Genomic DNA, 114,924 nt, shown 5'->3' on the forward strand with positions numbered 1-114,924 from the left:
AAGACAAATTATATTCTGCAAGAAAAAAAAATTGTCTTCCTACAACTCGATACAATACGAATTAGCTGGGCCCATTGAAGGGGACTGTCTTAGGGGCTGTCCAGTGCCTCAAGAGTCTATTATCTGGTAGTAGAACAAACACAAATTCCTATAACCTAGAGCAGAATGTGGTATGCTATGTTGAAGAAAAACTAATCAGTTGATCTAAGGAAGAAATGGAAAATTTTATTCGAGCAAAATATGAGGATTATAACCTGGAAACAGCATCTCAGAAAGCTCAGAGAACTGTTCCACCCTTTAGAAGTGAAGGCACAGGGACTTCCCTGGTGGCACAGTGGTTAAGAATCCGCCTGCCAATGCAGGGCACACGTGTTCGAGCCCTGGTCCGGGAAGATCCCACATGCTGTGGAGCAACTAAGCCCGTGAGTCACAACTACTGAGCCTGCTCTCCAGAGGCCATGAGCCACAACTACTGAGCCTGCATGCCACACCTACTGAAGCCCACACACTCTAGGGCCTCTGCTTTGCAACAAAAGAAGCCACAGCAATGAGAAGCACACGCACCGTAACGAAGAGTAGCCCCCACTCACTACTAGAGAAAGCCCACATGCAGCAACGAAGACCCAACACAGCCAAAAGTAAATAAATACAATAAATAAATTTATTAAAAAGGAAAAGTGAAGGCACAGTTAGATAAGTTTTTTGAGACAGAGGGCTGTACTTTAAATGTTGCATTATCGAGTTTACACAACCCAGATCTAAGCCTCATCGTGGCCGCTCATAAGATCAAGAAGAAATGTTATCTTTTCAGTTGTCTTGTTGATGTTAAGAGAATGTTGCTCTTTATAGTTGAGCAGGCATTTCTGCTGATGGGGGAGGTTTGGCTGATGCATAATGCAGATACACAATGCACAGTAGCGGGGAAAGAGGAGGCCAAGGGGCAGAGAAAATTTTTTCTGTTAAAATTTTTCTCATCTTGCTATAAAATGTGAATTTTATTTCACAGCTACAAGAAAGTGAAAATGAAATTCTATGGAAGCCCAAAGATGGAGAGATTCCCTCTCACTGGGGGTACTTCTGAAAGAATTGGTATTTGAGCTGGGCCTGAGAGAAGGAAGAGTTGCTGTTACCCTCAGAAGGGAGGGTACTGGGACAGACCTCATTTTAGGCAGGAGACAGGAAAACAAAGTCAGTGGGGTAGGAAAGTGTTATTTGGCCAGAGCGCAGGGAAGCCTAAGATCTGAATGGAAAATATGGCTCATCTGGGGAGGAGAAGGGGGCAGTTAGAGCAGGAGACGGGCAGGAGATATATGAGGTGTGGTTCCAGCAGGAGCTGGAATGCAGTTCTAACAGACTTATGCAGTCATATAGATTTAGGAATGAACATTAAGAGAAGGATTTGAGTAACTCACAACGGCAATGCCAAGACCCCAACTCCTCAGTCTGATTTTATACAGGCTGGGTAGGAGTGACGGGGTAGTGTTGCTGCTGGGAGAGCATGGTCTACCAACTCCTAATAAGCCCTGAAGAGAAATGCCTGATCCTACCTTTAAGTGACTTTCTGGTCACTTTAGAATATGACAGTTTTGACACCTTTTGTTTTCAACTTTAGGATTTAGCTAGATTCTAGGACAATGAAAAAAGCCCACTTGCCTCCTATAACATAAAGCTGTACTTCTGGTGGAAAAATGTTATTCATGGGTTAGAACTGATGAAGGATATTTCCTTATTGGAGGTTTCCTTGGAGAACACTCATAAGTCTATCTGTAAATTCCTGTCTTTGGAGTGATGGATACAAGTTTCATTAGAAAGTGAAAGAAAAACAGCTAGCGTTGAATTGTTTAAATTAGTGTTATCAGGGGTAAAAAGGTGACGGTGATGTAGTTGCTATGATCTTTCATTCATTCCTTCATTCATTAACTCAACAACTATCTGTTGACCTCCCAAGTAGTAAACACATGTTGATTTTATCTGCCTAGCCTCTAGTCTCCCCTTTCCCCTTTCTTCTCATAACAGAATTCTGATTTCCCTTGGTGACCTTGCCCCCCACTCTAGTCCATTTCATTTGGTGGAACTGGTTCCACCCCTGGCTCCAGAGACAAACAGATGACTCAGGCCAGGGCTGAGCTCATATCCTGCTGTCCATAGAGACTTGGTCAGGGATGGGCATGTGAGGCAGATCAGAGCTCACATAGCTAAATCCATAAACTTCTATGGAAAGATTGTAGAGAAATAACCCCTTATTCTGCCAAAACTGAAATGGACATTATAAGCCTGGAGATACTGGGAATCATCTTACACCACAAGGGTAGACTTCAGAGTCAGGAGATGCGGAGAGCAAGGTAAGAGTCCTGAAAAGCTGTTTGAAGCTTTTGACCCCCCTTGCCTGAGGACTCCCTGGACTTGACAGTTACATGAGCTCACTTTGTTCAAGTCAGTTGGGTCACATGTTGTCACTTGCAGTTGAGTGAGTCCTAATCAAAACAACCTCGAATACTGGCCTGGTGCCATGGGGTATAACTATGAACATAGTCCCAAAGATTATAACCTGTGCTCTTTCAAATAAGTAGGAATAAAGCACAGCTCGCTCCCAACCTTTGCTGACAGAATAATTAATTGGGTCCACCTGGGGAAAATACAACTCTTTACTGTCCCGTTCAGCCTGAGTACCTCCTGAGTATTTATTTATTTATTCTTTAACTATGAAGTCAGGAACCAGTTGCCAGATTTCAGACAGGAAAGCCACAGAATCACCATTGCGTTGTTAACTTTCTGTCCCTGCTTAATTGTTTTTCTCTTCTGCCAAAGGTCCAACGTGTCCCAGGCAGAACCAACATCTATTTTGGTTTTCCCGTTGCCTAGCAGTGTGTCCTTGAGTAAACTATTTTATCTACATCTGCCTACATGTCCCCATCTCTGAAATGGGGAGGGGAGAAATAATATCCCTGTCTCACTTTAAATGATTTCTCTGAAGTGACAATAACATTTTTTATATATGCCAAAATCCAATAACAGTGAAAGGATAAAAATGTATATTTAAACAGTCCAGGAAAACCTTGTATTTATTTGGAATTAGCTGAATAGCCTTAGATATAGTGGTATATGCTGTCAAATATTTAGCAGACTCCCTTGAGGTAGAGAATTACATACTTTGATTTGTAGTATTGACAGATTGCCACAATGTAAATATTTCCATTATGGCCAATTTTAATCTACCAATCAGCTTGTGAGATTCCTCAATATCAGCTCCCACGGGGCTGTGTGAACCTGGCCCAGCACAATGCTGCTCTGGGACAGCAGTTAACCCTAACCTCACCTGCCTCATTTTCCTCACGTATCAAAAGATTTGTTTGACAATATGCTCACTCAAGTACATTTCATCTTCGTGATTCCATGCTAGCATTATATTTATCAGTTAGATGAATCCTGCTTAAACTCATTATAATCATACTTTCATTCACTGTAAGGTGCATCATAGTGATCTATTGCTTTAATGACACTTTTTTTCTTATGACATGTCCAGGAGGGCTCTTGGCATGGAAGGCTAATCAATGTTCAATTGCATTAGATTACTTTCTAGTTCTATATTTCTCCCTTTCATGTGCAAGGAATTTTTCTGGTTGCACTTTTAGGTAAATATACATCCCACTGCAGCATATGATATACAGATTTAAATATGTCAAGCAGATGACCATCTCCTTGTATAAGGATATCCCTCAGACTACTGACTTAGGCTTAAGTCAGTGCTCAAAACCACATTCAGCAGATCTCAGTCTCTGAGATTCTTTACATCTCTTTGTGAATTACTTAAGAAATAAACAAAATGCCCCTCATTAAGCAACCTGAGGCATGTTTTCAAATAGCACATAAAGCCATCACATCTTCAATCATTCAAAAAGGTCAGTGACAAGAGCAAACAAAAACCAAATGTCAGGAATACATTAGCTTTCCTATGGAGCATGGGCAGAATCCTAAATTGATCATTAGTTTTCTCATGAACACAGGGCTTTCCTATTTGTGATAAGTAATCTCTGTGAGTATCAAGCTTCTGACAGTTGGAGGCTTCAAGAGTACACACTTGACCAATGAATAGGTGGAAGTGGATGAATTGAAGTGATGACATCAGGTGACAGCTTCTGCACTCAAGTGGTCCTCTCCAGCCAGGGCAGCTTGCCATGACCTTCCACTATTACCTCATTTTTTGGGGCTGAGTTATCTTGGTTGTTTTGTAATAAAGACATGTCAACTGATATTTGTGAAATGACATCACATACATGGTTATTCATTGCAGAATTGTTTGTAACTGTTAAAGTTTGGAAATCATGTCAAAGTCCATCAATAGAGGACTGGTGGACTAAACTATGATACATTCATACAGTGTAATACCACGCAGCCAGTCATCAGTACAAAAGAATGAGTGAACTGTTTGTATTCAGATATGGAAAGATCTTCTTATAAGTGCACCATATGGACTTTAGAATGCTACCCTGTGTAAACAATGGAGAAAAGTAAATGAGGAAACACAAGAGAGTGGTATTATAGGTTAGGTTACATGGAGAGAGGAAAACCGAGAGCCTGGGGATGGGATGAAAAAGATACTTTTCACCACAATGCCTTTCATATCGTTTGTATTCTCTATGATAGGAAGTCTTATCTATTCCAACACACACACACACACACACACACACACACACACACACACACACACACTTTTCTCCCACATACACTTTCTTTAAAGAAATAACTTATTGGGCCTCCCTGGTGGCGCAGTGGTTGAGAGTCCGCCTGCCGATGCAGGGGATGCGGGTTCGTGCCCCGGTCTGGGAGGATCCCATGTGCCGCGGAGCGGCTGGGCCCGTGGGCCATGGCCGCTGGGCCTGCGCGTCCGGAGCCTGTGCTCCGCAACGGGAGAGGCCACAACAGTGAGAGGCCCGCATACCGCAAAAAAAAAAAAAAAAAAAAAAAAAGAAATAACTTATTGTGGGAAAATACACATTTACTATTTTAATTATTCATAAATGCCCAATTCAGTCATATCAGATACATTCACGATGCTGTGTACCCACCATCACTATGTATACCCAAATCATTTCCATCAACCCCAACAGAAACTCTGGACCTGTTAAACCATAACTCCATTTCCTCCTACCCCTTAGCCTCTAGTAACCTCTAGGCTACTTTTTCCTCTACGAATTGGCCTTTTCTAGGTATCTTGTATAAATGGAATCATATATTATTTGTCCTTCCGTGTCTGGCTTATTTCAGTATCCCACATACACTTTTTAAGGAAACATCTATCAACTAGGTAAAGTTGTGAAAGTCTGCAATGTCTTTAGAAAGAGAGAATTGACCTTGTGAAATGTGTAGATATGTCTCAGACAAGGTTGCACCAGCCTCTGGTGATTCCTAGAAACCTCACTGTAACTTTTAAAAGGTTAGCTAGTAGCGCAACTTGCTAACACCTTCCTCGCTCAGAAAATGAAGTGAAATAGCCACCATTTGCCACGAGCCTTGGGAAAGCCTCACACATGGCAGAGCTCTTTAATTGGGGCCTAAAGGCCTTCACAGGGTCCAGGAATCTTTTCTGAAATTGCATGCAAACTTGTTGTGTGTGGGCCTTTCTGAAGAGTTCTTTAGCATTTGAGATTTCTAAGTGGTTGCAGTCAGAAAAAAAAAAAGACTAAGAACCATTACTAAATGTAATGCTGTCCCTTCCCATGAAACACAGGTAAAAGGCCTTCATTCATCAACCAGTTTGTCCAAGTATATGGTTAATGAACCCACACCAAAAGATAAGCCTCTGACATGGGCCTTGCACATGGTACCATGAAGCTTCTGACTTCTGACCAACAGAGCTGTAGGAAAATAAGTTTGTGGTAGTGTTACAGCAGCAGTAGGAAACGAATACAGTACCTAATTCACAAGGAAGTTTTCTGGAATTCAGTTTGTTAGTACATCTAAACAACTTGTAACAATGCCTAGTATGTTGTAAGTACTCAGTAAATGTTCACATCCTTCTCAAAGGTGAGAGGAAGCACAGGTATAATGATGTAAATAATTCTATGACGTGGTATAAACACCACAATCAATGGCCTAACCAGAACCATCTTCAAAGGACTTTACTTTCTAATTAAGTTCCCAGGGATAATAAATTCCAAGATTATGACAGATATTCCTAAGAAAATTGCCGGAAGTGGGGGCAGCAAATGCACGTGTGGGCTTTGTAGGTAACATGAATAAGGGAAACAGGCAAGCTGGGGATTGCCGCAGATCAGGGAGGCGGCCCCATCCAAGGGGCAGATCCCAGCCCCATGAAGTGATAGCAGTGAAAATGCAATGCAGGTTCAGTCTTGCCAGATACTTCAAAGTCCATTCCTTCTTCTGTGAAATCTCTGGTTTTTAACTGTTGGAATCCAATTCATATTTAAACACATACAGACCCCACACACAGTTTTCAGGCTAAACTGATTGTCTATGAGCTGCCCTAGGGCCAGAGACCCTCGGGTTGGTATCTCTGGCCAGTTGGTGAACACATATAAAAGCCCCAAAAGGTAAGCTCCTTTTGAATGCAGTTTTTGGCCTTCTTGTATTCTTTTTTTTTTTTTTTGCGGTACGCAGCCTCTCACTGTTGTGGCCTCTCCCATTGCGGAGCACAGGCTCCGGACGTGCAGGCTCAGTGGCCATGACTCACGGGCCTAGCCGCTCCGCGGCATGTGGGATCTTCCCGGACCGGGGCACGATCCCGTGTCCCCTGCATCGGCAGGCGGACTCTCAACCACTGCGCCACCAGGGAAGCCCTGGTCTTCTTATATTCTTACATCATAAAAGCATCTTTTGCAGTGCTTTTGGTAGTCTGCATAAACCTAAGAAGCCATGAATTATATGAAACTCTTGTCATGTTAAAGAGAAAGACAACTTCAAATTATGTTCAAATCCACTTTTATTAAAATTATTTGGCAATTCTGGCAGTACAAAGTCTTTGACCACTGGACACATTAGACATGAGTTTATAATTCTGGTTTGTTGTGGGTTTGGTTACATGTATTTTTCTAAATCTTCTGCCCTTCATTTCATTACCAAATGGCAAAGCACCTTAAGTTTCTCTATCTACAATACCCTATTATTTATAGAGCAGGAATTTGTAAAATAAGATTGAAAAAATAAAATGCACAGATTCAAAAACTTCTCTTCAAATATTAAGAACATACAAAGTATAATGAAGACATCCACATTTAGTCCTCCAAGTAACAAGGTGGGTGGTTTGATGTCTTATTTTTATTTATTGCTAATTATAGTTCAGAGACCAGTGTTTCCAAAAACTATAAAAACCTTCATTGACATTCCCAGTATAGTTCCAATGGGTTTAGAGGGTAAAATGAGTGGAGCACTTGATTTGGCCTTTAAAATCACAAGCCTTTTTATCTTTAGTGGGATTTTTTCTTCTACAGTAGCTCAGGGCACTATTTGCTTACTTAATGCCTTATAATTAGCATCTGCCTTATAGTAGATCTAAGTATTGGCCTTGTAAAGTATATTACTGGACCAAATGGAAGGAGGGCTTCCTGTCCAAGGCAAAACTTTCACTGGACCTTAAAGTAAAACCTCAGAGGGTCTGGTGCTCCTTAGTTGTTCTCCAGTGATCCTGAATTTGTCTGTAAGAAAGAAAAAAGCAAGCTGTGTAAGAATCTTTACATGAGACATTTCTTGTTCTAAGTAGTCCTGCTTTTCTGGCAGTATATGAAAGTCCACTGCATGGCAATGGAGCCCTGTTGTTTCGTTCCTGTGATAAGAGTATCTCTTGGGGCTCGGAATGCAGGAAATAAACAGAGCAATCACTTGAGAAAATTCTGCCCTAGCTTCCTTCAAAGGCTGTACTTTCATAAGACTGATAAGGATGTTCAGACTTTGTTTTCATGCATTGTGTATTTCTGGGCATTCCCATGACTAACTAAAGACCATTCCCCTAAATGGCCAATTTATTTCAGTGATAGAAGATTGCCACATCATATTATTGTTGGTTGCCATCAATACTCAAAGACAAAGCAACTTGGCCAGCAAAACAGGCAAGTTTCTTTATTTATTATTATCAGAATAAGGTCTCAACTGTGCAAAGGTTAACTGTAATTTATTTGTATTATCTCAGCAAACTGGAACTATGAACATTAAGTCACAGTAGTAGCAGTTTTATCAATATAGTTCTCACTCTTATTTCCCTAATAAATGAAGAGAAAATATTTTCTTTAGGAATAAGCATACAGTTTGAAATTTTGAATAAGCAATTCTTTGCATCTAATTTAAGTATTATTTTATAAATTGAAAATACAGTCTCCAAAGTTAAAGAAAATAATAGAATATAATGGGCCTTTTCTCCAAGTTAAGACCTATCTCAAGAATACTTAAAATACTTAAAACTTAAGATATTTAAATAATACCTAGAATAAAAAAGCAATGCAGGGCCTCCCTGGTGGCGCAGTGGTTGAGAGTCCGCCTGCCGATGCAGGGGATACGGGTTCGTGCCCCGGTCTGGGAGGATCCCATATGCCGCGGAGCGGCTGGGCCCGTGAGCCATGGCCGCTGAGCCTGCACATCCGGAGCCTGTGCTCCGCAACGGGAGAGGCCACAACAGTGAGAGGCCCGCATACCGCAAAAAGAAAAAAAAAAAAAAAAAAAAAAAAAAAAGCAATGCATCAGTGTAATGCTGCCAACCCACAAAGCATTTAAACACAGGAGAGAGAAATTATACTTACAAATGGAGTCCTGATTCCAAATTTGCTATGGAATGTCATGGTGACTTTGTTTTTATGTCCTGTTCTTTGATCAAAGGCATGGCACGTATCAAAAGGCGGACTGTACAAGTGAAGGCTCACGGCAGGTTCTGTATGGCTAATATTCTCTACTCGATGTAAGCCAATGGAATCTAAACAATATTGAAGAGGGATGGGTAGATGAAGGAGCTTAGATGTTAGCTGTAGGTAAAAATCTGGTCAATTGCCCAAGATCTTAAATCAACTGATACATATGAATTATTAAAAGTTAGTTAGAATTGAACTTCCAGTTAAAAATAGTAAATGACACGCATTCTGCTTTCTCCTAAAAACTTCCCTACAACTGCAGCAAAAGAATAAAAAAGACATCAACATACAAAGATAAAGGGAAAAGAAGAAACTTTTTAATTAAAGTTAAAAAAAAATCTTTAAACATTTGAAAGGTTAGAAGTAGATGGATGGCTTTGCAGAGGAGAGAAAGCTAAATCTTCAGCTACCCTTGGAGATGGCCAAGAAATAACCTGATTTATGTCCTGAAACTAATAAACAGCTCAGGAACTGGCACCACATGTACTTCCTGAAATGAAGGTAAACATGGGCTATAAATACAAGAACTGGTTGAAGCCTATTTAAGTTTCGTCACAAAGCTTTTTCACCACCTCACCTTCCCTCCATCCCTGGTAGAAATCGAAGATCTATTCTCTAGAAAGAGTACAACAGATAAACTCAGGATTGGTGGATACCCGGTGAAAAACAGGTGACTTAAGTGAAAATTTACACATTGAGTGGTAAGATCTCCACTTTCTTCATCACATGGCTGCCAGAATGCTGCCAGACAGGAATTTCTTCTCCAGGCAGGAGACGGGAAGCAGCTTCTCTGAGAATCTGATCAGCTCAAGAAAAAAGTCCTGAGGATATCACCACTGATTTTTCCTCAAGGAAAAGATTTACCAGATGTTCCTAGAGTAAAGTCCAGTTGGCAAACACCATCCATGTTTGAAAGCTACCAATTAACTTTTTTGTCTCTGGTTTTTAAATATTAGCACAGTCAAGGCCATCACACCTGTGAGCAGAGCCTCTAGTATAAAAGAGGCCAGAGCAACCTGAAAAAAAGGCAACATGAAATAGACACTACTCAAGAGAAGCCTTAAAAAAACAAAACCAAAAACTTATCATTAATATCTTCACAGAGCTAAGAGGAAGGGAATTCCCTAGGAGGCCAGTGGTTAGGATTTGGCGCTTTCACTGCTATGGCATGGGTTCAATCCCTGGTCAGGGAACTAAGATCCCTGCAAGCCACGTGGCGTGGCCAAAAAAAAGAAAAAATAAAAAGAGATGAGGAAAATACTATATAAAAAGGACTAGAGAATAAAAAGAGCTTTTAGAAATATAAAGATGATACCAGAAATAAAAATCCGAATAGAAGGGTTGGAAGAAAAAGCTGACAAAGACTCAAAGAACAAAGGGCCAAAGATTGAACATAGGAAAGATTAAAAAAAAAACCCAAAAAACAAAAAACTAGAGGACTAGTTCAGGAGGTTTAATATCTGATCAACAGTAGTTTCAGAAACAGAACAACAAAAAAATCAAAGAAACAACTTGAGAATATTTTCTTGAATTGAAGGACATGAATTTCTAGATTGTAAGAACCTACAGAGCTCCCACCACAATGAGTGTCATGAAACAAACTGCATCACTGTGATACTGGGGACAGAGAAAAGACACCCAAAGAGAAGTCCCCAAAAGTTTCTAGAGAGAAAAAATAGGATTCATACATAGTAAGATTCAAAAATCAGAATGGTACCAGGCTTTGAACAAGAAGAATGGAAACTAAAAGACAAAAGATTACCTTCATAGTTCTGAGAGAAAATGACTGCGAGGTCATGATTTCATATTCAGCTAAATTATCTATCAAGTTGCAAGTGTTGTATATAGAGATTTTTAGATATAAGAGGTCTCAGAAATTTACCTTCCATGAACCCGTTCTCATAGGGCCGTTGGAGGATATGTTCCACCAAAACAAGGCCACGAACCCAAGACAAAGCAGACGAGACCAGGAAACAAGGGGATAAGCACGAGGAGACAGTATAGGGAAAGCCTGGATGATGTGAGGGGACCACAGGATGAGCCCTGGCCAACCAATCCACACTGAAGGAAGTCAAAAGGCGTGGGGGAGATGCCTTCAAGAGATTAAAATAAACAAAATACTTGATTTTTATAACTATGTTGATAAGAAATTTATATATAGTAAGGAGAGAGTTGGAAGATTAATCAAGGAAGGAATTCAGTGTATTAGTGTAGTTAGTATAGGCACCTAATTTGGCCTTATGCTTTACGATCTAGCTCCATGAGCTTGCATGACAAAGAAGAGCAAAGCCCAGAAGCAGACGACTTTGGTTCTACTCCCAGCTAGACTGACTACCATTGAACAACTCAGAACTTCTTGGATCTTCTGTCTTCCTCATTTAAAGAAATGGGGCGTAATTCTCAGATCTGCAAACTCTTTGATTCTATAGGCTACTGCTTTTATAATACACTGGCTTGCTTTTGAACAAAAGTTAAACATCCTGAAGAACTGACTGCCCTTTATACAAATAACATTTTTTCTCCAATAGACCACCCAATGCAAGCAAAGATCCCACAAAAACAAGTCACCCATCCTTTAGAAATCCCCAAAGCTCATGTCTGATCCCTAAATGTTAGTAATCCCAGCATTATTATGTCTTTGCCTCCTTTTCCTTTATGCAAATGATGTACTCTCTGTCACAGTAATATCGGACTTTTCTTGGTGATACTTAGGGATGCCAGCTTGCTTGAGGCAATGTTCACCTTCTGCCTATTACAATAAGTAACTTGATCTCCTTGCCCCACTCTCCCTTTCTTCCACCCTATGACGCATACTGCTACTGGATTAATCAAGATATTCCCGAACAAAATTCTGCTGACTAAAGAAAGTTTTTACTTTAAGCTAGTCTTGGAGGCTAAGGCCCTGATCTTACTTTACTCTCCTACTACTCCTATCCAAGCCCATTCATCTTCCCCTCCGGCTAGACCGTTCCTGCATAGTCTTCATTCTTTGCAACGATTGAATGAAAAACGTTCTTTGAACATGGGTTGTGCCTTCACCCATGTTCTTTCTTGTACTTGAAACATCTTTCCCCCCTAATCACTATCCACATCTAGCTCTCCTCCTGCATCTGTAAAAAATCAAAGGTTAAAAGTTGGTGGCTTTTGAGTAATGCATCTACAGAAATATTTAGCTTGTCCTATCCAGTATTTTACTGATTGGCAAAATTTCCCATAACAATCAGAATTTCCCACCTCTATGGAAAAAGAAGTCAGGACGATCTCACTGGAGCTGGGTGACCACGTTGTCCCTTTAGACAGGGCAGCTTGCACACCAGTTCCCACAGCCTAGTTCCGGCCCGCATCACTCACTCACTTTACCTGCTTGGCTCCTATAGACTTTTGCATTGAAGACCCTTGAAAAAAAATCTTAGATGTTCTCCAAGATCTAATGTAGCTTTATAATGACTCTATGACTCTAGCTGAAAGTAATTATTCTGAAAGGCTTTTGGCTTTATTGTGAGCAGTACCAGCAATCTTGTTCATAGAAATCTGGTGTGCCTGCTATATACAGCAACCCTCAAATAAAGAGTTTCCTACCACCTGAGAAACTAACTCCTTTGTTATGTGAATGGGGGAAAAACTTCCTATACAATCTGACTTCTGTAACTGACTTGCATTCTTAAACTAACTGAACAAATTTAGGCCAAGTATCAAGGCCAATACTGAACGTTAAGATCTAAGAAGAAAGAACCTGCTTTGCCAGAAAAACCTCTGTAATATTTTATTTTATATAAGTGGGATAGCATCCCAACTAAGACTATGGGCTTTGGCATCCAATTCTTTGGGTTCAAATCCTGAGTGACCTTGGACAGGTTATTTAATCTTCCTATGTGTTGGCAATTTCATCTGTAAGTGGGAATAACATAAAAAGTTATCTCAGGACTTCCCTGGTGGTACAATGGTTAAGAATCCGCCTGCCAATGCAGGGGACACGGATTCAATCCCTGGAAGGGGAAGATCCCACATGCCACAGAGCAACTAAGCCCACGCGCCACCAACTACTGAACCCATGTGCCTAGAGCCCGTGCTCCACAACAAGAGAAGCCACCACAATGAGAAGCCCACTCGCCGCAACTAGACAACACTCGCGCATAGCAACGAAGACCCAATGCAGCCAAAAATAAATAAATTAATTATAAACAAAAGTTAGCTCATGGAAGCTTTAAGGAGCTTTTTGGAAAGTTACTAAGTCCTTTAGGAACACAGATATTAATCACTGCCTCTACTGAAGAGCATTTGGCTCTCCCATATCACATTTAGAAGAAAGAATGAATTCTTTGTAAGACATCTAGAAATCATTGCTAAGTAATGTGCTTCAGGGGCTTCCCTGGTGGCGCAGTGGTTGAGAGTCCACCTGCCGATGCAGGGGACAAGGGTTCGTGCCCTGGTCCAGGAAGATCCCACATGCCGCGGAGCAGCTGGGCCCGTGAGCCATGGCCGCTGAGCCTGCGCGTCCGGAGCCTGTGCTCCACAACGGGAGAGGCCACAACAGTGAGAGGCCCGCGTACCGCAAAAAAAAAAAAAAAAAAAATGTGCTTCAAAAAGTTTCTCTTGAGAATACTCTTTTTAAAGTAAGCTGTGCGCACTTTAGTAAAACAGGGACGAGCTACTAGCATTCTTAATCACGTCTGGAACATTTCTTTACATTTTCTAATGAAAGACTAACACTACCAAGTTGGCCTCACGCCTTTATTAAAAGACTCTACTTATGTAAATTCATGTTCGATTCTAACTGTCCTAAGACTTGGTAGGTTAATGACTCTTCAGTGGACACTAACTTGCATGCATATGTTTTTAATAAGTGATCCTAATCCACATGCAAATCTTTAAAAAGACAAAACCCACTGCTTTTAGATCACTTCCTAAGCAGATGAAATCATGACTCCACGATCCAAATTCTATTGCACACATGTAAGCAAGCAATATTTCAAGTGGGAGTTCAAGGTTTTTCCCACTTGTTGTTAGAAAAATTGGATGTTACCGTTGATGTAGGCACATTGGTTTTCCCTCAAGATTCTTTCAGACTTCTTGATCATCTCATTGGATTTTTTGTCAGGCCAGGCAAATAATGTCTCCTTTAGATTTCCCTGCAGCATCTTCAGAAAGCAGTGGGAGTCAGTGTGATCGTGGATACTGCTATATATACACAAAATGACAACTAGACTCAGTAGATGGTCCAGAACCCACACGTGTAACAATCTGTCCAGAGCTTACAGCTGCAACTGTCAATAGGACGTCTCTCAGTCCAAAATCCATTTCAGCTGGAGTTTTAAATGTCATCAATTTATAATTCAACATTGCTCAGGGCAAAGTAATAAAATACTATGTCTTCCATATCAATGCATATAAGGGGTACAGTTTTGATCCATACCCCTACTGAAGAACAATTCATCTTTTTAAACCTTGTTGTAATACTACTTTGATAACAGAAACACAAAACCAGTAACCATTCATCTTCTCCAAAATATAGCTTTTAATAACTCAATTAAGCTGGGCTAGAACTTGACTTAAAAACTACATTAGAGAAATTTTAGAGCAGATAAAGATCCTTTATCTGTAACTGCATCACACTGAGAAGATCACATAACAGTGTTTTTTCCCCAGGCTTTTCATTTTTTCTCCTTCCTCTGGGGGACAAAAGGTATGCACATGTGTGTTACCAGCTGAAAATTATACTATAAAGCATATGAAATGTTAATATTTTATACATTTAGAGTATCCTATCTGTGATTACCTCCCAATATTGATGGGAGAAAAAAAGCAAATTGGATCTGGGGAAAGAATTTATTCCTATAATCTTAAATAGCATTTAAGTTTATTAAGTAGTATTAGCTATAGGGTTGATTAAAAAATATGAACCTGTATATGCTATAGTATGTATTTCATATGTTGAATTCTGTTACCCCATATATGTACCATGAGAACTTGTTTCCTAATTCACACAGAGCCTTGTTCTACTCCTGACATATAATGTGCTTTCAAAAAATATTGAGAGAATGAAAACAACTTCATTCTATATGAGTAAATAAATGCACTCTATAGACCTAACTTTCCAAAATCTTGTAAATTCATGTTTACTTTTTCCCACCAAAAATGGGTCTGGATTATTGGCTTTTTTTTTTTTTTTTAACCATTCTCAAGAGACTGAGAAGGATCTGCTTAAAGAGGTAACAATACTTGACTGGTAGTAAGACTTGCAAATGTATAAACTAAGGAAAAATTAAGGGACCAAGTTTCAATAATTGGTATTAGTCTAAGTTGTCTTATCTTCTGTATACAGAAAATAAACAATTAGCTTGAAGTACAAAGAAATTTTCTGAATTTGTGAATTGCTTTCCTAGCTCCAAATCTGCATGCTTTGGTCTTTGGTCCGACAATTGTTTACACACTTCAAAGCACCACAAAGGTCAAGTTTTAGCACAACTTCATAGAAAGTTTAACTCCACAGAACACAGAGAGATTAAATTAAGCTGGTTACTTACCTCCACCTCATTTGATTTACTACTCATTTTGGGGGAAGGTCTGTCATAATACATGGTATATGCTAAACCCCTCACGCTAATTCCCATGAGAATTTTTGCTGGGATTAGGGGACATTGTGAACAAATAATTACAACATGCGATTTGTTAGTGCTCACAAGCCATGTGGCCAGCCTGGCACTGTACTTTTCATATGCTGGAATAAATACTGAATAAATATCTGAATGAACAGCTGTATTACCTGCCATGTCCTTCGCCCCAACATAGAATCATGAGATTAAATTTTCCATTTCCTTGATCCACAAGATTTCGGGTATATCTGAAAAGAACGTTTTCAGAAGTTTGAATTTGGTCGATGAGACAAACACAGGGAAAAGTAAGTGTGTCATACAGTATCATTCATTTACAAATGCTAATATTTTTACCTCGAAGCAACTTTAAATGTGGTTGTCTAATTAGAAATCGAGCACAAATGAAAGCAAATATTTTTTCACAGCTCATTTAGACATTTTTGTATTTTGAATCACTGTGTTTATAGCTGCTCAGTTCTAATTAATGGCACGAAAAAGGTAAGAGAAAAAAATTAAATTCCTTGAGTCTCCATGTGACAGCCTCAAACTGATAAAAAGAATAAAAATTTCTCACAGAAAGCATTTTCAAAGTGCACTATTGCTCTAGGCAAGAATGTTGCTATTGTCTTTTTTCCCCCTCCCTGTAGCTAAACCAGAATTTGAGAAACAAGGTTTCATTAAATAGCTGTTGTAGAATTCTCCTTAGTTTTACTAGAGTCCAGACACAAGTGACATCCACATTCAAAAGCATCATGTTGAAACATCCTCCACAAATAGAGTGGACATTGACCTAAGTACCAGAACAAAAGCAATTACACTTGGGAAGTAAAATAACACTCTAAACCTTTTACAATGAGGAGAAATTAGTAATTAGCCCCCAGAAATCCCAAACCAAAACAACCACATCCACACCAACCCCCCACCCCCTCCAAAAAATCAACTTTAAAGTTTCTATTGGTCCCACAGGTACTCTTGACACCATCTAATTAACAAAGTTCGATAATTATGACATTCATTTAGACTAATTTTTTAAAAACTTTTTATTGGAACATAGTTGCTTTACAATGCTGTGTTAGTTTCTATTGTACAGCAAAGTGGATCAGCTACACATATACATATATCCCCTCTTTTTGGATTTCCTTCCCATTAGGTCACCACAGAGCATTGAGTAGAGTTCCCTGTGCTATACAGTAGGTTCTCATTAGTTATCTATTTTATACATAGTTTCAATAGTGTATGTATGTCAATCCCAATCTCCCAGTTCATCCCCCCAGCCCTTTCCCCCTTGGTATCCAGACGTTTGATCTCTACGATAGACTCATTTTTAAGGAAAGGAATCTATCCTTTTTGTTTGTTCACATGGTCATCTGTTCACTTATGTCCCACATGCCCCTTCCTCCCCTAGGCTGGAGGCCAGGTGCTGGCAGAGTAGGACCACTGAGAGAGTTGATTAGTAAGTGCTTTCTAGATATCAGTCATCCTTACTTTGGAGCCCTTTTAATGACCTAGCAGGCAGCTGTGCACACAGCCTTTAATTCACAGTAAATGGTTCCTGTACCAGGGATCCTACTTTTCCCTCCTCCAGCCCTAGGGTCTTGCTTGTCTGGGGCTTCTTCCAGACAATTTACTGCTTGGCCCCCAGTGGAACATATTTTGTCTTGATTCTTCTGCACTGGCCTTCCCAAGGTCAGAGATCAGATTCCTTCACAGTACTAGGACACTTATTACATGCGCAAAATACTACCACATTGATTTCTGCTCTCCCATCTCCCTCCCTCCCTACTCCAACTGCCCGCCTAGGAGTGCACCCATTATTTTACTGAGCTGTGCTTCAGAAACCTGTGGAATAGGTCAATCCAAATGTTTCAAGAGCTTGTCAATCAAGATAAATTCAAGGCCCCTGGAAATGTCCTTGTTCTATAGATTAAAAGCCCATACAGCATACCCTGGTTAATTAATTTCACTTGGTCAGTAATAAATCTAGGCAGAAGAAAACTATTATGGCCACCTTGTGTCTACAGGGGGTTTAGCAGTGGTTTAGAATGTGGGCTCTAGAACAATAATGCTAATTTGAATCCTGGAGCCACTAAGGGACATTAGTATGACCTTGTGCAGGCAATCCAACCTTTTCATTGCCTACTATTTCTCACCTGTAAAACAGGGATAAGAATGGTACCTATCTCAGAGAGCTGTTGTGAGGTAATCAGTTAATACATGTGTCAAGTGATTGGAAGAGTATTAGAGCCCATAACAAGCTCTCAATTACTTGGAGCTAATGGCAAAATTACTCTGGTAGCTTTATTGCCAGCCACAGAATGACAGGAACCAAAGGAATTGCCTAGAACCACTTGCAAGTGGAAAATAGGATCCTAAGTAGACTTCACTTTCTATTTCAGTTCCTAAAGTACAACTGAAACAGCCCTTGGCGACAAAACTTTACCAAACACACTGTATATGCTGACATAAAGTGGCTAAGTGAAACGGCTTCAAAGGAAAGCTTCATCTTTTCTTATTCTTCTGTTTCAACTATGCTCCTTTCCCTGACCTCATCACGACCAACCATTAAGACTGAAGCGCTGGTTACCCTTCGGAAAAGAAACCCTCACTCTTCAGGGTGATTAAATTTTACTTCTCTCCCCAGAGGATTGGTAGGCTGTTTCATTTTTTACTTAATCTCCAAGCCAAGGCATCTCACTCAAGCACCTCTGAGGAGCAGGGGTCTCCAATTTACATTCCAGACCCTCAGATCTAAGGATAAGGAAAAGCATATTGCTTGGGGGCTGAAAGAAAAGCACTCGTTTATTTTGAGAACCTGACAGCGGGTTTAAATAAACCCCCAGCCCGGGGAGTCCAACTGGTTTGGGAGAGGGGGCATCTTAAACTGAAAAATAGCAGCTGACAACCCCAAGTCGTTATTTTGTATTAACAAAAATGCTTGTTGGCAGACGCCTGCTTGCAAGCGACCGAGGGAGAAGTGATGGAGAAGTGGTGTCGTTTAACTGCGTCCTCCACCGTCCACCCTTTTCTCCGGACCGCTGTTGGAGTGCTCTCCTGAGAACACCCCGGTTAGTCCAGACAGCTAGAGTCTGAGGGCGTCCAGACACCGGGGTTTCCCCGCATCTCCTCCGTGTCCTAGGCTAGCGACGGCTCCGTGGGGGGGGTGGGGGGTGGTGGCGGGTGGCAGAAGGAGTGGCCGTTCGGAAGCCGAGGAGTTGATCAACAAGAAAAGAACAGACAACTTGCACCGCTCGGTGGCCTCCCCTCTGGGAGCCTGCCGCAGTCTCCTGCCAGTGGGACACGCCTTCGGCCCAAAGCGCCGAACGCCCGCCGCCGTGTTCGCGGGCGAGGAGGCGCGGCGCTGGGGTGCGGGAAACGGCCGGGAGCACTGAGAGGGTGGGCGCTGCGGGCGCCGGGCGGCCCGCGCTCTCCGGGAGTCAAGACCCGCTCCCCACGCGCCCGCGCCGGCTCGGACTCAAGAGTCGGCGCCGGAGAGTCTCGGCGATCAGGGCGAAAGCACGCTCACCTGTACTGGTCGAACTTGGCGTACACTGCCCACTCGGCGGGGCTGCTCTCGTAGGCTTCCAAGACGGCCTGCACCTCCTCTACATTGACCTCCTCGCCGGCGAAGAGCTGGTGCAGGATGCGGATCAGATCGGCCAGGGTGCGTGGCTTTAGCACCTCGGTCCGCTCCATCCCTTGCGGACTGGCGGCGCGCGTCTCGCTGCTGGGCTGCGACGGAGGAGCTGAGCGAGCCGAGGAGCCGGAGGCGAGAGTTCCTAGCTGCTAGCCAGACAGTTACACACAGACACGAAGCCCCAAAATACACGAGTGCCACAGCGTAAAAGAAACCCCCGCCAAGATACCCACCGTGGCGGATCAGAGTACGGGCTGCGCACACAAATCTGGACCAAACCTGCTAGGTTCGGCCTCCCCGGGTCCTTTTTAAGCTCTCGGAGTCACCGGGAATGTACCAACGTTCCTCGGAGGGTGGGGAGAAGCGGGGAGCGACCTGAGAAGGGTGGCGGAGGCGGCGAGAGCGTGCGGGCAACGCCCACGCCCACGGCCCCGGCTCCCTCGGCACCCCGGCCCTAGCGGAACCCTTCTCTCCCGGGTCCCGGGGCTCGCGGTGGGCTGCGCGCAATCTCTCCCCCACCGTAGCAGGCCGTCTTTCGGCCGCCCATCCCAACCCCTCTTCCCCCCTCCCCCGCTCCCTGAGGCTCCTGTGTGCAGCCTTGGTTTGCGACGCTAGGACGTCGACAGAAGGGGTCTGGAGAAGGGGCGCAGGACGCTGAGGAAGGACACGGACGCTTCCTTCCAAATGGAGCCGAGGGATTGATTTTGAACAGTTTACAAAGGTTGAGTATGCAGTCCACTCCCAAGGTGGAGAGCTTCTGTTCTGTCGATTGAAACCATCGATAATATGCCCCAAGGCTAGGTGAAAATAAGTCAAAGTCTTCTTTTAAAAAAATTTAAATGTGCCGTGCTTAAACTACAGTTTGACAAGGGAGGCTGGGGTCTAGAGCAACACTGGTGAAACAATAGAAGGCCGGGTATCCCTCTTTTTTTTAAAAAAATCAAACATTTCCTTTAAAATATTGATAATACATCCAGGGCAAAGACCTGATGTTTCAAGTAATGGGTCAAAGAAATGATGATTTTTTTTTGATTTCTAATACAGTAATTTAAAGGGTTCTAATCAGATTATTTAAATCCTTCAATTGTAGGCTTGTGCTTGAAGTAGCCTACCGGTAATACACACAAGGAAATGCATTTCTATGTTGTGCATAGCACGTAGCAGCTTTGAGATGAACACAAATTAAGTATGAATGAAAATAAGGAAAAAGTGAAGGACAGAAGAAATGCCAGTAGAGATTCCTTCTTTCTTACTATAGATGGATTCAGGGTTATTAAAGGTCTAGACTTCTGGAAGATTGGTCTGTTTCTCCCAGACTTCGCTCCAAGGTATTTGTATGTATATACATATGTATGTATATGTGTATATACTGTATATATTTAAGTTTACTAGTGCCACCTGCAGTCTTAAACACCCCTGATTAAACTGATTACACTAAAAGTATTCTAACAATGTTGTCAGGAAGTAAACATAACACCTCAATCATCATTGTTCCAAAAGGGTTACAGGTAGAAAGCACTCCAGAGGCCTACCTTTTGTGATGTAGAGGTGGTTAAAGAATTACAGACCTACTTGAGAATGGACTTGAGGATATGGGGAGGGGGAAGGGTAAGCTGTGACAAAGCTAAAGAGAGGCATGGACATATATACACTACCAAACGTAGGGTAGATAGATAGTGGGAAGCAGCCGCAGAGCACAGGGAGATCAGCTCGGTGCTTTGTGACTGCCTGGAGGGGAGGGATGGGGAGGGTGGGAGGGAGGGAGATGCATGAGGGAGGGGATGTGGGAACAGATGTATATGTATGACTGATTCACTTTGTTATAAAGCAGAAACTAATAAAAAAAAAAGGAAAAAAAAAAGAATTATGGGACAGAGTAACTCGTACCCTTTTCATCATTTACTCATAATTTCTTTATTCTCGTCAGTGTTTTCTACTGAGTCTCTTAATTACTTCATTTAAGCTATTTTAATCCACAAATATTGGGAATGAACAACAAAAATCGAACACAAGCTTAACTATTTAAAACTCCTTTCAAACATGCTTTTCATTTCCTGGAGGTTCTATTTCCACAGTGAGGCTACCCGAGCTCAAGAACCTCATCCACCACTGCCTACTCTTTCCCGCTTCATTCTCAAGCTCTTTCAACCAATAGCTAACTTTTTAAAACCTCCAGAATATCTTTTATGTTTTTCCACCTTTCTATTCTTATTGCTATTCCACTCAAGCCTCTATTCTAATTTTGGGTGGATTACTATGCTGGCCCTTCCCAGTACAGATCCTTTATTCACACCCACTAATTATACTTAAGTTCAGACTGCTTATGTTTCCTGGTCAGAAACTTTCAATAACTCTTATTTCCTACATACTAGGTTTGTCAACCTGGCATTTAAAATTCTCCATGTTTTGGCTCTATATTTCCTTTTTCATCTTTTACCTTTACTTTTCTTCTTTACCAAATGTCTTCCAGCCAGATTATATTAGTCACTATTTCTTGTGGTTACCAAATCCATTCTTCTGCTTTAAGCTTTTCCTTCTGCCTAGACACTAGAAAGACATTTCAATATGTCCAGATCCTACCTTAAGGTCTTAGCTCAAATGCTTTCCTCTCAAATAAGTTGTATCTCCTCTTGAACAACTAAGGCAATAATCAGTATCTTTCTTATGGCACTTAGCACTTTGCAGCAGGTATTGTAGTTACTTATGTGGATTATCTTGACCGTGAGACGTTTGGGACAGGCTCCTTTTACATTTTATTTTTGTATTCCTTTCTCTACACCTAGTACACAGTGCCTTGCATATGCATGAATGGTGACTTCAGCAAAAACATACTGGTAATTGGCTAGAGTAATTCAACTGCTAGTTTTAAGGATCCTTAGGGCTGTGCGTTCAAATCCAGCAGACTAGACTTGTTTCTCTCAAGGTGTTTTTTTTTTTTTTTTTTTTTTTCCTTTCTGGTTTCTCTGTAAAGAAAACCCATATTCTTCCCCACAGACTTGCACATTGTAACTTAACTACTGTCCCTCCCCCCTCCCCCCAAAGTGACTGACATTACAGGCTCTATTGACATAAGTAGAATACCTAGATTCAGAGGTGGTAGTTCTACCGCACTCTGCATTGCCCAGGTCAATGATCATCACATTTTAAGCCAGACGTTGACATATGATAGATATCCAGAGAAAGGAGTTAGAATTATTAGAGGTTCAGTAATACTGGTCTATCCATCTGACACATTTTCACAAGCATGTACTATATGCCTGGCACTGCTTACAAAACTTAAGTCTCTGCCCCCAGAGGGCATATGTTCTAATGGGGCTGGGGGTAGCTACCCCAACAAATACGGTACATATGGAGAAATGGACACATAGTACCATACACAATACACGATGGAGAAAAATAAAGCAGGAGAAAGAAGGTAGAAGGTGGTGAGGAGGTGTCATGTGATAGTTGAACAGGGACTGAAGGATGTTAGTGAGAAATATAATTGTCTGGGGGAAGTTTCCAGGTGGAGGAAATGGTAAGCACAAAAGCCCTGGAATGGGAGCAAGTCTAGTGTTTGAATAATAACACAGATGAACACAGAGGTGGGTGGTAAGCTGTAGAAATGGGGACTGCAGATCACATAGGACAATGAAAGTCTTCAACTTTTACTCTGATATGGGAAGCCACTTGGGGATTTTGGCCAGAGAGCAGATAAAGGGAAGCCAATTAGCTGGCTATTACAGTTCAAGTGAAAGATAATGGTGGCTTGGCTAGAGTGGGAGAATAGATGAAAAATGGTTGGATTCTGAACATGCTTTAGTAAAGATGTCAGGATTTGCTGACAGACTGGAAGTGGGTTAGAGTGGGATTAATAATTAGTTGAGCAATTGGAAGGAATGGATTTGCCATGATTAAGATAGTAGAAGACTTGGGAGAACTGAGGTGGGAAAGGGGGAAAAGATATGCCTCATAGATCTAGATATATAATAGAACCTCCTAATAGTTTTAGCAGGAAGGCAGAGGGAAGAGGGTTCCATAAAGAATAAATCCACCTCAAAATGGATAGGGCTTTCCTTATGGCTATCACTAAGTAACCAGTAAGTTTCAGGTATATCTGCTCCATATGAGAACATAGAAGGAACTATGATTTATAAGGATTCCTCTAACTCAAGATTCTAATCACACTCATATACATACATGTTTTATCTTTCCTTCATCCATATCATATAAGGAAACACAGGAAATTCCCTGGCGGTTCAGTGGCTAGGATTCCGTGCTCTCGCTGCCGAGAGCTTGGGTTCAATTACTGGTCAGGGAACTAAGATCCCACAAGCTGCGCAGCGCAGCCAAAAAAAAAAAAAAAAAAAAAGGTAAATCTAATATTTGGTATCAAATTTTATCTTTTTACTTTCTATTATTTCAAAAAATCAACTTAAACTTTCAAGAATTATTTAAATTCGTACCTGACAATCTACCTTCCAATTAGAATGAAAGTTCCAGGAGAACGGGAATCTTATGTCTTATTCCAATGCTGAGGACATAGCAGGCACTCTATGTGAATACACAAATGGAAATTTATAGTTTCAAGGCTTTTGAAAGAGATTGCCAAAATGTCCCCTAAAATTGTAGTACCAATTCACATTCCATTCACCAAGAATATGACAGGACTTATTTCCCCACAATGTTGCCAATACTGATAATTGTTTTAACTACTGATACTATGAGAGGTGATACTCAGCATTTCGTAGTTTTTACCTGTACTTTTTTTTTTTTTTTTGCAGTACGCAGGCCTCTCACTGTTGTGGCCTCTCCCGTTGCGGAGCACAGGCTCCAGACGCGCAGGCTCAGCGGCCATGGCTCATGGGCCCAGCCACTCTGCGGCATGTGGGATCTTCCCGGACCGGGGCACGAACCCGTGTCCCCTGCATCGGCAGGCGGACTCTCAACCACTGCGCCACCAGAGAAGCCCTATCTGTACTTTTTATAACTAATGATGTTCAGCACTTTTCATGCTTTATTAGCCATCTATATTTTTATTTTTTGGAATTACATTTTAATGAATTGTGCCCATTTTTCAGATGGTCTTTTTTCTTATCAACTGAAATGAGCTCTTCAATTATTGGACATCAAAACCCTGTCATATGTTGCAAACATTTTCATCTTCTGCCATACAAAAATTAAAAACATGCACATTTCCTTTATTGCTGCTTTAAATCATTCTGCAAACCACATCATAAACTCAATATATAATGAATTACTGATTATATGTGCATAAGGAAATGTACTAAGTATTATGTGTGTGGGTACCAAATAAAAAAACCCCAAACATCCTATTTTCAGGGATATTACGATGATGAAAGGGTGTTGGACATGCTTATAAGGGAGTAAGCGCAGTAACTGCTGTAATAGTGGTAGTTTGCTGTGTTCTTATGAGGGAGAGAGTATCTCCTCCTTGAGAGATTCAGATAAGCTTTAAGGAAGTTAAAAAATGAATTAGGCAGAGAGGTAGGATTTGAAGGGGTGGAGGTGTAGGAAACAAAAACAAACAAACAAACAAACAATGCACGTTCAGGAAATAGCGAATAATCCAGTGTGGGTTGGACAATTTTGAAGGAAAATAGTATCTGTAAAAGTAAACCTGCTGAACTCTTTTCTGAATACTTTCCTTCCATTATGTGGTCTGTAGCTGAATTCCCTTAGTGTCAGAAGCTTACTAAGTATATTACAATCCTTGGAAAATGAAGCAGAAGCTGCATAAAAGGTGATTTTCATTATCATACCTCTGAACACTGTACTTTCCCGCTTTGGGTTACACACAACTAAACTGGTTGACTAATGCTATATAATTTAAAGCATGGTCTGCACTTCTCTTTGAGTTTTCTAATCTTATCAGAGTAGATGATATTAAAGGTCCCTTCAGGGTTCAAACTTCTACAGAAATCATAGATTCCAGGAAGTATTCAATCTTATTTTGATTCCAGATAAACCTTCTTAGCTTACCTTACACCCTAAGTATGGGGAACTCACTGTGAAGGCCTCGGCATAGGCAGCTTCAAAGATGCAAAGCACACTATTCTAACATTATATACACTGTATGTAGAATGGGTCATCTTTGCACAGTAAGATAAAGCGTGGCATTACTGATGTTGATTTTCTCATTCATAAATATGGAAAAGTTAAAATATAACCTGAGGGTTTAGTTCCCCCCCCAAGCTCATTTAAACCAGACATCTGCAAAAATATTTTGTGAATTGCGTTCTAGGTTCTAATAACCAAATAACTTATGGGATCCAGGCTTATGATCCCATGATAAATGTTGTATAGTCAGCACAGAATAATGTAAATACGGTTTTAAAAAGTGTAAAGCCCTACATATTCTTAAAGGTTGTGAGTGAAAAAAACAAAGTATACATATTTAGCTAACCTCAGATTGAATAAGTTAGTAAATTATTTAGATCAGAAAAGAATAATTAAGTTGATGACACAAATTCAAACTCAAGTAGTTTTGACTGTTAAGGTAATAGTCTATCATTTGAAACCTTAGCAGCAAACGTAAGATACACATAGGTTAAACATATTTTTCCTATCTGTTAAATATATATGCATATAAATATATTCATATCCTTCAGTAAACAGAAAGAGCACAAAACTAGAGAACAGATCCTTCCCATATTCAACTTATTTGACCTGAAAATAATATTCTTTACAGCTTTCAACATACGTACTAATTTCTTACTTAGCCTTTACACAATTCAACCTGTATTATTTCAATGCTAAATACTAGCTGCATTAATTTATTAAACAGGGACATCATTATAAGGGGACTTAGGAATTTGTTATCGGGCAGAAAATGAGAACTGAACAGTGATTTCATCACCTTAAACTGAATTGTTTCTTAGCATCCCTTAATGATAATGTATGGCAGATCATTAACCATAAAGTACATTCTGGGACTTAAAGGACATAAATGTAGTTCAAAGTCCTTTGACAAAATCATACCATTCTAATCACCTTTGAAAATCAACACTTAGAATTCTTGTATACACCTTAGATCCTGTTTGAACATTCCATTCAATTTACTGGGATTAAAAAAAAATGCTGCATTACAAATACAATACAGAAGTCTGAAGAAAAAAGGTTGAATCTTATTTAAAGCAATTATCAGTTTAATAGCATCAGTAAAAAATGGTACTTTTAGTCATGGCATGAAATACACATAAAATCTAGCTGTTTTCGTTATTCTCTGAGCATTTTCAAGTTGGAAAATACATTATAAAAACTGAAAGATGCTGCCTCGTTTACTCAGAGTGCTTTTAACACTGTAAAAATAAGAGAGAGTTTAATACCACAGTTATAACCACTGGGACTCAAGAATCATTAAATGATAAGATTGAAAAGAGTTAGATGACTCATTTGTCCAAAATTTGTAAAGTTCCTTCTGTTTCCCAATAAAACAGTTAAACCAAAACCACGAATTTTCTCTAAAGCAATCTTCCAGTGTGTCAACATGTGTGCTCTCTTGGCTAGATGTTTGCTAGAAATTAGCAGGAATAGCTATTATCTTTTGGCAAAGAGGTAAAACCAAACTGCCTAACTCTTTCTGCCAGCTGGGTTGCCCTCTACTGGACTACGCAAGGTAATAAAGCCAGCAGGTCAATGCAACTTTGTTTCACAAGGTAACACTGTAGATAGAAATGTAAATGAGAAAAGGCAAAACACATACCTCAAACAAATTGCACTCCCCTGAATAAGCCCCAAAAGAATCCTTTAGTAAATTGACTTTTATGGGGGGGGGGGGGAGAATCAGCAGAGTGCTAATTTTTCAAGTAAACAATTTCAGTCATTTTGAGAAGTGGTACAAAAGCAGCTTTATATGATCTTAGTCTCCTTTTCAACACTTTGGAGGCAGCTCTGGAGCAATAGTTGTAGTATTGGGTAAACCCTAATGTCAATCTTTTATGCTGATTTGTGTTTTAATACAAATCACATTTTTGTGAGTCCATCTACTCTGTGGATATTTTAAATGTATAGACATGGGTCCCAGTAGATGCATGCTGAAGAGATCACATCCACAAGTCTCTTGCCACAAGATCAAAACTTTTCAGAGCTGTTGGCTTTGTGAAGATTCATTTTAAGTTAGCGATATCTTTTCCTCTGTAGCTCATCCCCATGCCTGAGATTTGCAGTAATGCAGGACCAGTTTACCATCACTGCCAAAACACTACAAAAAGAAAAACGGCAATAAATTAAACTCAATTTTTGTTATTCTCAGATGAAACTAAGAAAAAAAATGTTATACTGATCATAAACATCCTCATACATGTACATGTATCTATAAGGCTAGTTCTTTCAACAGATGCAAGCTACTATTGGACACATATTAGTAATCATAAATGTTTAATAGAACTTGTCCTTTAAGCACCTTAAGCATAGATAAGCAGACATATCTTAACCTTGTCCCTTCTCTACATCTGACTATAATGTATGTACTATTTTCTAGTAATGGTGCTCTAAGAATGCTGAATAAAGTCATTCTTACATAGTCTCCTTTTCAATTTCTTGGAGGGAGATCTGGATTACTGATTATAAAAACAATGTAGAAGATACTACATGTAGGTAAAAAAGGAGATCTTACTTTCTGGTCATATTTCATAGTCATCTTCTGTTTGTGTTATTCATTATTTAATTCTTCAATTACTGTATAATTTATTGAGATCCAACTAAGTTCAAGGTGTTAGAGATATAACAGAGAACAAGAAAGTAATCTCTTTTCTTGATAGACAATTAAGAATGGCTTATCATCTCTTTAAATGATGTGAGTTAATGATCATACTATACACAGATGAGCATATTCCATGAAGAAAATAAAGCAGTAATGTTTTACCTCATAGAGGGTTCCAACTTCCTGGTCTGGGGAGGGGGCAAAGGACTGATTCACATAAATAAACTGCAAGAAATAAGAAAATTATGGTGATTCATTTTTAATGGTATCCAGATTAATCTGCATTTTTCTGGGTGCCAATCAGCCAGCTATTTCCAATTGTTTGTCTTCAGAACTGAAGAAAGCTTCCCTAAACCCCTTCTTTCTAATTCTCATAAATTAGTCAGTTAGTGAGATCTTATGAAGAGCATGTCTTTCCTCTGGTGGAATAACAGAATTTTTGTTCCCAGCTTTTTATAACTAAGAAACTTTTGTTTTTACAAACAGCTTTTGAAGGTTTATCCAAGAAATTACATTAGTAAAAATATCAATTTTCTCATTTATTCATAATTAAAGACAGAATTTCTCCTAACAAAATTTTACACACACAGCCTCAAATAAAAACATCTAATAATTGAGATAGTTGGTGCATTTTTCTTGAGTAAATGACATGCACGGTTGGATTTTTTTGACCATTACCACCTCTGAAAACTCTGAGAAGTACTGAATTTCAGGCTGGGTGAGACCACTGTAAAGTCACTTGCAGCCAAATGAAGTAGCAAAAATGTAGCATAATTGAAACCTAATGTCCTTACAACCTTGTTTCTTAAAGGATTCACTGTTCAATGTTTCAGTTTAGTCTGTTTCTACTAAAACATTTTTAGTACTTAAAAAATTCCTGAAGATACTGAAACAAAAGATCACAGTGTCAAAGTGACTTCTGATAGTTTTCTTTTTAGAAAACAAAACATTTGCAGGTTAACATACTCAATTTTCCTTGTCTACAATCAAATTTTAAGACAAATTTCCTGGGCTTCACAAAGACCTTAAAAGTATCTATCAGAATAGTTGGTTGACAGATACTATTTGGGACACCAGCTAGAACAAGAATAAATATCACTTATATTTCTCCTTCAGGCAATAAGAGTAGGGGCTCTACTGAGATCTAGGTTTGAATTCTGGCTATAAATACAAATAACTTTTCTCAAACTGTGTCCTTGTTTGTAAATACAGAAAATAACAGGACCTATACTTCTTGAAGCTGCTGGGAAAAATAAAATGAGACAGTACACATCAAGTGTATGTGCTTGATACATGTACTCAATAGACATTAGTTAGACTTATTAACTTATTTAAAAATAGTTCATGCTTAAATATCAACTCATTATTAAGGCTGAGTAAGGTTCTAACATAATTTCAGAAACAACAGAAATCAGTGTGCATTTTAATGTGAATTTCCTGTGATAAGGATATAATAATTTGTGTTTAGTTCCTGACAGTTTAACTATGAGTGAACATAGATTTTACTCTTTGGAACATTTTAAATTAGGAAAAGGGCTCTGGACAACAATTTAGTTTATTTCAGCAAACAATCCCTGAATGTCTATTATGTGCTAGGAAATGCACAAGGTGTGGAATTATGAAGATTAATATGATCTCTCCCCTCAATAAGCAAACATACCTGAATAGATAAGAATATAGATGGGGAAAATGCATCTGACAAGGTCTGTAGCCCAAAGATGGGGCATTAGTTTAGCCTAGCCTTTTGGTCAGGAGAGGCTTTCTGGAAAAAAAAAATGAGGAACAAATTAGGACTTAACTAGGTGCAGAGAGTAATAATTAAGACTCTGCAGGCAAAAGAAACAAAAATAAGATGTGAGTGTTGAGGGGACAGTACAGCAGATACAGTAGAGAACTATAAGAACTTAATGTAATTCTGTAACAGGAGTTAGCAACTAAAAGTGACTTTAATTTAAAAAAAAGCAATTAAGGTAGTTTAAATGGAAGTTCCATAGAGGTAAAAATTTCAAAATACAATCTTTAGCTAAATGCTAGAGCTTAGGAGGATAAAATTTTAAAGAATAATGATTTCTTTTTAAATCACCAGTCTTTGTATAGATGTCTCTTTAGTTATTTTGGTTGTTATAAACTTGAGATTTTGTAGGGAGGGTTCATGGGAACAGCATTCTCTTGAGTTCTTGCACGCTGCTAACAGTTTTGTGCCCTGATTAAATGTCAGTTTTGTAGTATATAAAATCCTTATCTCACACTTTCTTTGTATCTTTGCTACTCAACTTTGATGGTAACCTAATTTCCTAAGCCATGTCCTTTTCCCCCTAGATGTCCAAAGGATTTTTCTTTTTATTTCACATCCAGTAATCTTACCAGAATGTGTCTCCGTGATTATTACACCGCGTTGGTATTCTCAGGATCTTGGTACATTTTTTTAATATGTAGTTTCAAATCTTTTTAGAAGAAATTTCCCTTGAATTATAATTTTAAGTATTTGTTTTGTTCCTCTGCTTTGGTTTCTTCTTCAGGGACTCCTATTTCTATGTTTACTCTCCTTTGTTCATACTCAATTTGTCATTTTCTCAAATTCTTTTTACCTTTCATTCTACCCCCCCATCCCATCCCCCAGCCTGAGCAACCAGATGCTGTTTAACGTTTTTTTTAAGTTAAAAAAATTTTTATACAATTTTTAAAGGTTACTTTCCATTTACAGTTTTTACCAAATATTGGCTATGTTCCCCATGTTGTACAACACATCCTTCAGCCTATCTTGCATCCTTCAGTCTGTATATCCCACTCCTCCACCCCCATATTGTCCCTCCGCCTCCAAACTGGAAACCACTAGTTTGTTCCCTATATCTGTGAGTCTGCTTCTTTTTTGTTATATTCACTAGTTTGTTGTATTTTTTAGATTCCGTGTAAAGTTATATCATACAGTATTTGTCTTTCTCTAACTCATTTCACTTAGCATAATGCCCTCCAAGTCTATCTATGTTGCTGCAAATGGCAAAATTTCTTTTCTATGGCTGAGTAGTATTCCATTGTGTGTGTGTGTGTGTGTACATCTTCTATGCATTTATCTGTTGATGGATACTTAGGTTGCTTCCATATCTTGGCAGCTGTAAATAATGCTGCTATGAACACAGGGCTGCACGTTATCTTTTCAAACAAGTTTTTTTGTTTTCTTCACATGTATACCCAGGAGTGGAATTGCTGGGTCATAAGGTAGTTCTGTCTTTAGTTTTTTGAGAAACCTCCATATTGTTTTCCACAGTGGCTGCACCAATTTACATTCCTACCAACGGTATATAAGGGTTCCCTTTTCTCCACATCCTTACCAACATTTGTTATTTGTGTTCTTTTTGATGACAGCCATTCTGACAGGTGTGAGGTGATATCTCACTGTGGTTCTGATTTGCATTTCCCTGATGATTATCGATGTTGAGGATCTTTTCATGTGCCTGTTGGGCATCTGCACTTCCTCTTTGGAAAAATGTCTTTTCAGTTCTTCTGCCCACCTTACAATTGGGTTGTTTGTTTTTTTGATGTTGAGTTGTATGAGCTGTTTATATATGTTGGATATTAATCCCTTATTGGTCATACCATTTGCAAATATATTGTCCCATTCAGTAGGTTGTATTTTTGTTTTGTGGATGGTTTCTTCTGCTATGCAAAAGCTTTTAAGTTTAATTAGGTCCCATTTGTTTGTTTTTGCTTTTATTTCCTTTATTCTAGAAGACTGACCCAAAAAAATATTGCTGTAATTTATGTCAAAGAGTGTTCTGCCTATGTTTTCCTCTAGGAATTTTATAGTATCCGGTCTTACATTTAGGTTTTTAATATATTTTGAGTTTATTTTTGTGTATGTGTTAGTGAATGTTCCAATTTCATTCTTTTACATGTAGCTGTCCAGTTTTCCCAGCACCACCTACTGAAGACACTGTCTTTTCTCCCATTGTATATTCTTGTCCCCTTTGTAGTAGACTGCTTGACCGTAAGTGCATGGGTTTATTTCTGGGCTCTCTATCCTGTTCCATTGATCTATGTATCTGTTTTTGTGCAATACCGTACTGTTTTGATGACTGTAGCTTCACAGTATAGTCTGAAGACAGGGAGTGTGATTCCTCCAGCTCTGTTCTTCTTTCTCAAGACTGTTTTGGCTATTCAAGGTCTTTTATGTTTCCATACAGAATTTAAAAATATTTGTTTTAGTTCTGTGAGAAATGCCATTGGAAATTTTACAGAGATTGCATTGAATCTGTAGATTGCCTTGGGTAGCATAGTCATTTTAACAACACTGATTATTCCACCCAAGAACACAGTATATTTTTCTGTTTGTGTTGTCTTCAATCTCTTTCATCGGTTTCTTATAGTTTTCAGAGTATAGGTCTTTTACCTCCTTAGGTATGTTTATTCCTAAGGTATATCTTTCTGATTTTGAAAATTCTTTTTTTTCCCTTCTATTTTTCTTCAGCCATTACCTGTTGTTTATTTGCTCTTATATTCCATCTAGTTTAGTCTCCATTTCTGAAATTTAACCTATAATTCTTTTCCTGAGCTCTGTCACTTCGAGTTTTACTATTGCTGATTTATGTTGTTCTTTCATGTCTGGTATCATCTTTCTTTTGACACCTGTTTTGACATAATAAATCAGTTACTGACCTGCTTGTAGGCACATTTTTCTCTGGCATGCTTTCATTGTCTTTAGGGATGTTACTCTGTTTATTTTGCTTCCTTGTAACACTGTGCGGGATTTGACCTTGATACTTCTCTGTTGCTTACTTGTATATGAAATCAGTTTTCTTCAACTTTTAGAATGAAATGGGTTAGTGTAGTTTTTCTAACTCCACAGCGCTCCCTCTACTGTTGTTTTTTGTATAGTGTTGAACAATATGGAGGTCTGCTTGCTTGCTTTCTTTTTTTTAACAATTAACTTTTATTTATTTATGACTGCACTCGGTCTTCGTTGCTGCATGTGGGCTTTCTCTAGTTGCGGAGTACAGGCTCTAGGTACGCGGGCTTCAGTAGTTGTGGTGCGTGGCCTCAGTAGTTGTGGCTCACGGGCTCTAGAGCGCAGGCTCAGTAGTTGTGGCGGCGCATGGGCTTAGTTGCTCTGCGGCATGTGGGATCTTCCCGGACCAGGGCTCAAAGCCATGTCCCCTGCACTGGCAGGCGGATTCTTAACCACTGCGCCACCAGAGAAGTCCCGGAGGTCTGCTTTCTGAGCTTTCCAGGTTGTTCCTCTCCATTTTGACCTGGTCCTTCTTTTTCCTTCCTTTCCCTGCTTAAATGTGTTTCACTTCCAGAAGTTCCTCTTCAGTGTGGGATCTTGTCTTGGAAGGGAGCCTGAGTCTGTTTTGAGAGTTCTCAGGGGCTAGTCTGCTCCAGTCCCTTAAGTTCTCCTTAGTGCAGATATATTGTAATCACCTGCTATTGGAGAGAATCAAACACTCTCAATTTCAGCTACTATTCTTAAATTGGCCCACTGTACTTTCCAGTGAATGCCTGTTAGCTATTTCCAGGTTCTCCCTTTCTCAGTGCTATCAGATGCCAATCCTACTGTTTATTTTTTTCAGCACATTTGCTAATAGGACGCAGATCCTGTGGTCATTGGTGGGTATTCCCACCAACTTGAATCTTAGGTTTCAGGATACTTGTCATCTAAGTTCTGTTATAAGTATACTGATCATGGGGTTTCGGTTTTGCTTTCTAGTTGACTATATTTTTGTGGGAATTCATGCCTTCTGACGCCCCTGCTATCTTCCCAGGATCCCCAGCATTACTTTTTCTTTTGACATTTATTTTGTGAAAATAATGTAGGGTACAGCTCTATGAAGCCAGAAGATGTGAGTTCTAGTTTAATCTAGAAAAGTGACAAAAAGACTACTTTTGTTTATGTTTCCTATTGTTTAAATGGGAAGAAATAATCAGATTTGCTACAAAGGTTTAAAGTTGGACCATATGAAATTGCTGAGTTTTTGGTTAAAATGATTGATTGGGGGCTTCCCTGGTGGCGCAGTGGTTGTGAGTCCACCTGCCGATGCAGGGGACACAGGTTCATGCCCCAGTCCAGGAAGATCCCACATGCCGTGGAGCGGCTGGGCCCGTGAGCTATGGCCGCTGAGCCTGCGTGTCCAGAGACTGTACCCCACAACGGGAGAGGCCACAACAATGAGAGGCCCACGTACCGCAAAAAAAAAAAAAAAAAAGGTTGATTGATGGCAGTTTTACATGGTTCAACCTAATATATATTGACATCAACCAAGTCCTTTCAGATTACTGAATATAAGCAATACGAAATGTCAAAACTCTAACATTAACATAGAACACAGCATTCTTTCACCTTTTCTTCTATCCACAAATTTCTAAAAGTAATGCCTTAATTACTTGGTACTACTCCTCTGGTTACCTACCTCTCCAACTCTTCATGGTATACTGTTAGTAGAGATAACCTCTGTTCATTTCTCTTAAGTGTATGTTCTCATTACGCTAACTTTTCCATTTAGACTTGGACTCTAGGCAAGGTCCTCTGCTCCTCAGGTTTTAGCTACCATATGCAAGTGGATGACACTATAATATTCTTGCCCATCTCTGAAATTTAATTAAGTTCTATACGGCACTCTTATAAAACAGATCTTTTCTCATTCCGAGTGATCACAAACAGAGATGTTCACCTGTGAAACTCAAAAATCCCCATCAGTTTTCCCTTACAACTTCCTTTGGAGGAATCCTTGGTTCTATGCTATCCTTACCTCAAATAACTTCTAGTGATTAACCTATCTTGCACTTACTTTTGCACCCATGACGTAACACTTTTGTGAAAGCCACTTACCAACAAAATCTTAGATCAGAGTAGTTTCCACCTCTTCATTGACAAAAAGAAATAAATTCCAACACACCTCACTTTCATAAATAATCACCCAATCCTTACACATAACTGTATTTAAAAAATACTTAGTGATTCTTCAATTATCTATCCACATATACATTACCTGAGTTAACAATGACCAAGATTGTGGTCTGAAGATAAAGGCGTTCTATATATTAACATAACATGTGACAAAATGTCAAATACATGTAGACATTTAAATTTCTGTGGCCAAATACCAAATTAAAAACCTGTGGCATTTAAATTTTTAATCGTAACAACTCACCGTGAAATGCTTAACACGTATCATAATATGAAATAAGTACACCTGAACCTTAAAAACGAGGGGGTTGGGGCGCCCACACTGCACAGTCAAAAATCTGTGTATACAAGGCAGATTCAACCGACTGCAGGTTGTGTAGTAGTATAGTATGTATTTACTGAAAAAAATCCACGGATAAGTGGACTGCCACAGTTCAAACTCATGTTGTTCAAGGGTCAACTGTATACCTCTTAGTTCTTCCACAGCACATGGCAAAGGTATATTGAGTACCTTGAGAAGAATGGGAAGGAAGCAACATTAATACCAAAACAAAGAAAACCCCAAAACTTTCTGTACCGATATTCTATGATAGATCTTTCTGCATGGGCATTCAGTGACTTTTTGAGGAAAACAACCAATACGGTAGGTAAAAAAAAAAAAAAAAATCAGTCCACCTTTAAAAGCAAATCTAAAATTCATTGCTTTTCATGGTTCTCCACAGAATCCTTCAATAAAGCACAGAAATTCCACTAACAAAAGAAATAAAAGGACATTACTGAAGTAACATATGTGGCTCCTTATGTATTTCTATATACAACAGTTATTCATTGTTGCCTAGGAACTACAGTACCCCCTCCGTATCTATGGGTTCTGCATCCTCCCTCAGATTCATCCAAATGTGATGGAAGATATTTGGAGAAAAAAATTCCAGAAAGTTCCAAAAAGCAAAACTTTAATTTGCCGTGTACCAGCAACTATTTATGCAGCATTTACATTGTGTTAGGTATCATAAATGATCTAGAAATGATTTAAAGTATAAGGGAGAATGTGTACAGATTATACGCAAATATGCCATTTTATATAAGGAACCTGAGCATCTGCAAAGGATGCTCCTGAAATCCCCCTTGAATACTGAGACAAATGTTTCGTGAATTTTTGTAGGGAAATGATCACCATTGTTTTCTTACCAACTGTTCTGAAGCCACCAGTTTAAGGAACTTTTTGATGAAGTCAATGAGTCCTTGGATGGTTCGGGTTCGCTCTACTGCCCATTTCTTTGTTTTCATTATAGGAGTGTCTCCCACAGCCTTTAGCAAGATGTCAACTGTAAAGGAAAAAAAAATACAGTTGACACAATCAAAACAGGAATTAGGGGCATCAATGTCCACACAGTCGAAAATCCACCTATAACTTTACACTCAGCCCTCTGGATCCACGGTTCTGCATCGCGGATTCAACCTACAACGGATTATGTAGTATTCTAGTATGTATTTATTGATAACAGTCCATGTGTAAGTAGACCTGCTTAGTTCAAACCCATTTTGTTCAATGGTAAGCTATACTGACAAGTACGCTGAAACATCTAAAGAGAATGTGATATAAAAGACTTCAGAAAACTTAAACCTTCAATCAACATACAGTTTATGTATTTATGACACTGGAGGTATGCCTGAGATGATAAATGGAAGATATGAAAAGATTCACTTAGAAGAATTTCACCTTCATCAAAACATTTATTTTTATTGAAAAAAAAGGTAAACCTAAATTTCCAACAAAGATGTTTAGCGGAGACTGGTTAAGTAAAGAATATTATACTCTATGATAGGATGTACATACTGTAGTATAGATATAAAGCACACTCTAAACTCCCTGGGTTCAAAATCCTGGCTCGGCCACTTGCTAGGTATGTACATATATATCTAGATAAGCTCTCTAATCTCTCTGTACCACAGTTTCTTCACTTGTAAAATGAGGATAATAGCAGCAACCTGATAAAGACTGTTATGAAGATTAAGTGAATACATATAAAGTGTTTAGAACAGTACCAGATCATAACTCACTTATTAAACCTTAAGATAATTAAGCTACAATTAAAGATACTATAAAAGCATATTTAATAGTATGAAAAAATTATCAAAAAATACTAAATATAAAGCAGCATAAGATTTCAATTTCATTAAAACCATCACAGGCACATATTCACATAAATGTGAATATGCACCAAAATGATATTTCCCAGTAGGGATATTATAGGTGATAATCACTTGATTTTACTTGTGCTTTTTGTAACCACCAAGTTTTCTACAATAAACTTTTTTTTTTTTTTTTTGCGGTACGCAGGCCTCTCACTGTTGTGGCCTCTCCCGTTGCAGAGCACAGGCTCTGGACGCGCAGGCTAAGCGGCCACGGCTCACGGGCCCAGCCACTCCGCGGCATGTGGGATCTTCCCAGACCGGGGCACGAACCCGTGTCCCCTGCATCGGCAGGCGGACTCTCAACCACTGCACCACCAGGGAAGCCCCTACAATAAACTTTTTTTTTTTTTTTTTTTTTTTGCGGTATGCGGGCCTCTCACTGTTGTGGCCTCCCCCGTTGCGGAGCACAGGCTCCGGACGCGCAGGCTCAGCGGCCATGGCTCACGGGCCCAGCCGCTCCGCGGCATATGGGATCCTCCCAGACCGGGGCACGAACCCGTATCCCCTGCATCGGCAGGCGGACTCTCAACCACTTGCGCCACCAGGGAGGCCCCCTACAATAAACTTTTAAATAAAGGAAAACAATAAAAATTATTAAAAAGAATATACAAAAACTAGGGGCCAAAAAGGTTTCTGAGAAATCAAAGGTTTCAATAATTTAAAATACAAAGATGCAAACAGAAAGACTATGAATCTGTCTCCTGAAGTTACTTCATTAAAAAGAATTAGAAAATATAAAGAACAACCAAATGGAATTGAAGAATACAATAACTGAAGAGAAAAATGCACTAGAAGGAATCAACATTAAACTAAATGAGGCAGAAGAATGTATTAGTTCTTCTGACAAAATACTGAAAATCACTGCCATCAAACAGAATAAAGAAAATAGAATGAAAAGAAATGAGGACAGTTTAAGAGACTTCTGGGACAACATCAAATGAGGACAGTTTAAGAGACTTCTGGGACAACATCAAATGGTAATATTCACATTATATCCCAGAAGAAGAGAGAGAGATCGGGCCTGAGAAAATATTTGAAGAGATAACAGCTGAAAATTTCCCTAACCTAAGGAAGCAGTCACCCAAGTCCAGGAAGTGCAGAGAGTCTCATACAGGATTGACCCACAGAGAAATACACCATGACACATTGTAATCAAAATGACAAAGATTAAAGGTAAAGAGAAAATATCAAAAGAAATATACAAGGGAACTCCCATTAGGCTATCAGCTGATTTTTCAGCAGAAACTCATGTCAGAAGGGAGTGGCATGATATACTTAAAGTGATGAAAGAGAAAAACTTACAACCAAGGAACACTCTACCCACCAAGGCTCTTGTTCAGATTTGATGGAGAAATCAAAAGCTTTACAGACAAGCAAAAGCTAGAAGAATTCAGCACCACCAAACCAGCTTTATAACAAATGCTAAAAGAACTTCTGTAGGTGGAAAATAGAAGGCCACAACCAGAAATGAGAAAATTATGATACGGAAAAGCTCACTGGTAAAGGCAAACATATAATAAAGGCAGGAAATCATCCACGCACAAAGCTAGTAGGGAAGTTAAAAGACAAAAATCGTAAAATCATCTATATCCATAACAGTTAAAGGATACACAAAACAATTAGATGTAAAATATAATATCAAAACAGTAATCATGATAGGGGAAGAGTACAAATGCAGGGTATCTAAAGTGCGTTTGAAATTAAGAGATCAGCAACTTAAAACAAGCACGTACAGATATAGGCTCCTATACAAAAACCTCGTGTTAACTGCAAAACAAAAATCTATAATAGATACACACACGAAAAAGAAAAACGAATCCAAACATAATACTAAAGACAGTTATCAAATCACAAGAGAAGGGAACAAAAGAATAAAAGGGGGGGAAAAAGACCTACAAAGATAAATCCAAAATAATTAACAAAATGGCAATAGGAACATACATATCGATAATTACCTTAAGTGAAAACGGACTAAATGCTCCAACCAAAGACAGACTGGCTGAATGGATACAAAAACAAGACCCATATATTTGCTGCCTATCAGAGACACATTTAGGATCTAGACACACATACAGACAGAAAGTGTGGAGATGGAAAAAAGGTATTCCACACAAATGGAACTCCAAAGAAGGCCACAGTTGCAATATTTATATCAGACAAAATAGACTTTTAAATAAAGACTGTTACAAGAGACAAAGGAGGACACTATAAAATAATGAAAGGATCAATCAAAGAAGATATAACAATTGTAAATATATATGCACCCAACACAGGAGCATCTCAATATATAAGGCAAATGTTAACAAACATAAAAGGAGTAACTGACAGTAACACAACAATAGTTGTGTTATGAACTTGGTTAAGTTGTTTGACACAAAATTAATGTACAGTAATCTGTTGCATTTCCTTTTTTTTTTTTTTTCTTAGGCTGCACTGTGAGGCATGCGGAATCTTAGTTCCCTGGTTAGGGATCAAACTTGTGCTCCTGCACAGGGAGCGCAGGGTCTTAACCACTGGACTGCCAGGGAAGTCCCATCTGTTGCATTTCTACACACTAACAACAAAATATCAGAAAGAGAAATTAAGGAAATAATCTCATTTACATTTGCATGAAAAAGAATAAATTACCTAGGAATAAACATACCTAAGAAAGCAAAAGACCTACATTCCAAAAACTGTAAGACACTGATGAAAGAAACTGAAGACAACACAAACAGATAGAAAGATATACTGTGTTCTTGGATTGGAATAATCAGTGTTGTTAAAATGACTATGCTACCCAAGGCAATCTACAGATTCAATGCAATCTCTATAAAATTTCCATTGGCATTTTTCACAGAACTAAAACAAATATTTTTAAATTCTGTACGGAAACATAAAAGACCTTGAATAGCCAAAACAATCTTGAGAAAGAAGAACAGAGCTGGAGGAATCACACTCCCTGCCTTCAGACTATACTGTGAAGCTACAGTCATCAAAACAGTACAGTATCAGCACAAAAACAGACACATAGATCAATGGAACAGGATAGAGAGCCCAGAAATAAACCCAACACACTTATGGTCAAGCAATCTACTACAAAGGGGACAAGAATATAAAATGGAGAAAAGACAGTGTCTTCAGTAGGTGGTGCTGGGAAAACTGGACAGCTACATGTAAAAGAATGAAATTAGAACATTCACTAACACCATACACAAAAACAAACTCAGAATATATTAAAGACCTAAATGTAAGATCGGATACTATAAAATTCCTAGAGGAAAACACAGGCAGAACACTCTTTGACATAAATTGCAGCAATATTTTTTTGGATTAGTGTCCTAGAGTAATGGAACTAAAAGCAAATGTAAACAAATGGTACCTAATGAAAGTTAAAAGCTTTGGCACAGTGAAAGAAACCATACACAAAATGAAAAGACTGGGAGAAAATATTTGCAAATGATGCAACAGACAAGGGATTAATTTCCAAAATATACAAGGAGCTCTTACAGCTTAATATCAAAAAACAAACAACCCAAACAAAAAATGGGCAGAAGTCCTAAATAGATATTTCTCCAAAGAAGACATAGACAGCCAAAAGACACATGAAAGATGCTCAATATTGTTAATTATTAGAGAAATGTAAATCAAAACTACAATGAAATATCACCTCACACCAGTCAGAATGGCCATCATTAAAAAGTCTACAAATAATAAATGCTGGAGAGGGTGTGGAGAAAAAGGAAGCCTCCTACACTGTTGGTGGGAATGTAAATGGCAGCCACTATGGAGAACAGTATGGAGGTTCCTTAAAAAACTAAAAACTAAAAATAGAGTTACCATAAAACCCTGCAATCCCACTCCTGGGCATATATCTGGAGAAAACCATGATCGAAAAGATATATGCACCCAAATGTTCATAGCAGTACTATTTACAATAGCCAAGACATGGAAGAAACCTAAGTGTCCATCGACAGATGAATGGGTACAGAGGATGTGGAATATCGTTCAGCCATAAAAAGAACAAAATAATGCCACTGGCAGCAACATGGATGGACCTAGAGATCATCATATTAAGTGAAGTCAGAGAAAAACAATTACCATATGATATTACTTATATGTGGAATCTAAAAAATGGTACAAATGAACTTATTTACAAAACAGAAATAGTCACAAACAGAAAACAAACTTATGGGGGGGATGGGGGGATAGATTAGGAGTTTGGTATTTATATATACACACTACTATATATAAAATAGGTAAACAACAAGGACCTGCTTATAGCACAGAGAACTATACTCACTATCTTGTAATAACGTATAATGGAAAAGAATCTGATTAAGAAAATATACATATATGTGTAACTGAATCACTTTGCCGTACACTTGAAACTAACACAACATTGTAAATTAACTAAACTTCAATTTAAAAAAATTTTTTAAAAAGACATCCACAATCAAAGGAAACACTGAAAGCAGAGGTAGAAGTTCTGCTGCCTGCTAAAGTCAACTCTATTCTATTACAAACTTCCTGTCCCATTCCTTGGTATTAAAAATTGGGTCCCAATGAGGTTACTGAGATCAATTTACTGAAGTTTACCCCTGGAATGAAGCCATCTAGAACACATAATGCACAGTTTATCTCCCTACTAAAGTTTATCTTCCTTCTTCCATTTAGTAATCCTACCCTCAGTTATCTAAGCAAAAGAGATGAACTGGGAGATAACTAAGGAGATTTTGGTTAGCTCACCTTCCATACCTCCCTGTCCCTGCTCCTTCAATCCCCTGGGGCTATCAGTCAACTGTAACTGGGTATTGCAAGTGAAGAATAGTGAGTTGTACTACTGAAGAAGAGAGTGAGAGCAAGAAGCTAGAGAAGGAAAAATATTTATTACAATTATAGCTGTACTTTATTATTACTTTTTTTAATTCTAAAGGTGATTTGCTTGTAGTTCTCCACTCTAGCTACACAGGAGACTCAACTGGGGGAACATGTATAAGAACACAGATGTCTACATCAATTAAATCAGAATCTTCTGGAAATAGGGCCTCGGAACTGCTACGTTTAAAAGCTCCCTCAGGTGATCCTAAAGTGCCGCCATAACTAACAAGCTCAGTCTGCTTCAGTAATATGCACATTAAGCCAAAGGTGGAGCATATGAAATATTTAAGTTTTTTCCATGAGAACAGGTCCTCAAAAAAGGATGACAACTTCAGGGTAGACATTAAATAGCTAGAAAGTAAGTTTTCTATCACAGACGCTAACTCAAATGCTCACAGGAGCCAGAAGATGAAAATTCGATTTTTAAATGATAGTTAAAAATCATAAATTGTGCAGACTCAAGAAAACATGCCATATAACCTCAGGCCATATTTGGGAATGTGGGCCTTATTTTTTAGCCACAGTATTACACAGCAATCTTCAGGGTCAAGTACGTAGTTAATTGTTGACTAAGACTGCTAGATATTAAGACAAACTCTTTGAAAGTCTGTTTCTGCTTATAGTAAATTGCAAGGGAAAAAAAGGAACAACAGTACTGATTCACTTCGCTGTACAGCAAAAACTAACACAACATTGTTAACCAACTATACTCCAATAAAAAAGAAAAAGAATCTCTAAAATTCATGGGATTCGTCTGAAGAACAAGTCTAGTGGTTACCTACAGAAATAATTATAGTTTTTTGTTTATCTATTGGTGAATAATGTGGAAATGACAGAAAAGATTTCCCCCAAATGTAGAGTCAGTCTGACTTAAAAGGGGGACGGTGCTGGGAGAGACAATTATCCTCCACAGCAGCAGAAAGTGAAGATGGATGAAAGGGCATGATATCACTGAGCACAACATGAGAAAACGAATTCCTGATTTTCTCATAGGCAACTCTACATGGAGTGCTCCACTTAGGAATTACTGTATTTTACAATGGCGAACTAATTCTCAAGCAATAAAGGGTTGAGGACTAATTCTCAAGCAATAAAGGGTCCAGTTCAAGCAACGAAATGATTCATTTACAAAGATTCCAAAACAGTGTTTTTTGTTTGTTTGTTTGTTTTTTTTTTATAAAAAGGCGATGCCTCTGCCTTTAGTTTTCCCTTAGCAGTCTTCATACTGGGTAAAACCCCAGTTTTTTGGTCCAAGGTGTGAATTCACACGCATTTGGTATAAAAAACAGCGACCTAGTCGGAAGGTGTGGATTCTAATTCAGATTTGCCACAGACCATCCTTATCAGCTAAAATCATTATTCAAATAATTAGATCCTGCGTTAAGTACCTGGAACTATCAAGATCCCACAGAGTTCCCACCTTCAAAGAGCTCTCAGTCTGGTCATTTCAAAGGAAGATGAGAGTACAGCGTAATAAAATGCCGTGACATTCAAAAACTGGGTACCACACCGCGAAGGTGCGTCCTGAGATAGCTTTCTTTCGAGGCACTTAACTCAAACGTCTTAAAAGCCGAAAAGTATACTTCCTCTCTCCTGACTGGTCAAAAACCTCGTCTGGAACCAGCCCTCCTCTAAATGTTGCTTCTTTATTAGCCTCCATCCCTATTCGAAGACAACCTCAACCTTCCGCCTCTGCCCAGAGTGAAACTGCTCTGAAAATTACTTTTCTTCTTGGTGTCACCGGCAGGCTCCTCTGTTCCCGGAGAGACTGCAGCGGAAGAAGGGGGCTCCGGAGTGGCTGTTTCTGGGGAGACCTCCGTGGGTCCTTCACCTTCAGCAGCAATTGAGGGAGGCAGCTGCAGCGTAGACTCCGGCTCCTCAGCCATCTTGCTTGGAAGGAGGTGAGGGCGGAAGTGGTGGCTCAGCGCATACAGTGGGCGGGCTTTGCGCCGGAGAGCGGCGCTAGGGAGGTGCCGGAGTAGGGGCGGGGAGAACCCAACCCACCAGTGAGAGTCGGAATTGCAGGTTGGTCCTATGCGTCGAACCTGTTGCAGTCCCCTGACCGCTGATAGACCAACTACGGTTTCTCCGCCCCCCTCAACAGCAAGTTTCCGGAAAAGGTCGGTAGGCAACGTCCCCGTGAGCCGCCGGGAGCGCAAGAGCCCCTATGCTTCGAGCTCCGGCCTGGAGCTGTTTCCGCTTCCCTCCGCGCCGACCCCGCCCAGGCCCCGCCCTATCCAAGTCCTGCCCCGCAGCTCCGGGGCGCGCGCGCGCGCGCGCGCGTGTGTGCGGGAGGGGGCGGGTGGGGAAGGATCGCCAGCGAGATCCCGAGGCGAGGCTCGCGCGCCCGCCCCCGCCCTGGCCCCCAGCTCCCACCCGGTCGGCCCGGCTCAGCCATGATCAAGGCGATCCTCATCTTTAACAACCACGGGAAGCCGCGGCTCTCCAAGTTCTACCAGCCCTACGTGAGTACCCCGCTGCCGCCGATTCGGGCTAGGGGGAGTCGTTGGCGGCCGGCGGCGCCCTCAGGGCGACCCCCTCAAGCGCGCCGCGGCCCTTCTCGCGCCCGGCCGTCTCGCGCCCCGGGCTGTCAGCCTCCCGGTGGGTGTGCCGGGTGCCCACCTCCCGCCGCGCTCCCTTCCTCCGACGTGGCTCTGCCCAGGTGGCTCCTCCGCCTGTCTGTGGGCTGGGTGGCTTCCCGGCTGCGCGGGCCAGGCCCTGGAGACTTCCCGGTGCGGGGCCGAAGCCAGTCAGTCAGCCGCAGCCCCCCTGCGCCCGCGAGCCCACCCGGCGCTCTCGCCGTTCTGCAGCCCGCGGCTTCTGTTAGCAGCCGAGGGAGACGGCGCGGAGCCGGTAGGTCTCGCAGCCCCACCTCCGTGACTCCCAGCCTTTCCTGGTGGACTTCTTTCTCTTCTCCTGTGGACGGATGGGCTACTGTTTTTCGCTGCCATCCTGTCGTCACGCAGGAACTTTGGTTTCCTGCGTTTGGAGACCTGCACGCTCAGTACAGTCTGTCCAGTAGGTTGCCTTACGGGATCTACTGCCCCTGTGACTTTCAGGTGTCTCCTTTTTAACGAAAAAGATAAGTGAGGACCTAACGTTTTTATGTGGCTTTACCCCCAGTGGCTGCAATTTATCTACTCCTGCAATAACTGGCGAGGATTGTAGTTTGACCAGTTAGAACTGTGATGCTATACCTGAAAGTTACCATTTCAGCGGCTGGTTTGGCATTTTTCTACGTAAGGGAGTTTGCCCTAATTTATAGTTTTCCTTTCTCCTTACGAAGAATAGTAATATCTGTTAAACTCTTTTAGAAGTGTAAATATTGTTGAAAAATGCAGAAGATTTTAAGGTAGTGAAGATAAGTAATTTATCAGTGTTTGAGGGAGGGTTACAGACAGATGTGCTTATCTGAGGGCAAAATTCACCACTATGTAGAACACAATATTAGGCTCTCAGTGGTGGGATTAATGTAGAGATAATACCTATTGCGTAGTATTGGGCATTTTGCTTAGAGCCAAAAAATGAGCTTTCAGCTAAATACTGAAAGTGTGCCAAGGCTAACACTTTTATGCAGATAAATCCCAGATGGAAATCATTCCTGCCGTTAAAAATTAAATATGAAATGTCACTTTGCCTAAAATGATAATGCAGTCTGTGGAGGTGTTAGCTGAAGTGAGAAATCTTGAGCTCATTCCTCATTTCCTTAAGTAGTTTTGCTTTTGCTGGCGATAAAGAATATTTTCTACTACTCCTGTTTGGTTTTAGTGTAGCATAATTTAAATACTAATGCTCTAAGAATTCTACATCATTCTTTAATCCAGGATAAAATTCTAGTTGATTCTTCTGAGTGGAAAAAATCCCCTTGACTTTACATTGTTACCCATTTGCCTAAAATATAGTACTGTACTAGCCTTTACTGAAGGAATCTTTCCTTTAGCCATTTTGCCTGTGCCATCCATTTGCAGTGTAGAAACAGTGTGTTCCAATAGTGAAACAATTTTAAAATGTGTTTTTCCATATCTCCACTTAATAACTAAGCACTATTCAAAGTAGAAGATTTCGTGGCTAATCTGTAATATCAGTGTAACCACTTCTGTAGCGTACAATTTAACCACATACAGAAAAATGTATTGAATTTGGAAATCCAGGAATACATCTTTCTCTTGTCCAGTGATGGCAACAGAAATATCTTTTACCTTTACTCAGTAGGTAGCAGTGAAGGTTAATGTGGGAGGAGACAGTTGTTGCAGCAGTGGCAGCTCTGGTGTCATTTTTGGTCATTTGCTCCATGACAGTGTTATGGGGGGGGGCAGGGAGCTAAGAGATGTAAAAAAGAAGAATCTAGTGGTTGCTGGACGTGTGGAAATGGGGATGCTAGGAACTGTTATTGGTCTTTTATAAATTGAGTTTTGCCAACTGTGTATTTATTTTTGTCATTCAGGAATAATGTAAGCTTATTTATTTATTTATATATTTGCTTTCTCTGATAAATCATAACCCGTTTGAGGGCAGAAATCTTTTTCATTCAGTCAGTTCATTTATTCACTCTTTATTCCATTTGTTTGTCAGCAAATGTTGATGTCTTGCCTACCATGTGCAGGCAGTGTTTTAAAATTTGGAGGTGAACAAACAGATAACTTCTGCTCTTTCAGCAGGGGCATAGACAAAGCTAATAAGTAGAATATATACCATGCCGGATAATAATAAGTGCTGTGGGAAAAATAGAGCAGGGAAGGGTGATAGGGAATGCAAGGATGACACTTTAAAATAGGATAGTCAGGTAAGTTTTCACTGAGAAGGTAATATTTGAGCAAAGACTTGAAGGAGGTGCGAAAGCCAGCCTTGCAGGTATCTGGGGGAAGTTCTTTCCAGGCAGAGGAAGCAGCAGATACAAAGGCTCTGAGGAGGGAATGCCTGTTTGAAGAACCTCTCTTATTGGAAGAATAGGTGCCAAGATGACTGGCCTGGCAAAAGCAGACTATGTAAGGAAAGAGGAGTTGGAAATGAAGTCTGCATGTACAGGGCATCAGAGTTTATTCTATTCTCACTGCCTGGAATGTCCTTCCCTTCCACTGCCAAATGTCTAGATTCCAGGCTTAACTCAAACATCACTTAAGCATCCACTGAATCCTTTTATCTTGCTTAAAGACTTCTCTTGGATTTTATTTTTTTTATAGCAAAATCTCTTAGGATTTTATTTTTATCTTTATTATAGTACAATATTCTGTTTCACATCCCAAAATTCCTTGGGGCATTCTAGATTCCTTAAAGGAAGGTATCAGGTTTTAGATATATTTGTGTTACCCCCAGCAATCAACATTCAGCCTTGAATGTAAAGAACTCCATACATCTTTGCTAAATGCATTCATCAGAGTTTCCTACCTTGAGATGGAGTGTGGATTAGAAATGATTTCCTAAGGTTCCTTCCAACTCTTTTTTTTTTTGGCTGCGTTTGTCTTCATTGCTGCACGCTGGTTTTCTCTAGTTGCAGTGAGCTTGGGCTACTCTTCATTGCTGTGTGCGGGCTTCTCATTGCGGTGGTTTCTCTTGTTGAGGAGCGTGGGCTCTAGGCGCGCAGGCTTCAGTAATTGCAACGTGTGGGCTCAGTAGTTGCAGCGTGCGGGCTCAGTAGTTGTGGCTTGCGGGCTCTAGAGCGCAGGCTCGGTAGTTGTGGTGCATGCGCTTAGTTGCTCCGTGGCATGTGGGATCTTCCCAGACCAGGGCTCGAACCCGTGTCCCCTGCATTTGCAGGCAGATTCTTAACAACTGTGCCCCCAGGAAGTCCCCCTTCCAACTCTTAAAATTCAGTCCTTTATTAACTAGAAGTTTTAAGAATCCATGCCTTTAGGACAGAAGTAATGATGAAATAGCTGTAACTGCAACTGTTTCTGTTTTTAGTTGAAAGAAGTCTTTAAGAAGTAGATATCCAATAATATTGACAGTTTTTAGTTTAATTTATTAAGGGATATCTAGGTGTGTGGCTGGGGTACCAGTTCTGTACTCTGATAGGATGCTGAGGTTTGAGTCCAACAATAATGATTTGACACTGAGGAGTTTGAAAACTAACCATTTGCGAACCAGTTTCCCTTAGTGCATTGGATTTCCATTTCTTATTTATCCTCCCTCATGATGCAACAATTTATATGTTCATCTTTACCCTTTAATAGTACAGATTTCCAGTTCCCGCTATAATAGATTTTTAGGTTTGATTGTGCCTCCAACCTGCTGTTATGTGAGGGACATACGAAGTCAAACCAGTTTTTCTAAACTGAAGTTTTTGATTCATTCTGCTAGAGTCAGACGTTAAGATTTCAAGGGTGGACTCAGAATGCATCCACTTTTTTTTTTTTTTTAACATTTTACTGGAGTATAATTGCTTTACAATGATATGTTAGTTTCTGCTTTACAACAAAGTGAATCAGTTATACATACACATATATTCCCATATCTCTTCCCTCTTACATCTCCCTCCCTCCCACCCTCCCTATCCCACCCCTCTAGGTGGTCACAAAGCACCAAGCTGATCTCCCTGTGCTATGTGGCTGTTTCCCACTAGCTATCTATTTTACGTTTGGTAGTGTATATATATCCATCCACTCTCTCACTTTGTCCCAGCTTACCCTTCCCCGTCCCCATATCCTCAAGTCCATTCTCTAGTAGGTCTGCATCTTTATTCCCGTCTTGCCCCTAGGTTCTTCATGACCTTTTTTTTTTTCCCCTTAGATTCCATATATATGTGTTAGCATACAGTATTTGTTTTTCTCTTTCTGACTTACTTCACTCTGTATGACAGACTCTAGGTCCATCCACCTCACTACAAATAACTCAATTTCATTTCTTTTTATGGCTGAGTAATAGTCCATTGTATATATGTGCCACATCTTCTTTATCCATTCATCTATCGATGGACACTTAGGTTGCTTCCATACCCTGGCTGTTGTAAATAGAGCGGCAGTGAACATTGTGGTACATGACTCTTTTTGAATTATGGTTTTCTCAGGGTATATGCCCAGTAGTGGGATTGCTGGGTCGTATGGTTGTTCTATTTGTAGTTTTTTAAGGAACCTCCATACTGTTCTCCATAGTGGCTGTACCAGTTTACATCAGAATGCATCCACTTTTGTTTTCACCTTCTGTATCCTTGAGCTATGACTGCAGAAGTTCAAATGTTTTTCTTGGTTTGTTTCTTTAATTGATATTTAGCCATAGCAACTTGGCAACAGTAAACTTTAGTGTTTTTATATTTGCTTGGCAATATTTGTGTATTACTATAAATGACTAATGAGATTTATATTTCATAAGCTAGATATATATATATATATTTTTTTGTTTTGTTTTGCGGTACGTGGGCCTCTCATTGCTGTGGCCCCTCCCGTTGCGGAGCACAGGCTCCAGATGTGCAGGCCCAGCGGCCATGGCTCACAGGCCCAGCCGCTCCGCGGCATGTGGTATCCTCCTGGACCGGGGCACAAACCCGCATCCCCTGCATCGGCAGGCGGCCTCTCAACCACTGTGCCACCAGGGAAGCCCCACCAGATATATTTTTACATAACCATCAAGCAAGAGAAAAAAAAAATCTCTGGAGTTACGATTCTCATGTTATCAATGCACCATGGCATATCCTGTGGTGAATATCTGTAATAAAATAAAAGTGTTTTTTTATATTAATTATCTTAGTTGTGTCTACACATATAAAAAATTGTGTATGTATAAGCATGCGCACAAAGTGCAAACAGGAAAGTTTTCAAACTCTTACATACATGAGTTGTCTCAATATTCATATAAACTATGTCTGATTATTAAGTTGTTTGTCAACCAAATGCAAGCCCTAGAAGGAACTCTCAGATTGTTCTTTCCTTTTTTTTTTGAATGTATTTACATAAAAAATATAAAGTGTAAGTATGTATAACTTTTTTTCTTTTAAAAAAATCTTTAAGAAAGATGCATTGGTGTTTACTGATGTCTTTTTTTGGCAGCTATTAAGACAACATGACAGATGGCATACTTAAACTTATTTTTATGACGGAGACGTAGTTGTCAACAGTTCTAAGTATTAATTAAGGTATTAACACATATTAACATATAGTATTTGACTTTTGTTAACAAGATAATTCAAAATGGTTTGATTTCCTTCCATATGTGTTAGGATGCTTTTGGCTAGTAAGTTGGGTTTCATGTAACCTGACTCAAATTTTTTTAAAAAGAACTTTGTTAGGATACAGAATAGTAAGTGCAGACTAGTAGACAAACTACAAAATTATTTGATTCAGCAAATCAATGACTTCATCATAGACCCAGTTTCTTTCTCTTTCTCTGCCCTCCTCTTCACAAAATTGATGTCCAAATCAGTTGTAATCAATAAAATGCACAAGGAGAGAGTGATCTGTTCCTGTAATCCTGGGCTGTGTGTTTCCCTTCAGCCTGATTAGTTCTACCCAAGACCAGTAACAGCTTATACGAATGGGGATCCACCCTTGCAGCTGAGGAGGTTGGAAACATGAAGAAAATTGGTGTTCTGTTGGAAAGGTGGAAGAGAAGAGTGGATGTGGGTAGGCAAAGAAGTGTCCACTATTCTCTCTTCATTAGCTCACATTATTTCTTTTGAATAGGTAGTTTTTTCCTCTGTAATTTTAGATTGCTTCTGAGGATGTTACTATCAGGAATGGTTCTTGATAATACGTGGTTCTGAACATGTGCCACAAAAGATCTTACTTAGTTCAAGGTATTCCTTACACCAATGGATCATTGAAAAATTCAAATTCTAATATAATCACAATTTTTGTGGGTAGTATGCTTGAAACTTGCTTTAAAAATTAAGATTAATAAACCTGTTGAAAATTGTATTGAAAGGAAGAAATAAAATGTTCACCATTACAGTGATTTTTTTGGTTTTGGGGAAAAGGTTATAAATAGGACAGTGTTATAGTTCATTCCTCTGCCTTTCGGGACTGGGAAAGGTCTTGTATAACGTGGCTGTATTATGTTTCTTTGGTAAAGCTGATTGTTCAATTATTTATTGTTTTAATTTTTAAATAAGTTTCTTTATTGTGATTACATGGAAAATATTTAAGTTTTAAGGTCACTGGGGGACTTCTGGCAGTGCAGTGGTTAAGACTCCACGCTGCCAATGCAGGGGGCACGGGTTCGATCCCTGGTTGGAGAACTAAGATCCCGCATGCCACATGGCGTGGCCAAAAAAAAAAGATCACTAAGGACATCCTTGATTTTACCACCCATCAATAACTATTGATAGTGTATTTCTTGTTTATTTTTTCTTAAATTTTTTCTTCCAGAATATTCCGATGAAGAGTATATACCCTTTAGACATTACTAACACAAAGAATGCATTGAAGCTGTTGTTGGATTTATGGAACATTTGTGGCTTTAAGATAACCAAATATCTGGTTAATGTCTGGCTGTTCTATTGTTAAATGTTTAAATACAATAGTGTATGTTAATTGCACTTTAATAATTTGCATGTATTTTTTTCTCTGTGTATATCTTTTTTTTCCCCCCCCACATAGTTTAACTTCTGTAAGTAACCTGAGTGTATCAGGGCCCTTCCCTTTTTTGATCCCAAAGGGCAATATTTGCTAATTTTTGTTATAAAGTCAAAGAATTCATTCTTTAACACTTGGAGTTGTCTTTGTGCTTTTTGGATTATGGATTTCTTCACAGCTGCTGCTAAGCCAAGGTGATTCTGAGTTGTAGACCATCTAGAGGAGCCAGTCCCCTTCCAGTTTCTTGTTGTGTAAAACTCTCAAATTAGGATAAATTACATGTTTTTTCCTGGCCCATTCAGCCATATGAGCCTTCCCCTTACCAAATCCTTTGAACTGCAATATAGCTAAACTACTTTATTTACTGAAGGATCAGGCAATGCTCAAGAATACTGCAGTGTAGGAGGAATAAAGGCCGGTATTCTAGCCATCAGGTGTTAAGTTCTTAAGTCTCCAAGGGGAGGCACATCTGGACTTAGTCCTTTGAAAGTAGGAGTGGCCTTTTTGGATACTATCTGACCTGCCCATTTCACTCTTTACGCTCTCTTCCTCTGCCCATATTCCTTCAACAGATATCTATTTGTTGTTTGTACGCCCCTGTTCTAAGCACTGCTAATATTGTAATGAGTAAGACTGATGTCCTTCCTGCCCTATGAGTTTACATTCTAGTGATAGGAAATAGGCAATGAACAAATTATGTAACAACTGTGATTAGTCTATGAAAAAAAACGAAACAGTGTAGGGGGATAGAGAATGATGGGGGAGAGGCTATCTTAAATAAAATCATCAAGGAAAGCCTCTTTAAAAACCTGACATTTGAGAAGAGAACTGAATGAGGTGAGGGAGTGTTTGAGAACAGCTGAGGAAAGAATGTTTCAGGCAGAAAGAGGTTCAGGATCCCTCAGATGGGTCCGAAATTTGTGTTGAGGAATAGCAAGAAGGCAAGTTGAGTGCTCACAGGGAAGAGTGGCAAGAGATGAGTCAGAGAGAAAGACAGGGACAGATCACGCCCATATGCCAAATCACACAGTCTCTTCAAATCTTTCAGTCTGATGACATCATCCCTAACATGCTCTCCACAAGAAGTGGTATTTCTCCTTGAATCCTACTTGTATTTTGCACAATTGAACAATGCCTCTGGCCTCTGCAGGAGAGTCAGTGTTGCTCAATAATGAGACTCTGCTCAATTATTTTCTTCTCTACCTGGTTTGGAGAGGTAGGAGAACTAACCTAGTGAATGAAGGTAAAAGTGAGTGCTCAATTCTGTGCAACCTCTATACTAATGAGACCAGTAATCAAGCTGGTTTTGTTTCCTAAGTAACCTGTGAAGTAATACAGCTCAAGAAAAAAAGCATTTATTTTTCCCAGACATCTCACAGCCTTGATTATAGAAGAGCAAAATTTATGTGACGCCACTAAACCACCTCTAATATTGTGCGAAGCATCTACATCTTTTCTGCCTTGCTTCGAGCCTTGTCATTCAAGAATCAGTAGCTGTCAGTCATTGTTCCCTTTGTTACCCAGAAGGAGAGGGCTCTTTATCTGTGTGTCAGACGCACTGAATTGTTTTGATGACTATGTGCTGTCTAATTAAGTGGGGAAGACTGCTAGTGTATCCCACCACACATATATTCTTCCATTTCCTGTCATCAATATATCTTAGTGTAATTGTTACAAAATAATTTTTTATGGTGCTAAAATATATGTAATCTGAAATTTACCATTTTAGGTAGTATATAGCTCTGTGGCATTAAGTAAATTCTCAGTGTTGTGTAGCCATCACTAACCCTCCATCTTTAGAACTTTTTCATCTTCTCCACTTGAAACTTTGTACACTGTTAAACACTTAACTCCGCATTCTCCCCTTCTCCCAGCCCCTGGTAACCACCATTCTCCTTTCTGTCTCAATGAATTTGACTACTCTAGGAATATCATGAAAGAGGAATTATACAATGTTTGTCCTTTTATGACTGGCTTATTTCACTTAGTATGATGTCTTCAAAGGTTTAACTATGTTGTTGAATGTGTCAAAATTTCATTCCTTTTTAAGGCTGAATAATATTCCATTGCATATATGTATGTGCCACACATTGTTTATCCATTTATCTGTTAGTGGATCCTTGGGTTGCTTCCACTTTCTGGCTATTGTGAATAATGCTGCTATGAACACGGGTCATAGGATACATTTCTCTACTGACTAGTAACGTTGAGCATCTTCTCATGTGTTTACTGACCATCTGTGTAGCTTTTTTGGAGAAATGTCTGTTTAAGTACTTTGCCCACTTTATAATCTGGCTGTTTGATTTTTTGTTGTTGAGCTGTTCTTTATGCATTCTGGATATCAATCCCTTATCAGATATATGATTTGCAAATATTTTCTCCCAGTCAGTGGTTTGCTTCTTCACCCAAGGAATGGTATCCTTTTTCAAAGGATAGTGTCCTTTGATGCACAAAAGGTTTTAATTTTGGTGAGGTCCAACTTACCTTTTTTTTTTTCTCTTGTGCTTTTGGTGTTATATCCAGAAAATAATTTTTTAATGACCACATAATAGTTTGTTGTCTAGTGTATCATAATTTATTTAACCAGACTTCTACTGTGGACTTTTATTTTGAAAAATGTTTTTTTAAATGAAGATTGAATAAGAAAATACTTATAAAACGTGATGCATAATAAAGACTCAATACTGTACCTAAATAAATAATAACTTTTATTACTACTTTTATTATTATTACTTTTATTATTACTACTTCTTTCTAATTCCTATCCTTGGTTGGAAAATTATATAATTTAGGGACTGTAGAACATTCCAGAGATTGTTCTCAGATACTCTGTTTCCTCAAAATGAATTGTAGACCTTATTTTGGAATGAACTTCCTTCTTATTACAAAATACAAAGTCCTACAAGATTCTTCCAGAGAAGAGTTTCATTGAGAGATGTTTTAAGGAGAAAGTTAGCTAAAAAACTTGCCCAGCTTTTTTTTTAAAGAATTACCTAACATTAAAAAAACTTTAAGATATAATTTATAATTCACATACTATAAAATTCACCCATTGAAAGTGTACAATTCAGTGATTTTGTTTTTGGTAATCATGGTTGTGCAACTATCACCATAATCTAAGTTTAGAACATTTTCATCAAACCAAATGAAACCTCATACCCATTAATAGTCACTCCCCAATCTGTACTCCCCCCAGCCCCTGGCAACCGCTGATCTATTTTCTGTGTCTTTAGATTTGCCTATTCTAGACATTTCATATAAATGAAATCATGAAATATGTAGTCTTTTGTGGTTGGCCTCTTTTCACTTAGCATGATGCTTTCAAGATTCACTCGTGTCACAGCACATATCAGTACTGCATTCTTCTTTATGGCCAAGTAATATTCCATTGTATAGATATACCACATTTGTTTATCCCTTTATCAGTTGATGGATGTTTGAATTGTTTCTACTTTTTGGCTACTATGAATAGTGCTGCTGTGAACATTCATGTACAAATTTTTCTGTGAACATATATTTTCACATCTTTTGGGTGTGTATCTAGGAATGGAATTGCTAGGTCATACAGTAACTTTGTTTATTAATTGTTTAAAGAACTACCAGACTGTTCTCCAGATTGTCTATTCCATTTTACATTCCCATCAACAATGTATGTAGCTTCTAATTTCTCCATATCCTCATTAACTCTTTTTTTAAAAAAAATATTTGTTTATTTATTTGGTTGTACCAGGTCTTTGTTGCAGCAGGTGGACTCCTTAGTTGCAGTTTACCGGCTCCTTAGTTGTGGCTTGCCAGCTCCTTAGTTGCAGCTCATGGGCTCCTTAGTTGCAGCATGTGAACTCTTAGTTGCAGCATGCATGTGGGATCTAGTTCCCTGACCAAGGATTGAACCCAGGCCCCCTGCATTGGGAGCACGGAGTCTTAACCAGTGTACCACCAGGGAAGTCCCTAATTAACTCTTGTTATTTTATTATATGTCTTTTTGATTCTAGCCATCCTGGTGAATGTCAAATGGTATCTCATTGTGATTTTGGTTTGTATTTTCCTAATGACACTGACAGTGAGCATCTTTTCATGTGCTTATTGGCTGTTTGCCTATCTTTGGAGAAAAGTCTTTTCAAATCCTTGGCTCATTTTTAAGTTGGGTTTTATGTCTTTTTGTTATCGAGTTTGTAAGAGTTCTTCATATACTCTGGATGCAAGTACCTTACAGATGTATGATTTGTAAATATTTCTTCCTGTTCTGCTATTTTCACTTTCCTGCTGATATCATTTGCAGTGCAAAGGTTTTTAATTTTGATGTCCAATTTATCTATTTTTTCCTTTGCCTGCGTTTTTTTGCACATCTAAGAAAGATTTGTCGAATCCAAGGTCGTATAGGTTAGTACCTATAATTCCTTCCAAGAGTTTTGTAGTTTTCTTACCCTTAGGTCTGTGATCCTTTTTGAGTAAGTTTTGTGCAGGGTGTGAGCTAGGAATTAACGTTATTTTTATGCATGTGGCTATTCAGTTTTCCTAGCACCATTTGTGGAAAAGACTATTCTTTTCCCACTGAATTGTCTAGATACCTTACTCCAACTTTCCTCCCCAAATTTTACTTTGTTTTTGAGTTTTCAGACCTTTCAGCTTCCACCACTGTTCAGGCTCTCTCTTTAAATATTTCAAACTCTGTCTATCACCTTCTCAGCTGTTTGTTATTTAAATTAAATAATAAGGTTTTTGCCACTGAAAGTGGGAAACAGTTTAGTATGGTAGATGTTAATTTTAGAGTGTTAATAATAGCTGTCATTTATTGAGTGCTTTCTTGTGCTAAGTATTTTTAATACAGTTTTATACATTGTGGGGGAAAATGCCAGAGAGTTCAAAGAAATTTAATGAAATATCTGGGCAAGTGTTAATATAATTTCTGTTGCAGGTGCCCTCTTCCCTCCTTGTTGTTTGGGATTTAAGGGTAGCCCCATGATGACTGCTTGTTCTTTATACACTCAGGCTAAAGTGAAGCCTACTCACATATATCAAGTCTCCAGCCAGACTTCCTGCTTGGGAGAGGTCTGGCAAAAAAAACCACTGAATTTTCTTTGCTGGGGCCTTCTCTTCTTCATGATTCCTAAATGTTGGCGTGCTCTGAGGCTTAGTTTTCAAACTTCTCTTCCTTTTAGGAAAAAGACAGTCCTCTTCCTTTTGCAAAATGAACTAATTATTCCTCATATATGCTGCTCGCTTTCTTGATTCCATGCTTTGGCCCAAACTTTTCCTTCTGCCTCCAATATCATGTAACTTCACATTCCCTCTTCTCTGCATTTCTGAATTCTATCTGTTCTTTAAGGCCGTCCCTAGATATCTGTCACTTTTCTTTGAAAATAATCTTGCTGCTGAAAATCATTTGTTCCCCTTCTTATAGTATATTATTTGTGCTGTTCTTATGTCAGGGATTGCCCCCTTTTATTATAAAGACATCTATTTCTTTTTTGAAATACAAAAAAGGCAAGATATAGAACATGAAATAAAAATATTAAGTAGTTATATTCATTTTATTTCTTGCTTTAAGCTCTTTGGGAAAAGAAACTTTCTCTTTATCTTGGTAATTCTTGATATTCTAACATTCAGTGGAGTGAATGAATGCATTTTTTTTTTAATTGGCTGCATTGGGTCTTCGTTGCTGCTTGTGGGCTTTCTCTAGTTGCGGCGAGCGGGGGCTCCTCTTCATTGCGGTGCGCAAGCTTCTTATTGTGGTGGCTTCTCTTGTTGTGGAGCACAGGCTCTAGGTGCGCAGGCTTCAGTAGTTGTGGCACACGGGCAATAGGCATGCAGGCTTCAGTAGTTGTGGCACACGAGCTCAGTAGTTGTGGCGCATGGGCTTAGTTGCTCCGTGGCATGTGGGATCTTCCGGGATCTTCCTGGACCAGGGCTCAAACTCATGTCCCCTGCATTGGCAGGTGGATTTTTTTTTTTTTTTTTTGTGGTATGCGGGCCTCTCACTGTTGTGGCCTGTCCCATTGCGGAGCACAGGCTCTGGACGCGCAGGCTCAGCGGCCATGGCTCATGGGCCCAGCCGCTCCGCGGCATGTGGGATCCTCCCAGACCGGGGCACGAACCCGTGTCCCCTGCACCGGCAGGCGGACTCTCAACCACTGCGCCACCAGGGAAGTACGGCAGGTGGATTCTTAACCACTGCGCCACCAGGGAAGCCCGAATGAATGCATTTTAGAAAAAAATTCTTCGTGTGTGGGAGGGAGGGAAGAGGATAATGACATATTTACTGTTTGATTAGAGGAAAGTTTGGGTTTTAAAGTTGCCTTTTATGATATATGTGTAGGAACAAGGAAGAAGCATAGGAAAAGATAAGGTTTTATTAGTGGGATACTGAATTTTTAAAATTTAGTTTTCAGTATGCATTAAGAAGTATTTAAAATAAAAGTTGTTGCCTTTATGTAACTCTAGTTGTCTTTAGACTGATGTAATCTAGGAGTTGTGACCGACTGAAATGTATGTATACCTTTGTTATGAAACAGTGTTAGGAAATCTCATCAGCCTGAGGCAAGCTCTAAGCTTCTTTATGAAAGCTGTTAAATTAAATTGATTTTTAAAGAAAGGGAAGTTGTCTTATGTAAGCAGAGACTTAATTTGTTTAATTTTAACTTAGACTGGTTATTTGATTAAAATTTCAAGACTTCTTACCAGTATTGATTTTCTTAGTTGAGTATTGCTTGGTATTTTAAGAAAGATGATTCCAAGTAGCAGTCTTGAAGTTCATATGAGAAATTCTTTTCACTGTTAAAATAGTGAAACATAATTAAGGTTTAGCATATTTAACCTTTTATTTGTTTATAAACAATAATATAATGCAAAAAGATAACTTTCCTTAAAATAAAACTCCTCTAAGACCTTTACACTATCATTAGAATTCTAACAAGGCCTGGAGGTAGATTTTCTAAAGTAAGTCAGTGTTAATCCATGCTTATTATGTGCTAGCTGTTGTTTTTAAGAGCTTTATATATATTAACTCAATCTTCACAACAACTTATTCTTGCTACAAATGAGGAAAACTCAGGCACTCAGAGAGGTTAAGTAACTTGCTCAAAGTCACCCAGTTAATATAGACCATATTCAGGAATAAACCCCAATAGTCTGGTTGCAGAATCCATACTCTCCTCCCTCCCTTTTTAACTTTTAGTTTGCTTATCAAAGTTATACATTAGCATAGGTTAAAGAATATAATAGTTCTATAAGGTTTATAATGAAAAAACAACATGGTCTCATTTCCCCCTTCCCACAGGTACGTACTTTTATTTGATAACTCAGTGATTATTACATGTCTCTAAATAACATGCTTGTTTTGTTGCCTGATTTTTCACTTGTGGGCATGATCTGTTGACTTCTGCTATTGAAAATGATTATTTAGCTCCTTTTCCACCCCTCCCGCCCAGCATCTGTATCCTACCAGTCCTTTCATAGTTATGTCATAATTTTGATTAGATCAGTATTTGGTGTTTACATTAATTTCTTGTGTAAACATCCTCAGCTGAACCATGTTGTAAACTGTGCTTAGTTTTTCCTTTCCTGACATTTCATTTTCCTTGCGGATACAGTCGCCTTTTCCTTTGATCAAGTTTTTAATTTACTTATCACTAATTCATGTCTTTGCCAGTTGTCTCAGTCATATACATCTTCTATCAGTTTCATGTTCCTGAAGAAATCCCTCCTGGAATCCTTTGACTAGGTCCAACCTGGACCTGTTTTATGGCAGTCATATTAGGATCTTTGTTATCTTAGGTATTCCTTTTGCCTATTCCTGTGTTGGATCCCTTGTTGCTTGATTTTTTTTTGGTTTATTACCTTACCATGGTGGAGCTTACAGGAGTTATCCTCCAGTAACTTCTTGAGAAAGGTCATGGGAGGTAGATTTTTTTTGAGATCTTGCATGTCTGAAAAGAGTATAACTTTACATTGACTGCCTATAGAATTCTTGGTTGGAAATAACTTTTCCTCAGAATTTTGGTGGCGTTGCTCTATTACCTTTTAGTTTCCAGTATTGTTATCAAAAAGCCTGATGCAATTCTGATTACCTGTTCTTTGTGTATGATCTGTTTTTACTGTCCAGAAAATATGTAGTGTCCTGTTTGTCAGCAATTTCTAAAGTTTCATAGACCCTTGCTATGAGTCTGTTTTCATTAGTTGTGCTGGATTCTTGACGGGCTCTCTAATTCTGGAAGTTCTTGTTTTCTTTCCTTGAAAAATTTCTCAGTTTGCTCTCTTCTCTTTTTGAATCTCCTTTTATTCAGCATTCCTCTGGATTGTTGTTCTACTTTTGTTATCCTTTCTCTTCTATTTTCTGTCTTTCCGTCCTTTGGTCCTATTTTTTGAATGATTTTCCATTCTTTCCCCCAAATTTTAAAATTTCTCCGTATATTTTTAATTTACGTGAACTCTTTTTAAAAAATTTCTGAATGTTACTGTTTTGTGGTATGCTGTTCCTGTTCCTGTTTCCTAGTTGGATTATCTTTTCTTATCTCTCTGGTATTAATGATATATACTTAAAAATTTTCTTCTTCCTACTTGGTTTGTTTCCTCTCAGTTGCTTTTCTCCCCTACTTTTGTCCTTAGCTTTTATGTTCGAGCTGTCTTCAGATGTCCACTAATCTTTGGTTGACTTCTGTGTAAAGATAGGATACTGAAAACTAATTGGAAACGCTGAATCCATGAGTAGAGGTTATCTATATGAGCTTTACTTGAGACAGTGTGGCTAGGCAGTTTAGCTAGGGTAACAATTGCTGTAGCAACAATCCCCCCAGTCTTAGTGCCTTAACATAATAAAAATTTATTTCTCACTCACATAAAGTATAGTATTGGTGTTTCTGATCAGCTAGAACCTTCTTTGTGGGCATTTATTTGTCATTCTTGAGATGGTGTTAACGGAACTTCTGCATCTAGTTAACATGGAAGACTGTGCAGGAATTTTTATGAGTGAGGCTTAGATGGTGTATTGTTTAATTTATTTAATTTATTTATTTTTGGCTGCATTGGGTCTTTGTTGCTGCATGCGGGCTTTCTCTAGTTGCAGCGAGCAGAGGCTACTCTTTGTTGCGGTGCTCAGGCTTCTCATTGCGGTGGCTTCTCTTGTTGCAGAGCACAGGCTCTAGGCACGCGGACTTCAGTAGTTGTGGCATGTGGGCTCAGTAGTTGTGGCTCGCGGGCTCTAGAGCACAGGCTTAGTAGTTGTGGCACACAGGCTTAGTTGCTCCGCAGCGTTCCCAGACCAGGGCTTGAACCTGTGTCCCTGGCATTGGCAGGCGGATTCTTAACCACTGTGCCATCAGGGAAGCCCCTACATGGTGTATTTTAAAAATTTTTTTATATATTTTTAAAATTAAAAGAAGTTATTTTTGAAGTATATTTGATTTACAATGTTGTGCCATTCTCTGCTGTACAGCAAAGTGACACAGTTAAACACATGTAGACGTTCTTTTTATTACATTCTTTTCCATTATGGTTTATCACAGGATATTGAATATAGTTCCCTGTGTTATACAGTAGGAGCTTGTTTATCCATCCTATATATAGTAGTTTACACCTGCTAATCCCAAACTCCCAGTACTTCCCTCCCCAACCCACCTCCCCCTTGGCAACCACAGGTCTGTTCTCTATGTCTGTGAAACTGTTTCTGATTTGTAGATAGGTTCATTTGTGCCATACTTTAGATTCTACATATAAGTGATATCATATGGTGATATCATATCATTTGTCTTTCTCTTTCTGACTTCACTTAGTATGATAATCTCTAGTTGCATCCACGTTGCTGCAAATGGCATTATTTTGTTCTTTTTATGGCTGAGTATTTTTCCATTGTGTATATGTACCACATCTTCTTTATCCATTCATCTGTCCACGGACATTTAGGTTATCTCCATGTTTGGGCTATTGTGAATAGTGCTGCTATAAACATACGGGTGCATGTATCTGTTTGAGTTATAGTTTTGTCCGGGTATATGTCCAGGAGTGGGATTGTTGGATCATATGGTAATTCTATTTTTAGTTTACTGAGGAACCTCCATACTGTTCTCCATAGTGGCTGCACCAGCTTATCAGTACATTGGCACCAACACTATAGGAGGTTTCCTTTTTCTCCACACCCTCTCCAGCATTTGTTATTTGTAGACTTTTTAATGATGGCCATTCTGACTGGTGTGAGGTGGTACTTAACTATAGTTTTGATTTGCATTTAAAGAAGGCATACAGATGACCAGTAGGTACATGGGCAGTGTATTTTTAACAACTGGCTCACTTGGGAGGAAAGAACTCTATTTTGTAGTATTGGCTACATGATGTAAGTGCTCCATTATGGTCAGTTTCATGCTACCAGCATGATGTGGTGACATCATGTGACTGAATGCAGAAATGGGAAGAGATAACGCACTGTTGTTTTCAATTGTGCCAGCTCTGGTATACCACTGCAACTGCCTACCACATCACGTTGTCCAAAACTGAGTTGTGTGGCTCCCTTAAATTCAAGGGAGAATGGAAAATATTCTTGAATTGTGTGCTTGGGAAGTAGAGTTTGGTGAACAGATAACAGTTTCTGCCAAAGTTGGAACCTCCAATGTCATTAACTTTAGATCTAGGTACAGTTCCTGGAGAAGTTTGTTCCAGGCTTTAGCCTGGAGGGTGACGAAGGTCTAACTGTAGGAATTCTGGGAACTGATTGAAGAAAAGGACTAGAGATTTCAACATCTGGCTTGTTGACATTTTCTTAATCCCCCTGTTTTCAGTATGGCCTGGTATTTACTTATACTGTTGCTCTAACAAATGACCACAAACTCAGTGACTTAAAAACAACACAAATTTGCAGGCATACCTCATTTTATTGCTCTTTGCTTTATTGCACTTTACAGATACTGTATTTTTTACAGATTGAAGATTTGTGGCAACCCTGCCTCAAGCCAAGTCTATTGGCGCCATTTTTCTAACAGCATTTGCTCACTTGTGCCTCTATGTCATATTTTGGTAATTCTCGCAATATTTCAAAAATTTTCATTACTATTATCTTTGTGATAGTGATCTGTGATAGTGATCATTGATGTTACTGTTAGAATTGTTTTGGAATGCCACGAACCACACACACGTAAGAGAGCGAACCAAATGTGTGTGTTCTGACTGCTCCACTCACCAGCCAATCCCCTATCTCTCTCCCACTTCTTGGGCCTCCCTGTTCCCTGAGACACAGCAATATTGAAATTAGACCAGTTAATAATCTGACAGTGGCCTCTAAGTTCAAGTGAAAGGAGGAGTTGCATGTCTCTCACTTTAAATCAAAAGCAAGATATGATTAAGCTTAGTGAGGAAGGCATGTTGAAAGCTAAGGTAGGCTGAAAGTTTAGCCTCTTGCACCGGTTAGCCAAGCTGTGAATGCAAAGGAAGAGTTCTTGAAGGAAATTAAAAGTGCCACTGCAGTGAGCACACAGATGATAAGAAAGTGAAACAGCCTTATTGCTGATGTGAAGAAAGTTTAGTGGTCTGAATAAAAGGTCAAACCAGCCATAACATTCCCTTAAGCCAAAACCTAATCCAGAGCAAGGTGCTAACTCTTCAACTCTATATTAAGGCTGAGATAGGTGAGGATGCTGCAGAAGAAAAGTTTGAAGCTAGCAGAAGTTTAAGGAAAGAAGCCGTCTCCATAACATGAAAGTGCAAGGTGAAGCGGCAAGTGCTGATGTAGAAACTACATTGAGTTATCCTGAAGATCTAACTAAGATAATGAATGAAGGTGACTGTACTAAACAACAGATTTTCAGTGTAGACAAAAGAGCCTTCTGTTGGAAGAAGATGCCATCTAGGACGCGCCTGGCTTCAACGATTCAAAGGATAGGCTGAATCTTTTGTTGGGGGCCAATGTAGTTGGTGACTTTGTTGAAGCCAGTGCTCATTTACCATTCCAAAAATCCTAGGGCCCTTAAGAATTATGCTAATGTTATGCTAAAATTGTGCTACTCTCCTTGTGTTCTATAAATGGAACAACAAAGCCAGATGACAGCACATCTATTTACAACATGGTCTACTGAATTTATTTTAAGCCCACTGTTAAGACCTACAGTTCAGAAAAAAAAAGATTCCTTTCAAAATATTACTGCTCATTGACAATGCAGCTGGTTACCCAAGAGCTGTGATGGAGATGTACAGTGAGATTCATGTTATTTTCATGCTTGCTAATACAGTGTCCATTCTGCAGCCCACAGATCAAGGAGTCATTTTGACTTTCAATTCTTCTTCTTTAAGAAATACATTTTGTGAGGCTATAGCTGCCATAGATGGTGATTCCTCTGATGGATCTGAGCAAAGTCAGTTGAAAACCTTCTGGGAAGGACTCACCATTCTAGATGCCAGTAAGAACATGATTCTTGAGAATCATAGTCAATAGTCAAATCATAGTCAATCATAGTCAATCATAATCAAAAGAACATGAGAAGAGATCATAATATCAACATTCACAGGAGTTTGGAAGAAGTTGATTCCAGCCTTCATGGATGACTTGCAGGGGAGGGATTCAAGACTTCAGTGGAGGAAGTAACTGTAGCTGTGGTGGAAATAGCAAGAGAACTAGAATTAGAAGCAGAGCCTGAAGATGTGACTGAATTGCTGCAGTCTCATGATAAAAAACTTGAGTGGATGAGGAGTTGCTTCTTAAGGATGAGCAAAGAAGTGATTTCTTGAGATAGAATCTACTCCTGGTGAGGATTCTGTAAAGTTTATTGTTACAACAACAGAGGACTTAGAATAATTCATAAACTTAGTTGATAAAGTATTTGCAGGGTTTGAGAGGACTGACTCCAATTTTGAAAGAAGTTCTCCTGTGGGTAAAATGCTATCAAGCAGCATTGCATGATTCCTTCTTTATGAAAGGAAGAGTCCATCAGCGAGGCAGACTTTACTGTTGTCATATTCTAAGAAATTGGCACAGTCACCCCAACCTTCAGCAGCCACCACCCTGGGGAGTCAGCAGCCACTGAGGCAAGACCCTTCACCAGCAAAAAGATTATGATTCATGGAAAGCTCAGATGATAGTTAGCATTTTTTAACAATAAAGTATTTTTAAATTAAGGTATGTACATTTTTTTAGACATAATGCTGTTGCACACTTAGTAGACTACTGTATAGCTTAAACATAACATATACTCACTGGGAAACCAAAATATTCATGTGACTCCCTTTATTATAATATTTGCTTTATTGTGGTCTAGAACCAAACCTTCAATATCTCCAAGGTTTGCCTTTATATACATCATATTTTATTTTCTTTACCCATCCATGGACACCGATGGACACATAGGTGGTTCCCATATATTGGCTATTGTGTATAATGTCCTAATGAACATGAGAGTGTTTTTATCTTTTCAAGTTAGTATTTTCATTTTCTTCAGATAAAAACTTGGAAGTGGAATTGCTGTGTCATGTGGTAGTTCTATTTTTAATTTTTTGAGGAACGTCCATACTGGTTTTCATAGCAGCTGCACCAATTTACATTCCCACCAACATACACAAGGGTTCCATTTTCTCCACCTCCTTGCCAATACTCATTATTTTTAGCATCTTTATAATCATTCTAATAGGTGTGAAGTGATACTTCATTGTGGTTTTAATTTGCATTTCCCTGATGATTAGTGGTGTTGAGCATCTTTTCATGTACCTTTTGGCCATCTGTATGTCTTCCTTGGAAAAATCTCTATTTAGATTTTCTGTCCTCATTTTTTAAATTGGATTGATTCTGTATTTTTGCTACTGAGTTGTATAAGTTCTTTATATATTTTGGATATTAACCTCTTATCAGGTATATAATATTTTCTTCCATTCAGCAGGTTACCTATTTGTTGATGGTTTTCTTTGCTATACAGAAACTTCTTAGTTTGATGTATTCCAGGTCTTATATTTTGCCAAGTCATTTTTCTGTTGGGATGTTTATCTTTTTCTTATTGGCATTTAATTGTTCTTTATGTATGCTAGCAACTATTCCTTTGTCAGTTTTTATGTATTACAGATATGTTTGTCATGTTTGTAGCTCTCTTAATTCTTTTTTCTGGTGTCATTTGAGCATTAAAAGTGCTTACTGGGCTTCCCTGGTGGCACAGTGCTTAAGAATCCTCCTGCCAATGCAGGGGACACGGGTTCGAGCCCTGGTCCAGGAAGATCCCACATGCAGTGGAGCAACTGAAGCCTGCACGTCTAGAGCCCATGCTCCACAACAAGAGAAGCCACCGCAGTGAGAAGCCCATGCACCGCAACAAAGAGTAGCCCACACTCGCTGCAACTAAAGAAAAATCCACACGCAGCAACAAAGACCCAACGCAGCCAAAAATAAAATAAATAAAGTTAAAAAAATAAGTGCTTACTTTTGATGTGATCAAATTTGCCAACCTTTTCCTTTATGGTTATCGTTATTTGTGTCTTCTTTGAAAGTCCAACACTATTACAATGTTATAAAGATATTCTTCTGTATTATATTTTTAAATTTTTGTAGCTTCACTATTGACATTTTTAATCAATCTGGGATTGATTTTTGAGTATGTGAGAGCTAGAAGTTCATTGTATTAGAACAAAAGAAAAATTTTTATCCTGGCACCATTTATGGAAATGCCCTTCCATCCTTGCTAATCTGCAGTGAGTATTCTGTTTTAAATTAAATAACTATATTTATATGTGGGTGTGTTTCTGGTTCCATCAGTCAATTTCCCTATTTCTGCACCAATATGTTGCCTTAATTACTGTGGCTTTACAATAATTCTTAATCTGGTCAGCAGGTCCTCTTATATTCCACTTGAGAGTGTCTTGTTATTCTAGTCCTCTGATTTCATATGTAAGTCATGAGAGGAGTCATATTTGGAGTCATAATCCGGTTTTCAAGTTCTCCCCCTACACCCTTGTTGGGATTTTGATTAGAATTGCCTTAAGTCTTTGGAGCATTTTGGGGAGATTGAGCATCTTTATAATATTGACTCATTCAGTCTATAAGCATTGTACATTTTTTTACTTACTTAGGTATTCTTTAATTTTTTCAGTAAAGTTTTACATTTTCTCTTGCATTTTTTGTTGTTACTGTTTCCTTTATTCCTAGGCACTGCATGGTTTTTGATGGTATCTTTTTAAAATTATATTTTACAACTCATAATTGCAGAATGTTAGAATGGCAGTAGAATTTTATATAATGTCTTTCTTTGTGTTCTTAATAAAACCTTTTACTAATTACAACACTTCTGTGTAAATTATTTTAGATTTTCTATGTGGAAAATCTTTTCATCTGTGACTGACAGTTTTGTTTCTTCCTTTGAAACTAATCCTTTGAAATTTGTTAATCATTTCCATGATTTTCTTTATAGTTTTATTTTTATCACCCCCAAATTTCTGTCACTACGTAATATTTAGTTTTGCCTGTTTTTGAATTTTATACTAATGGAATGATTACATATCATTCTGGTACTTACTTTTTTCCCCTGCTGTAGAGTGAATTGTGTACCCCCCACATCCACATTTTGAAGCCCTAACCCTCAATTTGATGGCGTTTGGGATTGGAACTTTGGGAGATAATTAGGTTTAAATGAGATTATGAGGGTGGGGCCCTCATGATGTGATTAGTGCATTTACCAGAAGAGATACCAGAGAACCTGTTCTTGCTGTTTTTCCCCATAAGGACATGTAAGGACACAGTGAGAAGGTGGTTGTCTTCCAGCCAAGAAGAGATCACTCACCAGAACCCAACTATGCTGGCACCTCAGTCTTGAACTTTTAGCCTCCAGAATTGTGAGAAAATGAATTTCTGTTAGTTAAACCTTCAGTCTATGGTATTTTTTTAATGGCAACTTGAGCTGTGGTAACTCTTTTTTTCCACATTGAACTTTTGAGAATCATTCATATTGATGGGTATAATATACTGATTTAATTTTTACTGCTTATAGGATTCTATTTTATAAGCATACCACAGGGACTTCCCTGGTGGCACAGTGGTTAAGAATCCGCCTGCCAATGCAGGGGACATGGGTTCGAGCCCTGGTCCAGGAAGATCCCACATATCGTGGAGCAACTAAGCCCGTGCACCACAACTACTGAGCCTGCGCTCTGGAGCCCACGAGCCACAACTACGGAAGCCCTCATGCCTAGAGCCCATGCTCCACAACAAGAGAAGCCACCGCAATGAGAAGCCCGTGCACCACAACACTTGCCGCAACTAGAGAAAGGCCGCACGCAGCAATGAAGACCCAATGCAGCCAAAAAAACAAAAAATAAATAAATTAATTAATTAAAAAATGTGTACCATAATTTATGTGTGGTTGATGGACATTTGGGTTGTTTTCAGCTTTTTGTTGTTGTTATGGTGCTTTTATGAACATTCTTCTACGTGCTTCTTGGTATACAGGTTAAGAATTTATTATGTATATGTAGTTGACCAATTTTCTTTTGTTTTTGACCTTCAAAAACAATGGTTTCGGGCCTCACTGGTGGCACAGTGGTTGAGGGTCTGCCTGCCGATGCAGGGGACGCGGGTTCGTGCCCCGGTCCGGGAGGATCCCACATGCCGCGGAGCGGCTGGGCCCGTGAGCCGTGGCCACTGAGCCTGTGTGTCCGGAGCCAGTGCTCCGCAACGGGAGAGGCCACAACAGTGAGAGGCCCGCGTACTGCAAAAAAAAAAAAAAAAAACAAACAAAAAAAAACAATGAAACAGTGGATTCATATGGGTTATCATTGTACTTAGGAGTGGAGTGCTGGATTGTAAAACTTTTTGCCCAAGTGGTTATACCACTTACCTTCCCACTGGTAGGATGAGTTTCTTTGACTCCACATCTTTGTCAACATTTGATAGTGTCATAATTTTACATTTTTGCTAATATGGTACATGTGGAGTTATCTCATTGTTACTTTAACTTGTGTTTCACTTCATTACTAATGAGGTTTACCATCTTTTTATTTGTTTATGGACCATCATATTTTCTTTCCTGTGAAATTCTTGTACAGGATTTTGCCCAGTTTTCTATTGCAGTGTTTGAGAAGCTGACTCTTTTTTACTGGGATATGAATTGCTTGGTGAATTTAACTTCATCTCTTTATTTCAGTTTACTCATTTGTAAAACAACGGGCTTTGACTAGTTAATATCTAGTGTCCCTTTTACTAGTGTCTATAATTCATGTGTCTGATATTTTTCTTGTTGGTTTTTGAAGCTGAGAAATAAGTTTTATTGAAGTGATAAACTAAAGTGCTGATTTTTTGTCTTGTTTTTAATTTTAAAATGTTAGGTTTTGTTTCTTTTAAAGTATGATAGGTTAGTTCTCCAAGGACTGCACTCTTAGATGAATTTCCCAGACAGATACTACTACCTTTTATTTTTTTAATTCTTATAATGCTGTTAAACCTAGAAATTAGATCCTAACATATATGAATTATTCTTTCTCAGAGTGAAGATACACAACAGCAAATCATCAGGGAGACATTCCATTTGGTATCTAAGAGAGATGAAAATGTTTGTAATTTCCTAGAAGGAGGATTGTAAGTAAAGCATTTCATGGACATTTCTAATCTTTGACTATATGAGTAAAATATATACTGTTTAATCGTTTTATCTTAAAATTTCCTAATTTGATTAATTGGATTGGGGGAATTAATTGCCGTTTATGTTAACTATAAATCTAACTTAAATAATTTTTTGAAGATAATCTTTTTCTTTTAAAAATTTATAAAGGCATTTTATATAAAGGTAATATATTCATATGGCAAAAATTCAAACATTACATAGAAGTATAAAATTTAGACCTAGTCTTCCTCCTCCAGCTTTAGTCCTTCTTCCCAGTTTCTTGTGTATCCTTCTAGAAAATTAATTTTGCACTAACATATAGAAGTATAACCTTAAAAATTTTTACTTATGGGATCACACATGTATGCTGGTTTTCATGTTGCTTGTTTGCACTTATACTTTGAAAAACTCTGCATATAAACCCATCTAAAGCAATCTCATTCTTTTTAATGACTACAGAGTACTCCTTAGGCTGAATGGACCTGTTTTCATAAGAATTTAGATAGCACCCTTTATTTTATATTATGATCAATTCTGATGTCTGCTTTTCTAATATATGTGTATGTCTAGATAGACAGATTCGAATTCAGCTAAGACTTTTCTATTTTTAAAATGAATAAATAAAAATTGCTTATGATTAGTTTGCCAACTATTGTAAATAGTTTTAAGTTAATGGGTTTCATGAAAATAATTTGTTCTCAAATAATTTCATAAACATTCCTTCCCGTGTTTATATGTTTAATTTCTTAACAAGATATTTCCTCAGTGACAATTCAAAAACTAAACTTTAGCTGAACCTCATTATGAATAATCAGAGATTAGTCTGAGAAACTTAAACTTTTCTGTATTTTTAAGGTGTATGATGCATATTATGAAAAACAGTTTTCATAATAGAGAATTCATTCTAACCTGACTATAAATTACTTTTTATCATGTAGAAAGTTTACTTGCATTTCTTGAAAGGTTATATCATGCTGCTCTTAAATTTGCAAATACACACCTATGATTTGTAAATTTTGCTGTTAACTCGAGGCCTCCAATGTAATAGTTGAGACAGATGTACTTGCTTTCTGTTTTTGTATTTTAATTGTACTTTACTTATCTCTCTTAAACTGTAGTTGAGTTGTGTTTGCCATTACCATCGTTTCCCTTTATCTCAGCTCCTTAATCTTCTAACCTCATAGGAAATTAATCACCCAGCACAGTGCAAGAAATTGATTGGTCTAACCAGGGCACTGTTTGAACTAGGAAGTATGACTTGAGTTTGTAATTATTCTTTTCCAACCTTACAAAAAGTAGAAAACAAATATTGCATCAGAGACGAGGCTACACATCTGGTTTAGTCCTAGTTTTGTTACTAACAAGCTGGTTTTCTTGGTTAGGTCACTTAAATTCTTTGTACCTCAGTTTTCTCCTCTTATGTTAAATAAGATATTTGGACTAAGGATTTCTAAAATTCTGTAGCTTTTATGTCGTGTATTACATTCTATACAAGAATTTGAATCAGTATTGTACTATAGTATAAAGATGAAATTATAACAAAACGTGTACTTATATTAATATTTTGTTTTCTTTTAATAACTTTAATTGTCATTTTGAAACTTACAGTCTTCAAAAGTTTGGTCTTCTTTTAAAGCAGATCCAAACAAAAATTTAAGATAATCACTAAATTGCAGATTCAGGATGAAGTAGAGTCTGCTGTTGCTGCTTTTTGTCCCTTTCAAGGAACAGTTGCAATGATAGTCTATAAATACAACTCAGAGAATCTTTAAAGTGCTTGTACATATTTTTAAATTGTGTACCTTTTCTAGATAGTAGGAGTTTTTAATTCTTGTCAAAGATCATTTTCACTTTTGGTATTAGAGGATATAAAGTAATAAAAAATAATGAGTGTATACTTAGAGAAGTTGTTTCTACAAAACTTGTGAATTTAGTATTACTTTTATTGAGTGACAAATAGGGACTTCCCTGGCGCTCCAGTGGTTAAGACTCCATGCTTCCACTGCAGGGGACATGGGTTTGATCCCTGATTGGGAACTAAGATCCCACATGTTGCTCAGCGCAGCCAAAAAAAAAAAAAAAAAAAAAAGAAATAGGTGTTATTTTCCTTTGTCTTGTTTGAATGTTCAGTTAGCTCTGATTATACTTAGCCTTGATTTTTTTATGTTTCGTTAGTGTTAAAGGGTCTTTTGAGAAGGTGAATGAATTGTTGTAAACTTAACTATGGAACAGTTAAACTGTATTTAGAAAAATAAAAGGTGTTTGTAATGATTCCTGAATTATTATTTTTAAAACTCTGAAATTCCAGTCAACATAAATAAAAATATTTGGCAAAAGGATTGAGTATCTCTTAGCTCAGTTTTCTTGCATTTATATTCCAAAACAAAATGTGTTTTTGGAGAAGATCTTGATGGTAAATATGTCCAAAACTTAAGAAGAAATGTCATTTTTTTTTTCCTAGTTGATAATCAGTGTTAAGCTGTGTAACATACTGTGACCTATGGAGTTAAATCTAGTAAGCTCTTAAAAATGCCCTATGGGGCTTCCCTGGTGGCGCAGTGGTTGAGAGTCCGCCTGCCGATGCAGGGGACACGGGTTCGTGCCCCGGTCCGGGAAGATCCCACATGCCGCGGAGCAGATAGGCCCGTGAGCCATGGCCGCTGAGCCTGCGCGTCCGGAGCCTGTGCTCTGCAACAGGAGAGGCCACAACAGTGAGAGGCCCGTGTACCACAAAAAAAAAAAAAAGCCCTATGATCTCATTTCTGCCTACTTCTCTGACCTAATCGCTTGCTAATCTTTCATTGATCGCAGGCCTTCTTTTTCTTTCTTGAACACAGATGTTTCGTTCTTGATGAAATTGCCTTTTTATTAGTCTATCTTTGCCTGCAATGCTCTTCTCTAAATTTTTTCATGGCAGGTTCCTTATCATTAGATCTCAGTCTAAACATCAACTCTTTTAACACCCAATAGGAAGTAGCAAATCCATCAATGTGGCATCATCCTCTTTTGATTCTCTAAGTAGTCCCTTCCACTCTGATAATATTTTCTTTGTTTGTTTATTGCTCCTTACCCACTCTCAGTACCTGGCACATAGTAAGTACTCAGTAAATAATTGAATGAATGAATGAACGAATGTTAAGCATCGGCATCTTTTACTTGACTTCTCTGAAGAAAACAACCATCTAGTTCACTTGAATGCTATGTCATTAAATGTTACCTTTCTTTTTATAGAAGGTTTTAAACAAATTGTCAGTTTTCTTGAACTAATGAAAATGTTTTTCATTTTGTAGATATAACATTCCAATTGTTTTGTTTTGTCATTTAGATTAATTGGAGGATCTGACAACAAACTGATTTATAGACATTATGCAACATTATATTTTGTCTTCTGTGTGGATTCTTCAGAAAGTGAACTTGGCATTTTAGATCTAATTCAAGTAAGTTAACACTTGCCTCTTACTGTCTTAAACAACAATTTTGGCATTTCAATTTTTTAAAACTTCTGTGTTCTAAATTTTCTAAAATGATGTTTTGTTTGGTAAGAAATAAGTGTTCCATAGTAGATGTTGGGTGGATAAAAGCGGGATGAGGGATGTAGAAGCACAGAGTCATTTAATCTAATTAAGACTAACTGCAACTGATTTCCTCATGCCCTTTTTTCCTGTTCATGTAAGTCACCACAAGAACCCCAACACTCATGGGTCTTTTACCATATGTATCCAGATCTAACCCCCAAACCCACCCCTTTCTATCTCCTGAAAATCTTTCATAATGGCCCTGGAACTCAAGGTCAGTCATCAGCAAATTTCTCCTTATCTTCAACCTCTTCTGTTAATATTATCTTCACCTTTTTGCTGTAGGTTAAATCTGGCTTCCCTGATGAAACTACCTGCCACCCTCTCAAGTAGTAGTAGCAGTTTTCTCTTTTGCTTTCTTCATACCATTGAGTCTGGAGGGTGTTCTCTTTGCTTCTCATTACATTTTCCAGACCCTTTTCTCTTCTAAAATATCTCCAGACTTTATCTCATGTTCTCAAACTATACCTACTTCTGCCAATCCTGTTGCAGTAATCTCTCATTCCCACTCCCTATTCATTGGATATTTTGTCAAAAACTTTCAGTGGTCTGAGATTTTACTCTACCTGCAAGCTAACAAGTTAACTACCACAGTGTCATGGATGCTGACAGAAGATGGGAGATTTCGGGGCCAGAAACCAAGGACTTTATTTCTGACAGCTAAAGCATTAGTCAAAGTGACAGCATTTGCTTACACTGGTTACTCAAGTCCCAGTTCCTAAAGTGTGACTTGATAAGGTGCAGGTAAGACCTGCACACACAGCGGATTGAGTTTTAGGAGAGGAAGCCCAAGCTTAGTGAACTGGAATCTTTTATAATGGACTGTAAGCATATCTGCCCATGTCCTGGAGGAAGAGAATATCTTCCAAGCAAAGTATAGATAAACCTACCCTTTGCTTTGGAGGGAAACACTATCTATTTTCCAGGGCTGTTGGCTATACGAGCTTGCTTGAAAAGATAATCCACAATAAAGGCAGTCAGTACCTCTGTTCACATGATGTGCAGGAATGGAACACCCATGGAGAATTGTCTCCTAACAGATTTTATTTCTTAGTTCACTGACATTCACTCCAGTACTACTTGTGTTATAGTTCTTGGTTATTTCAACGTTCATGTGGATAGTTCATTCAATACACTGGTATCTTCAAACTGGAATTCCTCTTCTCCAATGAATTTTGCCCGTTACCCTACTTCACTATTCATTTCTGGACCATGTCTTTATCCAGACTTAAGTCCCTCCATCATCTTAATTTCACAGTTTCCACTCTCTGCTACCATCTCTTATCTTTTATCACAATTACTGTTACTCCAACAGTTCTTTGAGCCCATTGGGACCTTCAGTCCCTTTTTTGGTTGGTTTTTTTTTTTTGAGGATAAAAATGTTTATTGACAGTTTTTTAGGTATAGTTATACTTTTTTTTTTTTTTTTTTTTTTGCCGTATGTGGGCCTCTCACTGTTGTGGCCTCTCCCGTTGCGGAGCACAGGCTCCGGACACGCAGGCTCAGCGGCCATGGCTCATGGGCCTAGCCGCTCCACAGCATGCATGATCCTCCCGGACCAGGGCGCGAACCCATGTCCCCTGCACCGGCAGGTGGACTCTCAACAACTGCGCCACCAGGGAAGCCCTAGTTATACATTTTTGAACTGTTCAATGTTTATTAATAGATAAATGGCAGCTTTAGAAAAATAGACATGTTTATATCCAGAATCCTATATTCTCTTCCTGTGTTCCTTATATCTTTTCAGTGTGTCTTTGGGACCTTCTGTCTTTTAAATCTATCTTCTCACTGTCCCTGATCCTCCTGATGTCTTACTCTCCTTGCCCAGCTTAAACTCCATGGTCAATCATGATAATCATAGACTTGTATATACTCAGCTCTTTGCCTGAATCCACACATCTGAACATACTTAGAGAAAAAAAAGATAACCATACATGCTGGCCTCACTTTAAATTCATGATCTCTGACCTCAGTGATTCCTTAATGCTACCCAGTAATCACATTATATTTCCCTGGTCATTTCACTCTCCCACACTCCTAGACAACTGCTGATACATTCTCCTCCCCTCTCAAACTTGTAGCACTTCTAACGTGTAGCTTCCAAGTTCACTAGGCAATCAGAAGCATTCAGAAGGGAACTTCTACAGACTCTGTATCTGTGTCCTTGTACTCTCTTCTATAAGAGATGAATGAACTTTGCTCCTAGCTAAGGCCAACTCACCCACTTATATACTAGTTTACTTCTTCCTCATTGCTCTAGCATTTTTCTCTCTTCAGTATCATTTTTTCCTCTCTTCTAGATCATTCCCACTAGTCTATAATATGTTTATATGTTCTTCCATCTTAAAAAAAAATTCTGTCCCTACTTCCTTCTCCAGCCACTGCCTCATTTCTTTCCCTCTCTTTATAGCAAAACACTTTAAAAACATTTTCTGTACACAGTGTCTCAAATTTTTCTTCTCCCATTCTTTCTTGAACACATTCTAATCAGGTTTTTCAGCTCTACTGTTGCTGAATCCAAAGGTTCTCATCAGTCCTCCTTTATTTGATTAAGACTGTTTATTACTCTCTTCTTCATGAAATATCTTCTTCACTTGGCTTCTAGGATACCTGGTTTGCATCCTACTACTTTAGTTACTTCATTTTAGTTTCTTGATCTCCCTTACGTCTTCTTCTTTGGCAAATCTGTTGATTATGCAGAATCCACTTACTGCTCTCTGCACTGCCTCCACATGGGTCCACGCCACCATCAGCTCTTGACTATGTCAGTAGTTTTCTGACTGGTCTTCCTGCTTCCACTGTCCTTTCCTTTTTTTCTTTTCTCAGTAAAACAGCCGGAGTGATACTATTCAAATATGTTACATTTTATACTTTTCCATTTTGAGTTCTTCAGTGGCTTCCCTTCTCACTAAGAGTAAAAGCCAAATTCCTTATAAATGACCCATGAGGCCTCACATGATCTGACTCCCCTCGCCAAACCCTACTATTTATCTTACTTCATTTTCTACTCTTTTCCCCTTTGCTCCATCGACACTGGCCTCCTTGTTCCTCAGATATATCAGCATGCTTTTACCTCAGAGCCTTTGTACTTGCTGATCTTTCTACCTAGATTGTTCTCCCCTCATCAATTATTATTTTGATGCTGTTGCTGGTCTTAATGGTTATGATAGCATGGTTGTTATATCTTAGTAGGGAATTATATGGGGAGTTGTCAAAAAACAAATATCCTACATCATATCTGAAGTAAATTCTATCATGTATTTGTGGAAAATGGAAACTATGTCTTATGTTTTGCAAAAGTTTTTAGCCATTATTATTTGAAATGTTGGTAATTTGTCTTGATATTAAATAAGATACAGTAAAAAGAATTTCAGGAGGATTGTCTTATTGTCCTGTTTCTAACGTAGGCTTGAGCTGTTTTTTTAAGAAGATCCTATTGAGTTATTACATGTTGATCTATCATGTCACAAAAAAAGAAACTTTCTGTAATTTACCTTACAAGGATGAATTCTGTCACTACCTTGAACATGTTGGAAGTTCTGTAGTTGCTGTCTTTCCCCGGTGGTTATTACAGATCATTAAATACTTAAGAGGGAGTGCTGAGCATGCATAAGTCAGGCACTTGAAAAACATTGGTTGAGTGAACAAAGATGGAAGGGAGTAGCTTATTGTTTCTGCTTCTGTTTCATGAAACAGCTATTTAGAGTTTATTTAGAACTGATTTTCTTGCTTTGTCCATCCTCTAGTTTTGAGAAATATAATAAAAGTGGAAAATTATAAATCAAGAGAGTTTAGACCAAAGCCTCTTGGTTTTGTATTTTCTTTAGGGAATGGGTCAAGAAAACTTAGTAAACATCAACATGTGATAACTAAACACAATTTCATTTGGTTTTTTTTGAATGTTTGTATTTTACTTTTATTTACATTTCTAGAACTGTTTAAAATACAGAAAAATACAAAGGATAAAACAATAAATACCTATATTCCTATCATCTAGAATTAAAACTTTTTAGAAAACTTTTGAATTTTTTTAAGTTTTGAATTTTATCATTTGTTTTTTTGAACATTAAAAATGATATAATTCAAATGATCATTAGAAGCTTATATTTTTATGCAAAGGTTTTGTGTTTCTAAGGTATGTATGTATTGTCCCAGATTTGACTTCTTACCTTATATAAAATCTGAGAGAAGGAATTCTTAGTAAATTCCATGTGGGAATTATACTAGTATGTCACCAGGTTGAATAATCAACTTCTGTTTGTTTTCTTTTAATTCTGTGTTAGTTGGGAAAAAAAGGTAATCTTTTTTTTGTTTCTGGTGTGTACTATTTTAATGTGACATTGATTACAATATGAGCTAGTTTCAGGGTTGATAGCTAGCCATTTTTGAAGTCCCTTCTGTTATAGCATGTTGTCATTGGAAGTGATAAAATATTTACAGAGTGAGAATAGAAGTTAATTAAATATTAATGTTGGTTGTTTGAGTTATTTATAAGCAGTCATATTGTCCTCATTAATTTAGTTGCCACGCTGATATGGAGGCATAAAAGTTCACTAGATAATTCCAAATTTTGTAACAGTTTTCTGTATCACATGTAGCAATTATATCAGCATCAGCCTTGTTCAGTTATAGTTAGGAAAAAATTGAGGACTAACAACTAAACTTATCTTTAGGTTTAGAAAGATATGTTTTGACCATGGTGTTAGAATATGTATATAAATTAGAGCTGTTATGTATATAGCATTTGTCAGTACTACAGTACTGAGCGTTAGACTGAGTTTTGTGAAATTATTTACTTATTGCTATTAGTGTTAATTTAGTATGATATTGAGCAAGTCATTTAATGTTAATAGACCTTGCATTTTTCACCTGTAAAGTATGCCTGTTTCAGTATGCTGCCTATAGACCTCATGAGTTGTTAGAAATATCAGTGAATTAAAGCAAAGTAGTAGTGGTTAAAACCATTCAGGCCCTTCTCTGTACTGGCTATATAACTTTGGGCAAGTTATTTAACCTCTTTGACCCTGATTTTGTTCATCTGCAAAGTGGAGGTAGTAATAATAATAATAATACCAACTCATAGAACATGTGAAAGCATTAAAAAAAGATGGTGTATGTGAAGCCTGTCGCTAAATGACTGACCGGAAGTAGTCAGTGGTTTTTAGCTAACATTATCATTAAAGCATGTATTTTATAAGGAAGGCGTATAATTTCATTAGTACACAAACTGAATTGGGTAAAGAAGTCCTTTTATTTTTCTTTTTCATTTTTACAAGAATTTGTGAATCTATTTATCCTATATGTTCTTTGATGGCTTGGAAGGAATTCTGCATTGTGATAGAATTATGTGATAAGAATAGGCTTAATTGAGGAAACTTGTAAGCCAAGCATACTTAAGAAAGATCCCCTGATCTTCCTACTATCTCATAGGAAGCTGCACTGATGTAGATACTACTAAACATAGAATAATTTGCCAATAGAGGCCTCACCCCTCCCATTCCACATCATTGTTCTCTTTTATTGCAAGGGTAGGCTCATTGAAAGCATCCTTGTCAGTGGGGTGGCATAAACATTACTTAAGCTTTGAGCTATACACGTTTAGGTGCCACGTGTCTTTAAGAGTTGCCTGGGAAAACTCGCTGACCAGCTCTTGAGGACTGTGGGAAGTTGCAGCTCACCTATTGGAGGATTGAGTGGGATAAACCCCTGGTCCCATGGAGAGATGAGTTCTGGTGCAGTTCCTCCTGCTGGAGAAAGAGAGAGCCCTGGCCCAATTTGTTTATTTTCCAGGCAATCCAGAGTGAATGCCCAGGATCATTTTAGGAAAATTCTATGGTGTTTACTACACCATACTGTGTTACCAGAGTATTAAAAACTTCTGTTTTTAATAAGATTTGTTTCTTACATACGTAAGAAACCAAAAAATAGTTCTATAAACAATTTGAATCGGGCACTGTTAGAGTGATTCAGCATTCTTTTTTTTTAATTTATTTATTTTATTTATTTATTATTTTTGGCTGTATTGGGTCTTCATTGCTGCATGTGGGCTTCCTCTAGTTGCAGCGAGCAGGGGCTACTCTTTGTTGCGGTGCGTGGTCTTCTCATTGCGGTGGCTTCTCTTGTTGCGGAGCACGAGCTCTAGGCATGCAGGCTTCAGTAGTTGTGGCACACGGGCTCAGTAGTTGTGGCTCCCGGGCTCTAGAGCGCAGGCTCAGTAGTTGTGGCACACGGGCTTAGTTGCTCTGCAGCATGTGGGATCTTCCCAGACCAGGGCTCGAACCCATGTCCCCTGCATTGGCAGGCGGATTCTTAACCACTGTGCCACCAGGGAAGCTCGATTCAGCATTCTTAAAATCCTTTTCCTATCTTATTTTCATTGTTGAAAAGTCTGATTTACAGTCATTGGAAATGTAATAATTCACTCTTCAGTTATTTACATTGCTTCTTCTTAATGATAAACCCAGGTAACAATTTGATGATACTTACCATTCTAATTTACATGTTTTGTTGACCTCTCATCAGTGCTCTTGGGAGGCATTATTGTGTTTGGAGTTAGATGGTATGGGTTTAAATATTGGCTATGTCATCTAACAGTTCTATATCTTTGAGCAAATTACTTAGTCTTATTCATCCTCAATTTTCTTGTCTGTAAATGTTGATATTCATACTTACTTTGCCAGCATTATTATAAGAATTGGAGCTAACGTATATAAAGCAGTGAGCACAGGGCCTAGAAGATAGCAGACACATTGTTATTACTTACTTTATAGTGGTGAAGAAAGTATTTTGGAACTCAAGTACTTAAAGTCAGAGTTTTGGAGCTAGAAGTAACTTAAAATTTATTTTTTTCCCCTTCTAAGTAGGTTTGAGAGAGTGAAAAACTCAGGTTATGTTGGTATTTTTCTTTGGTTTATGATGAATTCCTTATTTCTCAGTGTAGAATAGTAGGTTTCAGGGAGGGGTTGGATATAGAGGAGAAGAGTTCCTTTTGAGCTTGGTTTTTCAAAAATTTTCTTCTTTAAAAAAAAAAACTTTTCATGTTGAAATTATTTCAGACTTAGAAAAGTGGCAAATATAATGCAAAGAATTTTTGCATACCGTATCTTCATCCAGATTCCTCAAATTTAACATCTTCCATAACCTCAAGTAGGTAATTAAAATCATGAAATTTACATTGATAGAATATGATTATCTAATCTGCAGATCTTATTTAAAATTTGCCAGTTGTCTCAATGTAATTTTTCTTGTTTAGAGTTCAATTCAGGTTACATATAGTGTTAGTTTTCTTATCTCCTAAGTCTCCTTTACTCGGTTATAGTTCTTCATCTGTCTTCCATTCATGTCTTTCTTACCTGGATCCTTTGAAGAGTACTAGCCAGTTATTTTGTAGAGTATTCCTCAGTTTGGATTTGATGTTTCTTAATGATTAAATTCGGATTATGTATTTTTGAATATCACAAGTGATATTATATCCTTCTCAGTGCATCATATTCAGGAGATACATGATATCATTTTACCCCATTACTTGTGATATTTATTCTGATTCCTTGGTTAATGAGGTGCCTGCCAGGTTTACCTACTTAAACTTCCATTTTCCCTTTGTGCTTAGAAGTATCCTATGGGGAATAATTTTGAGTATATAAATATCCTTTTTCTAATCGTAATTTGGTCATTACTTTTAGCATCTGTTGATGATTCCTGCCTGAAAGAATTATTGTGGTGTTTGCCAAATAGTGATTTTTCCATCATGCTTTCTATACTTATTAGTTGATATTCTGTAAGGAAAAGCTAAGATTTTTATTCATTTTATTTTGTTTTAAGTCTGTTCAAGATACCAATTGTACCATATTCAATTATACACAAGAGAATATCTTTCAAGGCCAAATACCATTAAAAAAATCAACTTTTGCTTGGAAGTTTAAATGGAGTTCTAACAATTGATGTCAATATGAGTTTTTAAAATGTTCTTGGAGTAGCTTCTGTGCACCAAAAGAAATAATTCAGAGGCTACTTTCATTTTCTAAATTAGTATTTGATATATTAGCCTTACAAATTCAAAACCCTACTTCTTCCTTAGATGTCTAAATCCAACATACAAATCATATTAAGTCACTTTAATGGAGAGACTACAATGTAATTAAATTTCCTATAGTACAAGAAGTCTTTGCACAATACTGTTGTTAATTTAGGTGATAAAAGTATGGACAGTTAAAATTTTTGCTTCACACTTTTATGTATTTTCTAAATTTTCTGAATAATCACCTCTTACTACATTAAAAATAAAAGATGATTTTTGTTGTTGTTGGAGGGAGTATCTCTAGTGAATAAGAGTGTGGGTTCTGCCATGAGACTTTCTGGATTTTAGTGAGGACTCTCCTACCTAACTGTGCTAGTAGTTAGTTAACTTTGTACTTTAAATTACTCTTCTGCAGATGGTTGATAAAAAGTACCTGCCTTATGGGATTACTGTGAAGGATTAAATAAAATAATCTATTTAAAGCATGTGGAACAATAGCAGTGCCATAATAGTATATACTCAATAAGTGCTATTATCATTGTTAGCTTTTAAACTTTAAAAAAAATCTTATTTTAAAAAATAAATCACACAATATGAATCATTGAGTTCTTTAAGAACTCTTAAAGAATCATTATGACATCAATATCGAAGACAGTCCTTTTATCAACTCTTAATTTTTTCATATTGAAGTCAAGAGTGTAATATGTCTAAATTAACTGGTACATAGTAAATGCACAATAAATGTCTCTATTTTTACTGTTAGAAAAATATCCGTCATCACTGGCACATTAGTGTCTAGGTCAGGTTTAGTGGAAATCCAGTTCAGAATCCAGTCATAGGCTAGCCTGAGTGCTACTTACACACCTTAAACACCATACATTAAAGATTCTGAATATTATATGCAACAGTGCTGTATTCATAGTTGTTCTTCAAAGCTAATTAATCTGATTTTAAGTTCAGTCTGTGTTCCCTAGCTTTCTTGGAACATTTTTAGTGGTATTTTTTGATTCCTTACTTGAGCTAAGCCAGTATCTCTCTAGAACATCTTGCTGCTGACTGAAAAAAAATTTTTTTAATCTCTTGACATATTCCTAAATTTATGCCTTCTATTCTTGGGCTTAAGACTTTTCCTGTCTTATAACATGTCAGTTTAACATTTACGTATTTTATTTAATATTATAGATTAGAAACAGTAAGAGCAATTCCTCCTGAAATTTAACAGAGTTCGCCAAACCCAGAAATTTTTTTTTTTCCCTAGAAACTCTAAAGAAGAGTCTGCCAAATAAGTGATATTGCTTAAGGATATTTTTGTGGCATTTATTTTATCTAGTGCACATTTTTATTTTTGCATCTGTGTATAGTATTATAATACTAGCTAAAATATATTGAGTACTTTTTTTGGTGAGATACTGTTCTAAGCCATTTATATTTATTAATCACTAAAACAACTCCATGGCATAGGCACTATTATTATACCCAAATGAGGCTTAGAATTAAATAACTTGCCCTAGATTTCATAGTCAGAGGCTAAGCTGGAATTTTAGTAGAGTACTAAGTACTCTTAAGTACTAAACTGCTTTGGAATAGATTCCTGTTACCCTTTGTGATCCAGGGATATAGATTTGTAATTAAAGATAAAGGAAACACAAGGAAATTTTGTTGATAGAAGGGCACAGGGAAGGGAGACTCTGTTTATATGTGGATGTGGCATTTTTCTGAATATCTCTATATTTATTTTTGAAAAACTATATAATTATTTAAAATGAAGGAAAACTTAAAATATTATTCTTAATAAATTAAAAGTAATTTTTCTTCCACCAGCCTTTGAATTTCCAAGGCCAGAGATTAATGAGTAGCTACTTAGTAGATAACAGTTATATTGAAATTGACTTTAAACTTTTATCATTTAAAAATGAAACACAAGAGGGTGCCATGTACCATGTTGCTTCTAGTTTTTTAGTCTTTTTATGTTTCTCTTTGTGAAATATAATGCAACAGCAGTTTTATTATTTTTTGGTTGTCCTGGCTAAAACCCCCAAGGCCCATTAATTTGTTTTTCTTAATTTCTTAACTTCAGTTTGTAGATTATTAGTTTTGTATTGACCTTGTCCATGTAACGAATCATCAGTGTATATTTACCTTGGGGCTCCAGATTCTAATTACGTTAAGTAATTCTTGCTAACTCAAAAGAAAATTAATGGAGAGTTTTTTGAAGTGGGTTTTTAAGTTTTCATCCAAACTTAACATTTGAATGCCTTAAATCTTTTTTTTTTTTTTTTTTTTTTTTCTTTTTGCATTACGCGGGCCTCTCACCGCTGTGGCCTCTCCCGCTGCGGAGCACAGGCTCCGGACGTGCAAGCTCAGCGGCCATGGCTCACGGGCCCAGCCACTCCGCGGCATGTGGGATCCTCCCGGACTGGGGCACGAACCCGTGTCCCCTGCATCGGCAGGCGGACTCTCAACCACTGCGTCACCAGGGAAGCCCAAATGCCTTAAATCTGAAGCATTCTTTCCCTAAGTTAAGAACATGTAGTTGTAATGATATATTGCTGCAGGGCACTTTTTAAAAAAGTATTTACATTTTTCATACTTGGTATTGTTCTGTTTTAAATATTAACAACCTTTTTTCTTTCTAAGTTAGTAAGCAAATCCCCAAAACTTGGACACCACAGTATGTAGTTACCTTGCTTTTATATCAGTGTTTATTAGCAGAATTAGAATTTTCTCTTTCTGTTTTAATTTTGTAATCGTATGTTTTGAACAGCCAGATAAATAGTACTGGCTTTTGTTTAGTCGATGTGTTTTGGGCAGTGTTCAACACTTTATCTAAATTATTTAACTAAACCTTTAAGATAATCCAGAAAGGTAGATAGATGTATAACTATTTTATAGTTCTGATATTTGGAGGAGTTAAGTGACGCTTAGGCTCACATAGCTAGGTAGTAGCTAAGGAGGAATTTGAAGCCAGGTCTTTCTGGTTTCCTCACTACTTTGCTATACTGCCTCTATAGACAGCTCATACTTTTTACACACTATATTTCACCAGTGGCACATTCAATGCTACCAAGAAATTTTTTTCTCTCTTTGTCAAATGTAGTCTATGTTCAGTGGGTTCCACTGATCCTTCGTAAGTAATACATAAGTGAAGGGAAACTATTCAGACAGCATTTTCACCAAGATAGTCATCTTCTGATGGTTAAGAAAGAATGCCTACAGTATATGGGTAATCAAACCAATGGATCTGGAAAAAGTAAACATGAAAAAATAAAGCCATACTGGAAACTTTATTCTGAATAGTAAGTTTAATAATGATTTTAAATTAAGAAAGACCACCTCACACCACATACAAAAATTAATTCCAGATAGATTTGGTCCAAACATGAAAAATAAAACCATGAAGCTTTTATTTTCTTCTGGGAGAATATCTTCTTGACCTTGCTGTAGGCAAAAATTTCTTAAATTGGACAAAAAAAAGATTAACCATAAAGGAAAAAAGCTGATAAGTTGGACTATATTGAAATTTAAAGCTTCTGTTCTTCTAAGAATGTTATTAGGAGAATGAAAACGCAAGTCAGAGTAGAAAAAGATATCTGTAATATGTGTGTATGACAGGACTGTATCTAGACTATGTAAAGAATTTCTATACATCAATAAGAAAAAGACAGGTAATAAGCAGAAGTCTTGAACAGAAAAATGAGCAGAAGTCTTGAATAGACATCATGAAAAAGGATATCAAAATGGTAAATATGAAATGGTGGTCCGTCTCTTTAGGCTTCAGGGAAATACAAATGAATATCACCATGAGAGACCACCAGACACCCATAAGAATGACTAAAATTAAAAGATTGACAACATACAGGGCTGACAAGGATGTGGCACTGTGGGAACTCCCATATACTATGATTTGGATTGTAAATTTTTTTTTTTTAATGGCTGCGCCACACGGCTTGCGGGATCTTAGTTCCCTGAGAGGGATCAGACCCACACCCTCTACATTGGAAGCGTGGAGTCTTAACCACTGGACTGCCAAGGAAGTCCCTGGATTGTAAATTTTTATAATTGCTTTGAAAATCTATTGAAAATCACTTTGAAAACCTATCTGCTCCATGGCCCAGTGATTCTACTCTAGGTATACATTCAGTAGATATGTGTATGTATGTTCACTAAAAGACTTATATAAGATATGTATGTTCACTAAAAGACTTATATAAGAATTAGTATCATTACTAATTGTAATGGCCCTATGCTGGACCCGAACTTCTGTCAACCGTGGAATAGATAAATACATTGTGGTATATTTCTGCAATAGCACACTGTATAACAACAAGAATGAATGAACTGTTATACTAATATTATGTAACAAAATAAATGAATCTCACAAACAAATCAATGAATAGAAGAAGCCACTCATATGGTTCCATACTGTATGATTCCATTTAAATACACGGTTGTCCCTTGGTATGGTAGTTGGCATCTGCCGGGAATTGGTTACAGGACCTGCTATGACCAGAATCCGTGGACGCTTAAGTCCCTTACAGTTGGCCTTCTCTATCTGTGGGTTCCGCATCCCTGGATTCAGCCAACCATGGGTAGTATAGTACTATATTTATCGAAAAAAAAACTTGTTTCTAAGCATGTGCGCAGCATTGGACCCACACAGCTCAAGCCCAGATTGTTCAAGGGTCAATAGTAGTTCAGAAATAGACAAAATATATCTTTAATGTTAGAAAGCAGGGTAGTTACCCTTGATGTTGATAGCTGCCTAATGGAGTATGAGAGGACTTCTACAGTGCTGGTAATAGTCTAACACCTGAATATTAAGTGCTGGTTACACAGGTATACTTACTTTGTGAAAATTCATCAGGTTGTACATTGTTATGATTTGTGTACTTTTTTTATTATTGAGGTATAGTTGGCTTACAACATTACATTGGTTTCAGATGTACAACATAGTGATTCACAGTTTTTATAGACTATACTCCATTTAAAGTTATTATAAAATATTGGCTATTATAAAATATTGGCTATATTCCCTGTGCTGTATAATATATCCTTGTAGCTTATTAATTTTATACAGAGTTGTTTGTACCTCATAATCCCCTATTCCTATCTTTCCCCTCCCCCTTCCCTCTTCCCACTGGTAACCACTAGTTTGTTATCTATATCTGTGAGTCTGTTTCTGTTTTGTTATAGTCATTCGTTTGTTTTATTTTTTAGATTCCACATGAAGGTGATAACAGACAGTATTTGTCTTTCTCTCTGACTTATTTCTCTATGCATAATACCCTCCATGTTGTTGGAACTGGCAAAATTTCATTCTTTTTCATGGTTGAGTAGTATTCCTCTGTGTGTGTGTGTGTGTGTGTGTGTGTGTGTGTGTGTGTGTACACCACGCCTTTATCCACTCATCTGTTGATGGACACTGAGGTTGCTTCCATATCTTGGCAGTTGTAAATAATGCTGCTGTGAACATTGGGGTACATGCATCTTTTCAAGTTACTGGTTTTTTTTTCTTCAGCTGTATACCCAGGAGTGGAATTGCTGGGTGATATGGTAGTTCTGTTTTTAATTTTTTGAGGAACCTCCATACTGTTTTATGCAGTGGCTGTGCCAATTTACATTCCTACGAACAGTGTTGTGTACTTTCTGTACATATGTTATACTTCAGTAAAAATTTACTGAAGGACAGAACTTAAATGGTTTTATTTCCTGTAACTTATTTAACTATGAGTTTATAAATGTATTCAGACCACTTCCATGTTAGAGATACTGTGTCAAAAATAAATTCATCTTTCTCAATGGGAAAATTTTCTCTGACTCCTCAAGAAGTCAGTATTTGTTAAATGCTTATTCTTTGTTCAAGAAGCATTATCCCATTCTATTCTCATAACAAGAATGTGTTATAAGAAGAAGAAAAGTGAGTCAGAATTAGAAATAGAATGAATAAAGTCATTTCACGGACCATGTCACCAAGACCTTAAGGAGAAATAGATGAAGTTGGGAGTTTGGATAGGTACTCAACAATATATATTTTCTCCTTACCACACAGTTGAAACAAACTAGGCACTCACTTGAGGATGACCTTTGTATGCCCCACACTTGGTCATCTTAATAACTTGCCTTCTCATAAATGAAACTATGTGTAAAGCTGTATATTCTTGGTTACTACTCATCTTTTATTTCTCCTGGTCTAAGTCAAGGATCAACAAATTACATCCTGCAGATCAAATTCAGCCTGCTACCTGTTTTTGTAAATGAAGTTTTATTCGAATAGAGCCATGCTCATTTGTTTATGTATTGTCTGTGGCTGCTTTTGTGCTATACTGTATGGCCCACAAAGCCTAAAATTAAAATCTTTACTCTCTAGTCCTTTGCAGAGAACGTTTGCCAACCCTTGGTCTAAGACAATGTTGATCATGGTCATATAGTTAAATACATGGTTTCACCGTCTTATTCATCTACATTGATGCCAGGAAGGAGCCTTGGATTGTGGATCTGTGTAAATTGGCCTCAGATTGGAGTGGTTATAGCAAGAAGCCTGTTGTTTAGATTTTACTCTGTCCGGTAGGATCACCTATGAATACAGTGACCATACATTTCAGTTTGCTTGGAACAGTCCTGGTTTACATCTGTTGTTCCAGGTTATTATTATAGTACAATAACATTGCATACTGTTATTATAATATAATAATTAATAGATGCTCTCTTTTACTCTTAATACCCCCCAGTTCGAATGATAAACTTATGGTCATTCTATCTGTGAAAATTACCACTGAGAAGGGTAGTGGATACAGAAATAGTGATAGAATAGTGACAACTATGCAAAGTGGAATTTAAGAGATTAATTTTGGAAAGTTTGTATCAGAGGTCCCCAAGACCATCTCAGTGATTTGCTAGGAATCACAGGACTCAGAAGTTGCTATGTTTATGGTTAGGGTTTATTACAGTGAAAGTATACAGAGTAAAACCATCAAAGGCACATGAAGGGAAGTATGGAGGAAACCAGGTGCAAGCTTCCAGGTGTTGTCCCTTTCTACTGGAGTCACACAAGATGTGCTTAATTCCCCCAGAAGTGATATGTGATGACATGTGCAAAGTGTTCCAAACTAGGCAACTCACCCTAGCCTGGGTTTCCAGGATTTTTATTGGGGGTCAGTCACATAGGCATGTGACACCTCCATGACTGACCTTGTTTACTTAAGCTCCAGAACCTCAGAGAAAAAATATGTTCATTGTAAATCACACTGTTAGCATAAACTGTCTGCTCACACTGGTACAGTGTGGCCCAGGGCCTCAGGCATGCAGAAACACTCTTATCAGATAGAACTTTCCAAGGGCTCAGAGCTCAGTTCCCAGGAACTGGCCAAAGGCTAGTCTGAAAACAGGCCATTTTGGGGAATGTATAGGGGTTGAACAACCCAGGCTTACTGAGTTAACCCTTTCCCACACAAGGTCGTACAAGGTATTTGAACCAGAGTTTGAGTCCAGGTAAGTCTGATTCCAAAGTCTGTGCTCTTCCCATAAGTTTAATTTTTAGTGATCTTTTATACTGATTTGCTAATTTAAAATTATTGGCTGTATTAGATGTGGTTGAGACTTGGACTGTGCCCATCTAGCTTGATAGATACTTATGACAAGCTTTCTTTTTTCCTCATATGAAGATAGGGAGCCTGATTTGAGTATTTTTCAGTATTTTTGTAAGTAATGGTACTAACAATTTTTAGGTCTTAGTAATTTTCAGTGAAGTTTATTTTGTTTATTGTATTTCATTTATTAATGTATTGAAAAATAGTTTAGATGTACAGGCTATAATTATTCCTTTTGCACTTAATACAGTTTTTAATTTAAAAAAGAAATGTGATAATAGAGTTAGAAGTTTTAATTCACAATTAAGAATTGTCTGCCTTATAGGTAATAGATTTGAATGAACTTATTCAGTTCTCAAAAGCTTTTAACCTTTTTTCTTTTCTTTAGGTATTTGTGGAAACATTAGACAAGTGTTTTGAAAACGTCTGTGAACTGGATTTAATTTTCCATGTAGACAAGGTACAGTTTCTACATTATCAAATTTTCTAAGCTTTTTATCTTAGAAAAAAATGTTAATTTGTATTTGTCAAAGTAAAAATGGATTTAGTGAATAATACTGTTTTTATTCCTTTATTCAATTCATAAGTATATTTACTCTGAGCCAGGCACTGTGCTTAGTTAAGAAGGTTCAGACCCTGGCCTAGAGGAATTCACATCTAGAGGAGGACAATGGGAATGGAGGAAATTATATTTAAACTGGATTTTTTTAGGGATTAGTAGATATTTCACAGACAGAAAAGGAAAGGATGACTCTACAGGCAGAGATATAAAATACATGCTTTTTGTGAGGGGAGGATTTGATATTGATCATGAGGCCTTAAAGTACCTTTAGTGACATGGATTTTGGGCTTCATTCTGAAGCAATTTAGTTTTTTAAAACAAGTTTCTATTAACATTGTTGCTTTGTTCATTTTTTGCGGGGGCAAGATAATTGTTTTTTTCTGTGTTAAGGATGTTGGATTGGTAGGTGGGAGATTAAAGTCAAGGAAGTCAATTAGAAGTCTATTGCAGTAGTCCAGAAAGAAATGAACTAAGGCAGTAGAGTGGGGATGAAAGAAAGTATATAATTGATAGGACTTGATGGCCTATTGAAAGGAGGTGAGAGAAAGGAAGAATGACTGAAATTCTCTAGCCAGTATTATTGGGTATTGGGGATAGGAAATTTACGAGGAAGAGATTCCACTTTTACTATATATAGATTTTTTTTCTCTATAAGTTCATATAATGTAACAGACTGTTTTGAATGGTTAAGCCATTGAATAAAATTGTCTGGAAATAATCTGAAAATTTTAGCAAAAAATTGTGATTTTTAAAAATCAGCTTTATTGAAGTGTAATTTACACACATGAAAATTCAGCAGCTTTAAGCATACATTTGACTAAGTTTTGGCAAGTGCATTTAGTTATGTAACCATTACCACAATCAAGATATAGCACAAGGAATGCATTATATTATTTGTGAACATCAAAAGAATACATTTACTATTAGCTGGTCCTTTAGATCATATTTCTCATTTACTAAATGATTTAATTTCATATATTGACTCATTTTGGATATAGAACTTAAACTTGATATTTTTAAGAGAATTATTTTAGTTTTCTACTGCTTTTCTCTATTATCTGTCTTATGCTATTCGCACTTACAAAGACTCCTGTTATTTTTAGGCATTAAGGTTCACAATATTCTAAAGTATGTTTTGGTACATGGTTAAACTGTTTAAAATTCTATGTTTAAAATGACTGCTCAAAGATCACTAGCTTATATGTTGCATCTAGCAATTTTCTGAGAAAATGGAAGATTCTATTGTAAAATATTGTAGCCAGAGTAAAGTTGTCACATTTGTAGCAGAGAATAAAAGTTTTCCTTAATAGGAAAATTAAGCTCTACATATATACAACTTCCATACATGATACACAGTGTTTTTAAAACTTCTATTTTATGTTAATATATGTTCATTTTAGAAAAATCAGAAAATATAAATAAGAGGAGAATAAATAGACGCTATCTCAATTTCAGAGATTGCCTAGTATTAAAAGATAAACTGAGGCACACTAAAAATTTTAAGAGTTTATTTGAGTAAAAATTGATTCAAATTGGTCAGCACCAAACCGGAAGTGGTTAGGAATACTCCACTGACAGGAACTAGGGGAAAGACGTTTATAGAGAAGAGTCAGAAGCAAAGCAAGGGAATTATCTGATTGGCTATTGCTTAAGCACCTGTATTATTTGGGAAAGCCAAGTTGGCTGTTTGTGATTGGTTGCTCTTAGGTGTTGATTTCTTAACCTTGAGGCATTTTAGGCTGAGGTTGTGCTTTGCTTATATATTAGAGCTGCCTCAGTCTAATCGCCTCCTTTTTTAAATTAACACTAGTGTTAACATTTAACATTTTAGAGTATGTGTATTTCTAGACTTTTTTGTACAAATGAGTACTGAAACAAATATGTCTTTAAAAAAATCAAAAATAGGATCACATATGTAGTCTGTATAGCCTGTTCATTTCACACAACAGTGTATCACTGTTTTGAACCCTGCCAAAATTAGCGGCCTAAACTCTTGTTTTAATTTTTTTTCAATGCAATGAGAAAAAAGCTTCAGTATAACAAGAGTTAGAGACCAGTAAAATAGACATTTCCTGTCCCTGTACTCTGTGTCTAAAACAATGCTAGTCTTGTTTTCAGCCCTTCTATGAAAGTAGGCTTGTTTTCAACTTTCAAGCAGCCCTGGACCTTCCAACAGTCAGAGATCTCCTAAATAGCTCAACTCATTTCTTTCTAGGGGCAAATACAGAGTTTTGTACACAATCCTCTGTATGCTGTTATACTACACATGGATAGAGGGAAGGAGGAAGTTGTAAAGAATACCCCTTTTGTTATCAGTCAGGATGGGCTAGTTTATGCTGCAGTAACAATATCAGAGTATTTCTAATTCACACAGTATGTTTATCATGTCCCACATGCTGTCAGTCTGGAATCCATGGTGACAAAGCTGCCAGTATCTGGAAAATCATCCGTTTTTATGTCAGAGAGAAAAGAGTTTTCATGGGTAAATTTATCTGCTTTTCAAACTTATCACACATGATAGTTTTGCCAAATGTTTTGCCACTACAAGCATGGATCACTAACTTTCTAGCCTCCAATATAATAGTTTCCATGTGGCCTACTGCCCAACCCCTAAGTCAGTGTATTTTCCTTTATTGTGATTGTTATCAGTTTCTCATTACAAACCTTCAAGTACTAATTTGTGTATCAGTCACATAAGCTAATATTTGTAGTCACCCTGAAGTAGTGGAACAGCACCCCCTGCCCAAAATTGATTTGGATGTAGAGACTGAAGATACCACATGTACACCAAGAGGATCTGATCTGAAAAGGTTTATCGTTCACATAATAAGCTTTTGGGGGGAAAACAAGGAACAGCGACTATCTTAGGGTTTTATGTGGTTAGGGGGTAGGGCTGGGTTGAGGGTTTCCACATGCAGGCCAGGTCTTGTGTAAATTAAACTTCCCGCCAGTGCAAAGGAAGGAGCACCTGGACTTTCTTATCAACTTGCCCACATGTGGGCAGAAGAGGAAGGGAGAACAGTGGGACTTGAAAGCCGTCAGCAGGCAGGCATCAAAAATGGTCAGACTCTTTATTACAGCTAAGTTATGCTGTGGTAATAACACCTAAAATATGAGTAACTTGGTTTATTTCTTACTTATACTGCATGGCCACTGTGGGTTTGCTGGGAAGGTCTGCTTATTTGCACAACTGTGTTACCTGCCCATTTCCTGAACACTGTGGCTTTAATTGGGCAGCTCCAGGTTGTCACCACTACTGCAGCACACCATCAAATCCCAGGGCAAAGATGAAAGAGCTAAGATATATAAAGAGCTTGGTTTAGAGCATGTATGACATGTATTGAGAGCTATAAAAGTGCTCTGTCTACTCCTCCCTGCATTCACCCCATCCCCCAAAAGATCAGGGTAAGGGAGATCTGATTGGAGGCCTCAGTGTCTTTCCTACCCTCCAGGCCAGGAGAATGAAGAATTAAGAGTGAGAGTGGAGAGGTTTCCTCTAGCCCAGTCCCTCTTAAGGAGTTTGATAGCCTATCCTTAAACCACAGGTCACAGAGTGAGAGTCTCCTTTTCCTTTCACCACCTGAAGAAATCTAACCATTAAGAGTATCTCAGCAACCACACCTAAGTACCAGTGAGCTGACAGAGAAAAAAGAATGCCATCTCAACAAGAGAGATGAGGAACAGGCTGAACAATCAGAACATATGCTCCATGAAAAGAACTACTAGAGGAGATCAGTGAACACTTGAAATTTTAAAGTGGTAAAAAGTGCTTAAGGAGATGCAATTCGAAAAGGTCTTCCTGGGGCTTAAAAATGTGTTTTCAAACTGTAGAGTTTAAAGAAGAGAATGGTCACAGTTGAGGCTTGAATTACAGATAGAAGATGAATGCAGGAAATAATCTCAAAGCATATAATTGAAAGATTAAGAGATAGAAAACATGAAGGAAAAGATATGAGAATATCAAGTATTTAACATGTATTATAAAAGTATTTTGAAGCTGTTATCCACCTGGGGGAAAGGAGAGTCGGGAATAACAGAGCATTTAGTAGGAAAACAAGGCATCTCAGTGGTAGAAAGACTTGATATTTTACAAATAAGAATAAAGTCATATTTGTTTGATTAAAAGAGCAAGGAAAGAGATAGTCTTCATTAATAAAAATTATAAACAGTAGAATCTCTTATTTAAAAGGGGAAAATAATACAAATAAAATCTGATCAAGACAACCAACTTTGGGGGAAAGGGAAATTATTTAAAATAAATGTATTATTCAGTATAGTAAGTGTGAATTGAATGAAACAATCCATTAAAAGTCAGAGATGATGGGTTTTAAAAGGTGCAGCTTTGGGGCTTCCCCGGTGGCGCAGTGGTTGAGAGTCCGCCTGCCAATGCAGGGGACACGGGTTCGTGCCCCGGTCCGGGAGGATCCTACATGCCGCGGAGTGGCTGGGCCCGTGAGCCATGGCCGCTGGGCCTGCGCGTCTGGAGCTGCTCCGCAAAGGGAGAGGCCACAACAGTGAGAGGCCCGTGTACCGCAAAAAAAAAAAAAAAAAAAAGGTACAGCTTATATAGGAAAGACAGGATAAATTCTAGAGTATTTCCCTTTATTAACCAGTTTCCATAACATTTGGTTCCCTAGTAGTCACCAGAAGTGATCATTGAATTTCTTTTTTTAGTACCCTTGTGACATATGAATTTTAACATAATTGATTTGTTTTAATCCACTGTGGATATTATTCTTTTTGATGCTCAAATTGCCCTATCTTTGGCCAGTGGGGGAACCCCTTCACGTTGTCTTCTGGGTTCTCTTGACATGACTCCTCTCCCCCTCCATGGACTTTGATAGCTGCTTTGTGTTCTGGTACAACTAGATGTTCCAGATTCACTTTATTTATTTCCTGCTCTAGATATGTTATCAGTCATTCCTTCTAGGAGCCCTGATTTTTTTTTTTTTTAAGTGGGAAATGGTATGGAGAAACCATAGTCTGGATGGAGGTGCTTGTAATTATGAGGTTGATCATTGTTTCTCCACCTTTTCTATGGGCAGAGCGTCTTATGTAATTTTTGCCTTAGCCCTCATGTTAGTTTTCTCTCTGTAAGGTTCCTTTTAGTGGATGATGATGTATAGAAATGACAGTCCTAGCACCATGTATGCTCGTTGGTAGAGGTGTGATTATTACTTCTGGTTCTCAGTGAACCAAGCTAGGAAATAGATGTATGTACACACACACACACCTGCCTATTTCTATATCTTTATATATATTAAAAATCATTGAGTTCTTCTTAATACCCCAGCATCTAGTGCAACACTACAGAATTTATTCTAGCCTTCATCTTTTCCATATCTGCACTTTGCTTCTCTGACAGTGAGAGATTATTCTCATTCCTATTATTTGTATTATTGTTGATGCATTTACTTAATTTGCTTAATCCTTCCTTTCTATAACCCAGCTCCTGGCTGGGCCGTTCAAAGTCAGACATGCCAGGCTTCACCCTCCCCTGCCAGCACTAGTCAAATGCTTGGCACCCCCCTCCCTTCTACTGAGCAAGTTGTTAGAAAGTCAAACCTGATAAAAAATGAGGCATATCCAATATCTGAGTATCTGATGGCTGAGAATTTTCCAGAATTAATGGAAGATGCCAATCCACAGATAAAAGAATCACAAGCAGAATAAATAAAAAGAAATCTACACATAGACTAATGATAGTAAAATTGAATAGCAGAGAGAGAGCTCTTAAAATCATCCAGAAATAAAAGACATATTACCTTCACAAGAGCAGTGGTCAGACTGGGAAGTGACTTCTCAACAGCAGCCACAGAAGTTAGAAGACGTTGTGTTGAAAGAAAGTAACTGTCAACTGTAGTTCTAAAATTAGCAAAACCATCTTTCAAGATTACGGGTGAAATAAAAACATTATTTGAGAAATAATGAGGGAATTTGCAACCAGCAAGCCTTTGGACTAAAGGAAATTCTAAAGAGGGCAATTTACACAGAAAGAAATCTGAAATATAAGGAGTGAGTTGAAGAGGGAAGAAGAGCAAAGAAAGAAGTAAATTTGTGGGTAAGGATAAAAGAACATTGACTGTTAAAGTACTTATGAGATTAAAATGAAAAAAAAATTGTAGCATTAAAATACAAGTCAACAATAACACATAAGCCAGGAGTATTCTAAGGTCTTTTAGTGAGCATCCATGACCCTTATGATAAGCAGCCTTTAAAAAGGATTTCTGGGGCTTCCCTGGTGGCGCAGTGGTTGAGAGTCTGCCTGCCGATGCAGGGGACACGGTCCGGGAAGATCCCACATGCAGTGGAGCGGCTGCGCCTGAGAGCCATGGCCGCTGAGCCTGCGCGTCCAGAGCCTGTGCTCCGCAACAGGACAGGCCACAACAGTGAGAGGCCCATGTACCGCAAAAAAAAAAAAAAAAAAAGGATTTCTGTATAATCAACCCAAAATATAGAATAGCAAGTAGAACAGCTTTCTAGTTTTTCAGACTTGAATATTTTGAATTTTCCGATTTGAAACATTCATATTCAGTGTAAGTATAAAATGCATTGTGTAACAAAATAGAATTACTCTTACCTATTACTCTATTTATTTATTTTTGGTTTTTGTTTGGCCACACAGCACGGCTTGTGGGATCTTAGTTCCCTGATCAGTGATTAAACCTGTGCCCCTGCAGTGGAAGTGCTGCATCCTAACCACTGGACCACCAGGGAATTCCTTTACCTGTTGCTTTAAATTACTATACCACTGTTGCTTTCTATTGGTCAGCAATTGGCAAATGTCTTCATTATTATTAGTATATTATAGTATGTTAAAGTATGTTATATACTTAACCTTTCTATTTTGTCTTGAAAATTTTATCAAAATTTTGATGGCTAACAAAATGTACTTAATTCCTTTCAAAATTACTTACAAAATTGTCATACTTTAGACTTTTCTTTCATGATATAATATTAAAGAAGAGAGAAGTTTGTGTGGGGATTATGCTCTTTAGCAGGAGAACCTGCTCAACTGAATCAATCTCAAGATATTGTCCACATACCTGTAGAACCGATTATTTCCTTAGCAAACACTTTCTTCAGGTTAATGATATTATCAAGTGAAAGTTTTGTTTTGTTTTGATTTTTTGGCTGTGTTCATTGCTGCATGCGGGTTTTCTCTAGTTGCAGCGAGTGGGGGCTACTCTTCGTTGTGGTGCGCGGGCTTCTCACTGCAGTGGCTTCTCTTAGTTGTGGAGCACGGGCTCTAGGCGCTCAGGCTTCAGTAGTTGCGGCACACAGGCTCAGTAGTTGTGGCTCACTGGCTCTAGAGCTCAGGCTCAGTAGTTGTGGTGCAAGGGCTTAGTTGCTCCGCGGCATGTGGGATTTTCCTGGACCAGGGATCGAACCTGTGTTGCCTGCATTGGCAGGCGGTTTCTTAACCACTGTGCCACCAGGGAAGTCCCCAGGTGAAAGTTTTGATTTATATAACACTTTGATATGTCAGCTATCCTGTTGGAGAATAATTATACAAAAATTTAATATATTTTTAGATTTAATGAAGCTCTGATAAATATATTTTGAGAGGATGTATTTCTGAAGCTAAGCTTTTCTTTTTAAAATGTTGGTAGTGACTCCAGAAAAACCCAAAGACACCCATTTTCTTACTTAAATTTTTTCATTATAGCTTTTATTTATAAATACCTGTAGAGCTAAAGCATGACAAGAAAATATCATACTTCGTTGATTCTAAAATGCTGATTTTCTTTCACATTTTAACATTTTTGAGATCAGTATGCATTTACAATTCTATAGCTTGCCATAATTTTTTTTTTTTACTTTTTCTGGTAGTTACATTTTATTTTTTTAATTTATTTTCTTTTGCCGCATTGGGTCTTCATTGCTGCGCACAGGCTTTTTCTAGACCACTTAATCTTATATGTTACAGTAGTTTTAAGCAAAAGTCTCAGGTTCTGCATTGACACATAAAAAGACTTATTGTTTAACACATGTAAAAAGTGGCATGCTTCTCTTACCACTCACAAATATTCACCACCTTTGAGCTACCTCTTAAATAACTTAAATAGGTACATGGCCATTGCCTTTAATATTGTTCCTCTGAATGATCTCTCTTACTCTTTAGGAAGGTTTTTTTTTTTTTAAGCAATATATGCTCGTGTTAAAAGTTTTCAAAACAAACAAACAAACAAACAAAAACTATGAAGGAAAGCTAAGTCTCCTTTCTTCCTCAGTCCTCCAGTCCCATTCTTTAGGCAACTACTATCTATTAAAAAATATTTGCAGCACATTATATACCTATTGGAATGGTCAAAATCCAGAATACTGACAACGCCAAATGCTGGTAAGGATGTGAAGCAACAGGAATTCTCATTCATTTCTGGTGTGAATGCAAAATGATACAGTCACTTTGGAAGACAGTTTGGCGATACCTTAAAAAACTAAACATACTCTTATCATGCAATCCAGCAATCGTGCTCCGTGGTATTTACCCAAAAGAGTTGAAAACTTATGTCTATACAAAAGCCTGCACATGGATGTTTATAGCAACTCTTTTCATAGTTGCCAAAACTTTAAAGCAACCAAGATGTCCTTCAGTAGGTAAACGGATAAACAAGCTGTGTTATATTCAGTCAATGGAATTTTATTCAGTGCTAAAAATAAATGAACTATCAAACTCTGAAAAGACATTGAGGAACCTTAAAATGCATATTACTAAGTGCAAGAAACCAATCAGAAAAGGCTGTGTACTGTGTGATTCCAACTATATGACATTCTGGAAAAGGTAAAACTATGCATATACTGAAAAGATTAGTGGTTGTCAGGCTTGGGGAGGGAGGGGGATGGGTGAATAGGTGGAGCATAGGGGATATTTAGGATACTCTGTGTGATACCATAATGATAGATATATATCATATTTATCCAAACCCATAGAATGTACACCACCAAAAGAGAGCTCCTGAGGTAGACTATGACTTTGGGTGATTATGATGTGTCAGTGTAGGTTCATCAGTTGTAACATATTTACCACTCTGGGTAAGCTGTGCATGTCAGAGGCCAGGCTGTATGTATGGGAAAGTTTCTGTACCTTCCTCTTAATTTTGTTGTGAACCTAAAACTGCTCTTAAAAAAATAAAGTCTTTTTTTTTCTAATTATTTTCATGCCTTTCCAGAATTTTTCTGGGTGTATCCAAGTGTGTGTATGTGTGTAATTTTTTTAGTATACCTCAATGGGACCATATTATAGATAGTGTTCTGTCCCTCTCATTTGTTCATTTAATAACTTACCAATATTTCTGAGGAATCTGTATATTTCTCATTTTTAGGTGTGTGATAATAGTGTAGATTCACCGTTTTGGTTTTGTATTTTTCTTTGCTCTTACCAACAGTTTCATTGATCATTCTTGTACATATATCTGGTTCCAGTGACTTTTATTATTTTATTAATTCATAATGCTCATTTTCTCTTGCCTCTAACTTTCAATTCAATCTTTTTTTTTTGTCGTTCTTTTTTTTTTTCCCCATTTAACATCTTTATTGGAGTATAATTGCTTTACAATGGTGTGTTAGTTTCTGCTTTATAACAAAGTGAATCAGTTATACATATAATATATCCCCATATCTCTTCCCTCTTGCGTCTCCCTCCCTCCCACCCTCCCTATTCCACCCCTCTAGGTGGTCACAAAGCACCAACAATTCAATCTTTATTTTCTTGTAGAACTGTGGGAATAATGTGTACAATGTGATCTCATTTGTGTACATTAGATACACACACACACACATATATAACAAGTATATGCATAACAAGTTTTCTAGAAGGATATATAAGATACAATTAACTGTGATTATCTTTAGATAGAGGGACCTAATAACAGAAGCAGAGGATGGTAGAGACTATTTTTATATATAAGTTTCTGTATGGTTTATATTGTGATTAAAAAAAAATAAAAATGAAATTTAGAAGTTACGGTCTATGTCCAGAAGAAAAAGGCAAAAATACACTGTTAGTGTGGTATTTGCCACTTTTTAAACACTTAAATACCTATAAAAATTCATAAGAGAGAGTGAAAACTCGTTGAACTTTTAGGTAAACATCAAAGCAGTTTAGTAGATGAGTTGTATTATAAGCATATTGTTACCCTTTTATTTCCATAAAAATCTGTTTTAAGTAAAATTTATAAAACAAAATACTGAAATATGTCAAACATAGAGTTAGGGCTAAGCTAAAAGCAGAGCTTTATCATCCTCTTTCTCTTATTAAGTCTGCCAAAAATTCTTGTCAATTCTTGGAACATGAACTTTTCTATCAATAGACATGTTCACCTTCTTAATTTCCCCTCCTCATGTGACATACCTTACTTTGGACACCATAATCTGAATAGTATTGGAGTAGCCTCCCAATTACTAGTTCTCATTCCCACGATGTTTATCTCCTTAAATTTCTTATTTATTTATTTAAATTCATTTTATTTATTTATTTTTGGCTGCGTTGGGTCTTTGTTGCTGTGCGCGGGCTTTCTCTAGTTGCAGCGAGCAGGGCCTACTCTTTTTTTTTTTTTTTTTTGCGGTATGCGGGCCTCTCACTGTTGTGGCCTCTCCCGTCGCGGAGCACAGGCTCCGGATGCGCAGGCCCAGCGGCCATGGCTCACGGGCCCAGCCGCTCCGCGGCATATGGGATCCTCCCAGACCGGGGCACGAACCCGTATCCCCTGCATCGGCAGGCGGACTCTTAACCACTGCGCCACCAGGGAGGCCCCAGGGCCTACTCTTTGTTGCAGTATGCGGGCATCTCATTGTGGTGGCTTCTCTTTGTTGTGGAGTATGGGCTCTAGGCATGCAGGCTTCAGTAGTTGTGGCATTCAGCCTCAGTAGTTGTGGCTTGCAGGCTCAGTAGTTGTGGTACACAGGCTTAGCTGCTCTGCGGCATGTGGGATCTTCCCGGACCAGGGCTCGAACCTGTGTCCCCTCTATTGGCAGGCGGATTCTTAACCACTGTGCCATGAGGGAAGCCCTCTCCTTAAATTTCTACATAGCGTATTGTACCTCCTCACTGAGAATACACTCTTTAGGCATTTATTATCTTTATAATAAGTGAGATTATGTTTAAGAATTTAGCTCACAGGCCCTTCAATTGTATTTTCTGTCTCTTCTGGATCTGAACTGGCTTTCATAGGCATTATTTTTACTTTAAGGACATATTTACATACATTTCTTAGAATTTCTTACATATGACCCACATTTGTAGGCTGCTCATATTTTGTTACCTCTAAAGTTGGTAGATGTTTCAGTATTGCTGCAATCTGTAGTTTCCACCAATCTAGTGCTTGTGTTCTGAGATGTTTCGAAAGGCAATAGTACAATGTATATGTAGGGATGAACCCATAAGAAAGCCTGAGCAAAATGAGGGTGGTGGAGTTGTTACACTTCTATCAGCATTACAAGTCATGCTGTTGCATAATAATTTGTTTTAAAAAGAGAAGAGGAATTTCCACTGCTAAAACAGAAGTTTTAATGGATCTCTGTACCCTGGCCATGGCCTTTCTTTCTAAACACTTTTTATGCATACAGTACCTATTAGCTATTATAAGGTAATTTTGTTTTATCACCTAGTTATCTTCTTGACCTTTAATTGAATTTTCATAGATTATGATTTGCTGTATCAATTTCATTTATTATTGTTAACAGAAGAAAGCAAAGTATTGGACTTGGATCACTCAGATTTAGGTTTGAGTCATTGATTTACCGCATACTAGCTTATGCGTCTTGAGTAAGCTGGTTTATTCTCTCAGCTGTAACAAAGGTTAATGTGAGAATTAAATCAGATACTGTAAGTGCAGCATCAAAATGGAGTTTTAATAAATGGTATCTAGTAACAGAAAAGATAGTAGGAGAAGTGATGATATTTAGCACTATTGTTTAAAACAATTGTAGCTTCTGGTTTTGTTTGCTAAGGAAAAGTAATTTCTGTAATTCTTCAAAATTGGTATGTGAGGTGTCCATCTTTGCAAAATGAAACAATAAATAATAGGATATTTTAAAAATCATGAGTACATTTGCATGAAATCTTAAAAAGGAATGAAAATCGAACAGTATAATTATATATTTAATTTTTAAAAGTTTTTGTTTAAAAAACCTATTAGGTTTTTTTTTTAAGCACCTATTAGGTGCTTCACTTGAATTTATTTAATCCTTATGATAGTTCTATGAGGTACCCATACTATTTCTACCTCTCTTTTACAGATAAGGTAACAGAGAGGTCAAGTAACTAACTTCTGAAGGGTATACAACTAATAAGTGATAGAGTCAGTATTTATACCTATCTAATTTCAGAGTCTCCATTCTTAATGCTGCCACATTATTTTTTAAAAATTATAGCACAGTATACTGTTCTGTGACACTCCAGCTTTGACTTGGTGATTTTTGATCCAGTAAATACCTTATGACAAAACACCTGGGTTATAGTTTTTCTCCCCAATGGAAAATGTTGTTTTTTGACATTGTAAGATGTATTTGATCATAAAAAATCTGAGTAATTAGATATATAGAGAGGGCTTTGGGGTAAAAGCATTATTAAAGTACCTATAATATAAAGAAACTTTTACTTCATTTTAAATCTAGAGCCTGTAGGAATGCCACATAGCCTCATTGAGTACCTTGAGCATAAAACAACTTAATAATTACTGACTAAGAATCAGGTATAAAAGGCCTTTATAGGTCTTTTTTTTTTAGCATTAATCCTGATACTATAATGGTAGCTAATGTTTATTGATCATTTACTTTGTTTTGGGCACTTCCATGGTCACTGACCTCACTTAATCTTTTCATCAGTCTATGAAGGAGATACTATTATTATCTCTGTTTTACAGCTCATTAAACTAAGATTTAAAGAGGTTTGTATAATTGCCTAAGGCTTCACAGTAGTGACATAAGTGTATTATGAGTCTTCAGTCCAAATTATTTTTATTTTACAGCTCATAAAATAGCAGTATTTGAAAGAAAAATTACTGGGATCATGAAACATTCTTATAGTGAGTTTTCTTTCTTTAGGTTCACAATATTCTTGCGGAAATGGTGATGGGGGGAATGGTATTGGAGACCAACATGAATGAGATTGTTACACAAATTGATGCACAAAATAAACTGGAGAAATCTGAGGTAAGAATGGCAAGTGCTTTAGTTAATGAAGGTAGTAATAAGCATGATCATAAATTATGCATGATTTGTAGCTTTCACTGTTTGTCCTTCAGTATCACCCTTTAGGTACAGCTGGTATGCTTATTCGATTTTAAAAAGAAGTGGAATATACACATTTTAGTATGTTAAATGTTCTGTGACCACTATCCACCAAATAGGTTTGTGTATTCTTTTAACCACAGTCGTAATTGCTTTGGGTAATGGATAAAATTCCCAATTCTTGTTGCTTAAAAAAGAAATTATGAATAATGCAATCAATATTTGTTATTAAACCTGAGTCATTAATTATCAAGGAAGTCTTAGAACTGGTTTTCTAAAGATATATAAATTTAGTGTTTTATAAAACTATTTCTGCAAAAGGAAAGGAGAGAAAATGGAATTCTCATAAGGAAGTAATGTTATAATGGGTGCTTAGTAGGCCTGAGTGCACATTGAAAGAAGAAATTCAATGCTCTAATCTTTTAATTCTGGATCCTTCCTAAAGTTCACTGACAAGTTAGCTAGATCATACATTCCATATAATGATACACGTATTCATGGCTTTTATTGCATTCTAGAAGAGAAAGATTTGGTTAGTTATATACAGCTAACTTTGTGCTGCTAAATTGAGTGAATGAGGACCAACCAGCAGTTTAGCCTTTTGTAAAAGTCTACTTTAGAATTGTATGACTCTTCCCTCAGTAACAAGGCTGAATATCAGTAACAGGTGCTGTAGCTGAGCCTCTCAAGTTTACATGATTTTGGTTGTTTCTTATTGCTATACAGAAATTTAGAAAGATGAATAGTCTTGATATCTCATTCAATACCTACACATGTTTGAGGATACTCTTACCTTTGGTATTTATAGTCATAATGCAGTAAATAATTTTATTTATAATTATTAGTACAGTTATTTGGTTGATCTAAAGTAAATATTACTATAAAAGCAGAAAGATATTAAAAATTTGCTAGCATTAATTTACAACAGGTGAGTTCTGAAGAATTTTTATCTTGTTGGCTCTTCAAAGGATCAGCTTAAAATGCTGTGCTCATTGAAATGGAATGAAACACAGGATGGTGGATAAATCTGAAATCTGAGGATTAGAAACAGTTGAAGTTTTATATAAAAACATTTTCCAATGTTCTGTCTTAAATTAAAATAGTCCTTCATTTCTCCTTATCTCAAGTTATCATCCTCCTTGGTTTCCCAAAGGAGAGGGTTGTAATGGGGAAGAGCTTAAAATTATGACTTTTTAAGTAATTGTATATATTTTGTGTGTTCTACAGCCAATTTTTAAAATACTGGTTTTTGAAAAGGGAAAACAAACTAGATTAATAGAGAAAATTTCATTTTAGGACAAGGAAAAGGGCTAAGAATATTATTTAATAGAGTTGGCTTGCAGTGTATTGTTCAGTATGGCAAAAGGTTTACCATAAACTCTAAGCTATAGTTTTTAAAGTCTTAAAATGATAACTTGAAATTTATGTCTGTTAAACCTTGCTTTACAAAACTATATGGTTATAGATTTTAAATGCCAAGAGACAGTGATACAATCCATTAATAATTAGTCTAAAATGAGTGGATATGTGGTAATTTGTGAATTCCATGTAATCATCTGTAAAAATATATCGACCTCTTGTCTGGAATTATCACATTTCCAGGTATTTAACTCCTTTCCATTGGTGGTGCCCTTCCTCCCACCTGCCCACCTTTTCCTCCTTAGGTTTGCTATATATAATATTGACAGAAGTCATGAAGGACCTGTAATAATTACATAATGGATATTTGCTTTTTGATTGTCCAGTAAAACTTTGTTAATGAGCCAGTTTTTTTTAATCTATAAAGAGCAGTAAAATACAGAATTTACATTTTCAGTGGAAATAGTTATAAGAACATTATAACTTAAAGTCCTTTAACAGAAACATGCTATTTAAACATGCTATTTAAAATGGTTTTGAATACTGGTGAATATTTGTTTTTCATCCACTGATTGTCTTTTAACATGTATAATCATTTGTTATCTGCTACCAAATTAGTTTTTCTTTTTCTCCTTTACAAAAAAAAGTATGTTTTAAAACTGATGGATGAACTAACATATGTTTATCAAGTGTTTCTCTATATGTGATGTCTGCTAATATTTTCCTCATAAAGTAGGATTTTGAGTCACAGTGAAGCCATATAGTTCTGATCATACTTTAAGAAATTGTGTTGAAATAATGTTGATTTTGTGTAATTTTTCAGTAATTTTCCTATATTTTAAGTATGTTTGGAAGGCCACCAGCTTTATTCCAGACGCAATGAAATGTCAAGAGTTTTCATATGGGTTCCTTTTCCATGTTATTTAAACTGGTTATATCTACCAAATATATGACTGCAGAATAATCCAAAATTATTTGAGAGCAAGCTATAAGCTTTTATTAATCTTACTCTTACAAAATTTTAGTTAAAATGTATTATGTAAGCAAAAAGCTACAAAGCAAATCTTAAAGTTCAGAATACCATGATTGATGAAAAGACCTGTTTATCATGTTTTAAAAATTAATTTAAGTAATGTTTAGAATATCATTTATCTTTTAAAAAGCCTGGATATAATTAAGATACAGCTTTTAAAATATAACATGGATGTATCGAGTTGCCTTTACTTTGTCAGAAATCAAAGATTTTATTATTTTATGTTAAAAGTAGTATATTTCCGGTAACAGTCAAAAGTGAACCAGTTTAATTCCCATTACCTAGACAGGTAGAAGCAAAGATCACCCAGATCTTTAAAGAGACGAGAAGCAAAGATATGCTCTGAATATATTTTCATCTATCCTGCTTTGATAGATAAATGGTTTACTATAACATTGGGGTCTTGGGAAAGGAGGGTTTAAGCTGGGAGGTTGGTGGGATTTGGGGGAAGTGTAAGAGGCACTCAGGAATCTGCCTAGGAGTAAAAGGACTCCCTGGGGGTGGAGGTAGAGGGGTGGGGTTGGGGAGACTTGTTAGCTTTTATGTATTTCATGTGATTTTCAAGATGAATAAATGGGTCTGAATTTAGTCACTACTTTTTAAAAGTCAGTCCTCTTTTTTCCGAACATCCTGATCTTTCTAGCTCTTTCCGTTCTTCTCTCTTACAGACCTTTATCTTTCAATCTCCCAGACAGGACAGGTAGACAAGGTATTGCTGACTTTGAGAAAAATGTACTTTAACAGAGGGAAAGCAAAATGATGTCAAAGGCAATTAATTATTTAGGCCAGACTCAAAAATTCTTTGTGTTAATGAACCCATATAGTCCCTGTAGCCTATTTTCCATTCTAGTTTCTCCTTGTAGTTTATTCATCTTTTATTGGACTTAGTGTATTTTACTAGTATATCATTGATGTCATGTTTGTTCTGTTTTGTGTGCCTGCATTGTAAAAGGAAAGTTTAAGTTTTTTTGTTCTTTTTTTTAAAACATTGTCATTTAACTGACAAATTACATTTGTAGAAATGACAATTTACTTTGTATGTAAATCAGAGTTTATTTTTAGCATCATATGGCAGAACCTTAATTTAGCTCTCACAGATTTTTTTCCCCCATGTTTCTAAATTAGGATTCTAACATAAAATTGTATGCTGGGTTTTGGAAGCTGTGAATTTACAAACCAAAAGCTGAACCTTTAGCGATTAGCATACAAAGTGGGAACTGGTAAAGGCTTAGAACAGTGACTGTTAAATAGTCCCCTTCTCCCCATCTAATGGTTTTCAGTTCCAAAGTCTTAACAATTGCTTTTGTAGTTTTGACTAACAGGTGAATATTAGAAGTAGCCAACAAAAAGTAAGATCAGAAATCTTCTAAAATAGAAATAAATACTCTAAAACATGGAATTAAATATATTGACCAAAATAAAATGGATCTTCACTGTAGCAACCTTCTGATATCCAAACATACCATAGTAAGACTCAATGAGGTATTGTAAACCCTGAAAATTTTTGCAAAGCATATTGGCAAAAATTGGAAATGTTTTAAATAGACTCCTAGCCGTACAAAACTAAATTTTCTCTGCTAGTTCCTGTGCATTTTACACACCATAAGTTACCTGTGTGAATTACTCTTTAAACATTTCCATGTAGAGATGGTGATGAACAACCTTTTTGTACAAAGCCATTTCAAAAAAATGAAAATGTTTATATACTTCCATTTAAAAATTTCAAAATGAAAATACTTTATTGAGTGTCATGCAGGGAAAAAAATGTGTAAACTTAACAAGTTAGATTAACCACTTTAGTAATTAGAAAAATGCCACTGGGAATTTGGCATTGCCTTTTAGACACTAAATTACTACTTTCTGGATGTGTTTAAGAAGCAGCAACATACAGGTAGCTTTACAATTTCTTATCCCAAGTTAGTGGGCTATGTATCATGAAGCTAGGGACACCACTTTTGGACCCTGGATCTGTATTACTTTATCCTGGGAATAGAAAATATGTAATGGTCTCATTTACTCCATTGATCTCAATTACTGCCAGTTTCTGTGTTCCAGTCTTTAATTTATGTTAAATTGCTTTTTCTACCAAAGAACCATCAATCACTTAGGTCTTCCATCACTAGAACTAGTAATTTGCTTTTTTTTTTTTTAAGTCAAGTATCTATTTTCAAAGAATAGAGAACAAGAAAAGCGGCCCTAAGATACAGATGTTGGAAAGCCAGCTTGTGAGTTGGTTCTACCCCTCTACTTTGACATGCACAGTTACTCTCTTATTCAGAATTATGATGAGGACCCTTGAGGTCACTTGTGAGGGTCAAAACTATTTATATTAAATCCATAAATGACATTGGTCTGCTATATTTATTTCACACAGGTAAATCCTATGCTAGAAGTTAAAGCTGTAATTTAAGATTACATAAAATGACTAGTACTGAAAGGTTTAAAAATTTTTTAATATTCTCATTTTGATAAAAATTTTCATAAAATGCCATAGTTCTTGCTTACTAGAGGACCGTCATCAGCATTTCTAATCTGTTTATAATTACAGTATTAAAGCACTGCCTTTAAAGCAAAGAGCAAGGCTGTCCCCAGTTTAAAAGTTATTCTGCCTTAAATTCAGAAATTAAAATATTGACATTTTCTATTCTGCTCACAGCATGCTTTCAAAATCTGCCATTATTTTGTTAATGATTTTGAGTCTGAAACCATTTAATACTGTGTTTATTAATGTTGATGTTCTTTCACTTTGCTGTTAGGTCAAAATTATAAATGTGCATATAGCAACTTCCAGCAGGATGGGTGGGTAAAGGTTTTAGTATGTACAAATTATTTCAACTACCATCTTATTATGCTATATATCAAGCTTGAAAAATATTTTAAGATGGTAGGATATTTTATGTGTTAGATGAAGTAAATATCTAGGTTCTTTCCTTTTCCCTTGGAGAAAGCTAATTGCTTATTGCATGAGGAAAAGGGAGTCTTCAGATTCTTTGAAATATATTTTAGTAATGCTGCTTTTTCAGTTCCGCTTGCACATATTTTGTTTATTTTTGGGTCTGGCAATTTAAAAACAAAATCAAAAACAAATCATATCCATCCATTACTATCTTTGTGATTCAAGTGCTTGAAATTTCTGAGAGTATGTCTGTATAAGTCTTCTGTTTGGCCACATTTTGGTATACTTGCAGACTTCATTTTGTTTTCTTTCTCTTAATTCTGTTAATTTATTTAATCTCATGGGAGAGAAAACATGACCATTCTTTTATATGCTGTACTTCATTCTTCCATCCGATTCATACTCTTAACTGCTTTGGATTCATGTATTTGTTTTTGTTAGTGGAGTTGCTGCAGTTTACCTGCCATGGTGGTGCTCAAGTATAACAACATAGATGGAAACAAGTTATTTCTCCAGTAGGGTTTCATTCTTTTTATTTCTCCTTTATGTCAACTGTGTAATCTTAAATCTATAAGAACTATGCTGTACTGTCAGAACTATCTTATTTTTACATTTTAAATTGTACATACCACTAACAAGTCAGGTAAACTTAATTTCTGTAAATTATAGTGTTCAAAAAAATTGTGTTTAATAAAAGTTATCTTGTTGTTTTGAGTATATCTTACTAAAAAAAAATCTTAACTAAGATGAAAATTCCTTTATACCTTTGTGTTGGCAAACTTATTTCCTAATGGCAAATTACCTCTTTTACATTTTATTCTTTAATAAAAATGTTTCAGAGTTCACGTTCGTGGAAGTCTGAAACTGAAATGTGTTTTATAGCAGTTCTGGTGTTAACTACCTGAGTGACATGAAGTTTTTTTTTTTTAAACCCTGAGTTTTTGTATATAAACATTGACAGCTCATTTAAGCATCTGAGTAGTGATCAACAGTCCTTCTCATATTTTTCTTTACATTTTATATTCTACAGAACTGATTTCTTAAAATGTTAGTTTAATTAAAACTTAATTGAAGTACACATTACAATTTTTAAATTTACTATCATCTAAATTTGTGACATAACTACACAAAAGTATTGAACATGCTTGAGAAATAATTTGATTCTCTTGATTCATTTGCGTGTTCTGAGTAGTTACCATCCTTTGCATGTCTATGGCTTGCTGCTTATGTTTAGAGAAATTGTAGTTTGTTGACTTAGAAACTTCTTTTGGTTTTACATAATATGAATTTGGCACATGTATGCTATTGAAATCAATTGCTATATTGACTTTATGTATTCTCATTAGCAGCTAACAGTCAACACCATCTGTGGTCACAAAGAAACGACTTAATCTAATGACATTTAACAGGATGAAGTTTTATTCTTTAGTTTAGCTGCTCATGGTACAGGGTATTATGGAAAAGAAGGCTTCTTGACAATGACATTTAATACTAAAAAAAGTATTTTTACTACTTATAAATGTTAACCATAGCATCCAGTAAAACAGACAGACGGACACACACATACACACCCTACCTTTTCTCTCTTTTTCTCAATAATAAAATCCTCTAATAATTCATTCCTTTTAAAATGTTTATAGTTAAATACCTTGTCATTACTTTTCTATAGCCTACTCATAATTAGCACCCTGTATAGAAATTCCAAAGTAGAAATAGTGGCAAATTGATTTTTTAATTAGAAAAAATATAAAATCCTTCTACTGGAAAAATGATACTTAGTTCCAGGTTATCTGTAAGTTTGTAAAATAATTTTTGTTCCCTTGGCAAACAACATACTTCCTAGCAAAAGGAAGCTCTTTGAATTAGAGTCTTCTCTGATTCTCAACCATTCTAAATTTTGAGAGCTAAACACTGAACTTGAAAAGATCAAGTTAAAGATCCTTTTGAATATGATTCATGCTACCCTAAATAATATTCATCTATATCTCCAACATCTTTTGGGGGGCAGTTGGAGAGAGGTGGGGTATAACAAAAACTGCATTGCTTCAGGTAGGTATAAATGTAGAGGTCAGTCAAATTTTTAGTTATACATCAAAAACAACTACACTCCATTAAATTATAGAAATTGAATTCTCCAACCCTTTTCAGTCTTTAATTGGGTATGGAGTTTTTCATCCATATCACCCTTATCATTGCCTGTGTGGACCATATAAAATACTATTTTACTGATTTTTCTATTATTTCCAATTCTAACTTGATAATCCATGGCTTTTATTTCATTGCTTAACAATGTTTGTATCCTTTATTCAGCAAATAGTTTACACTGGCCTATTTTGTATCACTCAAGATTTTTCTCAGGTAACAGCTTTATTATTATTATTTTTTTAATTAACAAAAGAGGTAGGATTACATGAGAGAAAAAAACTAAATTACAAAAAGGGACATTAAAACTAATCTTTCTGATTACATGGACACTGTCTCATATATGTAATCTAAGCAAAGTAGAAGATTTGTTTTTGTTACTTAATTGCTTTTGTGCAAGATAATGTATGACACTGAATTCACATCTGTTTGTTGGCTTTATTACATAACCTGATTGATGAAATCTAATTGGTATATAAATTAAATCATAAAAATATGAAGACTGTTGATGTAGCTATTTGAGAAAAGTGATATATATGCATTTTTCTTTATTTTTAAGCATATTTTCTCTCAAAATTATTTCACAAATTATAAATTTTCCAACTAAGATGAAAGCCAAATATTGTACACTAATGGTATTGGAAATTTTAGAATTCATTTATTTATATACATCCTACCTTTTGCATTTATGCTGTTCTTTCTCTAAATTTGTGTATTGTAAACTGAACATATGTTGAATCTACTTTATATGACAAAATATTTTTAATCATTATATTTTTACTAATTCATTGAAGGGTTGGATTGATCCTCTTCTTGCAGTTTCATTTTTAGGCAGAACCGTTCTCTTTGGATTGAGGCTTCACTTTATTTTTTTTAATTTTTATTGAATTTGTTACAATATTGCTTCTTTTTATGTTTTGGTTTTTTGGCTTCGAGGCATGTGGGATCTTAGCTCCCCGACCAGGGATCAAACCCGCACCCCCTGCGTTGGAAGGCAAAGTCTTAACCACTGGACCACCAGGGAAGTCCTGAGGCTTCACTTTAAAAGCCTGATTTTTTTTTTTAAATGTCCTAGAACTTTCCTAGAAAAGTTTAGAAGAGCCTCTACAATTTTAAAAAATAATTTTTAAAAACTTTATTGTTTTGAAATGTTTTAAGGGTTTAGCCCTAAGAAACTAAACAAACATGATTTATTACTTTCAGTTTTTATTTCACAGCATATAGTAATAATACATGACAGTTGAAAAACAAAAACCCAAAATCTATCACAGTTGTTGCAAGAGATGTCTAATAAGGAAACTAATGTAAAATATGCTTTATGCTTATATCATAAGTCCGTTAAATCAAAATATAAGTGAAGATCTAGCTTTGTCATTTGAATATTGTGTGTGATGTTTCTGTAGTACAGGTTAATTTGTATTTAAATCTTTACATTGTTATCATTGCATGTATTCACTGTATTTTTTAAGGTGTCAACTGTTTTCTCTTTATAGATTAGTATTTCAAAGTAACCATTCCATACCAATTCAAACTACCATCTGGTCTCTAAGCTTGTTTTATGAAACTCTTTTATCATTGTCCTCCAGTTTTAGTGTTTTGTGATGGGCTACACCTGAGCTGTACATTTTCTTTTTCTTTTATTTGCTTCTGTATACAGGCTGGCTTAGCGGGAGCTCCAGCCCGTGCTGTATCAGCTGTAAAGAATATGAATCTTCCTGAGATCCCAAGAAATATTAACATTGGTGACATCAGTATAAAAGTGCCAAACCTGCCCTCTTTTAAATAAAAAATTTAAAAGGCCACTCCCAGGTAAAATCCGGGGGAAATGTCATCTAAGTTTACCATGCAGTTGTTTACCAAAAATAGAGGAGGAGAGTCTTAACTTTTGCTCTTGGATTTAAGTCAAGGTACTGTATAGAAGTTATGTAAAATCAGTATGGAAGTTCATTGTTGCTTTTCTTGCTCAGTGATTTTGAAGAAATTGAGTAGTTACAGTGTGATTTTTTTCTTTATTTTCTAAACTGCATTCCTATGGCCACCTAAGGCATGCCTCTATGTATTGGCTACTACAGTATTTTGAAAAGTGTTTGGGACATTTCTTTAAATTATGTATAACCCAAAATGTTGGTGTTTTGTATGGATCACAAATACAGCATTCCTTAATTCTCTCTGTTATTTGTCAGAATTGTTATTTAAAGAGTGAAGTATGTATTGCATGAAAACATTATGACCTTTTTCTCTTAGTTTAAATAAACTCCAAGGTAACTGGACTTCTAAAGCACCGTTCTGTTTGCCTGGTATCTACTTTAGCAATAATTTTTTTTACGACCCCCTGACTCAACGAAGTAAATAAAAGTATATTTTATCACTGTTAAGCAACTGTTAATGTTGATTTATTTAATTTATACTTACATTTTTAATATTCAGAACCTCATTATTCTAAAACTCGATTATTTCACAAGTCAAGAGTAGTGTATCTCATTGTATATTGTGTAGGATGAGATCTGGAGTGGGAGATGACAAATCTTTTCTAAAGTCCATATTGAGAAATTGCAAAATCCGTTTTATACACATAGGTTTAAGTCTTGCATCTGATTCCTTCTTGCTAAGATGATGAAAAATAATTTCATAGCAAATACTTAGTTGCTTTTGAACACAAAACCCTTTGGGGCCCCGCTTGTTTCATCCCAAAGTCAAGGCTTTCTTAAGTCCTAATACTCTCATATTCTGGTTTCTCATAATTTGCCCACATTTTCTTATTTAATCTTATCTTGGGATTCATGAGTGGGATTCTTCTTCCAGTTAGACTAAGGTTTTCCTTCTAATTCTAGTCCTCCCTCCCCAAATATTATTTTTTGAAACATTTCCTTAGATGTGTGACATGTATGAATTTTACTCCAAGCTCTAGGGTGTAAGAAAAGTCACTGTTTTTTCTAAATAAAATTAATCTGACTCTAAACCTCATCCTACTGAGGCAACAGGAAACTCAGTCTGTGATTATTGGAATTTCCATCAGTTCAGAGATGTATAAAAGTCCTAGAGGAAGGTTATGCAAAGCAGAACATGCAGGGAGGTCCCTGGTCTTCAGTCATTTGAATGTGCCAGGTGAACAAGTCCCTGTCCTCATGGACATATATGCAGTACCACACTTTTCTCTTTTCCCTTTTTTTGGGGGGTGGGGGTGGATTATGGAAAGATTTAAGTTTTGATTTGGTTAGAATGTACCAAAATTAGGGAAACTTCTGGGCCGGATCATACTTAAACCTCAAGAAATAGTCAAAAGGGTTTCATCTTTTACTATATTCTAGTATGAAAAAGAAAACCCAGTCATGTGCAAATGACAGAAATAGGCAAGTCATAGAAAACTAATTCTCAGTGACCGCTAAATATGTAGAAATGCTTAATTTCACTAGTAGCCAGGGAATGCAAGTTTAAAAGGACAATTAGATTTTATTTTCACCTGTCATATTAGCAAAAATTAAAAGGGGTGACAGTATCCAGTGTTGGAGAGGATGTGAGGAATGAGAACTATCATACATTGCTCGTGGGAATGTAATTTACTGTAACTTAAAAAAAAAAAGAATATGCCAAGTTCTGTGGAAATTTTTAAAAATCAAAAATACACATATCATACGTACCCTGTGACTCACTTTGGGAACTCTCTATTCTCTTAGCATTCCTGGATATCTTTATATACAAAGGTAATTATTTCATCAACTTTTTAAAACAAAATAATAATAAACTGGAGATATCTTAAATACCCACCAGTAAGGAAATGGTTGAATAAATTATTGTAACTACCACACTAGTTGTAATAGCAAAGGACTGGAATGACCCAAATGTCCATTAGAAGGAGATTGGTTGAAAAGCTGGATTACATCCACATTGTGGAGTCCTATGAAGCTATCAAAATGAAAAATATCTCTCTGTATTGCTGAAAATTGATCCCTAGAATATAATGTTAAGTGAACAAAAATCAAGATGGAAAAAAGTATATTGATGGTGTGTGTATTAGTCAGGGTTCTCCAGAACCAGTAGTGTGTGTGTGTGTGTGTGTGTGTGTGTGTGTGTGTGTGTAATGAGATTGACATTTAACTCAGTAGACTGAGTAAAGCAGATTGCCCTTTTTAATGTGGGTGGGCCTCGTCCAATCAGTTGAAGGCCTGCATAGAATAAAAGGGCTGACCCTCATCCAAGTAAGAAAGAATTCCTCCTGCCTGACTGCCTTCAAACTGGGATGTTGGCTTTTTCCTGCCTTCAGTCTTGAACTGAAACATGGGTTCATCCTGTGTATCAAGCCTGCCAGCCTTCAGACTGGAACTATACCATCAGCTCTCCTGGTTTTCCAGCCTTCAGATTTGGACTGGAACTCCATCTTAGGCTCTCTGGGTCTCCAGCTTGTCAATTCACCCTGCAGACCTTGAGACTTATAAGCTTCCATAATCACAGGGGCGCATTCCTTATAATAAATCTTTTTAAATAAAATCATCAAGTTGGTGATTTTGTTTAAATAAGAGATTTATTATAAAACTCAAAGTCTGAAGGCAGGAAAGTGCCGATGTCCTAGCTTGAAGGCAGTCAGGAAGGAGGAATTTCTCATACTTGGACAGAGGTCAGCCTTTTAATTCTATTCATGCCTTCAACTGATTGTGTGAGGCCCATCCACATTAGGGAGGGCAATCTGCTTTACTCAGTTTACTGATTTAAATGTTACTCTCAACCAAAAACACCCTTACAGAAACACCCAGAATGTTTGACCAAATGTCTGGGCACCCGCATGCCCCAGTCAAGTTGACACACAAAATTAACCATCACAGTATGCTACCAGTTATGTAAGAAAAAGGGAGAGTGAGTAGTGTGTGTGTTGTGTGTACTTCTAAATGAAAGGATAAGCCATATATATATACACACATACATACATACACATATATACAACATATATATTATATATATAGTGAGAAGGAGAAAACAGGGCAGAAGTGTGGGGATAGAAGCTAGACTTCTTAGAATGTACCTTGTTTTGAAACCCTGTAAATATTTTAAGTAATTAGTAATCAAACTTAAATTTTAAAAAAGTAAGCCCTAAAAATTAAAAGCAAAGCAGATAAATTGAACTATGTGATGAGTTGGTGGCCTAATCACCCAAAAGGGAACTGCTTCACATGACTTTAAAACTCTTGACTATACACCACTAAAGACTAAAAGACCTTCCCTGCCCACCTCCCAAATTAAATTGTTTTCTGTAATCCTGGTACTGGTGATATTTTAGAATTCCGAGGCTGTGCACGTGGACTCTGGGGTAAAGCAGAGGAGAAGGTGCCTCGGTGCCTGTAGTGGATGCTGTGGCATGCATCCTTTAGGACTGAAGCACTCATTTCCTCAGCTGCTGGCAGTGTTGGTGGCTACGAGCACTCAACTGAGTTGCTGAGAATTGCCACCAGCTGAAGGGAGCTACTTCACTTGAAGTCACGACGACTCCTCTCCAAAGACATCCTACATCCAAGTTATAAAAGCCCAACCCACTTGGCTAAGGCAGGACAACTCGGAAAGGCCATCCCAGCTCCAGTGCTACCCATGGGATCAGCTAAAGCCTTTGTCATGACTGCATTGCAGTTTAACTCTTCCCTCTGCCTCATCCTACTTCCTTTAGATTTCAGGCTTTGATCCCAATGGCATATCACAGTGATTAGCTTGCATCCAAATCACTATCTCAGTCTGGTTTTCAGGGGAGC

The 114,924-nt window shown here is 37.4% G+C and overlaps 3 protein-coding genes across 4 annotated transcripts; 1 reads left to right on the plus strand and 2 right to left on the minus strand.

The window, feature by feature from the left end:
- Positions 1 to 6,922: 6,922 nt before the first annotated feature.
- CDO1 (cysteine dioxygenase type 1) lies at positions 6,923 to 19,582 on the minus strand. The gene is made up of 5 exons (XM_060093270.1): positions 18,969 to 19,582; positions 15,616 to 15,693; positions 13,876 to 14,030; positions 8,748 to 8,917; positions 6,923 to 7,652 (listed from the first exon to the last, which is right to left on the minus strand). The coding sequence occupies exons 1-5, from the start codon at positions 19,136 to 19,138 to the stop codon at positions 7,623 to 7,625; spliced, it is 603 nt and encodes a 200-aa protein (XP_059949253.1). The 5' UTR covers positions 19,139 to 19,582; the 3' UTR covers positions 6,923 to 7,622.
- A 7,245-nt stretch (positions 19,583 to 26,827) lies between these two features.
- On the minus strand, positions 26,828 to 43,776 carry ATG12 (autophagy related 12). Of its 2 annotated transcripts, XM_060093272.1 has the most exons (4): positions 43,464 to 43,776; positions 35,873 to 36,009; positions 27,946 to 28,008; positions 26,828 to 27,282 (listed from the first exon to the last, which is right to left on the minus strand). In XM_060093272.1, the coding sequence occupies exons 1-4, from the start codon at positions 43,624 to 43,626 to the stop codon at positions 27,223 to 27,225; spliced, it is 423 nt and encodes a 140-aa protein (XP_059949255.1). In that variant the 5' UTR covers positions 43,627 to 43,776; the 3' UTR covers positions 26,828 to 27,222. The 2 variants fall into 2 exon arrangements, with proteins under 2 accessions (XP_059949255.1, XP_059949256.1); XM_060093273.1 differs by lacking the exons at positions 26,828 to 27,282; positions 35,873 to 36,009 and having other exon boundaries at positions 27,947 to 28,008; positions 43,464 to 43,681.
- Positions 43,777 to 43,882: 106 nt separating this feature from the next.
- Positions 43,883 to 111,567, plus strand: AP3S1 (adaptor related protein complex 3 subunit sigma 1). Its single transcript, XM_060093271.1, has 6 exons — positions 43,883 to 44,205; positions 68,673 to 68,764; positions 72,115 to 72,226; positions 88,356 to 88,427; positions 101,577 to 101,684; positions 110,850 to 111,567. Exons 1-6 carry the CDS (start codon positions 44,137 to 44,139, stop codon positions 110,976 to 110,978), a joined length of 582 nt encoding a protein of 193 aa, XP_059949254.1. The 5' UTR covers positions 43,883 to 44,136; the 3' UTR covers positions 110,979 to 111,567.
- Positions 111,568 to 114,924: the final 3,357 nt, after the last annotated feature.

This window comes from Mesoplodon densirostris, chromosome 3 (genome assembly GCF_025265405.1).
Source record: "Mesoplodon densirostris isolate mMesDen1 chromosome 3, mMesDen1 primary haplotype, whole genome shotgun sequence".
Lineage (NCBI taxonomy): Eukaryota > Metazoa > Chordata > Mammalia > Artiodactyla > Ziphiidae > Mesoplodon > Mesoplodon densirostris.

Bases quoted from the DNA above. Each gene is read 5' to 3' on its own strand.
- CDO1 (XM_060093270.1), bottom strand. From the start codon at position 19,138: ATGGAGCGGACCGAGGTGCTAAAGCCACGCACCCTGGCCGATCTGATC. The intron at 15,694-18,968 runs GTGAGCGTGCTT...CGTTCTTTTCAG, and splicing joins GCCAAGTTCGACCAGTACAG to ATATACCCGAAATCTTGTGG. The intron at 14,031-15,615 runs GTAATACAGCTG...GTGTATATATAG, and splicing joins TGGGGCGAAGGACATGGCAG to CAGTATCCACGATCACACTG.
- ATG12 (XM_060093272.1), bottom strand. From the start codon at position 43,626: ATGGCTGAGGAGCCGGAGTCTACGCTGCAGCTGCCTCCCTCAATTGCT. The intron at 36,010-43,463 runs GTAATTTTCAGA...TTTCCTTTACAG, and splicing joins CGGTGACACCAAGAAGAAAA to TTGACATCTTGCTAAAGGCT. The intron at 27,283-27,945 runs GTAAAACATTAC...TTCTTTTTGTAG, and splicing joins AAGTTGGAACCCTCTATGAG to TGTTTTGGCAGTGATGGTAA.
- AP3S1 (XM_060093271.1), top strand. From the start codon at position 44,137: ATGATCAAGGCGATCCTCATCTTTAACAACCACGGGAAGCCGCGGCTC. The intron at 72,227-88,355 runs GTAAGTTAACAC...TCTTTTCTTTAG, and splicing joins GCATTTTAGATCTAATTCAA to GTATTTGTGGAAACATTAGA. The intron at 101,685-110,849 runs GTAAGAATGGCA...TTCTGTATACAG, and splicing joins ATAAACTGGAGAAATCTGAG to GCTGGCTTAGCGGGAGCTCC.